Source organism: Artibeus jamaicensis, unplaced genomic scaffold, assembly GCF_021234435.1.
Source record: "Artibeus jamaicensis isolate MK-2021 breed Jamaican fruit bat unplaced genomic scaffold, CSHL_Jam_final scaffold_537, whole genome shotgun sequence".
In the NCBI taxonomy this organism is placed as follows: Eukaryota; Metazoa; Chordata; class Mammalia; order Chiroptera; family Phyllostomidae; genus Artibeus; species Artibeus jamaicensis.
The window spans coordinates 22,988,248-23,132,426 of NW_026522047.1; the positions used below are offsets into that span (position 1 = coordinate 22,988,248).

General features: G+C 40.3%; 3 protein-coding genes, 2 long non-coding RNA genes and 1 pseudogene across 6 annotated transcripts; 4 read left to right on the forward strand and 2 right to left on the reverse strand.

Annotated features, from left to right (window-relative positions):
• Positions 1-424: 424 nt before the first annotated feature.
• On the reverse strand, positions 425-8,874 carry FGA (fibrinogen alpha chain). Its single transcript, XM_037168080.2, has 6 exons — positions 8,760-8,874; positions 6,472-6,597; positions 5,846-6,029; positions 3,669-3,814; positions 2,072-3,086; positions 425-1,330 (listed from the first exon to the last, which is right to left on the reverse strand). Exons 1-6 carry the CDS (start codon positions 8,811-8,813, stop codon positions 621-623), a joined length of 2,235 nt encoding a protein of 744 aa, XP_037023975.2. The 5' UTR covers positions 8,814-8,874; the 3' UTR covers positions 425-620.
• A 9,735-nt stretch (positions 8,875-18,609) lies between these two features.
• Positions 18,610-26,630, reverse strand: FGG (fibrinogen gamma chain). The gene is made up of 10 exons (XM_037168084.2): positions 26,432-26,630; positions 26,287-26,331; positions 25,917-26,100; positions 25,714-25,807; positions 24,133-24,263; positions 23,698-23,831; positions 22,596-22,780; positions 20,901-21,178; positions 19,353-19,522; positions 18,610-18,830 (listed from the first exon to the last, which is right to left on the reverse strand). Exons 1-10 carry the CDS (start codon positions 26,507-26,509, stop codon positions 18,816-18,818), a joined length of 1,314 nt encoding a protein of 437 aa, XP_037023979.2. The 5' UTR covers positions 26,510-26,630; the 3' UTR covers positions 18,610-18,815.
• Positions 26,631-44,376: 17,746 nt separating this feature from the next.
• LOC119065917 (uncharacterized) lies at positions 44,377-49,091 on the forward strand. The gene is made up of 3 exons (XR_005085670.2): positions 44,377-44,436; positions 47,078-47,137; positions 49,011-49,091. It is a non-coding gene; the product is annotated as an uncharacterized LOC119065917 (long non-coding RNA).
• An 18,723-nt stretch (positions 49,092-67,814) lies between these two features.
• LOC119065894 (H/ACA ribonucleoprotein complex subunit 3-like) lies at positions 67,815-68,405 on the forward strand (annotated as a pseudogene).
• A 423-nt stretch (positions 68,406-68,828) lies between these two features.
• Positions 68,829-83,192, forward strand: LOC128626369 (uncharacterized). Its single transcript, XR_008390301.1, has 3 exons — positions 68,829-68,915; positions 78,247-78,286; positions 83,156-83,192. It is a non-coding gene; the product is annotated as an uncharacterized LOC128626369 (long non-coding RNA).
• Positions 83,193-131,442: 48,250 nt separating this feature from the next.
• On the forward strand, positions 131,443-143,707 carry LRAT (lecithin retinol acyltransferase). 2 transcript variants are annotated; one of them, XM_037168117.2, is made up of 3 exons: positions 131,443-131,472; positions 131,748-132,288; positions 143,201-143,707. In XM_037168117.2, the coding sequence occupies exons 2-3, from the start codon at positions 131,749-131,751 to the stop codon at positions 143,414-143,416; spliced, it is 756 nt and encodes a 251-aa protein (XP_037024012.2). In that variant the 5' UTR covers positions 131,443-131,472; position 131,748; the 3' UTR covers positions 143,417-143,707. The 2 variants fall into 2 exon arrangements, with proteins under 2 accessions (XP_037024012.2, XP_037024013.2); XM_037168118.2 differs by lacking the exon at positions 143,201-143,707 and adding an exon at positions 136,233-139,889.
• Positions 143,708-144,179: the final 472 nt, after the last annotated feature.

The following is a 144,179-nucleotide window of genomic DNA, read 5'->3' on the forward strand; positions in this document are numbered from 1 at the left end:
AAACATTGGTTTTTAAGTCATTCCAATGAAATATGAGATAACTTTTCCCTGAATCCTTACTAGACAACATTTTTTCCATTGTTTTAGAGAGAGAGGAGGGGGAGAGAGAGAAACATTGGGGATCACATACATACCCAGTGGGCGGATTGAACCCACAACCTAGGTATGTGCCCTGACCAGGAATTAAGCCCACAACCTTTTGGTTACAGAACAACAATCAAGCCAACCGAGCCACACGGGCCAGGGGGACTTTCATACTTTACAATATCCCTGTGACTTTGAATAGTGTGGGAAGAGAAGTACTGCAAACCACACCCTCAAGGGTGGCAGAGAAGAGCCTTTATCTGAATCCCTCTTTCTGATGTATTGAATGCCCCTTGGTGTATCCTTATAGAAATTTTAAAACTCACAGAGCTACTTTAAAGATTTTTAAAAATCACATAACTTTATTTTTTTTAAGCACTAATATGTCTTGGTTACATTTAGCTACAGTACAAAAAAAATAATAAAATAGCACCTGGGAATTTTTAGGCTGTAGAGAATCTTGACTCCTTTATCTTCCTTAATTTTTCTCCACTCCACTAAACAAAACAGAGCGCTTTCGTTTCCAGTCTGTCAGCTTACTGGGCCGCCAGGGGCCTGATTTTCATGCGGGCAGCCCTGAGGGAATAATCTGCCCCTCTGAAGGGCAGCCAGACCACCCCGTTCTCAATCTCATAAGGACTGTTGTTCCTGGGGTCATAGAATCCCCCAGGGTAATAGATGCCATTGAGATTGGCCGCCTGGCAGTTGTTGTACCACCAGCCTCCTCCGTAGACTTCTGCACAGTTCTCTTCCCACTGGTCTGAGTCCCTGTCAAAGGTGCTGAACTGCATGCCAGCGTGAGAAGTGTACTCTGTGCCTTCCTCCAGAGAACCCTCAATCAGAGCATCGCCCGCTGTGCCCTCATAGGAGGAGACCTGCAGAGCGTAGCCTTCTGCCTCAGAGCCTACCCTCACGTGATACTCTGCATGTACCTCGTGCCCAGACCAGTCCTCTAATTCAACCCGAAGGACGGAGCCTCTCAGGGTTAGCAAGTGGAGGTATTCATTGCCTAGCCAGAATTCTCCTTCTCCCTTGTCATTCAGGCTGCCGAAACCTCTCTTGTAGTCTTGCCACGTCCGGTTAAAATTCACTGATCCATCCATTCTTTGCTGGATCAAAAGCCATCCTCCCAAACCGGTCTCTTGATCGCAATAAACTGAAAAAATCTTACTGGATCCTGGTAGCTTGATATTGAAAAGGCCACTTTGGGCACCTGAAGGATGTGTTTGGAGGACATCATCACAGTCTAAAAAAAAAATTAAGCTGGTTGGAAGAAGTTACTCTCATTTCACTTTACAAAGATAGGAATGGCCCAGACTAAAATGAAGGCAAGATACTGGCTTCCTTTTCCTACCTACCCTTCCCTTCCCTTTTTTCCTTCCCTCTTTTCTTCCTTCCTTTTGTCCTTCCTTGTTTCCTTCCCTCTATGGAGGAAAAGTACACTTACACTGGAATGAATCATAAGCAAATGAGTGGCATTTATGCCTACAAATTGGAAAGGAGATTTCCTCAATGGATTTGGAATTTTACTTGCATGTACTGATTAATAGCAAGTAACCAGAAAATATAACTAAGCATCATTTAGCACTAATATAACTTGTTTTTAACTTGATCTCAATTTCAAGTGAGAGCCACTCTAAATATATGACTCCAACAATGCACATTTTGAATAGTAAAAAAAAAATGGTTAAACAAACTCAAAATCGAGTTTCAGTGGGATTCATTCATTTAACATGTATTTATTGAGTGGTGACCCTCTGCACTATTAGGTATGTGGGAATACAGAGATGAACATGATAGACAAAGTCCCTGCCCCTGTGGAACTTACAGTCCAGCATGAAAAACAAACAGATAGAAGGTGTAATTTTAATAAAGCATGAGAAAAGGCTGTGAAAGAAGTGCAAAGTGCCATGGGAGCACATTGCAAAAATAATTAACTTAGTCTAGAGGGTCAGGGAAGGCTTCCCCAAAGGAGAAGTGCGGATACCTCTGGCTGTGCGAGTTTTACTACGGCCTCTCATGGTGGTACGAGTTCCTCTGACGTCAAAAGAAGTTTCTTTGACGTGGTGAGAACTGGTTTCCCCTAAGTCAGATGTTGAGCCCATTGAGTGGGTCTTTGTCTCCAATTCTTTGAACGCAGGTAACGAGAGCAATTTTCCAGTTGATTCAGTGTCAAAGAAATCAGCATGCTCAGGGAACCTCCTACGGAAGTCATCTAGGCCACCCGTGCCAGAAAGACTATATGAGCTTAAATCCATTCCGTCCCCACAGTCAGAACCATCTTCAGAGTTTACCACTTCTTTGATCACTTCTTTGCGTCCATCAGCACCTGTAACAGTCTTAGTGATGGTTTTAGAGCATGAAAAACGATGCCCGGTGGTCAGGCCACCAGTATTGACCTTGTCATTACTAATCAGAAGCTCTTTTCCTCCTTCAGAAGTGACCAGTTTACCTGTGTGGTAGTGCTCTTTCCTTGACCCTGTACTTATACTTCCCGAATCCTCTTCAAATGTGCCCCAGTCTGCATTTGCAGGCCTGGTGTACCCATGCCCTGAGCTATCTGGCCCAAGACTTTCATGGTCCCAAGTGCCAGTACCACTAGGTACAGAGCTCCCAGGTTTCCTATTTCCTGTACTACCAGATTCAGGATTCCTGGGGCTTTCAGGGGCTAGTCCTGGTCTGTAAGGTGCAGAGTCTCCTCGGAGAGTGCCGTCTGTTCCAGACCTCTGTAACACCATTTTCATCTGCTGCATTTCCGTTAGTGCCCTCCACTCTGGAGGGGCTGTCTGAAGCTGACTCTTGAAATCTCTGGGAAACAATTCTAAAGCTGGGCTCATTTTTAACAGTGGTAAGTTCTGCCTATATTTAGAGGGAAGTAAGTCCTTGGCCATGATCTGTTCAAGTTGTTTCTGCTGCTCTTCGTAGTCCTGTAGATCTATCCCACGTGTTACAGACCTACTGCAAGACCCTTGGCAAGATCGGATCTTAATGTCAATGTCCACCTAAACAGAGGAGGAGAGAGAGGAAGAAAGGTAGATATAAGTAAATATAAGATATCTATTGAGTTTTTAGTACTTAATTTATTTCTTGGAAACTGTTTTCATTTCTTTGACTTGGAGATCTACCAAACCAAAATTTTGTTTTTCATTTATGTAGTATCCTCAGTGGATGAGATGCTGGGTATTGTAAGGCTGGCCAGGAGAAGCAATAGGAACAATTTGGATTCGTCTTAGAACAGATGTGGAGCAAATTGCTATATCTTCTGAAAAACAACACTAATGAATTGATCATCAGTGAGGCTGAGGGCTCAGAGGCTTGGCAGTAGCAGGAGCTTGAATAAGGCAAGCAGGGACTGAATATTTGATTTTGAAATTTAGTCTTTATGTGCCCTGGGAAATTTTATTTAGTATCACTGAGCTTTTTTCTTCATCTGTGTGGTGGGGGAATAATACCTGCTTTGTAGGTAATAAGGGCTATATAACACTTTGCTCTACATGTAGTAGGCACTCCAGTGAATGACTACTGTCTTCCCTTTCCCTGCTATTCAAAAATAAGGAAATGCAGTGATAGAGCCACATCCTCACCTCCAGTCGTTTCATATCTATCAGCTGAGCCTTGACATTTTTCTGCAGAAGTTGGATGTGCTGTACTTGTTCTGTGACTTTGCGCTTCAGAACCTCAAGCCTGCTTCTCAGGTCTTCTGACACTTGGCTGAATGTATTTTCATTGTCTGAAATAGAAAATATGAAAATTGAAGTAGCTGCTGAGTAATCTGCTTGTGACAACCAATGGAGAAAAAGGAAATAAATCTACTTAGAAATATTCCCTGTTTTATTTTCATAATAGTTGGGTCTCTGGATATTTAATTTGTGAGTTGCGAGTCTATTAGGCGTTTGGTTTTTGGACACTGTTAAGCCCTGTTGTCATCATGGATGCCAATTAAGGTGTCCGGCTAGCAATTAGTAATCCAAATAATTGCAGAAGAAAAAAATCTCTTTGAAATTTTAACGGTGTAATCAAGAGATAAAAAATTGGTTTTAGCCCTGGCTGGTGTAGCTCAGTGGATTGAGCGCAGGCTGCAAACCAAAGGGTCACGGTTCAATTCCCAGTCAGGGCATATGCCTGGGTTGCAGGCCCAGTCCCCAGTGGGGGCCAGGTGAGAGGCAACCACATATTGATGTTTCTCTCCCTCTCTTTCTCATTCCCTTCCCCTCTCTCTACAAATTAAAAATAAATAAATAAATAATTTAAAAAATAATTGGCTTTATCACATTCCAATTATTCTATTATATCCTTACTCAGGGGATTTAAACATGGTCCTGGATTTTTTGTTTTCATAATTTCCTGTTTTTCTTTGTGTGTGTGTTTATTGATTTATTTTCAGAGCAGTTTTAAGTTTCCAAGGAAACTGAGAAGGTACAGAGATTTCCTATATACCCACTGCCCCTATACATGCATAGTCTCTCTCGTTATCATTATTCATTAGAATGGTACTCTTTTTACACCAAGGATGAACCTACATTGATACATCATAATCACCCAGAGTTCACAGTTTACCTTACAGTACACTCTTTCTGTTGTACATTCTATGGGTTCGTACTAGTATAAGGATGAATGTGTAAGTTCTTGAAGATTCTATTGATATATCATCTTACCCACAGGTTCCTTCCTCAGCCATGTCCAGTCTACTAATGAGCCTGTCAGAGGCATTCTTCGCTTCTGTTTTATTATTTTTAATCTGTAGCATTTAATTTTAGTTCTTTCTTAGGATTTCCATTTCTCTGCTTACATTGCCCATGTTCTTGCATGGGCGTGTTATCTACTTCATTCATTACAATCCTTAGCATATTAGTCATTGGTTGCTTTAAATTCCCAGTCTGACGATTTCAGCCTCCCTGCTGTGTCTGGCTCTGATGCTCGCTCTGCCTCTTCAGTGCGTGCGCTTTGCCTTTTGGTGTGCCTTGTAATGTGTTTTTCTTGATAACCAGACAGGGTCTAGTGGGAAATGTGTTCCTGGATTTTCTTACCGTGGTTTTCTTCTTACCCATGGATTTGAATTATTCCTAACCTTTTATTTGGGTCAACAGGATCACTCACTTGCCAATTACTGCCGCACCATTGACTTCAAATTACTTAAGTGTCTACTGAAGATGCAAAGAGTCAAGCAAGGCTTCGGGAACTGGGGACTCACTAAACTTGCTGCCCATGCTCAGAACAAACCTGATGTTTCCTGGTCCTAATTAGCCCTGGCCCTCATCCCGTGAGAAAGCCATAACGTGGCTATATATTTAAAAATATTTTTAAAACTGCATAATCAGCTTAGTTGAGTCTCTGGGTTGCACTCAACTCCATGATGTGACTGCTTTGTGTCTTTAGGGAAGTACCTTGACCTCTCAGTTCCCTCCTCTGTAAGAGAGAAACAAATCATATCTACTCAAAAGGGTGGGCCTATCTTATTTTCAGTACATACCCTTGGAAAGAAGACACTGAAATTCTAGTCTTCAATCCAGAATTCTGACTTCCATTGTGATCTTTAACAATTCTAACCTGACCTTTTTTACTTTATACAATAACAAAATTGCAAACCCTTCCTTAAGAATTCACTTCCATTTTAATGTAAGCTTAGAAACACAGTACGTGTTTTTACATAAAGTACTTTGGAATATAGCCTCAGTTGCTATAAAGAGATACCACATTTAGGATTTTTGATGTTGTTTTGTTGTGTGCTATAAAGTCAAAACACTATGTATGTAATACTTACTGTTAGCATTGGCAAAATCCCCTCTCACTAGGTCAATTAGAGTCTTGGTCACTGAGTTAGAGTCCTTGTTGTTCTTCTGATAATCAAATAGTGAGTTTTTGAGCTTATTTATTCTGTTTGTGAAATCTTGATTAACTTCATCAATCAACCCTTTCATTCTGCAGCCAGAAGGGCATTTTTGGTTCTGAAAGTGAAGAGGAAAAGATTACACACATTAAGGATCTGTCTCTTGGGTTCAGTACAGTTTTGAAGGTTTCTATGAAGCCCCTATCACTCCCAATCCCTTTAGATCATCTACTGATTCAAAAGTTGTTTGAGAGATCAGAGAAATTCTGTACTGAGGACCCTCTCAATGCCAAACCAGACCTCATGAAATCTTCGGGTCATCATATTCAGATTCTGAGCATCTATCTGAACATGCAATTACAATCCAATCTCTTAATCCCACGAATGACCAGAGTATGGGAGGTAATTTAAATTATGTTCTCAGGACTAGGTTCCTTTTCATTTAACATGTAAGGAGCCATTAGATTATGTCTTATTGAGCAAGTTTTCTGTAACCTATTGGGGTTGGACATTTCTCACACCACAAGGAAGGGTTCCCCGCCCCCATGCCCATGGCTCACCCAGTCATCGTCGGAGCAGAAGGGCCAGTCTGTCTCTCTGCAGGAAGATTGCTGTCTTTCCGTAAGTCTGGGGCCACGCACACCTCCTCCTTCAGTTAAAAATTCACCTGGACCCGTCTCTGTGGTCTTTAAGTATTCATTCACACATGCGAGAGAAAGGAACAGTGAGCAGAAGAGGCAAAGAAACTGGAATACCTGTCAGACGCGGAGAACGAGGAGGGGTTTCCCCAGAGGTTCAGTGCACCAGCTTTGGGGACTCTACAAGCTTCAGGTTTCTTATTTTTATTTTATTTGACTTTATTTTAGTTTATTATTTTATTATATTTTTCCATTACCATTTTTTTCCTACCTACTCTTCCATTTTCACCTCCACCCTCCCCCCCCACAATCACCACCGCCCTCAACACCCCCCAGCTGTTTTTTATCTTTCAAATGAAAACCCTAAAACCCATTTTTGGAAGCTGTAAGAATTAAAGGAGATAAGGTGTAGGGATTTCTTAACTGTTTGACACTAAATCATATAGTAAAGGGTAGGCCTTTTAAAAGCTCCATTATAGAAGGAAAATTATTTGAATGAACAAAATTAGTTAAATTTTATTTTTTCATTTTCATTAATGTCTGGAAATAGATCACAGACAAATTTTAAAGTTCTTTCTCCTATATTTTTTGTTTTAGTAGAAAAAATGTCTATACCATCTTGGCTTAATGTCTGTCACTTCTTTAAGTTTCTGCTATGACCTTGAGGGTCTATAATTTGAGCAAATATTACCAGGGACACAAATGTGGCCAGTTCAGACTCAGAAATGCTATTTAGGTTGCTCACTCATCTAATACATTCTTCGTGTTTGAAATGAGGAAAAATAGAATGAAAGCATAGATAATGATTCATGACTGACAACTTTTTTTGGACACCTTATAATTAGAAGTTCAGATTTAAAAAACTATTGTGATCTATGAAGTAAAAGAAGACATAAAAAATATTCTAATAAGACTTCATATGCTAACAAATCAATGCAGGGTTTAGGTTTAAGCTATTTGTACTGTGTACCACCAACTTACAAGGATTTTGCTACGACTATTTTACTGTATTGTTTCTGTTGTCATGTATCCCCCAAGCCCTCCTCCACCTCCATCCCTCCACACCCACCACACTGTTCTCCATGACTATCTCAGACAGCTTATCCTTATAATTAGTTAACATTTGTCATCTCATTTAAAAAATACCTAAACAATAATAATATAAATACTAATTGAAGCAATCAAGAACAATTTATTTAAAGTAACAAATGTAATTTTTTTGTCTAAGAAATAAGATGATACAAGACACAAGAATAAATGATGCAAGAATAAAAGCAGACAAAAATTAAATATGCCAATAACAGGGAGAAATAACTGAAAGTTATGCATTATACAAAATATCATCTTAGCAAATTATGCTAGTTTTATTTCCCATAAAAATATTTACTTCTTGTTTTACTTTAAGGGAGGAAATTAAGTTAGAGACCCTCTTTAGTTTTTTTTTTTCTGCTCTGGTATAAAAGCTTATAAGTGGTGAAGAAAAAGAAGCAAATTGGAGTAATTCACAACCTTGATGTAACTGAGTTTGTAAACATATTTATCATGTTTTTTATAAGATCAAAGTGTTTCAAAAGCCATGTTGAATAGTTTCTCTTCTATAGGTTCCTGGAGTCAAACTTTAGAAGTTATTGCAATATTTAGTAATTATCTTAAAAGAATATAGTTGCTTCCAGAAAACATATTGCCTAATTACCTAATCACATCTGACTTTGCTATGTAATGTATTTACAAAGACAACTAATTTGCTTTGCATTTGTCTTAAAAGAAACACATAAACAGTCTTTCAGGAAAACTATATTAAACCACTGTTCTGCTTATTCTGAACAGATAGCAAGAAAATAATAATTAGATTTAAGTAACTATGTGAATGTTTTTTTCTATTAACTTGCAGTAACTATCTCAAGGCTTTAGAGCAACAAAGACATCTTCCCTTAAAAAAAAACAAAACAACCCACCATGTTGTAAGCCCGAGTTGCATATGTTAGAGCTTCCCCTGTGCATTTCTACACTTCGTTCCCCCAAGTCTCCGTCTTAGGGTCATATTACCCAGCACTGCTGAGGTGCTCAGCCCGCCTGGGAACTGGCCTGCATGGCCAGAGCTTGGAGAGCTAACAGGGTGAGGACATAGGGAAAGCCGACTCAGACCTGCAAGCTCTTTGTGAAATAAACACCAGAAAGTGAGCGAGAAGAGAAAACAAAGGAAACCATACCCAAACTGTGCCTGCCAGGCTCAGGACCAGGCAAAAGATCCTCGCAGAAGACATCGTTCCTGAGGGTGGGGTGGCTCCCGAGGAGCAGCGAGAAAGGAGGACTGCCCCCACTCCTAGTGCCCATCTCATTTAAACCTGCCGGAGGTTTGATTAATCATTATCTTTGTCCTGTTTAGACGGTCAACAGGCACTCCACATTCCTTGCTTCTTCTCCAAGGTTGGTGTCCCGGAAGTTCTTGCTCAATTGCTCTACACTTGTTTGCTTCCAATAACCTGTTGCAAAGGTAGCAACAGAGAGGGGCAGATCCCACATTCCAGGAACAAGGTGATTCTCGAATCCAAAGGGGAACCATGGGAGGACATACCCAGACCTGAGTACCTGAGGGGGTATGGAGAGGTGCTGAGGCAAGCCAGCTGCATGTAACCTATTATGAAGCAGAGTTTTGACAAAATGGTGTTTCACTTTATATAGGAATTGTGGCTGGATGATCTGACGTTTAAAGAATGACTGAAGGCCTTCTAAAAGCTTACCTTGAACAGGTAATTTTTTCTCTACCCAAAAGACAGCAGCCCCCGACTCCAGACATCCTGGGTTTAAAATCCTAGCTACAACATTTCCCACTTCCATGGTTCTGGATACATTACTTTGTCTCTTTATGTCTCAGATTCCTCATTTTTAAAATGGGAATAAGGATAATCTGCCACACATGTTTTATGAAGAATAAACAAATTAATCCTTGTAAAGCCCTCAGAGCAGCGATGGCCACACACCAAGTCCAGTGCTCAGTATCGTAAACAATTGTTGGAGAACATCAGGTGCCATGGAACACACCGTTTCTCTCTGTTTCTGCACCTCTGGACATGCTAATTCCCTTTCCCTGCTCTTCACCTCCATCTCAAAGAGTCCTCGGCTGAGAGTTGCCAGATTTATCAAATAAAAATCCAGGATGCCCATTAAATTCGAATTTCAGACAAGAAACAAATAGCCTTTAGTATGAGTAGGTCTCCTGCATCATCCTTGCTGTCCCCTGGCTCTCTCCAGTATCAGCACTCCTGACCCTGACACCTCTTTCAGGGCTCTGCACAGGCGGCCCCTCTTCAGAGAGACCCTCCTTGGCCACACACGCCATCCAAGAGCAGCCACCTTCAGGTGCTGTTCCCTTAGTCTGGTTGTGTGTTCCTTCAAAGCACTTTATCCCTGCTAGACGAGAGGTCTTCGGGACCTTATTTGGTTATTTCATGTCTCTTCCGCATTTGGCTTCATGAAGCCAGAGCATACCATCTAGTCCAAGGCCAGGCAAGCAAGTACTGATAAGTATGACAACACTTATTTTGCAGGGTTGTTGTGAGGGATGACATGTGGGATATACACATTATGAGTTCTGGGAGTGGGATCTCCTATTGTTCCTAAAACGTCCCAATGCCTCCAAATGGAGAGCTCCCATGTTCGCGCTCCAGTGCCAGGATCCCTAACTGGGCACTTTGGTGGGGCGCTGTCTTGGCCTGGCACTGCCCTGAGCCCCCAGACTGGTCTCTCCACTCCCTGAACGAGCCACGTCATCCACTATGGAAAAGTACGTTTTGTTTGGACAGAAAGCCATGCAGATGAATAGGCAACAAATAGTACCCGGAGTATCATTTTTTAAAAGCATGTGCCAATAAGGATATCTTTACAAATGGAAAAACAAAAAAATTATCTGAGCAATTTCCAGTTTCTTAAATCGCAATCTCTACGTTTTTTTCCAAGAGGACTATATTCTATTTTCCTTCGTTCTAATCGTGAAAAGAATGTTTCACTTATTAATCCTTTTGAAATTAATGTCATGTTCCACATATTATGAATATTTACATGCAGAGATTCTCATGTTTGTTATGCCACATCTTCCAGAAGATGGCAAGACTGGAATAGTTTTCATTTGTACGGTGAAAAATGAGTGTAAAAAAGTATAGAAATGCTAGAGCTGTAAATGTTTCAATTTTAAACTGTACCTGCCTATGAAAACTTATACATGAAGACTAGAATACGTAGCCAGTCATATAAGTATTTGCTGTTGTGCAAATGTAACTTAAAAACACAGACAAAACAAAAAATAAACAAAAACCCTTGTCTTTCTTTTGAATGTAGTATTTGTCCTTTCCTAGGAAAGTTGAGAATTGTTCTTTTCTTTACCAATGGATTTTAAATGTATTGAATTCCAGTTTACTTCCTTATCCATTCATTTAAATGTCATGACCATTTACTCTATGTTTACTATTTGTCAGTTTCCAACTCTATGTTCTTGAGTGAGAAAGGGAAATAACGTACAGTCTTGTGCATTTGAGTTGCTTACAGCTGTGAGCAAATCAAGTACATATGAAGGTAAGAAGTTAAACCATAGAAAATTAACATTTTTGTACATCAAAATGATGAATATCTGCAAATTATATGGTTTATCCTAATACAAAGCAATGGGAAAACTTCTGCGTGGCTAATTCAAAATACTGTTAGAACACAGAGCAGGTAGTGATATATCACTTCCACATTCTTGTCTGTTACATTTTGTGTGAAACATTCCTTAAAATATCAGATATAGTTCTGCCCAAAAAATGCAAGATCCTCCTGAAAAACACTCATTATGTCTTCCAGCATAAAAAACTATATGAATATGCACATTTATTATTGTCCTGATAACATGAAGGTAATAGTACTTTGAGGGAAATATGTTGGTAAAATGGTATTAAATGCATGACAGGAAAGTACTAAAATTAATCTCTAAATTTTGAAATGCATGACTTATAAAAATTTAGGAGATTCTGGCACCTAAAATACTCTTTCAGCGCCTTTGCGTTGGGTTTTTACAACAGCCGCCGGCCTCTGAAGGATTAACTGGAGAATGCTGGCAAGGCCATTGAGCTTTGTCTCATTTTCTCTGCCTGTGTCCTGCACTTCAAGGGAGTTGTAAACGTTTGTTATTAACCAAGTCGCTTCCTGTGAATGAGTTTGTGTGGTGATCTGTGCAAGAGCAACTGTGGAATTTTATTTTTAGACTCCATCACTACCCTGATTCTGGATGGTTGTCCTGGAAGTTGTAGCTGTGGAGAGAAGATGACAATTTCCTAAAATACACGGAAATGATTCTGAACTGTACTTATGGAAGTGAGGAGGGAAAAAGTTTTTTTGATTAGGTTTGATTCTGTTACACTGCATTTCTCTGTAAATCTTTATCTGGGAAAGAAATCCACTTTATTTTTTATAACTGAACTGTGCCCAGATTAGTGGTCGTTTAATTAAATCAGTTTTTAGTATTTTTGAGATTAAATTCTGTAATTTTTCTAATAATATAATGATCATTCTTGTTTGCTGTTTTTGTGTGCAATTTTTATGGTCTTTTACTTATGCAAATTAGATCAAGTTTCCACTGAGTAATTGTGAGTTCGTGCATGGGTGTGTACGTGTGAAAGACAGAGAGAGAACTGGGCGAGAGTGAGGTCTTGAGTTTTCCCCACTGCCTTATTTCTTTTTATTTTTGACTGTATTATCAATTAAATAATTCAGTTTTCAAGATAAATCAATTTTACTTATAATGTGCTTTACTAAATTTAATTTGATTTATCAAATATTTTTCATTGAACATTTATTAAAGTATAAATGCTATTTTTGAGAAGTAAAACCATTATATAGATGAATAACCAATTGACATATGAATTTCTACACTATGGAGTCATTCTAACATCATACACCTTAAATTCATTAGATTTGACCACTTCTCTTCTGAGTTCACTGTGGTTCTTCTATTATAGTTTAGCAAAAAAAAATCATCAGGTGGTATTGATTTAACAGTGATGTACTGAGACCTGGAGAAATCACATGTGTAAGGTAGTTAGACTTTCCACAGCAAGGAATTTTATGAAAAGCAGAGGGTAATATAATCACCAAGATCCATTTAATTTTCTGTGGTTCCTATTGGAACCTATTTTTAATGTACTATTCTGTACTAAAACTAAAGTAACTTACAAAAGGCATTTGGGTAAATCTGCTTACATAAAATTCAATAAAAAAAGGCTATGGAGAATAACAGCAGAGAAACCCAAATTCTTAAACTGAGGGACATTTTATGAAATACTTGACCAGTATACCAGAATATACTCTTCTAAACATCAAGATCATGTAAAATGAGAAAGACTAGGCAACTGTTACCAAAGCTATGGAGATGTGACAATTAAATGTAATGTATCCTGGATGGGATCATGGAACAGAGAAAAGACATTAGTGTAAAGACTGCTGAACTGAATGAAGGGTGGAAGTTAGAAAATAGTGACTGTAACAGTCGGTTTCTTAGTTTTGACAAATGAACCATGGCAATGTACGATGCTAATATAAGATGCTAACTTTGAAGGAGACTGGGTAATGGGTATAGGAAACTATGGTATCTTTAAAACTTCTCTGTAAATAAGAAAAATTTTCAAAATGAAAAAGTTATTAAAAATAAACACAAAATATTAAAGTTTTTAAATTATATTTCCACACGTAACCAACATTGATTCAAATCCCACATAGGAATACCAATCTCAACAGCAAAAACAAGTTCAATTTTGTTTTTGGTCTGGAGCAATTTCATGATATGTCATTTGACCCTTGTCATGGCTTTGTGAAGTAAGGACAGAAAATTAGGAAGGAAAACATTTTTAGCCCATGTTCTCTTTCATGTTGTTATATATATATATATATATATATATATATATATATATATATATATTTGAAATTATACTTTGACTATTTGCCCCTGAGGATTTAAAAAAGGCTGTTTTCATCACAGAGTGGACTCTGCCCACTCTGTTTATTTAGGGAGAGTCAATGTTCAAATTTATTTAGAGAGGGCTCCCATCTAATTCAGGTCACTTGTGTTCTTGGGATTACCAGTAGACAAAGACGTGGATGAGGGCCTGGGAAATGGGGGTGGGGGACAAGGATACTGGATTTTCATTTGGAAAACACATGTTGGACCCAGTTGTAGACTTGATTAAATGCCAAGATCCTGAATTTATCTGTAACTTCGAATATTTCCCAGTGAAACTAAAATGAGCAAGAGCTTGAAACTGTGAGAGCCAGCCTTCCCAAAAGGCTTTCAGAACTGATCCAGAGAAGTGTTCTACAGGCCAACGGTCAAACCTATTTTTAATGTTCATGATGGACCATAGCTACAGGACCATTTGGACCAAAGCTCATGTTTACAAAGCCAATAAGTATCTGTCTATCTTTAGTTTGTTCATTTTCCTTCCTAAAGAAAACAGTATTAATAGTCTTTTGTTATACAGACCATTATTAAAGACTGATTATATTACATACAATTTAATGGGATCAATTAATTCTCTGATAATTTCTCTGTCCCAAAATAATTTCTGAAATCTCTCTCTCAAAAATTAATATCATCAAATTTATGTTCTCTGACCACAATGCAATAAATTTAGATATTAATTAAAAATGGAGTTTTAAAAGTTACAGGCTTTGGAACCAAATGGCATTCACTTTTAAACCCTTGGGTTCCAAAGGAAATCAAGAAAAATTAATGTCCAAACTGTGGACATTGCCGAGTACAATGAAAATCTAAACAGTGTTTCTCAAAGTATTCGTAGTAGAGAACTAGTTTTATTACATTTCTAACCTACTACAGACCTATTAGATGATAAAATTTAATTCCTGGGAAAATGAAGTTTACAAAAGTATATACAAAATACAAGCCCAAATTTTTATTATTAGATTCCAAAGTCATAAAATTGTTATGTAATTTAAATGTAATCAGAGCCAACACAATTTAGGAAAATGTTTCTACATGACTATTTTCTATTATTTCACTTATCTTATTTTTAGAGTATAGAAACTAGTTAATGGAATAAAATTAGCGTGCACTTGAGATTACATATTATGTGTTGCTCTTTTACTTATTTTATTTTATTTTTTAAATTTATTTTAATTGTTGTTCAAGTACAGTTTCCTGTCTTTTTCTCCCATCCCAGCCCACTCCACAGTGCTCCCCACTTTTCTCCCATTTCCAACCCCCTTAGTTTTTGACCATGTGTCCTTTATACTTGTTCCCGTAAACCCTTCCCCTTTTCCCCTGGAATTCCCTCCCCTCTGGTCACTGATATCCTGTTGTCTATTTCAGTGTCTTTGGTTATATTTTACTTGTTTGTTTGTTTTGTTGATTAGGCTCCAGTCAAAGGTGAGATCTTATGGTATTTGTCTTTTACCACCTGGCTTATTTCACTCAGCATAATGCTTTCCAGTTCCATCCATGCTGTTGCAAAGGGTAGGAGCTCCTTCTTTCTTTCTGCTGCATAGAATTGTACCATAGTTTTTTGATCTCTTCATTTACTGATGGCACCTAGGTTATTTCACTTATCTTAATGCAGACCGGTAGCAAAGAACTTGAGTTCTTTGTAACCAGCATTCTGAGTAACATTGATTTATTGCATAATGCCATTTGTGTAATTTGAGAATTAGCTTGAAAGAAAAATCTATGATTTATATGAATGCCTAAAAGTAAAGAAACACACAGCTAATCTATTGGAATGATTATTTATTATGGGGACAAAGAGAAGAAGAGAAAGTTTGAATAAAAAGAATCAATCAATCCAGAGAGTAACCGAGCACACAGAATGAGGATGGTGTACTAAGAGTATGGCTAATTCAGTTGCCTCTGAGGGACAGACACAAACATATGTGTGCACACACACAGCAAAAAGTTATATGAATCAGTATTTCCCACACTCTTGGTCTCTTTGCCACTCATTATTTTCCATCTATTTGAACTTGTCCTATTATCATCAACTCTTTTCTCTCCTCTTTTGAGTTACATCAAACTGATAAGAAATCCTCACATAGATATATTTTCCTCTGGATTAAATGTGTACTGCGTTTTTCACTTTTACCATTTACACAAACGCAAGGTACCTACTATAAATACCTTGGCTAGTGTACACTGATCACAGTCGGTCGAAGAATTTTAGGTCTTATAAAGATCTCAGATATGTTGTCCGTACTTATATTTCTTCATTTTCCACCCACCCACATATCTGAAAGGTTGTCTTTAAAGTTAAACCACTAAACAGAAGGAGAATTGTGAGGGGAAAGTTGTAACACTTCAGAAGTTTATTTAGAAATCTTGATGTTTGTCTGATAAGTGATTACTCCTGTCTGGCAATTACAGAATGCCGCTCTGTAGTTGCATGACCTGAAGTCATGGTATCAGCACATCTGTACCGGCGCCCTTTTTTTTGGAAGCTTCCCTCTGCAAGTGTTTCAGAGTGTGTAACTGTGCACACTGTTTTGTACTCAGCCTCCCTATTTTGCAATAACCTAAGTTTTTATGCCCGGGAAAGTGAAGGGAAAGGTTGAGTAATAGTTATCTGTGACTTGAGTTGTGAGGAAAAATAATCTGCCTGGGAAGTCCCAATGTCTTTGTTTCACTTAAAAGTAGATTTCTAAAAGTTAATTGATCAAGATAATCACTTCATTTTCCATTTTATTTGTGGAGACATGATCCATTTGAGTCTGAAAGTATATCTCATACTTTAATTCTTAAAATGTAGCCCTTCAATAATAACTAAACAAGTAGAATTTTGAAGTTCATGTTTTTCTCTACCTCATTGGGTTTTTTAATTAACTACAAAATTGATATGTACTGATTATAACAAGTCAATTAATGCAGGGGTATATAAAGGGCAAGTTAGAAGGTCTGCCTTACCAATTGATGCTGGATTTCCCAACACACAGACCAAATGGACTCAGGATGCCCACAAAACAGAGGTCTCCAAAATGTTTTTGAAAAATGTTTTTATTTGATGTTTTAGAAGGAGCATTGGACAAGTGACCATGGAAAAAAGCAGAAGCATTTGAACTTCTTTATGTTTACTCCATGTTTAGTATTTTTATTAAATTTTATATTATATATTGGTTGGGGAGAACAAATATGGACACATAGTACATATATGTCAAGATTATATTTTGTTCGAACTGTATATGCTTATACACTTTTTATATTATCATTGTAGAATTGTTTTTCATCCTGAGATTTTACTTATTTTGTAAATGTTTCCATGTTCATGCTCAGATATAATGCTTATTATGTAATCATTGCTTTCTATTCCATTGTACTAACAAACTACCTCGATTGTGCATTTTTCCACTGCTAAATAATTTTTAAATTTTCCACTGTCATTAAATATATGGCTATATTTATATTACTGAGATTTTTGTGAAGTTATTTTCTTTTTCAAAAATAATTATCTGGGGCTAAACCACTGATATCATATTATTGCATCAAAACATTAATATTTACATACCTCTTCCTATCTATGACCAAATTGCTCATCTAAAGGACTTTACAGGGTAGACTGTGTGCGTTAAGAGTTTAGAAGTAGGCATTGAAGGACAAATACCATATGATCTCACCTTTGACAGAAAGCTAAAGAATAAAACAAACAAGCAAACAGAATAAAATCAAAGACGCTGAAATAGAGAACAAGAGGGCAGCGACCAGAGGGGAGAGGGAAGGGAACTTAAGGGGAAAAAGGGGGAGGGATCTTGAGGAACAAGTATGAAAGACACAGAGATGAGGACTGGGGTGGGGGGGGGGAATGGGAGAAATAGATTAAAAAAAAATGTACTTGAAAAGTAACTAAATAAAATTTAAAAAAAAAAAGAAGAAAATAGACCTTAAAGGAAATAAAAAGAAGACTAAGGAAAAAAAAAAGAAGTAGTTCAGAGCATGGTGAGGTGGGGGCAGGCAAGGGTGGAGGCATGATGAAGGGCAGGAAGGAGGCGAGGGCCGTTATTCTGGCAGGAGACGTGTGTATCCCACCTAGAATGTGGCAGTGGGTTTATAAAAGGAAACAACCATAAGAAATATTTAGAGATGGGTTTGACAGACTTGGTGACATGGGAGGGAGGAATAAGGAAGACCAGGGGATGATTTTTTGGTTGTTTGGAACTTGAGAACTGGATGGAATAGAGCAGGTTTGGGAGAGAGGAGGACAGTGCTGTGCGGACCCCCGCAACCAGATGTGGCGACACATTCAGCACAGCGTCCAGTACAACAGACACATTCAATACATGTTAGTGGTATAAATCCTTCACAAGTACATGCACGAGTACTCAGTGTGTATTGACTCTAATCTCGGTAGGGTATTTTAAAATCAAGACTCATGAGAACAAGGAAGTGAGATGATTAGGACAGAAATTGTGGAAAAGAAGAGAATCCAAAGCCAAACCTCAGGATTTCAGAACAACCCAATCCCCCTAGTCAATTGCTTTACAAGGTCAATCTTATGGTGGCTCATATAGACTGAGGTGTTCCTTTTCAGAAAGTTGGTGCTCCCTCAACTCCAGCTGCTAAGAACTCAATATCCCTGGATTCAGAGTGAAGCCAGGGCTCCACTCCACTGACCTCACTGTTCACCAGTGAGGGACTGAGCAGATCGTTCCCTAAAGCTCTCCGCTCTGAGTTCCAGTCTTTTCAGAGTGCCCGCATCTGGCCGCGGGGGTCCGGAGGCAAAAGGCTCTGCTGGGAGAATTTTCGAACAGCCCAAAAGTCCCCGCTGTACATCAAGTACTTTGAATCTTATTATGTGATTATGACTTGTGTTTGGTTCTTGTATCACATTTTGTCACTTGGGTTACCATGTTTTTCTGTGTTTCTTTTATGTCCCCTCAAAGGAAAAAGCCATGATTTTTTTCCCCATCTACTCCCCAACAGGCAGGTATAATGTTCAGTGTAAAGCGACAACTCAGCAACTACTGATAATTGCCCAGCTGTAATTACTAAACTGAATAGTGGTGATTTTGAATGGTCAATAAAAGGTACCATGTATCTAATCTTAGGAAACAAAAGTTTATTGAAATGGCATGTAGATAAATTATCACCAGCATAAAACTGTCAGTGGAGTTTTCAACATGGGTTTTCGTTCTCTTAAAACGAGGTGAGGCTTTACAAGTCCATTGTCCCATATGAAAAATGTTACATTTATGTGTTCAAATAAAGTCCTTTTGAAAAAGCAAATCAGTTTTGAAATGGTCTTTTACACGTCTCCAGCCTATGACCAAAACAAAAATATATTAAAAAGATATAATTATCTCCATTTAAAAAAATTAAATAAAAAGTACTTAAGATAATACACATGGAAAAATAGGAAAAATACTTAGGCATTTGAAATGCTAGAATTTATTCCTATTTTGTTAGCATATACTAAAAACACTTAATACATAATTTTTAAAAGTCACCAAAACAAAACAACATGTGATCATTAAAATGTAAAAAAATGGCAATAATTTCATATACACCTAGAAAAGATACAAAAATGTTATTGCATGAAATAAACAAATTTTAAATAACTCTGAGTTTAGTAATTTGGGAATACAATCCAAACTAAGTTATAATTTCCATTTAAGGCTTCACATTCTTAATAAAAGAAAAAATTGATGAATATGGTGAGAGAAAATTAAAAGAAGCTTTCAGAAAAGTTTCTGAAACAGTGTGGATTAGTGGAAATGAGCACTCAATCTCAGGGTGAAATGCTTTCGTCATACTCTATTTCAACATGGTGTTCCGGGCTGACCTGTTTGGCTCCCCCAATCTGGTGCTGTTGCCCTTGTCCAATGGTGAGTCTGTTGAATGGAATTATCTTCATGGTGGTTTTCTTCATGGAATACCAACGAGACTTCCAAGTGGCCCAAATAATGCCATTATCATAACCATTAGGAGTAGATGCTTTTGAGTAAGTGCCACCTAAGACAAATTGTTGATGGACATATCATTGCTCCTGCATTTCCGTACTTCAGGGAATCTGTACAGAACTGTCAGTTATGATGCCCATTGTCACATCAAATTTATAGTGCTAGTGACTAACTGAAAACACCCCAAGGATTCCTGAAATCTCCATTTACAACGAAAATAAATGGATTCTTAAACAACCTCTTACACCTGTGTTATACTTTCTAGTTACATTCATACTTTAAATATATTTCCTACTACAAGGGCTAGAACCCCAGTTTCCCCAGTTTGTCTCTCCCTGAGTGTGACCATCTGGACTCAGCTACTATGGACCATCTTTCTGTAAGCAAGTTGGAATGGCAGGAGTCGCAATTCCTGATCAGGGGTCTCAAGTCATCTGAAAACACAATTGTGCTGGGAAGTACGAGGGACTTTAGCAAACAGTTCCAGAATGTTATTTCACATCTCCACCATAAAGTGGACATCAGGCTGAATTGGCCTTCTCCTTGTCCGTGGGCAGCAGATCTCATGTACTTTTGTAACAGAATATCTGGGTCCAATACTGGCCATCAACATGGCTACTCTGGGTCATATGGATCAAACTCCTTCCCTGAGAATGTCTTCTAATTATGTGGTTTGTAGGTGCAAAGATAAATTAGGTTTTTTTTTAACTTGTGAAAGCCAAAAGGTGAATTTAAATCATTTTTAAAGGATTTTAAGGCATCTATTGGCTAGGGCAATGCCCTGAGGAGCTAACTGCTCATCTTAATGGATCTTTTAGCAACAGTAGGGCTTCCTCACACATAACAATAGTTTGCCAGGAAGTAAAACCAGTGTTCTTAAGTACTCCAGCCTTAGCACCAGCTAAGCTTGCCTTCCCCCACCCTAAAGTAAGGGTCAGACTCTTGGGCCGGACCTTCCTCCTCTCAAGCTCCCATGGACCCCTGTCCTTACCAACACTTTCCACTTCCTGCTCTTTACTCCATTCCTCCAGACACCAGTTTGCTGCTCACTGGTTATATCTGATACACTGCTCGTGCGCAGCCGAGCCAGGCTAACGTGTTAACTAGCACAACTATGGCAATGTTAGTCCACCCAGATCATAGATATGATAAATCTGAAGGAGATACTATAACCCAAAGGGTCAGCTCTGATGGTGGTAATTTCAGGTGCCATGACAAACCACTGGCTAATTTGCAGCAGGTGCTGTTCTTATAGAGGGACTGATTTGAGGTGTAAGCACGGCCATCCAATTCCGATTTAAAATCAAGAACCATATAATAAACCCCCTAATATTTTTACTAATTATTTCTCATTTTCTTTTATTTATGTATACCCTTTATAAACATATAGACTATACATGAACTCATATATCTAAGGAAGGAAGTCATACCTTGGTAATACTTTCCATTGAGGTGACCAGCATGACACTTGTTCATCCACCAACCAGACCCATCCTGTTCAGCACAGTTACCATCAAACTTGTCATTGTCATTGTCCCAGGTACTGAACTGCATGCCATTGTGGGATGTGAAAAACTTGTCACTAGGATCATCACCAAAATCAAAGCCATCAAAGGCATCCCCAGCGTCTCCACTGATGAAGTAGGCATATGTCAGGCGGTATTTGTCACTTTCAGGTCCCACCCTGAACATGGCGTAGTCTGCAGTACTGTAAAGAAATAGACACATCATATCTTGAGCATCTTTGGGGATCTCAGAAGTTTCCTCTCCTATAGGACAATTGTTTGGAATTTTTAACTTTGCTCCTTACGTCTGAAATATCCTCACTAAATGAAGTCTTCTGCAAACTTGTCAAAAGGCAATGGCTGCATGAACCAGTTCAGAGCTCATCAGCACCACCCAGAAAGGTCTAGAAGCCTTCCTGGCATTTCAATGAAAACTAAAAACTTCATTGGTTTTAATGTTGGTTTGGGTTTTTTTTTGCCTATAGGATCCTATTATCAGATGTGTGGATGAATCTGACTGATTTTATATTTTCACTTTCATCTAAGTGGTTAGCATTGTTCACACAGTTATCATAAACCACAGTAATTAGCTGACACTGAGTAACCATTAATTAATGCACCAAACTCAAAGGAGCTGCAGCCCCTTTAGCTACTCGTACAATCAGAAGGGTGAGTCCAAAAGGGACTATTTTTCCCCAGGCAACATGGTAGTGGCAATAAGGGCTTCTTAGAGTGTCGTATAAAAGAAGTGGGCTCTGTATGGCCCGCAAAACATGAACTGGGGGAACAGAAAGAGATTCTCCCTTCGGAAAAAAATATGAACAAAGGCCAGAATTCTATGGAGCTAGGGAAGAATGGGCCTTGGTAACTGAACAGGGATTTCCAGAGAATAGTTAGCTGCTTCTCGGATCTCCAGTACTTGCGAAATAGAAGATGTTTTCGCAGGAACAGATGTACTGACTATGGTAGTTTCCAGGTAAAAATTTCAAAAAAATAAAAATATGTGTTTGGACACAAAACATATTGCATTATTTAATAGAAAGGGAGTTGTGTATTTTTCTGAATTTTCATTGGGCAAGCAGTGCCCGAAGAGATAGCTCTGAGCATAGAGGAGGCTCCACCTCACCGAAGGAGCTGATTTAACTTTAAGGTAATCGGGAAATGGGAAAAGGCTAGATTCACTTTTCAACCAGGAGAGTCTGAAGAAGAAAATCTGAAGAGTCAAAGCACCTATGTTCAAGTCCCACCTTTACATTGTCACAGCAATATGACCTTGGGAAAGTTAATTTGTAAAATGGGAGCAATAATATCACCTGCTTCGTGAAAGTTATTAGGACTAGATTAAACTATAATTTCATGCTTGATTTCTAATCAATGTTAAAGTGCTCAGTAAATGTCAGTGATTGTTCTGTATGGTTCTAGAGTGAGTAGATTGTACCAAAATACTCAGACCCATCCTGCATAGGACCGATCTCTTTGGGCTGCCCAAGAACCAAAAAGACTTCTGGGGAAAATAGTTGGCTGTGCTCTTTGCATGTGTCAGACCGGCTCTGCCATCTGTCTGTTGATGGTTGGAGAGCACACATTGCAGACCAGAAGAAACCCTTTCTCCAACAGTACCTGGTTCTGCCAGTCCAGTCCTCCAGCTGCACTCTTAATGCATAGGGGATGGTAGACTGTGTGCTTATCAAATGAATCTTCTCATTTCCCAGCCAAAATTCTGTGGTGCCATCGGGAGACAGATGTCCAAACCCTTCTTTGTATTGGATCCAGTTTTTCTTGAAATCCACACTGCCATCAAGCCTCTGATCACACAAATACACAGGCAAAAGGAAAGAATGGATGATCCGCACACATAAAGAAAACATTATGAACACTTGTCGAAAACGATCCCATCATTTATTAACTAAGTGACCTGGGTCAAGTTGCCTTGGTTTCCTCATCTGCCAAATAAGAATGATGATGGTTACTTGTTAGGGTTGTTACAGGATCACATGAGACCATGCAAGAGAAATACTTAAAGAATGCCTGGCACATGGTAAATTCTAAATTAGTGGTAGTTTTTAGAAGACACTCAGAGGCCTCAGACCTTCAGCCTGAATTTGCTGATTTTTGTATTGATGGTGGAAAGGTCAACTCATTGCTCCATCTGTCTGCCAACCAGAGGTTCCATCAAACATGCCCTCTGGGCACCCCTGCAGGATTAGTTGTAACCATGGTCAGAAGTAAACAGGAAAGGATTGCAGAAGAGGCCAGGGACTGGCAGAGACAAAACAGGGGGTCCTTTCTTGGAACAGCCCAACTTCATCCTCTGCGGGACATTATCTTTTTTGGAGTTGGCAGCCATAGGTCTTGATCTAAGTGATGAAACAGGTCCTTTCTAGTTTTTTTTTTTTTTGTCACAGTGATTCTGTGACTATGTGGTATCATGTATCTACAACAGCAGTGACAGCAAAGCATGAGTCAAAGCACAGACTCTGAAACCAGACTGCCTGGGTTCAAATCCTGACTCTGTTACTACTAGTTAGTTATATGATCTTAAGTTACTTTACTTCCTGTGCCCAGGTTTCCTCCTCTGTAAATAGAGGTGATCGTTGCGCCTACCTCACAGGGTGATTTCGAGGACTGAGTTAATGTTCACAAGGTAATTAGAAAAGTATCCAGAGCAAGGCAGATGCTTACATAAGCACTTATTAAATGCACATAGTGCGGGAAACAATACCTTCTGAAGCACGGTCCATCCATTTCCAGATTCATCAATTTCACAGTAGACCAAGAACTGCTGCTTAGCTTTCAGAGGCTTGATAAAGTAAAGCCCACTCTGTTTGGCTCCTTTATAGGCAATATCTTGACAATCTGAAGAAGAAAAAGAGTAAGCATTTACTATGGTTTGAAACCCAGGTGAGACTGCTCTAGCCTTGAACGTGAGCTTTTAACAAGTTGCCAGCTATTCATTTCCCATGAAGCTTTCTGTTACTTCTGACAGTATCATTCCTTTCAAACAATTTTTAGCTACTCAAAAAAGTCAAAGCAATTGGACATTTTAGATTTGATGACTAGGCACTTTCAAAGTTATTTCTATACATTCTGAAACATGAGATCTTTTCTTGCTGTATTCGCTCTGATGAAGGCGACCCCATATCAACCTGTCACTTACCTTTCCCTGTTATATCGTGTATTTGCACTGTGTCTCTGCAAGGCTCCTGACACTGAGCTTCGAGCTGGGCTACTTTCTGTTTCAGGGTCGTGATCTTCTGATTATTTGAATTATATATGTCCTGCAAAAATCTACAAGCAAAAGAGTGAGAGAATAGAGCACTCCCTTCAGAGGTGTAACTTAAATTTTCATTGAAAAAAATACTACTTTATCCTTTCGAGGATTACTTTCCAATGCATTACTCCATTTCTTGGGAAAACTCTACAATGGTGTTGCTTCACTGAGGGGAGTTAAAATTCTAAGCTGTCTTGAAAAGAATAAACAAAGTCCTTGTCCATAAACAATGCCATCATCATTAAACAGAGGTCATTCGGACTTTTGCCTGTCTGTATCAGGGCAGCAGATAACGACCTGTTGAGTGAGGACCCTGGTTAAGGGGAAAACTGCCTGGTGATCCTTCTTCAGACTGGATAGTCTCAGGGAAGAAAAGGCTCTGTTCATTAATTCACATGTGCTGAATTATGCTTTTCACTAGTGAATGTACTGAGGACCCAGTTAAGGTCTGTAATCTATAACTTACATGGGGGAGAGGATCTGGGACATTATCTTACATATAAGAAGATAAAGACACTTTCCCGACCTTCTTACTATTTCTGTGTACATGGCTTTGGGAAAAAACCCTGGGGGAAGTAAAAAACCCTGTATTTACAGTTCTCACAGGGTTGCTGTACATACTCAGAAATGAAACAAAACTGTCTACAATGCATAGATTATTGTATCTTTCTGTGAAGCAGGACATAAAAAGTATTTGATCACTCTTTTTCTCTACTACCCCTTAGAAAGCTTCTGCATGCTAGCCTTTTCGACTTCAATGACAGGTGATAATAGTGCAACTTATGTTACCGACCAAGGCCCTCCCATACCACGAAGAGGAGAAATCCCTCTTAGGCCCTTTCTCCCAGGCCACCACTTACTGTTATTTCTTGAGCTGCTTTGAAAACAATGTAGAAATAAAAACTGAGGAAATTAAAACTGTCTCTGAGACTCTATGTTCAGGAAGTTAATGAGTCTCTGGAAGTTGTTACTAAAGACATTTTACTTTTAAGTGAAGGGAGGAGAGGACGTGATTGCAGGTTGATTGTGCTGAGACGACACAGCTTTGTCGTGTTTGTTACACTTCGTCTTTTAACTCCTGTAGCCAAGGTCTTTCCCATGTCTCTACCAGCTTATCCCTCACCAGCACTTTGCTGACAATCTTATTAAGAGAATTTTAGTTTCTTCACCCCAATTCTCATTTGAATTTATTTTGTAAGACAAATGAGGGTAGGGGGAAGAAACATTTTGATAAATAAGGTCATAAGAGCATTTGAGAACATCTAGAACCCCCTTTTCCCATATGATTGTTAAAAAGTGATTATAACCCAATACAATCCACATGACATTAAAATGCTTGCTTGTGTTCCAGATGCTCAGGCATAATGGCATTTTGGTATTAGAAGTGGGAAAAAATTATTCCCCCCAAAGTTTGCAGTATGAAACCTCAATCACTCCTGGAGAGTAAGTTAAAACAGAAATGTGTACCGGATACTTGAAGCATGTGATAGAATCGATTCTTCAAATTGCAAAATATCTTCCATTATTTTCTTGGAATTCTTGGTGGCACTTTGTATACCACCTGTAACGTGAGATAAGAGACAAACATGCTTAGGCAAATGGAGCCACAAAAACAGCAGCGAAAGAACTTTACAAGTTATTTTCTCGGTCAGTATTATTAGGTTCCTCACTCGGTTTCGTTGGCTCATCGGGGTTATAGTTGACTTGGATTGCTTTGATCAGTTCTTTGGCTTCTGAGGTTTTGTTTTCAACTTGATTTAAGATGTCCTCCAAAGACTGGAGGTCCTTTTCTACTTCGGTTTGGTAGTTAGACAGGAAATCTGCAATTCCACACGTAGTTGGGCAGTAACTACCCTGAAAACGCAACAGAGTGGTTTAAAATCTTGATACAAGCTTCACTTAAAATCTATTAATAAAAATAGCAAAAGGTAGACTATGTGAAAAGACTTTAAAATGCCAAATAATACTTGTCAGAGAATTCCTTTTATTCCCCTGCCCCTCTGCAGTCCAAACACAGTAATAAACGTAGAAACTACTTACAAATCTTTCATCTAAGATGCAGCAGTTGTCTCTGGTGGCAACATACTAGAGGAGAAAAATACAGAAATGTCACTAGTTTACATATCTTTCCTTATTTTTCAGCTTTCCATTGAAAACAAATACGCCTTGTGGAGAGCACACTTACAGCTAGGCATGTTGAAGAGAACAACAGAAGAGTGTAGAAGTAGAGGATTAAACTCCGGGGGTGCAAGGACCAACTCATGATGTCAGGGTGCCCTGTGCTCCAACCTTGTAGAATGAGCACTGTGGCCTCTTGGGCTCAGCTTGTCCCTTTATGTAAGCTCTGAGGAGACCCAGGACTGCCACTGGCTGGAGCTGATCACGGGGCCTTCTTACCAGGAGGTGGGGGATGTCTCTTTGCTCTTATCCTGGCCCCCAACCTGTGCTCAGTCAGGCTCCCAGATTTTGCACACCGGTTTAAGCTCCTCCTTTTTTGGCTCAGTTCAACCTTTCCCCTCTGCAGCCAATTCATCTGCGACAGCAAGCAAAGCATGAGCCATGGCTAGGAGGAGGGAGGGAAGCCTGGGAAGTTGCATGATGCAACCTCTTCCAGTATGCGGAGGGGAGAGCAAACACCGGCAGCTGACCTCCACCAGAACAAACCCAGTCCAGCCTTAAGATGGAGGTTGGTGCCATAAGCCAAATTCCTGAAAGCCCTCTCTTAGCCCATGGATTAGGTCACATAATTATTTTTTAACCTGTGGCTGTGGCAAGAGGCGACTTTGCTTTCTACGAGATCCCAATTTATTAGTATTCCCAAAACAAATGGCCCTGGAGATATAACCCTGCCCTTCTGTGTTGTTATTTTTCTTTCTTTTTTTTAAAAATTGAGATGTAACTGGCATATAGCATTATATTTGTTTTAGCTTTACAACATCGTAATTCAGTATTTGTACATACTGTGATGCTGGTGAAATGATCACCATAGTCAACATCCATCACCACACATAAGTTACAGAATCTTTTCTTAGGATGAGAACTTTTAAGAGCTATTCTCTTAGCAATGTTCAAATACACAATACAGTATTATTAAGTGTAGTTACCATGCTGTACATGATATATCCAGCACTTACTCCCTTAGTAACTGAAAGTTTGTACCTTTTAACCCTTTTCGCCCCTACGTTGATCATTTGCATAGGTTCTCAGCCCTCGGTGCACTCTTGAGCTCAACTTTCCCTTGTCTTCAAGCATTGGAGGGCACAGCTGCACAGGGGCGCCACTCAGGAGCCTGCTTTGTTTTTCTGAGGTTCCATCTCCTCACTTCAGGGGGGAGCCTGGGTGCAGGAGGTAGGGGTCAGAAAAATGCACCTCCCATCTTGTGACTAGAAGCCTACCTGGAGGAAAAGGAATGAAAAACCAGCCTGGGGGCTCTGCCCTTACAGCTTCCTGGTATATTGGGAAAACACACTTGTGGCCATCTCTTGTTGATAATCTGTAATTGTGTATCAGTGCTATTATTAATATTCCTAGTTTTGGTTATCCCTCATTTACTCCTCTGAAACCAAGCTTACTGCAGCTTTTGGTCAAATGTAACAGTAAGAGAAATATGTCTAGATTGAAAGAAATGCTAACACTTTAATTCTAAATCTTTACAAAGGAGTACTCAAGTTTTGACTTGAAGCAAAGATAATGTTCCTACTCATTAAATAATTAATAATTATTATAACAAGGTAAACATATCAAAACCAGACTTGTGTCCTTTTCTTTTCTCTTTAATAGTTCCTCTCTCTGACTTACCTGTTATTGTCAATCACGTTTAGTGAAGCTCCAGCCAATTAAAGTCCACGAACTTCCTCATTCTATCTACTTATCTAATGAGTTGTCCAAGCTTGTTGTTAAAACTGTTTTCACGGCACCACTTGTATTTTATTCCTTCTTTCTATTTCCATTGCCACCATGCTGGAGGAGGCTCTCTTATTTCTTGTCCAGACTGCGTGTCTACACTGCCTGCTGACTGATCTCCCTTCCTCCACACCAGTCACTTCTTGCTCCACACTGTCTCCCTGCTGACAGAGTAGTTCTCCTATAATGTAGCTTTGCTTATGACATTCAGGTGATCAACAGCCTTCAGTTACTCCCATCTCCCCCCATAATGAATGTAAACATAGCCGTGGACCCTTTGCTGTGTTTTCCCTATTGATTCTGTTTCCTGCATCCTCTAGTCTAACCCAGTGGAGTCACACAACGTCCCCTTAACGTGAATTGTGTTGTCCTTTTCATACGGGCCGCCCTCTACCTGGGTCGCCTTCCCACGCACTCCTGCATCTCTGCCTGTCAAATTTCTGTACAGCCTACAGGCCCTGTTTCATGATTCCTACTCCCTCCAAAACAAAATCCAGAACTCTGCAGGCCAGCTCTGCCCCTTTCATAGCACTTATAGAAACCTTGTAATATATATATATATATATATATATATATATATATATGTATATGTATATATGTATATATTACACATACACATAAGCAGTATGAACCTCATTAGATGGTAGTTATTTTATGGCTACCACCCCTGGCATATAGCAATATTTAACACTCAATAGTGAGTTGATGCTATTGAATTGAATTGGGCTAGAAATAAGCCTTTAAAGCTTACTCTTCTAATATCTCTCAAAACTCTCAAATGCAAAAGTAAATGACTTTGTCAAGGATAATTATGTAAAAGTAAATAGATAATCAATCAGAAAGTAGCTGTTGATAAGGTGAGTGTGTAAAAGTTACTAATCAGAAATCAATAGCTATCTCCTATTAAAATAAAAACCATTTGGAATATGTAATGGAAGGAAAACATCACATATCATTTCAACCATACAAATATGATTAGATAAAATATCTAAGGAAAAATGTAATAAGTAATAGATTGATTATCATTAAAAATTCCAAATGATGCTTTAGGGTTATAAAATAAAAATTGGAAAAAAAAATCATGTTCTATTTCTAAATAAAAAGAATCAATAAAAATATCAATGATTTTCATAATTTAGGATTGTATTAATATTCCAATTAAACTATAAAAAAGACTTCTTTCTTCTTACTTTTTTCCCTTCTTAAAGAGTCAGACTAGTTGTTTCCAAAACTCAAATAAAAAAAAAGAAAATCATCTTGGAAAATTTTAAACAAGAAGAATGAGGACCAAAATATCTGTCAAATATGAAAACATATTATAATTTTATATATTTTAAACAATATGATACTGGTCCATATTAGGTAGATAAGTATTATCGAGATATTGGCCTAAATATATTTTGATGTTTAGTATGATAAAGTTGGTATTACATATCTAGTGAAGATATTAAAAAATTATTAAATGTATGGTGTTGGTATAGCATTAGAACAACTGGGAAGTTATCTGGGGAAACAATTAGTGGCATGCATACCTAACTTCTGATGCCAAAATAAATTAGAGAATGAATAAACATTGGAATATAATAGACTAATCCACAAACATGCTGGAAGAAAATATGAGGAAATCATTTATGATATTTGAGCATGGAAGGTGTATCTAAATATGAGATGAACTTCCAGCAAAGACTGATGAATTTTGACCACATTAAAAAAAGAAAAGCCTGTCTAGCCAACTCCCTCTCCAAAGAACACTAGACACAACATCAAAGGCCAAAATCCTAACAGACAATGGACTACGCATGCACACATGTCAGCAAGTACATCAAACCCCATTTCGAGATTACATTCTAGAGTCTATTACTGTGTGTCTCTGTGGGGCGGAGAGTGGGACATAAAGTGAGAGAAAGGCTTCCTTTCTCTGTGGGAGCGTATAGGCAAAACACATATCATTAAATATACACTTATTGATTACTCACGATGATTTATTTGTTGTACTAATCATTATTTCTTGATTTTTTGAATATAAACAGTGACTGAGGCATTGCTTTTCAAGGAAAGGATAGTTCAGCGGAAGAGAATGTGCCTCAGCAGCTGTCAGGAGCTCTGGGGCTCAAAGCCCATTTTACAACTTACCAGCTGAGTCATTTAGGACAAGTTACTGAACTTCTCTGAGTTTCAGAATCTGTGATGGTAAGATAGAAAAAAGTGTTTAAAATAATACTTCATAGGACTGTTACCAGGATTCAATGGAATAATGTGTTGAGTACATTGCCTGGTTCACAGAGAGTGTTAGGTACATGTTTATAAGGTTTATGAGTCACCAAATGTTTTAGCTTGACAAATGGAATTTGTAATAAATAGGTATTTTATCACATGGAATTGTAAAGGGGCCACTATTGGTAGATCTGGCTTGTCAGGACCAAGCTTCATTGTTCAGGTACAAAAAGTTTTCTCTGGTGAATGATATGTCATTACTAACTGCAGACTGGCTCTGTAACACTCTCCAGAGAAGAAGCATCTGGTGTCTAATTTAGGTGGAGATCCCACCTCAATTAACTCCACCAGTCAAAGATGAAATGATAATTTCATAATAGAACGAGACTGCACACCTTGTAAAAAGGTGCCATTCCCATCAGAGTTTCAGCAAAGCGTATCAAATAGAGCAAGTTGTTATTGTGGTTCTTCTTGCTGAAGTCTATAAAATATTGATTAGTTGCAGTTAAGATACCAATTCATAACTTTGTTTTACATCTTACATATATATCTATAGCATATATAATCTCATATGCACAGGATTGATAATCACTTTTTAAAAATTGGAAATTCTATCTTATTCGACCCTAGAGAGATAATGCCTGTATTCCTGGCTTTTTGCTGACTTGCATTGGCATCTGAGATGTGTAATTACAACTTTAAAGAAAACACTTAATTTGAAAAGACTTGCTTTGTAGCACAACCTTAACCTTAAGTCGTACATCTAATCCTATTAGATAAAATGTTTTCCGAGAGAAAATGGCCAATAGTGATTTAGCCCTGCTCTCAGTCACTGGGTTTGTTAAGTTTTAACTAGTTGTTCCCTTCCATGTTTGAGCCAGTTTTTTTCTTCTGATAAATTATAAATGATTGATGAATTCCAGGAAAGAAGAATATTTCTTAAGTCAAATTTCCTCTACTTCCAGGTTTGTTTACTGAGAAAAGAGCACAGGTAGTATTTAAGCCAAAATAATCATTTAATTTAATTTAGAGATCAATGGGCTTTCTTAGTGAAACAACAATTTCTCGGATTGCCTATCAACCACTTGTGTTCTGATCTGAGAACATAATGTCTACTGCTGACAGTCTTCATGTGCATGGACAAGTCACTCTACGAGCTCCTTGTCTGTTTTGTTCACTTATGCTCTCAAACTGTTTGCTGAATTCAAATTTGTTTTGGTAGAGTTACTTTAAGACTACTGAACCTGGGGGGAAAATGACATAGGCCTGAAGCAATAATAGAAACAGCTGCCAATTTTGAGCATCTTCTTAAGGATCAATGTCATGCTGTAGTTTAATTGCTGCTATTTTGTGTATTCTCTCATTTAATCCTCACAGCAAGCCCAGATGCGATTATCTGCATCTTATAAATGAACAGAGTCTTTGAGAGGTTATGGTGAAAAATGCAAGGTCACTGTATCCCAACAAGGCTTCGGATCCATGGGCCCAACGCCTGTACTCTTAACCATGCTTCTAAATATGGTCACGAAGCACTTCTTGATCTAAGGTCATATGCAGATACAAGATGTTACTATGAAAGTGATTCATGGAAAGAATCACTAGCAGAGGTTAAGGATTCTAAAACATGGTGTGTGTATGCATATATGTGTGACAGATTACAGGAACACGTGTTGGCATCTATCTGTCTGTCTGTCTATCTAATCTGCCTTTCTAACTCCTCTGGGTTCAAAACAAGGTGGCTGGATGATCTTTTACAGTCTTTCTCAAACCTGCATTTTAATTTTTTTATACTCTTTATATTTTCAGTCCAATCATAGATGGAAAGTTTTCCAATGTTGGTTGCATGATTCAAGTTCAATAGAACTTCAGTTCATCAAGTCACTCAGTACTTTAAAGAAAGATACATCCATTGGGAGGTGCCAGGAAGCTCCAATCAATGCTGACAATGATATGTCCATTTTTCTAATAAGTAAGCCATTTATAGACCTGAGCTAAATTTATAACCTGACCCCTCAGAATCAGATTTCCTCAGAATAGACAGAAAGAAAATGATTTGTTGGCCTGTTGAAAATCCGCCCAACCTAATAGTAAAAATGCCCCACTAAGGGAAACAATCTGTTAGTCTATTTGCTTTGTTTATAAAAATAGCACATGGAAAGTGAAAATAAAATTTTTTGTAAGTCTATGAACAATGTGCTTTTAGTTTCACTATGTAACTCAAAGATAGAAAAGCAACATGGGCCATGTAATATGGGGTTCTCATGGGGGGCAGGGCAGCCAGCCATGGGTTGGGTCTTGAACTTCTTAACTTTATAAAGCTTCATCAGATATATCAATTGGGCCATCGGGCCAAGGGGCAGGGGAGTTCAAAAAGTGCTTTGGTTGGGACTTAGAAAATTAAGCAAGCGAGTGCCCTGAAAAAGGATTGTCCCAATTGGAGTCATATCCAAAGACAAAAATGGCCAAAAGTCAGCCATGTTTAATATAGGCTGGAAATTAAGGAATATTAGGAGGCTGCCATGCATTGAGACAAATTGAAATGGAGAAGTTAGACGGAAGTGTTCGCAGTGCCAAATTAGTTTGTTACTGACTTCCTGGTTTGTATTTGTTTCTAGCTTCACAGAAATTACAATTTGAGACCCCTAACCCTTTGAGAGAATTTTCACCACTAATGTGATCTGCAGAATAATAACAGGAGCAAGTAAGTGTGGGGAAAAGGAAAGCAAAAAGGCATCAAGTTACATTTCTCTGTTTGACAAAAATTCTGGTGATTTTTGTCAAATAAATTACCTTGGGAGAAAAAGAATTATGTAGTATTCCCAAAGAAAGAGGGAGGGCGGAAAGAATAGACAATATTTTGAGACAACAAAATGACATCTCATCTTACTTAATGCCCACATTTGTTTGAACCTTCTGTCTTGAATGAGGCAAATGAAATATTTAAGAGACTTGCCTCTGCGTGTTAAATTCTAACTACTTGGGTTAGTTTACTATCTCACTGGGATTGCACTATAGTCCTTTCCATTCAAAGTTAAATCCACACAGAATAAGTTGTGTGTAAAAGTTAGCTTTACATGGACATTTTGAAGGACCTTTCTTCACCCGTGAAGGTGACATAGGTGAGCCTTCCTGTCCTGAAACAGGGCTGCTGTGTGTGCTTTACCTTGAGTGGCGGAGCAGTGACCTCCGCCTGGTGAGCCATGGGACGATTTGTAAAAAGCCAAATATTTACTGAATGTTTTGCAAGGGAGACCAGAGTGTCAACCACATTCTTGGTTGATAGCTATTGTGCCAGTAGGTTACTAAAAAATGGTCTTCCTGCAGGACTAACCAGGACATACTCATCCATAAAAAAACAAATTAAGTCAAAATTCAGGACACAGTGCTTCATCTTTTACAACCAACACAGAGGAAATACTATTTACCCAAGTCCAGGAAGCCAGTTGCTTAACTCTACACCCCTCTAGGTCAGAAAACTACACTATAGTCTCATATCAATACTTCCTGTGGATCTTACCTACTATAACTTATTAGGTGAATGTGCCCATTAGCACTTCATGGGTATTTAATATGCGTCACCTCATTATGGGATGGAAGGCTCCTTTCTCACATGCTCTCTTCACATCTTCCTAAAATGAACTGTCTGTAGCTCTGATACAGAATCTTTATAGAATTATCCTAGGAAAATTCCGGAAATAATGCTTAATAAAATATGCACACCACCCCCACCAAATTGGTTAAAGGGTGATTGCATACTGTCCCATGATGTTCCCCTGCAGGATATTCAGACAGAATGTTTACTGAGCATGTACTACTTGCTAGGTCCTCCTTATCCCGTACAATGAACAAGTTAGACAAAGTCCCTCCTGTCAAGAGGGTTACACTCTGGTGGAGGGAGAGGGGCAGTAAATAACATATATAATGTCAACTGGTGATAGAGGCCATGCACAAAAATAAAGATTAAGGGAATGAGAGAGACTCTTGCCAGGGGCTGGTTGAGCTACAGTGGTCTGGGAAGCATTCCACTATAAGGTGAAGTAAGATGACAGGTGACATAAGGTGACTTAACCAGTTTAGTGTGGCGGTTTGTTTCAGAGCTCATGGCTGGCTCACTACTGCCACCTGCAGTCCTCCTAGAGAATGGGCAGTTTGAAACCAACTTGTTAACATACTGGTACTTTTTTATTTGGGGCTATCAGAGAATGGACAGCTCGGATAAGAGACAGAGAGGGAAAAAACAGAGGAGTCCCCTGAAAGCTAGCCCCCAAATACCATGAAGTACATCTGTACACTACTTTCTTGTCTGGTGCCCTGAGACGGAGCCCTGATGATGTCATCCTCCTCATCAAAACACCCAAGGACTCCCTATCTGCTATCCAATTAAATACGCACTTCTCAGCCTTGCATTTCAGGTCCTCCTCCTGTCCAAAAAATACATGTGCTATAACTTACTATTCATATATTCTAAATGAGGTACCACAATCCCAGAAGATGTTAAGATATTATTATAATCATGTAAAACGAAATAAAATAAATTTTATGGAAGCCCCTGAAGACAAGGGTTTTTATCTGCTATTATCTACAGCACTTAAAACAGTGCACTCAGTAAACATTTATTGAGGGAATGAAGTATATTTTAGTAAACCATTACTAAATACTTAATATTACTAAAACTAAAATATGAAAATGCAACTTGAGGCCAAGTACATGGCCATCAAGAACCCACAAGATCAGTTGAGAAGAGAAAAGACAACACACACCAAGCTCAAAAGCATCTGTCTCAGAGGAGAAGCTGTCCTCAGGTGTGACACGGTCGCCAGAAGCCTCAGGGCCCCTCAGTTGTGGAACTGGGGCCGAGCAGCGTCCCGTGGACAAACCATGGTGATTCTTCCATGATCCACTTGAGTGGCAGCAGGACTGGAGGGAGACATTCTGTGTGACTTTTTGACTGACGGGGACTTCACATGTATTTAATGTTTGGAAAACAAAAGCAAAAACATGTAATACTTTAAAACAAACCCAAGTTTAAATGTTGTCCATAAAATAGGCTGGACAAGTCCCAGAATGCCACAGCAGCAGAAGGAACTTCCAGAGGCTACTGGGCACGGCTTCTGACCCACTCACTACATGAAGGATGAGGAGGGAAGGCTGTACCCAGGCCCCTGAGCTACTCCCATTGCCCAGAACAAGTGGGCCCTCACCAAACCACATGACCTTAACAATGTTAAATAAAATCCTGGCAGGAAGGAAATGAAGGGATTGATATAATATTGCATTTTGGAGCTGTGTCAGGCATCTGTCCTAACCTAAGGAAAATGTCCAGAGCACACAGGATCACATAAAGAAAGGCAGGCAACCTTCACCTGCCCCTTTCCTTAGCTTTGTCCTGGTCCTATGCCTTAGCCCAGCTCACTTACCTATGTCCCATGCCAGCACCAATGAGAGGGGTCATGGTCTACATTTGGGAAGTTCTTGCAGGGTTTCGTGTTGCAGGATCTTGGGCCCCTCCCTGCACACTCCCGACTGCAGCTTGGAATTGAACTTCAGATGCCAGACTTCTGTCTGCTGTAAGGACACCTGCCACTGACTCCCAGCTCGGCCCCGGCATCCTGCCCTAACCGGGCTGTGCAGTGGTACCTTCTTCCTCTTTCCGGCTCCCTCAAGAACAGGACCCGAGAAACTCACACTAGTCAGGGATGGAGGACTGATCCGCCTAAGGTGGTACTTCTACCAAGATTGAAATTTAAACTTGATATAAAACTAGAAACCAAGGAGATGCACTTCTACAGATAAAATTGAAGGAAACAGCTACTGGGAGAGAATTACAGGACCAAATAACACAAATTAGGTGACTAAGAGTATTTGTATGAAGCAATTTCATGATGTAAGGACAATATTCTAAGTACTTAGACTTTCCTTCTGCAGGACTGTTTCTTAAGAAGATCCCTTAGATTTTCATTTTGTTTAAAATGCAGATTCCTTGGCCCCTTTCCAGGCTTACCGAATCAGAGATATCTGATATCAGAGATATCAGAGATATCCACCTGGGGTGTGGACCCCAGGAGCCTGCATTTTATTAACAAGCTTCCCTAGGGGATGACTTCACCATGTGAGGGAAGAGACCCACCACCCTACGCTGCACTGCAAAGGAGTCACACCTGCTTTTTACATGAGGAATCTGATTTCTAGTCAGCAAGTTCAAAGCTCACCTAATTCCTCTGCTATATTTTATACTGAAGGCATACTGAAATTATTTATTGTTACAGACAAAATTTCTAAAAGACCAAACTATATCCATTTCTCCTATTTAAGCTAAAATTAAATTTTAGGTAATCATTTTACTGGCACGTGTTGCTTTAAGAGGATTTCTTCAATGCTGCCACAAGAATGGCATGCAGACTGTCACTAAACCCAACACCAAACACACTGCAGAAGTCCTTGCACACAGGGGGTGCACAGGAAACTGTTTGGAAACATTCCAGCATTTTATGGAAACAGACTAGAAAGGGCTAGTCTATTTAGGAAAGGGTCGAATTATGAGGAAGACACAGGGAGGAAAGGGTCAAAGATAATAACTTTTGAGGAATAGGAGAGTTGGCTAGTAACATGTGTAGGAACATAAGAAGGAGGAACTGGTTTAGTGGAGAGAGAAAATGAGTCCAGTGTCCAATATTTGGCACGTGGAGAACCCTCTAAAGTGGTGGCATTGGAATGCTGAAGACAGGGATTTGGGAATGAGATACAATCCTGAGTCAGTGGGGGACCATGAGAGTTTCCAAGAAGAAAATAGGACGTGAAAATAAAAGGGCCTGAGGACAGAACTTGGACCTGAATTTAAAGCTAACAGAACAGGCAGAGGCTGAAGGAATGGCTCTGCCCCTGCCTCATGCCCCAGTCCTACAGACGTGCCAATGCCTGGCAGGTCTCCTCCATGAAACCCTGTGGGCTTGAGTCCATCAGCGTATCTATCTGGGCCTTGGAGTGCTTTCAAATGGAAGAATGATAACAATATTCAGTGGAGAGTACCTCTGGGTTGGGTCATGTGTCTCATGATACAGAATGAGCAGTGGAAGAGTCATTTTACTTATTTCATGTCCCGTGGACCCAGAAGCAGGGGAGCTGTCTGGTAAATACGTTTTGTCCATTAGTGTATTCTGTGAAGTTAATCTAGTTGTGCTGAATTTCCCGAGGAGCTTGGAGGAACCTGTTGGATGGCACAGTAAATGGGGTTAATATAGCGTACATCATTATCGAGAGCTATAATCACATAGCACTTACTAGAGCTAGTGACCAGAATATAAACTATTTAGAAATATGTTTTAGTTTGGGCCCTAATTTGGGAGCCAGGCCCTCTCTAATACGCAATGTAACAGAGACACCTGCTGGTGAAGTTATTTCACTGTTAGGTAACAGGAACATGAACATGGATACGTACATACCTATCCACCCAAACTGCCTCGTAGATTCATGTTGGTAGTGTATCCTCCAGACCATTCCTTTTGTATGTGTATAATTGATTGTCTGAACATTAGATTCCTCTGCTTTTGTGCTGATGGGACAGCAACGTCGGAATGAATCATCTGCCAGCGTCAAACACCAGCATTCAAAGTGCGTTGGGCCAGTATCCTGAACTCAGACTTTGGATGTGTGGCATGCCTGGGAGAGACTTGAGCCTGGTGGAGCTGAGGATTCTGGGTGCCTTTGGGTGTACTTCCTACTGAGCCTTCGGATGTTACATTAACAAGCCAAAGATGATCCCGTGTATTGGTTCCAGGGCTGTTGATTTCTTCACAACAGGGTGGGACCCATAAACTCAAAAGCCTGTGGGCAAAGCCAAATGTTTATCTTTAAAATGTACTCAACTGTTTTAAACACAGCCCAACTAAGCGGACTTTTACTATTGAGAACTGGCCTGCTTTGTATACCCTGAGAAACTGCATCCAACACCTGCTGGCCATAGGTGAGATAAACATGGTAGCTCTTAAAGATCCCAGTGTGCTGCTGGCCTTGTGAGCTCCCTGATGCAGAGTCCCCAGGGGTAGCTGAGCTGTCTCACCTAGACGTGTAAGTCCCCTCTCTGGTCCTCATCCCTCAGGGTGTTCCCTTGCCCTCCGATTCTTCTGGGTGGTGGCCCCTGTCCTGCTGTAGCCCATGCTGCCTGGGACTCCCCTCTCCTGCTCCTGCATGCAAACTGGTCAAAATGTTGCCCAGATAAAGTGTGCTGTGTGCTCCCCACGGTTGTAACTTTTCCCTTGATCATCTTCAGAATCCCTCGAACCCATTCACTGAGCAAAACAGGCCTGGCCTCAGCAAGGAGAAAGAAATGAACTTCATGAACTGAGGTAAAGCAAGTTGCTAATGTGGTCAGGGCCTCACACATCCTCTGTGTCCCCCCTTTCATGGCTCTTGTCTCCCTCCAGAGAGCTGCGTTGTTTCCCAGCTAGTAGTAGCAAAGAGAGTTCGGTGGTACTGGTACCCCTGGTTATTCCTCCCCAAAGCATCCTGGAGGCCTGGCCACAAAAAGGATGGCGCGCACATGTGTAGGCACTTTAAATATGGCATGCCCAACTCAGGGAGCAGTCGTCCAGCTGTTGGCAAAATGACCGGACCTTGGTGTGGCTCTGCGTTGGGTCCAGGGCCCCTTACATTCTTGGCAAGGCCCGTGGAGTGCAGGGCTGGTGGGGCAACTTGGAGAGGGGGTTGGCCCTGTGTTAGGCCACAGGAAAGACACCCACGGAAGGAGCCTAACACCCAGGGACTCTGTATTTGAAGGTTATGAAAGATTCATACACTTTCTAAGTGATTCCTTCTTCCTCTGTATGAATGAATTTAAAAAGATAGCACCTCCCCTCCCACGGTAGTAGTTAAGGATCAGACAGGCTACTGGTGGCTCCCCTGCCCCACTTTCTAGCTTCAGTATTTGCCTCTCTGTCTCCTTGTGCCTTGGTCTCCTTGTCTGTAAGATGGAAACAATACCAGTCCCCACCCAGTAGGTTTGTAGGTTTGTTGCGGAGATTAAATGAGATCGTAGTGAATTTGTTTCTGCCGCGGCAGCATAACTTGAGAACCGAGAGTGTGGACATTGGCAGGGACCGCCTGGGTTTCAAGTCCCACTTTGAACTTCTAGCTGAGAGACCCTGGGAAAGGGCCCGACTTCTCCGTGTGTTTCCTCAACTGTATGATCTCGCTGGGTTGTTTTTGCTTAATGTAAAAAATCTACGTAAATGTACATTTAATCTATAATGTAATGTAGATTACATTTAATCTACATAAATGTAAAAAATCTAAAGTATAAGAGCTTATTTTCATTTTAAAATAAAGTTCTTAAAATAGTTTCTCATAAATGAAGTTTCCTCACGGATCTGGCTGAAGAAAGAATGCTGGCCTTGATACAGTTCTCTAGCTCCTCGGAAGAGAAGTCGGTGGAGAAGGAGGGGGTGCTCCCATATCTCTTTTGTGTTGGTATTTTCCTTTTCAAACTCAGAATTTGCAAGGGAATGGGGATTACAGGAGGATCTTTAAATCTTCGGCGCAAACTCCCAGAACAAAGAAACGAGCTGAGCCAGTAACCCTCCGCGCCTGTTTTGCGGAGATGGCTGTCGCAATCACAAGAGCGCAGGCGGCAGGCTTTGGGGCCTGGAGACCCAGGCCTGGGGCGCGGGTGGGGCCTGGCCAGTCGATGAAGCGCAGGGCGCAGTCAATCGCAGAGCCTCCGAGCGAGCGCACCGCCAGTCCGGCTCTCCGGTGTCCTCCTGCAGCCGAGAACTGGGTCTGGCCGCTGCGCCTGCTGCGGGCGACTGTCCGCGCGGCCGCCTGGAGCGCAGGGCCGCGGACCTTGGGCACGTGGGCGGAGGCCGGCGCGCGGCAGAGCAGCCGGGGTTGGGGAGCTGCGCCGTTTGCATCGCCAGCGCCTCCGCCTTCTGGGGAGACACGGCGGCCGCAGGTAACCCGGCTACAATCTGCGCCCCCACTCACCTCTACTAAGCTCCCCTCGGCCCTGCATTTTCGGAAGGAAAGCTTGGAACGGAGGCGCAAGGAGTTAGCTGCAGCCCCGGAGGGAGGAGACACCTCGTGTGGCGCTGGAGTCTGAGCCCTGGCACTTGAAACTCTATTTAGAGCCCCGCTGCTGGGCTTTTCTTTGCCAGGAGTTCCAGCCTTGCAGCGCCCTTTTTCCTCTCCCATCACAGTCACAGCCGGGTGCCAGCCCCCTGCCCAACCTGTCCCTGGAAAAGTGCCTGCCTTCCTCTTTCCCCACCATCTCTCCTCCCCTTGGAAATCTTCCTGGTCTGCAAAACCCTTCCACAGACGTTGGCGGCGCAGCGGACTTCTTACGGCCCAGCCTCCTCGTTTGGTGGCAGCTGTGGGTTCGAGGGGAGCAGCCGGGACTGTTAAAACTGACCTTCACACCTTAAAAGGTTCAGGGCTCTCTTGTGCCTTTGGACCCCTAAAATTTGTTAATTTTTTATCTTAAAATTGAATTTAAAATTAAAATCCGAAGTGAAACTTTATCCTCCCTCCCCCCACCCCCCGTTTTTGTCATCTTGATAAGAAATCAAGTGAAGGAAAGAGGATGGGGAATGAGAACCTCATTATTCGAACCCTGGCTATAGTTGTGCTAGTAACCTATGGGGGTGGGGGGGGTACTGCTCTATTTGTTTACAGGGAAGTCATCTGGTGAAGTGCCATGCACAGAGAGCTCCTTGGAAGGGATGGAAACATTTCTTTGGATTGAAGTGTGTTTTGACACCTGGGCATGCAGTATCTTCCGTTTCACTTGATTTAAAGAATATCGTCTCTGTCATGAAACACTAAACCATTGTCTCACTGTCATTATGCCCCAAAGTTCTAATATTTATGTCTATTCCTTTTTGTTTACGGGCTGCATGTTCTTTTAGAGTCTCTCTCCTGCATGACAGTCACCAGGGGCGATGACATTATAAACAGGCCATTGAAGAAGAGCCTGCTCTGGGATTCAAGAAACACGGCTAACCTCTGAAGGCCTGTGTTCTGTGTTGGGTTCTGGGCCTAGCTCTGCTGCTAATTGGCTATGTGACCTTGGTGTTCAGTTTTCTGCATCTTTTGGAACCTTGTTCTCATTTCAGGGAAGCTGGGGCAAATAACCTTTACCCATCTGGCCAATGACTACTAAATTCAAGGGTTAGTACTGGCCCTCCTCTTCCTTGACCTATCAGTGGTATTGACCAAATTGATGACTGCCTCCTTAAAATGCTTTTCTCTTGAAGTCTTGGGAGTTTTACTTCTCTCGAATGTGTGAAATCCACGTTGGGGTACCGGCTGCCTTCCTGGTATCTTCTTAGAAGAAGCATGTTTAAAGCTGAACGCCCTAATCTGCTCTGCCCATCTTATCTACCTCAATAAATGACAACCCTGTCTTTCCCTGCTCTGGCTAAAACCCCTGCTGGCAAATTTGTCTTTCATCATCACTCTAGTCTAAATCACCACCTCCCTAATTGGACGATAACCATAGCCTCCTACCTAGTTTCTCTGGTTTTTCCCTTGCCTTTTTGCAGTTTATTCTCCACAAGTAATCGAGCAAGTCAATCATGTCTCTAATTAGGTGATAACTGTCCGATGGTTTATCTCATTCAGAAAGAAATCCAAAGTCTAAAAGTGGCCTCAGTCTCAGCTTCCTTTCTGACCTCATCCCTTCCCCGTTCCCCCCTGGCTCACTAACATTGCTGGGACGTGGACCTCCCAGCTCTGATCCCAGTATGTCAATCATGTTCCTGTCTTGGGTGCTTAATAATCTTTCCATCTAGAACACTCTTCCTGCAGACAGCTCAGGGCTGTCTTCTTCGAGTCCTTCAGTTCTCTGCTCACTCAAATGTTATCTTGTCAAAGACACCTACTCTTGACCACTCCACAACCAATAGCTACAATTCTACCCGACCCTTCTTGGGATTTCCTAACCCCTTAGTTGCTTTATCGTTCTTTACTACACTTGTCAGATAACAGATACTTTGGGGTACTTTTTCCCTCCCCCCACCACCAGAATGTAAACTCCAAAGAGTTTGGAGGGCACAGATTTGGACAGTTTTGGTCACTGCTGTGTCTAGTGCTTGGCATGTGTCTTTGCCCCATTGGGCTGCTGTAATGAAATAAGACTTGATTATGAGACTGGAAGAGCAAAGAAGGTTTTACACCTGATGAATTGGAAATTTATTTCTTTTTACAAAGAGACTCTTGCCATCTGAAGGAAATAATTTCTAGAGAGCACTGGCAGTGGGGAAATATGCTACCATGGCTACAAATAGTTTTCTGTTACCATGTAATAATTTGCTTTTTCTTTAGTCAGCATGAGAAAGTCTGTGGATTATTACCCAATGTGGCAGTGCTTGAATATACAGTACGGTGAGCAAAAACTCACTAAGCTAGAAAGGGTTCCCAGGAACATGCCCCCCAAATGCACCAATATATACACAACTTCCAATTTTAGATAATGTATAGACAATAAGCCCTGGCCAGGTAGGTCAGTTGGTTAGAGCATCGTCACCATACACCAAGGTTGCGGGTTCCATCTCCAATGAAGGCACATACAAAAAGCCACCAATGAATGCAAAATAAGTGCGACAACACATTGATGTCTCTCTCCCCCTTCCTTGCTCTCTGAAGTCGATACATTTTAAATAGAAAAAAAGAAGATTTTACTCAGACTTTTTAAAATTTTGATTATTGTTGATCACGCGTTGTGATATAATTCTAGTTCCTCAGCTAATATATGGAGAGAAGCTGGATTTTTGGTTTTTGATTATCTCTCGAAGGTAACTATGTGCCTGCTAACTGCTGCAAAAGGAAAATCGCCTGTAAGTTAATTATTGTGATCATTTTAATGACTATGTATGTAAGCATACCTTAAGGGAAAATTATATAAGACAATGTTTGCATAATGACATATTGTAAAACTTTAAAATGTTAGGTCTTATTATTAGAGAAAATATGTTTTATTTACCATCATTTAAGTTAGGTAAAATTAGAACTACAGCTAACTGTGGCAGAGCTTTGCTCACAAAGATGAATAATGTAGCCTTATTTATAACATTCACAAAAAAACTAAAGGCTTAAATGGCCAACCATACAGAAATGGTTAAATAAATGACGAGTGGTCCAGGCAATGAAATCTTACATAGCCACTGAAATTATAGTTATGAAAGGCTTTATTAACATGAAAAATTGCTTATGCTGTCATCTCTAATACATGATAAATGTCTTAGTCCTAACTTTGACATATTTCTGTTAGTCCTACTGAATTAAACTTTTTTTTTGTTTTAATATGTAAGGCTAAGAAATTGGCTTGGAGCATGGAGTAGCTCAGCAAAAATTCCATTTAGACAATAGAACCATTCAAATTCTTTAGCTCGTTAGACAATACACACAGGTCTTGGTGAAGCTAATGTCACCAACTTTGTGACATTAAGTACATGTCAGCAGCTGCTTTCACTTGGTAGAATTAGTTTGAAAGTGAACCCCTAGTAACATAACTAATTATCTAGTTTTTGCTTTAAACTACAGTTTGGCCAAAAAGGAGACACTTATAGTAACACCCATGGTCCCTCTTACTCCACTCTCCCCCTTTGGTTACCTGCCCCTGTGTCTATAATCAACCAAATGTGAAATCATTAGCTTCACTTGAGAACTAGTGGAAGATGTTCTCAGGACATGTATAATGTTGGGAAGATTTGTTTTTAATAAAACTTTTGAAAAAAAACAAAAAAAACCTTTTGAGTTAAAACCACTATGGATCACAAAGGAGAAGTGACTAATTTGTTTAGCTGTCATCCTTACATCATCTCTTTGGTAATAATGGAAGTTAAGTTTATTTTGAACGTAACATTAGATTTTTCCATTGACTGGTTATATTCTCAAATTCCTTAGGGATTAGTTCTTTTTTAGACAACATAACTATTACAGTTACTTAAAATTTAATGCAGCCTTGCAAGTAATTAAATACTCACTAGTGGATAACGCGTATTCTTATAATTTAGGACTTAGGCTATGTTCCTGATTTTATACAGACTGCCATGACTCCCTACGTAAAGAACATTCACAAATAAGGTAATTTGAAAAATGTTTGCCACTAAATCATCTTCATTTCCTATATCTAACGGCACGTCAAATTGTAAGAGAGAATATGTGTTTACCTATATTATTATATAATATAGGTAAATATATATAGGTTACTAAAAGTAAATAATTAACTCACTGAACATTCAAAAGCCTTTATTAGCCACCTTGATGTGGTCCTCAGGAAAGAAGGTAGTTGCTATTGGGTGAAAGAATATTTAGAAATATAGCCAGCATTGATCCACTGGCATATTTGGGTTGATTTCCAGTCAGAGAGTTATAATTATACTGGGCCACTCCTCTCCCCTGGGGCTCTCCTGGGGTCAGATTGCAACTGGTGGCTAGGGGACCCCTGCAAGCTGCTTGCCGAACTTGAACCACATCCGAGTTTCCGGCCTCATTATCTGGTGCTGTGGTTTGTGGGACGAACACAGGAAGTCTTTTGCAGCTGGGTCCTGAGGTAACCTCAAGTGGCATTCCTGGAGATCTCTTAAGCACTGAAACTGCATTTCTGCTTAAGAAGGATAAATCCCTTACAGTATGCTGTTGTTTAAGATCTTGAAGACGAAAAGCTTTAGGAGGAAGAGCTTTGGGTAATTACTAGTCTGATGTACCCATGGTTTTATTGTTAATGCATCTCGGAATACACATTAGGAAGGTCTGTTTTGTAAGATATCATTATTTTCCACTAGAGGAAGCTATATCTCCTTTTAAAAAAGTCAGTAATCTTGAAAAAGAGGAAAGCAAGATGTCAGACTTGCCAAAACTTCTTATGAACCTTAAGTATTGGTAATAAATCTGTTATTTGTATATTACATTTTATTTTGAAATCAGAAGATGTCAACACCCTTCTTCCTGGGTGAGAGGGTGGAAATAGAAACAAGTTTGAGGGTGGGAGTTTCTCTCAGTAGAAGGATTGGTGATGCCATCATCTGGAAGGACTTCTGAAGGTGAGGGGTGGGCATGGATGTAAAGGACAGTAGGGCTGAGCTTTAGGGAAAGGGGAGGGCTGGTGGAGGCAAAGAAGGAGGTGTAACATGTGAGGGGAAGGAAGGGGTGGACTGTGGAAGGGGGGCGTTCTTTAAGAAAGTGTTGGTGGGGTGGATAGAGGTGGGAAAGAGGAGAATAGTTTGAAGGAAATGAAAACGGAGAAAAAATGTTGCCTTTAGTTAGAAAGAGGATTCGTGGGTATAAATTTCTGGCCATTTATAATTAATAATCATTCTTTGGCCAGTTAGTAGGAGTGGTTTGGCAGAGCACTCAGGGCCTTTTTCAGATTTTGTCTGATGGCCATTAACCACCCACACGAGTCCATACAGGGACATAGAGTCGAACAGGTCAAATACAGCAGACTGGAAGTGGGACGAGCAGGATTTTCACCCTGCCTGTGCCCCCAACAAACTGCATAACCCTGGACAAGTCACGTAGCTTCTCTGCATCTAAGTTTCTTTGTCTGTAAATGAGATGGTTGGATTTGGTCAAAGTTAATTAATGTGGTGTTCAACAGTGGGCTTCAGGGAATCTGACATGCCCCTGAAATTATAAGAAAAAAAATGTTTTCACTTAAGGAGGAAATCCATAGCTTTTATTGGATTTCATAAAGGATAATGAATCTTGAAAAAATAAGAACTCCTGGATTAGGTGATCACTAAAGGCCTAGAGATTTTAAATCTCTAGTTTAAATCAATCTGTCCCAGTCTCCTGGCCTGTCTCGGCAAATCACTTTCAGAGATCAAATTACAGGTTAGACTTTTTAAAGTGTAATTGCTTGGATCAGTCCTCTCTAGAGGATCATTTAGAAAAATCAGGAGAATTTTTAAAATTAGAAATAGTCTTTTTTAACAATAGATCACAGATATTTTTATTAGGACCCAGTGGCGACATCTTGTTTCACATCAGTTACCAGCTCTGCATCTGATGAGCCAGTGAAAACACCGGAAGTGGCTTCGTCCAGTTAAATATTCTGCAGGGTGCCATCACCTTTGGGGCTTTGCCTCTAAAAGGAAAACAAAACAAAACAAAACAAAAAAACAAAGGGTAGAGGAGCCAGTTCAGTGAATGAAAGCCCATGATGGAGCATCAGAGTGATCGCCACGGTGTCTCTCTCCTGGCTGGCATGCATGTGATCAGCAGTGCTGGGGGCTCCAACCCTGTCATGTGTGCTGCCGCCCTTGACAAGATGACCAGGAAGGCCGGCATCGATTTGAACATAGCAGTGGTCACTGGAGATGACATCATGGGAGAGGTTGTTGGCTTTGAGTGATATGCTCCTAAGCAAAAAGCTATTGTATCTTGTGATGAACAAGTAGGATCGTTTAATTTGATCTAATTATTGGATTTTGGTATAACTCTTTGGGCTAAGCTCTAGAAATCTCTTTCTAATCTGTGTTATTTTAATCTAGAAAATATGATATGTCATTTGCTTAGATTGGTTATCCATTTATGTTTATAAACCACTTATGTGTGTGGTATGAAGGTTTTATTGATTCACCGAAGACAGTGTTTAAAATAACTTTAGACCCTTCTCTGGACATGGAAGTCTGAATTGAAATTGTGCTTCTTACAAAAACATTAATTTAATTAGTACAAGTCATTACTTACCTTTCTAATCTTAACATCATTTGGGTTCCAGCTGATGGATCTTGCTGTAGGTGATACCATCTGTGTCACAACAGGAAGGGGAATGGAATGAGTAAGTTTTTTTATTAACGCTTCAACTTGACAAGCTAGATGTTTCAGGCGAGCACCAGGTGTTTCAGTGGCACTGATTCCTTCCTACCAACTGAGCTCGGCTCCCTGTGAGATGCAAAGGGTGTCACATCGCTCTTGTGAAAGGCAGACTGTGTTTGCAGGTCCCTAGATACTTGTGTTAGCTGTCAGGAGCACACAAAATATCAGTTGACTTAATTGTTTGCGTGTGAACAGAACATGTCTGCTAATTAGCTTTATTTTACGAGGGCTGTGGACTCGCTCATTCAGGCTGTGGAAGGTCCTTCTGTCCGTGCAGGTTGGGTTTGTGACACGTGAGAACTGCTGTGGAGGTAACCGGGCAGAGCTGCCCCATTTCTGTGTCCACAGTACCTTTTAATTCATCTGTATCCTTCTAACTGCGCTGCCTGAATTTGCTGCCATAACCGCCCACTGATTTATTTTCATTGTGACCTTATCTCAGCGTGCGGCAGACTTCTGCTTTACGCATCCCAGCGTGATGACAGATACACAGAGTCTCATCCAAGAGAATGAGACTGGAGACTTGTTTGTCCCTTATAGAAAGGGAAACCGCTCTGGAGACATTTTAATTTGTTTGTAGAAAACGAATCATGGAAACAGTGATACCGTGAAACAGGTCCCTGCCTTAGGAATATCGGAGTTTGGCTTTTAATAGCCAAAATCTTGCCTACTCCAATTGTAATAGTAACTGAACACAACGTTAAATATATATTTGTCATAGCATCACATGTTTTCATGTGTATACATATATCATATAGTATAGGTATGGCTTTTAATACATATAAAACACCAAATCCCTTTTGGCAGAGTGGTCCTGGCTTTACCCTTTGGTGGTGAAGCTGCTTCTGGTTTTGGTGCCAGTTTGTGCTGTGGACAGACTTCGGGGAACGAAAAGTGTCCTCAGCAGCTTTGGGGCCTCTGTAAGGTGATCACATGTTCCTTTCATGAATGACCACGTCTCAACGGCTTCAGCTGGTGCCATGGTGATTTACACAGCTTTCAACTCTAGCCTGAGCCCCTTTTTCGAGGGGAGGGGCTTGTAGAGACCACCCCATACCCATGCTGCCTCTAGTGCATTGGTGTTTAACCTGGGAAAAAGTGCCTGCATCGGGAGTCCCCGAACACGTAGATTCATGATCATGGACAGAAAAACAGAACAAAACTCATGTCTTTTGGGGAAATGTACTGGTAACTTTTATTCTTAACTTTGACTGGATAGGAAGCGTGATTCTTTCCCAGAGACAAACTGCTATAGGACCTTTCAAATTCCTCATACCACTCTGTAAGCACAAGAGCAGATTATGATGTATTTACAGCTGTCCTGTGGGATCCATACCACCAGTGTCCTACTTTAAAGATGGAGCATCTCAGAGCAGCACGGAGGAGCCAGGGGCTTCGCCAGGCTCCAGAGCCAACGCGCTTCTCCACGAGGCTCCACTCAGCCTTTCTCACTTCGTTAGGTTCCTTGTCTACAGCCTGGAGGTTGTATGTAATACCTGCCATACGTGGCTGCGTGGAAAACTAAACGAAACACTGCATGAAAAGTGCTGGAAACAGAATATCATTTTCAGTACATGTTAATTCCTTTATGCCAGTAATGAAGTATATGGGATTCTACTGATCTACTAGATGTTTTTTATTGTTTTAGCATATAAAACAGGGTGGGGCAAAAGTAGGCTTACTGTTGTGAGCATGCAAAATGCAGTTTATTCTTATATTATTATTATTATTAACTATTTTTCCATATGAACAACTGTAAATCTAGTTTTGTATAAGGATAAAAAGTAAGCTGTCTATGAATAAAGGTTTAAAATATTTTTGTGAAATATTTGTAGAAGGAGGCTCTGCAGAGATCAGCTATCACAGACCTAGAGAGTGGGAAGAAGTTTCCAGACACCATGAGAGGCATGAACGTGTACCTTGGGTAAGGTCTTTTCTCTTACGTTTTCTTTTAATTGACTCTTACGTTCTTTATCCCTCCCAGTCTCCCTCCCTTCCATCCTTCTCAGTGCAGATGGACACAGGTGGCTTCAAAGTGTTGATCATTTAAAAAGCCTTTCTCCCAGGGTGCCAGGTAGCAGCAGAAACTCTTAGGACCATCAACAGGACTTTCTCAAGGACCACCAGAGTCTGTAGCTCTGAGACCACAGAAGAGGCCTGGGGTGAAGGAGGCAGACATTCTCTGACAGCTGAGGCTGCCCCAGTGGTGTCCCATCTAAACCAACAGCAGGATGGAAAGAGGAATTTAACTGTAAACCTTGGGAGTTAAAAGCTTTGGTTGTAAGAGGTCGGAAGGATGGGGCTTTGTGTACTTGGTGCTTCTGTTGCTTTTAAGTCATTTACTTAAAGAAGTTCATGGCTGCTCATATCCCCAGCCCATTTGGTAGAAGCAAATGCAAACCCAGGTGTTCCCCTAAAAGAGGCTGCTGCACAAATAAAGCCTCACCAAACTTAATAGGAGTTCACAACCTGAAATTTCAAAGCATATGTAAATGTCCACAGAATTCATACCCGGAGTGATTCGATGCAGAATGGAGTAAGGGTGTTAAAGGTGTCTAAAGAAAGGAAGATGGAACAAAAACCTGAGCAGGGAACGAGCTTTCACAGAAGGCCTACGTGGATTTGAATAGAAACCACATGAACTTTATTCATCCAACATACAATCTTTGAAATAAAAATTCAATGTGTAGATTAAACAGCTGATGTGATACCATTAATGGAAGATTAATGAATTGGAAAATGGATCTGAGAAAATTACTGAGAATGCAGCCCAGGCTAAAGAGATGGAAAATGAAAGAGAAGTTAGAGATGTGGGGATAGAGTTGTAAGGTCTAATGTTCTATCCAGTGAAGAGTGCTAGAAGAGAATAGGGAGAAGGGGGTGGGGGGTCATGTCCAGAGACAATGGCTGAGCCTCACGGTTCAGGGCTGGAGAAACATATTTATCCATAGGGTCAAGAAGCAGAGTCGATCCCAGCAGGTCAGACAAAAAGATACAGCATAGCGCAGTTGTCTAAGACCAAAAACTAAGATTGTAAGAGCACCCCAAAAGACAACACACAAACATCAATAATTAGACTGATAACACACTTCTCAACAGTAAAGCTGGACCCCAGGAGACTGTGAAATAGTTAGTATCCATGAAGGAAAATGACTGATGTTCCAGAATCATGCACCCAGATAAACTGGCATGTAGAATGGGCATGATACTGACAGAATACTTTACAAACAGTCCCACAGGAAATGCTGATTTTTAAATATCAATAAATATTGATAATAATTGATATCGATAAAATATTGATAATAATAATGGAAGTATCCAGGAGTTTTTGTCCACATCATTTTATGTCTGGAACTACTTGAAGCATATTTGAGTCATTGGACAAAAGGATAAGCAGTTGTGTTTGTTTGAATGGAAAGCTTTAGTCTGACCTGGGTTAAAACCAGTAACAGGGATGTTCTGTTTCCCACAGAGCAAGACTGACCAGCAGGGCCCTGGACCTCGGAGCTGATGTCATTCTGACAGGGTGCTGCGGGGACAGTGCTGTTGTGCTGGGGCCCCTCATTTACGCCGTGAGTTTATGAGGAGAACACACTTGTCACCTTGAGCTTATTGTCTTTGTTTGACTTACTAACACACAAGTAACCTTCTTCAGCCATTACAAAGTGTGTTTTCAGGTGCCAGTTTGTAAACTTTAAAAATAGTAAGAACAAGTCAAAAATAAGTGCATTGCCTCTCTATGAGATATTTAATATGTCTAGTGTACCAAAAGGCACAAAATGAATTTCAAATTTGATTTTATATAATGGTGATATCCCATTAAAATATGGTAGAATAATTTGTGGTTGTTGTTAACCAAATTATTCAGAGATGACCATGTGAAACTAGTTTACAGACTGGTGTGTGTGGTTGGTGTGTAACTTCTGCACCTTTTTATTCAACCCCTGGGAACCCTTTTGGATCTTAAAGTTATTAGAAAAGTCTTTAGAGTTTGAGAAGCCATCTATATGTTTGGGGACTATTTTGCTTATGTTAATTTTTTTAGTAGTAATTTTCCTGAAATTAGGTGTATTAACTCTTTCCTGGTCAAATTCCTAGCTCTTGGTGTGCCCCTATTTAATCCCTTAGGGGCTCTGTTGGAACATATTCTCAGGGCAAATAAAGCTTCTCAAGGGCACGGCCGGCTCTTTTTCTACATACAGAGAGAGAATGATGATTGTGTTTTATGGATAGAATGGTCCATACTTTAGGCTCCATGGGTCTCCCCATTCACCCATTCATACCCCACCCAGCATGTAACTTCAGTCTTTCGAAGTTGTGTTCTCTCAGTTTAAGTCTGCACTCTCCCATGGGAGGCTACTTTAAAGCCTTCATATTGGTCCTTTGATCCATGTCCCTTTGTGCCCAGCGATTCCTCCAGTCAACTCTTCCTTCCCTCCCTTTACCAACGAGTTCATCTCTTTAGGGCCCTGCTCTTACTGATGTTGACCTATCTTCTCTTTTCTAACTTCTGTTCATTCCACACTGAGTCGCTCTGGTCCTTCTGAGCCAGAAGCCACGGAAACACCGAGACTGGGTGGGGTTGGTCACTGCTGCATCCTCAGGTAATGCTACTTCCTTTTTTAAAATATGGTTAATCAAAAAGAAGGAAATGAAGTGAATCATAACCCCACTACGCACCACTACAATCAACAGTTATGTGTTCTTCCAGCCATTAAATTTAGGTCACTTACTGGCTTATTGGCTGTAACTTTTTGTTTTGTTACTTTGCTGATGGCTCCAGTGTTTGTGGTATAATTCTTTAATGTTGTGGTCTACTCTCAAGTGATGCTCTAATATTTTACATAGAGTAGAAGAGCTTTAGGACTAATACTTCTATTTCACCCCTCCTATCTTTTGTGCATTTTTCAAACCCTTTACGTCTTCATATGTTATAAACCCAACAACACATCTTTATTATTTAGTATTATGTTTTAATTTATTGTTACTTATATTTTATTGGTATCATAATAATCATCATCCTGTAAAGTGCTTTGGAGGCTAAGCAGAAAATCTCGTGCATTTACCCATGTACCGCACTTCACATTTCTGGCGCTTTCAGTCTCTCACGTGGACCAATATTTTTCTCTAGAATCCTTTCCCTTCCACTTTAGGGGCTTCACTTAACATTTATTGTTATGATAAAAGTCTGCTGGTGATGATTTTTCAGCTTTTGTATGTCTGGAGAAATCTTTATTTCACCATTACTTTTGAAAGAGATGTGCTGTGAGTAAAGAATTCAAGGTTGACAGTTTTTCTTTCCATATTTTAAAGTTCTTGTTGCACTGCCTTCTCCATGTTGCTTCTGAGGCAAAATTGCTGCCATATTTATCTTTGTAGCTTTAGCTATATACCATGTGTTTCTTTTGTTGTCAGCTTTTAAGATGTTCTCTCTCACTCTTTGGGGGCAATTTTATTATGACATGCCTTTTTTCTATGTTTCTTGGGCTTGGTAGTTGTGATCTTCATGCACCTGTGAATTTATAACTTCATCCAATTTAAAAATATTTTAACCTTCATTTCTTCAAATGTTTATGTCCTTCTCCCTCCCCTGGGACTCCAATTACACATATATTATGTCATTTAAAGTTTTCCAAGAGCTCACGATGCTCTCTTTATTTCTGATATTCCTTTTTCTCTCCATGAAATGTTTGAATAGTTTCTATTGTTATCTCTTCTTGTTGAATAATTTTTTCTGCAATGTCTAGTTTTTTGTTATCACCATCAGTGTTTTTTGTTGTTGCTGTTGTTTTTACCTCAGACTTATAGTTTTTATCTTCAGAAGTTCAAATTTAGGTCTTTTCTGTGCTTTGGTTTTGAACCTGTTTTATTTTTTTCAACACATGAAATACAGTTCCAATAATGTCTAACTACATTTTAGTCATCTGCAAATTTTACTATCTTTGTAGGATATGGGTCTGTTTCAATTAATAGATTTTTTCTCTCAATGTGGGTCAGGTTTTCCTGCTTTTTTGCGTGCCTGGTAATTATGGGTTGGATGTCATTGCATTGTGAATTTTTTCCTTGTTGGTTGCTAAATATTTTCATGTTCCTGTAAACATTTTTGAGCTTTACCTTGGAATGTGATTATTTATTTTATAATTGTTTGGTCCTTTTTGATCTTGCTTTTAAGATGCGTTCCACAGGACCAGAGCGGCGTGTATGCTAGGACTAATTGTTTCCCACTATTGTGGCAAGGCTTTCCTGAGCACTTTACTCATTTTTCTATGACGTATGAGAATTTCCTGTCCAGCTTTTGTCCGTGGGCACTATTCCCAGTCTAGGGTAGCTTCTTCATACCCATGTGCTGGCTAGTTTTTAGCTGAAGGCTTGCAAGGGGACCTGTTAAGGTCTCTGGAGTTCTCTGTCTGTGCAGCTCTCTGCGTGTGGTAATCTGCCCTGCAAACTCTTGTCATGCCGGCCTTCCTACACTCTCAGCTCCCTCGCTCAGGGAATCTGTCAGGCTCCATTCGGATGCCCCCACTCGAGCACTTGGCCTAGAAACTCAATCATAGGCTTGTCCCCCTGGTTTTACATTGCTTCGGGTTTTCTGGTTTCTGTTGCCTGGTGTCCATTGTCTTAAACACTGTTGTTGCACGTATTGTACCTGGCTTTTTGTTGTTTTGGGCAGTAGTTAAATTTGGTTCAGGTTATTTTATCTTGTCCAGAGCAAAATTCTACTCCATATTCTTTTTATGAGTTGCTTTTGTTGGTTTCTTCATATAATTTTGTATTTGAATCTATGCAATGATTTTAAATTGTATTTAGATCAAGTAGAAAATTAATTACTTTATTTTGAACATATACTATGTAAAGATTCTACATCTAAATGGATGAACTGTAAATAAAATAATCACTTTTTTTCTTATAGTTTGATTGGAAAAGCAATGACTTTGATTTACTAGCAGCTGGTTAGGTAAGTTTAATAATAATATTAGTAATAATTTTACTCATTTAACTACATTACAGTAAAATTTACTTAGGCTTTTCAAAAATTAAAATATATGTGTCTGGTAGGTCATCTTAAATACATTTTAAACTCAATATAATTTTATTTCTTTAATACTGAAGAGTTTTAAAGCTAAAGAAAGATGTCTTCTACAAAGATTGAAGAAATTTTGTGAAATTCAGTAATTTTTGTTTATTGAATGCCTACTGTGTGATAGGCATTTCACAACACAATTTTTTCCTCATATTTACATATTAGGCAGATGTTGTTATCTCCTTTTAAAACCTGAGGCAATCAATAGGGTTATGTAACTTGCCCAAAGTCCCATAGCTAGTTAAGCGGTAGAGCCTGGATTCACCCAGGCCAAGTAACCCAAACCCAAAGTGTTTTATTATCCCACCGTATTAATACTGGTTTTTCTCTTTGTTTGTTTGCTTTGTAGCCTTGCAGGCCACCTCGTTGACTGTGGCGCTCAGAGCACTGGTGGGATATTCACAGACTGGCATTTGCCCCAGACTGGTAGGAAGCTCTATCATGTGTGTGTGTGTCTGTGTGTGTATGTGTTAACATGGCGTATAACATCTACATTTAGAAATTTTACTTTCTGTTTATTAAACAATAATTACTGCTAATTTAAAATTCATGTTGGGTTTTATACATATCGTACAGTGCCTTTTATCTGTATTGTGAAACACAGACAGACTTGATATCTTAGCTGTCATCATCTTGTTAGGGTCCAGAGCTAAGTTTCAGGAGAATCCTTTTTCATGTGTTAAAAATCACACTTCCCTAAAATAATATATGACATATTTATATGCCTATTATTATGCTCTTTAGTTCATTATCAGGCTGAGCTTTTTTCTTGTTTTGGGTTGAAATGTGTCCCCCCACAAAGATATGTGGTGGTTCTAACCCCCAGTATCTCAGAATGTGACTTTATTTGGAAACGGGGTCTTTTACAACAGTAATTAAGTCAACATGACATCATTAGGGTGGGCCCTGATCCAATAGGACTTTTGTTCTTGTACAAAGTAGAGATTCGGACCTAGCGAAAGACACATGCAGAGGGAGGACAAGGTGAAGACAGACCTGGTGGAGACAGAATTGGAGCGATGCATCTACAGACCGAGCATAGGACAGGACAAGGCAGGATCCCCCCCTAGAGCCATCAGGAGAGCATCGCCCAGTTTGGTGGCACCTTGACTTCAAACTTCCAGTCTCCAGAGCTGAGGTAATCAATTTCTGCCACTTTAGGCCATCTCATTTTTGGCACTTTATATGGAGCCCTATGAAACCAATACAGTACTGTACCTAGAGTAGAAATAGGGTCTTTCTCTTTTAGGACTACATATGCTGAATATACAAGAACCTTGAAATTTCAGGACATGTGGGTAAATTACTTTTTCTACCACCCTGGATGGCCAGGCCTTTGTTGTTAGAAATCTCTTGATTTCCACTCCAAGAAGCTGCTACATGTGCCCGCTTACTAATAAGAAGCTTACAGCACAGAGGCCTTCGCCTCTAGTGTGAATTAGGAACCTATGGAAGACATTGCAGACCCCAGCCAATCTAGACAGTGGCAACCTCCTTCCAGTCTTGCTGCCCACACTTTCTCTCAACCTTGTCTAGAGCCAGGCAGCTGCTGCTCACTCTTCTAACTCTTCCTTCTCTTCCTAGGCTGTCATACAGCACCAGACCGCTGGGAAGCGATAAAAACATGAGGCTCATAGCGCTGATGGGAAATACATCCTCAGCCCTTTGCTCTTTTTTAAAAAATTTACTGTGTTGTATTTTTTTCCATTACTGTGTATCCCCCATACCCACTCCCGCCTCCATCCTCCCCTCCCCCTCTCGAGATCACTGCAGGGAGAGGGAAGCCATCTGGCTGATCATCAACAGAGTAAGCCATGCTAACTCTGAGGCTCACTGGGGACCAGAGGAATCTGACCGGGCAGGTATCTGATGATGCATAGCCCTCTTTAGACATCGCAGTTTCTGTAGTCCCCGTACCCACTGCCTTCGTATTCTTGGATATCATGCTCCATCCTGCTGGGGTTCTCATCACTTCCACATCAGGAGAAGCTAGAGACCATTTCCAAACCTTCTGGGAATCAGTATCTGAATTTCTATACTAAATATTCATTCATTCCTCTCACTATGATTTCTTTCTCTTTGGCTCCCAGATACCACCCATATTCAGTACTCACCACACATTAAGATCACCATATGATTTTAAAAGGTAATATCATATGTAAAACCCACAGCTTTGGATTATTGTTATTCATCAAAGTATTGTTTGGTGTAATGTAATGTCTTTTCCAGAGGTGTTCTTCCTGGCTGTTCTGAGCCCTGGCATTCCCTGTTTTTTACCCAGGCACAATAGGGTTGCCCATCCTGGAGTGCTTCCCTGATGGGCAGTTTGGCCTCTCCAAACCCCCTGGCACGGGAGGCTTGGTCTCCTTTGGTACAGTGGCTTAGCAGCTGCTCTACGAAATTGGCGATCCGCAGCGGTTCCTCTTACCTGATGTGATTTGTGACTTTTCTCAAGTCTCTATTACTGAAATTCCAGGTCAGTGACTAACTAATGTGGTCTCACTCTTAAATGTTGCACTCTCTCCCTCTCTCTTGAGAAGTTTTAAACATAAAATTGTATTTGTTTTCATATCCAATACTGTCTTTTCTAAGCCAAATGTGGAGATAGCTTGACAATTCTGTGATGTGATCAATGGCATATATTAGAAGATGGTTGCAATGAAGTGGGAAAGAGATTTTTTTTAAGTTTCCTTTTAACACTGTTTAACCATTTGGCAAAAAAGAAAAAAAGATAAATAGCATCTAAATTAGGTATTTAGCTAATAATTACTTTCAAGATTAGCTTTCTATGAACTTCAAATCATGTTACCTGTATCTTTCACATAGCACTGAATGACTTCAACCTTCTTGTATTTACTTACTTATATATTTTTTTTATTTCATATGTCTTCTACTACATTTAGATTTCCTGAAAGCAGAACTTTTTTCTGGTTAATTTCTGTCCCTAATAATCTGTAGTATAGCACCCTATAAATAATAAATGCAAGATAAACATTTACTGAGTGAATGGACAAGTAAATGTTATGTTCAGTTAAAACCAATGGGCAATACAACATAAAGGGAATATAGATATGCTGGAGAGAAGCGAATGTGTTTTTCAACTTAAGAAGCAAATTACACACTTACAGCTATGTTGTGAAGCTGAGGTCAGGAGGAGGTGAGAAACACCGTCGTGTATCTTTACTCAACCCATTTAGAATCCTTTACTGAACTCGGAATACATACGGGTATTTTATAGAAAGAAAATGTTTTAATCTGTGAACCCAAGAAATTGTGTGCTAAATTTTTTGTGTATGTTCATTGTTATTCTCATGAATTTTTCAAAAAATCAGGTTTTACCCAAAAGAAAAATCTTAATGTTTTGCTTCAGCAATTCAAATAATATTGACTAATGATTGTTTGATTTAGGTTTTTTCCTCAGTGATATAGTAATCTTGTTCCAAATGAAACATATTTGTCTTGGCTTCCTACATTTGCCATAAGTAGCCTACAAATGGTATACCTTAAATAGCATTCTTAGCAATTGTAAACTAGAAATCATCTTTATTTATCTAAGTAGTAAGATAATTCAGGCATACTTCAGAGATATTGGGGATTTGGTTCCAGACCACCAGAGTAAAGCAAATATAACAATAAAGCAGGTTACACTTTTTTTTTGGTTTCCCAGTGCATATAAAAGTTTTGTGTACATAACTTCTTGATCAAGGGGTACAGCATGGATATTATATTAGCAAGCATAAATACAACGTTAATCTGATTGTACACCTCCCTCAGAGTTCTTGGGTGACCAGGTGCATTGTCGATGAGTGGCCAATATTTTGAAAAGAACCTTTTTTTCTGAGTAGTAGGTTTCAACAGTGGGCTCGAAATATTCAGTAAATCATGTTGTAAACAGACATGTTGTCATCCCGGCTTTGTTCTTTCACTTATAAAGCACAGGCAGAAATTTAGCCTGACTCCTAGGGGCCCAGGATTTTCAAAACGGTGAATGAGCATTGGCTGCAACTTAAAGTCACCAGCTGCATTAGCCTCTCACAAGAGAGTCAGCCCGTCCTTTGAAACTTGGAAGCCAGGCATTGACTTCTCCTCTCTATCTATGAACGACCTAGGTGGCATCTTCTTCCAGTAGAAGACTATTTCTCTACATGGAAAATCTGTTGTTTAGTGTAGCCACTTTCATTATCTTAACTTAGATGCTCTGGATAACTTGCTGCAGCTTTACCTCAGCACTCGCTGCTTCACTTTGCTTCTTTATTTTATGGAGATGGCTTCTTTCTGTAAACCTCATGAACCCACCTCTGCTTGCTTCAAACTTGTCTTCTGCAGCTGTCTCACCTCTCTCAGCTTTTGTAGAATTGAAGAGAGTCAAAGCTTTGCTCTAGGTTAGGCTTTGGTTTCAGGGAATTGCTATGGCTGGTTTGATCTTCTATCCAAACCACTAAAACTTTCTCCATATTAGCACACACACACACACACACACACACACACACACACACATACACAAGGTAGTTTCACTTTCTTATCAGCCAGGTGTTCACAGGAGAAACACATTTAATTTACTTCAAGAACTTTCCATCTGTACTAACAATTTGGCTGTTTGGCACCAGAGGCTTAGTTTTCAGTCTATGTCAGCTTTTGACCTGTCTTCCTCACTAAGCTTGATTTAAAAGGAGGGACTTGCAACTTTCTTGTCACTTGAATGCTTAGGGGACACTGTAGGGCTATCCAACTGGCCTAATGTCAATGTTGTTGTGTCTCAGGGAATAAGAGGCCCGAGAAGAAGGAGAAAGATGGGAAGTGGCCTGTCAGTGGGCCAGTGAGAACAGACACATGGGCACGGTTCGTGACTCCAACAATCACAATAGGAACTCAAAGATCACTTATACCAGATCATCATCGCAAATATAACAATAAAGAAAGACTTGGAAATATCACAAGAATTACCAAAATATGACAGAGATAAAGGAAGTGAGCAAATGCTGTTGGAAAAATGGCACCGATAGACTTGCTGGATTTAGGGCTGCCACAAGCCTTCAATCTGAAAAAAAAACCCCACCATATTTCTGAAGTGCAATCAAGGAACACATAACAAAATGAGGTATGCCCGTATTCATTTATTATTTCTGATGTTCCTTTCTTTTTTATCTATGCCTTTATATTACTGATTCTGAATATGTAGTTTAAACAAAGTATTCAATGCCATGTAGAATGTAACAACTTGTTCTTTAAATAATATCAAGAATAATCAAAATTGATCTACTGCTTCTTCTCTAAGAGCAGTTGCAAGGGTTCTGTCTTAGGCATTGTCCTTATAATCATCATGATTGCCATTATGTGTTGCACATGGCCTTTTAAAATTCATAATTTGTATTTATGATGCTTAAAAACGCACTGGTTATAATGCAATTTAAAATAACTTCAATTAGTACATTTATTCTTTTTCCACTTCAGTCTTTAAAAAATAATCATAAACTCTGAGTGAACTTTTACTCTGTAAATGCCCTGATATGACATATTTGAACTTACCATGAACTTTCTCATGAACTTTTAGTTATCCTCTGAGAAATATAACAGATGGAAATTAGGCAGATTGTTCAAATATTTTTAGATTTCGTACTTTGACATGTTTAATAGAAACAACAAGGCCAGCTATCTCTTCCCAGTGTTTACTTTTCTGACTTTACGGTACTAGGGGCTGTTTAGTTAGCGTATATGCCTGAATTAAGAGGTACAGTTATATTTTTGTTTGACTGGTTTCTTGATTTTAAATCAATACTTGTAAATGTATTTAAAGACAAAGCTAGCTGGATTGTAAAATGTACAAAATTCTAAGAGCTTTATTGAACCTATTGAAATAATATTGGTTCAAATGATTTAGATACCAAGGTCTTTTAAAGATTCATTTCAGGTTGTAGAATATCAATCAGCTATAATGTTTCTCACTTTGAATAGTTTGCAGCTAGCAATTCAGTTCAAGATGCACATGGTTTCTGAACAGTCACTTGAGAAAGGAAAAGGAAAATTAACTGAGCACCAACTATTACATTAGTACTGCCATGGTGTGAGATAGGCTCCTTATAGGTATTTATGGGACCTTTACAGCTCTCTTCCAATGTAGTTTTTATGCTCATTTTGCAGAAGAGGAAAGGAAGACAAACAGATTGAGTAACTTGTCTGAGAACACACAGGCAAATTGGGAATTAAATCCAGCCCTTCCAGATTTTCAAGTCCTTGCTCCTTCAACAACTTTGCACACTAAGAAATAAAGTGTTTGTTTGATCAGATAGATACCAAAGATAGAAGTGTGATAAAACTATAATACCTTTGTAATCTTTGTTTGGAAAACTTAAAGTTTCTTTATATTTATTATACAATATTGTTAAATAAGTTAGATTTAAAACTCTCAGAATGATTTCAGTGATATGAAGATAGTGACTAAGATTTTTGCTTCTTTTGAAAATTGCCTATTGTCTGCAAAAAAAGATACATCTATCACATTTACCAAATAATGCAGGCATGCATATTATTTACCTACTGATACACATCTTCTTGCTTAGAACCAATGTTTATTAATACACACTTTATTCTCATGCCATACTTTATTCATCCTGAGTAGTGTTTTAGATGTTATTTAGTTCAGAGGGAGAGATTACATTTCGTTGAGAGAGATGTGTAAAATGGCACACAGCTGCACTCATAAGATGAGGGTGTGAGCTGTATTAGGCTGCCATTAGCCCAGCTTCTCTGACACTTCACTAAGTAGTGACAGTTTCATCAGTGAGGATGATGAAGATTCTGAATTTCACAAAGGTGTGTTCGGAAGCTTAGAAGGCCTGTTGTGATCTTGTCAGTGACATCATTTAAATAGATAGCAAGTTAAAATAAGTTGCATTTCTTGTTTTAGGGGAATTTCTAATATTTTTCACCCTTTAATGTTTGAGTTCATTTTAGGAAAAAAAAAACAGCTGTGTATTTAAAGTAATGAACAGCCATGGCTGGTGTGATTCAGTTGGTTTGAGTGTCAGCCCATAGGCTGAAGGGTCACTAGTTTGAATCCCAATCAGGGCACATGCTATGTTGCAGGCTCTGCCCCCAGGTTGGGGCATGTGTAGGAAGCAATCGATCCATGTTCCTCTCTCACACTGATGTTTCTCTCCCTCCTTTCCTCTCTCTCTAAAATCAATGACCATGTCTCAGGTGAAGATTAAAACAAATTTTTTAATAAAAATGAAAGTAATAAGCAGATTTTATATTAAAATAAGTCATCCTGTTTTTCTCTTTAATGTTTAGGTATTGAAGGTGGAGCAGTGTGTGTTCAAGGAGCAAAGGGGTTGCTTCCTTCTTCCTTTTATAAGGTCTTTTCTCTTGCGTGACTTTGTTACCTGTTTAGGACTCAGGGAGGAAACAGTAATTTCCCTCTGCACAATAGATAGGGTATTTAGTTAGGCATAAAGTGTTAATTTCCTGTAGAAAGCAGGCAGAAAATATGAGGGAGGATAAACCCACAGACCATCTTTGGTTTCTTGATGTTGGTAAGATTAATTGGTGCATGTAAATTCCAGAACTTATAATTGTACCTATGCTATGGCAATTCCTTAAATTTAGGGTGATCATTATTTATATGAAACTATAGGCATGTATGTGTGGTAATACCACAATTACAAAACATCATAGAAAAGGACCATAGAGTAGGTTTTCAAGTAGTAATACAGAGAACATATATCTGTATGACATTAAAAATAATGTCACTATTTTAGATGTGATATGTTCATGGTAGAAAATAAAATTTAAATGTCCTTTTTTTATCTTGTTGCTTTAACAAGGGTTATGAAGGCAACAAAGTGATGCTGTTTCTGAAAGCAAAACATCAGTTTAAAAAACGAGGAGGACTCAAGTTTTTTAAATGGATTTTTGTTAATAATCTACAAATATTCTAGCAAGTAACAAACAATTTAAACTTGCATAAACATAAAAGGATGGCAGACATGTGTAAGTATAAACACATATTTAGATATTTTGACTATATTAATTTAACATCAGGGGCATTTCCTCATGATTAAATACTCTTAACATTATTTCAAATGTGCTCCATAGCATTACTTTATTAGCATATATCATATTTTAATCATTCCACCCTTGTTGGACATTTAGATTGTTTTCAATAGCGTATCTGCAAATTCTCATCCCAAGTAAAAGAAAAAGCTTTATTGGCAGCTTAAATAGCAGTACAATTTAAAGCCAAAAAATACTTCGCTAAATTCAGAAACAATGATTTGATATGGTTATAATTAATTAGTTAGTTATTTAGCTAGTGAAATTTAAAAATAACTTACTGAATTCAGTGTTAATTCAAATGTAGTTTTGAAAGAATGTATTTCTTATGATGACCTTTAAATCTCAGTTTACTCTTGAGTTATCGGTGTTTGGTTTGTGTCACTTGGTAATTGGCACATCCCTTCACAGGTGGTTCAGTTTCCTCCATAAGTTTAAGCAGTTTACCATAAGATCTACACCAATGTTTGCAGTTAGAACTCTAAGTTTCTTAAAATTCTGTGTGGTAGACCTATTCTCTGCCATATAGCTCCATTAAAAGTAAAGCCACAACTCAGTTTAAAACAGTTTTTACGTATTTTTCTAACTTTCTACAATGAAATTACATTTCTATTATAACCTTAACCCCCATTTATTTTTAAAGCTTCCACTTTACCTCTATAAAAGTCATTATTTCATTTAAGAAAAGACAACTTTACTTATTACTTGGAATAGGTGATAGTTTCTGATCAGTAGTTAAGGCATGTTATTGCTGGCATAGATACACATCGATTATATTTGTAACCTAGTGTCATCAGGTAAGTGGGTGTTAACCATGACGGCTTCAAAGCAACTGCTCTCTGCCCAATGGGAGGACCAAAGGCAACTGAAAAGGGAAGGAGAACAGCGGAAAGTATTTTGAAAAGGTTTGTACAGGAAACAAAAGTCTAATTAAATTGAGAGCACGTTAGTGACCAAGTTACTTAATAAGAATCATTATGATGATCACTTAATATTTCCCCTGAATGTACGTATGAGTGTGCATTCACTCGGCACATTATGTGTGACAGGTACTGATACAAATTAGCCCTGCACCAACAATTTCATGGTTTAGTATGCACACATATGTAGAAGCAGATATTAGAAGAGCGATATGGATGCCAATTTCACTAGAAAGCCTGTGCTTTTTTTCCCTTCACCTAGAGATTATGTTTAGGAAGCTAACACGATGTGTGCAGGTGATGGAATGAGAAGTGACCGCCCTGCTCACAGGTCTTGTACTGCCTACCAGTGTTTGGTGTCTGGAGGTCAGTTAGTTTGTCCCAGAAAGTCGTCTTTTCTTTAAAAACATCTAAATAAAGAAATTTCATAATATTTCTGTAACCCAATTTAGCAACAATGATAAAGTTTCCAACTTTGAATAACAAAATTGATAGCCTAACCCCAGGAGTGATGGTCCCTACTGTGCCATGTATTGACAGCACGCTACTGTGTTGATCTCGAGAGCCTGCGTTAAAGATTGAAACCTCTACTAATAAAAATAAGGAGGTATTGGTGAAAGATATAAAAAGAAAAATTCAGGCTAATTTCTTTTTTAACAGAAAGAAGCTCATATCACATTATTTCATTCTTTATCAGCAATAGTGATCGTAAAACATTTTAAAGTATAAAAATATATATAAACAAGAAAGTGAATGAAAATAGCCAGTGATTTCATTCCTTGATATAGAATCCATGTGTTTTTAAATTAAAGAAAACTATAATTTGAAGTTTTAATTCTGTGTTATCAATTAATTAATTATCTCTTTCCACTAACACTTGAATCACTTACTATGTGCCAATCACTTCGGGCCCTGGATAAACAGTTGTGAGCAGACTGGTGCCTCTCCCAGTGGAGTTCAGTATGTGGATGGACATTAGACTATTAACCCACAAATAGAGAATCAAAAAGTACTTTGAATAAATATTAAAGGGTGTTATAAAAATAATAGGGGAACATCATTTAAATTTAGCAGTTAAGTGATGCTTAAACAGAAAAATTTTTAAGTACCTTCTCAGACACCTAGTAAAATACAATAAAATAAAAAGCAACAGAAACAGTTGCATGACACAATCTCTGATACACCTTATTCAACAAATATTGTTGAATGAATGAGGGACTATTCTAAAAGTCAGAAAACAAAATGAACATTAAAACAGCATAAAACAAGATCTCAAGTCAAAATCATAGTTGTGTAGGTAAACATAAATGTTATAAACTGCTCAACTGTAGTCCCCTACAATAGATTCAAATCAAAGAACAACTATGTGTTATAATACACATGGAAATAAAACAATTGAAAAAAGTAAAGAATGTCATAATAGGCAAGGAATAAGAAAAGGAAGAGGAGGAAAATGAGAAGGAAAAAGATAGAGGATGATGGTGTTGATAGTAAAGTATGATTTAAGTGTCCTAAAATGTATCGGACACAATACAGACCCAGCAGTCGTGCACTTCGCTGGGCTAACAAACAGCACTGGGTCATTTCGGTCAGAACTACTGGATACCTAGTGAGAAATGGAGAGATATGCAGTTGCTGTAAAAAGTTTTAACTGATACAAATATTTATCAAATTGACCAAAAGAGAACATAGAGTATTAGAATAATATAATAATGTTGGATTAACAGCTATAGATAGGACATTTTCCCCCAAAAGACAAGTATGTACCTCGTGTCCCAGCATCCTCAAGGCCACCGTTTCAGAGAGTAGAAATTTTACAGACAACATCCTTTGACCACATGCAATATAATAGATTAATAACAACACTTCAAGCAACAACAAAAAACTAACTTCTGATCTCTTAGAAACATAGAAAGTGCTTCCCCATGTAATTATTGGGTCAAAGAGAAAACTCGTCAATTTCAGGCTGTTTAGAAAATAAGGACATTGAGGCTATAACATACCAACTGTTGTGGTTTGAAACTAAAACTGATATTCAGAGTGACCTGATACCCTTAAGTGCCCTCAATTTCCCCAGTCCTTCAACTGTGCCTGATTTTGACATCTCAATATCCCAGTTGGGTGATAGTTATCAGGAACCAAAATTAAGGGAATGCTGGAATTGACCAACCATAAATTCCTGATTATTTTTTTTCACATATACTTCACTACAGAACTCATCTTATGTTTGAAAAAGCTGGTTTAGAAGATTATAGTGAAGTTCATGTTCAAATTTTAGGATCTGAAGAAACGTATGGAGCACAAGCTAAAGCAAATTTAAACAAAGTAGAAGAGCACATTTCTTATTCCAATGTAAATGAATGGTTTGGACTATTCTTAATCACTTACGGATGAAGGCATTCATTGTGAAGACCAACCTGAGTGAGATTTAACGGGTTGTGAATTTTGGGTCACTTCTATCTCACAGCGTGTGTTTTTAAAATCTGTGTTCCATAACAAGCTTGTTATTTGGTTTGAATTTTCTATTTGCCTAAGGCAAAACTTAGCCCAGTTCTGTTCCCTTTCTTTCTAATCCACCTTTAATATCTGAGTTATGATGAGACTCTTGGATAGCAAATGTTTGGTTTTCTTCGAAAGTGTTTAGAGAGCTCTGAATATTTAATTTTTTTATTTCTTATGACTTCTCAATGTATGTTATTCTTTAGCAACAAAAACAGAAATAATATTTCTTCCATTCTCGTGGGAAATTTTCTAGCTATTTACTAGAAAAGGCATAAGAGATTCAGAATCGTTTTCGCTTAAATTAAAAAATTCCAATATAGAAATTATGTCAAATCTATTGTGACCACCCATTAAAAATCAATTTCACTAATCTAATTTAATCCAAGGCATTTTGAGATTATTTTAACAACATGAATGGTCAAATTAAACAAAATGAGGTCTTACCAATGAATGTCTCGGTAAATTATGGATAATTAATTTGACCTTTTCTAGATAGTTTTTTCCTCTATCGTCTACTTATTTCTAACAACATCATTATAGGTGTGTCTCACATAACTTTCTATTCACATCTTTAAGCCTTTTGAATAACTTTTAGGACTTTAGGACTTCTTACCTCTATAGTCATATTCGCAAAGCTTTGGTCATGTTATTTATTGTGGGTTATTTGAAGATATTTTGGCCCATCGTTAATCAGAAATGGAAAGATGTGCGGGAAATGACAGTAACAGCGGTAACAATCACAGCACTACCTGAGAGGTTAATGAGTCCAGCACAGTCCTAAATGCTTTATCCGTGGTCATTTCACTCTCACAACAACCCTTTTAGGTGTAGTGTTGGTATTTCCACTTCATAAATGAGGAAATTTAGGCACAGAGAGGTTGAGTAATTGCCGATGGTCACACAGCTAATGAGGGCCAGGGCCGCATCTTGAACTCCCTACAGTCTTCTATCATTTGTTCTTTAAACCACTAGGAGCAAGAGTTTCAGGTCAGTGTAGAGTCAATTAAAAAGATCTGCATCTTTTGTAACTGGATTATTAAGGCTTGAGTAAACACATGAAAAAGATGATTCATTAAATTTTAGAAGAGATAAATAATAGTTATAGACTTTATACATTAAATAACATGTATTCTGTGTGAAAATCTTTATTGAGACTCTTCTGTTTAGGAATTTTCTCTTCTATGTAAAACCATAAGATCAACAAACTCTTGGCTAAATATTTTATTTTGGAGAAAGTATTCTTGGTTTCATAATTTTTGGAGCCTGTTATTCATTTCATTTTATAAAGCCCCCAAATGCCAAGAACTCCTGTGTTTTATTTTGTAGACTAGTGTGTGGTAAGGTCAGGATACAAACCTAGAGGCTATTTAGAGTTATATGAGAACTTTTAGATGCTTGATAAAACCCAGAAACAGGGACCAGGTGTCAAAGTGTAGATATTTCACTGCACATGAAAAAATATGTTCTCTATTAGTTGCTAGGTGGTTTAGTTGCCATATTTAATTGAATTGGAATTAGCGAATATAGAACTTAAAACTGAAAGGTTATTGCAAAACCCGACTATTAATCTGTTGTTTAGAAGGGGCTGTTTGTTAAAGCTTGCTTAGAAACAATGTACATGTCTGTCTTTCATGTTGTGCCCACGAACCTGTATTGAGTCACATAATTAAATTGTCAAGTAGATAGATTCATTAAGCTGGTTTTAGAGAGATCGACAGCACACTTAATGGGAAAAGTAGTTTAATTTATTGGTCTTATTAAAATAATTATATCTCATATTTGTACTTAAAGAAGTGTTTCACATCTGATGCCACATTATTTTATCTTAATAGTAACTCCATATGAAGTAGTTAGAAAGCTGATATGATCTGTATTTTCCTAGAAAGGAAGATAAAGTTATGGAGACATGAACTGGTAATGAAGGATGAGCAGGGTAAGAGGCAGAGCTAAACCTTGGAATTTTACTCTTTCTGGGGCCCTTGCAAATGAGCACACATTTCAAAAAAAGTGATTGCTCGATTCTTAAAATTTTTAAATGACATTTTTATGTACTACTTTTATAGTTCATTCTGTTTCAAACTAGGAACATCGATTCATTCTGTAATAAACTACCCGAGGATTATAGGTCATCTACGTTACAAATACTTACTCTTCAGGAGAAATTGAGCCGTAGAAGTTTTACACATACTATTCAAAATCAACTGTCCTGTGAAGAAAGTAATAGGCATCAATTAAATAAAAGAGAAGATACCAGGAGGTAGACTGACCTGCAGGCGGAATCGGAACCTCCAGCTTCTGCATGATCGTGTTTCTCCTGTGTTACCTCAGTGAACAGGGAGACGAGATCTAAACCCTGCAGGAGTTTGACCCTTCGGGACCACAGACCTGCTCGGCCCGTCCTGCTCGGTTCTCCCCAACGACTGACTCTCAACACGGAATCACCATCAAGAAATGTTTCAAGGTGCTGATGACCCAGCAACCGTGCCTTGTACTCTGAGGGTCCCTTAAATTTCATGTCTTTCCTGCCGCCTGCAACCCCCTCGGAGACTTTCTGAAGCCAAGCTCTTCAATGTGTGAGCCTTGAAGCCTTCTGGCCACCCTTGCTTTTTGGAATTTGGTATCAGCATCACCTTTGATCACGCGTGTGCCAGGCAGTCATGACAGCATCACCTTAAAGGGAGTGAGTGTGAATCTGCTTTTCATATTTGACTCACTGTCAGGTTATTAACATGATTTGAAAGAGAAAAAAAGAGAGGATACATGGAAAACACAACAAAGGAATTTTATAAATACAATTTTAGCCATTTTCCAACCTGCTTTTAGTGTGTGTCAAGTTATATTCCTAAGGTAAAAGTAATTATGATTAATTTACAGGGAACTAGGAGTGTTATCACCGTTTCTAATAAGATGTTTTGTGGACACGTGTGACGTGATCAGGAAAACTTTTAATAATAAATTGCTTATAGTAAACATTCAAACAGAAATATTTATATGGACCAGAAAACATCTTCTCCTGTGGTATGCAAATACAGATTTGTGCCTTATTTTGATCTCTGCATTTATGGATTTCCACTCTGTATTAATAGGGTCCTCGGGAAGTAGCCTCTAGCTTTCAGTACATCATGAAGAGAAGAAAGCAGTGGAAATTTCTTCAAGAGAAGTTGCCCCAGCAGTGACTGGAATGGGTAAGTATTCATATTTTTACAGTTATAAACCTGAGAATCCCTTACTTTCTTATCACCGTCATCAAGTACACTATTCATTAATTAGCCCCCTGAGTATTGGAAATAGTGGGTTTCAAATACTAGGTGATAATCCCAGACAAAACAACCTGCTAGAGTTCATCACGGTTTCCTGTGCTCACGCCACCGCCCCATCCTGGGTTCCAGTTTCCCCGCATTAGGGTCTCTTTTTGCCATAGTGCCTTCCTCCGGGGCCCTGTGAACAGGTCTCATGCTGTCCTGTGTCCCACAGCCCCAACCTGGCACGCAGGGCCCTTCCCTAAGCGCCCTCGCTTTCCCCTTGAAGCTAAGTTGCACCTGCCAGGTTCACAGGGCCAGGCTTCTCAAGGTTTCAGTTTTGCTAATCCAACGAACTCATTCATTCATCAGGACATAACATTTGAAGGGCCTTGAATTCCCACATTGCACATATGGAGACATCGAGGCTTAGAGAGGTGAAGTAGATAGAATGAGAGAAGGCAGACACCCTCCTCTGGCTCCTAAGAGAAGTAAAATTTTCTACTGATTATTAGTGTTACAGAGAAAGGTTCTGTTCCATTTCCACTTCTTTCCCTTTCCTTTACCAATGATGAAAAGTGGAGGGAGAAATTGAATTTTGGCAATGCAGGACTTACATCTTTTCTTTCTTTTAAGCCGCAAAGCAATACACATGAGCAAAATACAAAGTGATCTCAATGAAATATTTGTACAGTATATGATCCACTCCTATTTCTTCTCAGACAGAATACTGCTCATCATTTTACTTTTTTATCAATGATTCGAGATTGCCATTTTGAACATATGAACTGCATAGACTGATACTCCTGTATGGTACCCATTAATCTTCAGGTTTGAGAGAAATAAAATTTGTAATGTGTTTCACTGTTTTTTTTTTAAGTTTGTGATGCAGCTAAAAAAATAATTTCCAAAGGATGTTGAATTTGGGATGGGGTTTAGGAATTCTTAAGTTCTATTAAATATCTTCATTCTAGCACAAATTTTTTGTTATGGTTTCTTCTAATGGAGCATTCATAGCACACGGTCTACTTTGTGAGGCACAGCATGGGACAATTTGACACAATTTTATATCACTACATCGTGAGAGTTGCCAGCTTTCTGCTTTCAGTCAGTATCTGTGCCTTCGCTGCCCCAAGCCCCACTTCCCCCAGTAATCCAATCCCATGTCCAGACACCAACTTCTACATAGGTCAGGGTTCTCGGTCTCAAACAGAACTCTAGCTGGTTATAAGCAGAAAGAGATTTATTGAAAGTTATTAGGTGGCCCCCAGTATTTTGGGAAAACCCTCGCACCAGTTTGGATACTACTCAGTCAACTCACACACACACGCACACACAGATTCTGCTGCACCAGACAGGTAGGGTACTGTGTGCCCAAGTCCACCTGCGTTGTATAGGAAGAACGCATGGCTCCACCACCCTGCTCCCCAGCAGACACACACTCCCTGCATGCAGTGCCCACCTCTCACTGCTCATTTCTCATCCAAGTCCCGGTTAGATGCCTGTGCTTCCTGGGAACTTAAGCCGTATGCCAGTGCCCCAGTGGCAAGAAGACTAGGAAATGTTGGAGTTAGAATGAATGGAGAAGAACCAACCGGCAGAATCTGCCACAGTTTCCTGCTTCCTTACAATTCCATTGTGAGACTTTAGGCAAAGTGCTTAACCTTTCTAACTAATCCATTTTCCTAATACCTAACATGAGGATTTTGGACCTCATGGATTCCAAGAGTCCTTACAATAACACAGATTTCATCTGTGCTAGTTAGAATTCTGGCTTCCAGTGATGGAATCCTGACATGACTTAGTGAAAGTAAGTCGATGGGATTTACTGGCTCTTATAAATCCCACTGACTTACTCTGTGGGAAGAGCAGGGGTAGAGCCAGCATTGGCTGATCTGGCCTCTCACTGTTTCCCCTTTCTGCTCTCTGTGAAGACCAGCTTCGCCAAGAGGCTGGAGCAGCAACCCCTGACAGCTCCAAGACTCCTTATCTGAGAGCGCAGGGGAAAGCACTCCTCTTTCCCAAAATCAGTTTGGAAAGGCTGGAGGAAGGCGCATGAGCTTGGTTCGCGTGCCTACTCTTGTGGCTGGAGGAGTGGAGTCTTTAACCGGAGAAGGGGTCCCACAGGCATGGCCATGCGAGAATTGGTTTGAGGCGGTCAGCCACCCCTACTCTGTGTCCAGTGCAGCTCTTGAGATCCAGTGTGACCCAGTATGGGATGCGGGGTTTGTGCATTTGTTTTCAGGCTTTCATTTTGTGAATCTCAGTGTTGTGAGGGGGTTTGTAGGGGACACAAATGCCATATAGACTGAACACCTGCATTCAGGGAGCTCAAACTTTTATTGCAGGGATAAACCAAATAAAAACATATGAAGACCTAATAGCAAACAAACAATAGTTTCAGGGGAAGATGTGAAATCTTAAAGCAGATGAATTGGAACTGGAAGGATGTATTGGTTTAACAATTTTGCCAGGCATTTTGCCCCAAATTACATTCCCAACCAAATCATATTGGCTTGAAAGATCATCGGTAAAATACAACATTGATATTTTTTCTTGAATTTTTGGCCTTGCCCTTTTTTTCTTGGCTGTTGACTGTGTTGGTATATAGACAATGCTTTCTTTTGGAAAGTACATTAACATATTGAAATATATTTTGTTTTTAGCAATAAATACGACAATATGGTCCTTTGATTTTCTACTTCATGAACATAGCTTGTATAACAGGGGGGAAATCTACCATTTTCTCCTTGAGGCAAAGAACTGGTGGCTTACCCTAAAATTTGTGTGGAATGCAGATAGCATTTTGAATATTAGGTTATATTGTGTTGACGTTAGATTGTGGGAAGTGTGTGAAAAGTTTCAGCCGATCAATGTGACGGCCTTCGGTTCATCATACAAATGAACTTACTGGTTTTATAATCTGAAGCACAAGCGTATTAAGTGCACAAAACTAATGGCAGTAAATCCTGTCAATAATCCAGATATTTCAACAATGTCGCATTGTTATTTCTGAATTTACTTGTAACACTGTTACATAAGCATCTTATTTTTAAATTGTTTTAATCTTGCTGGCCTCTCCTCTGATGATTAAATCAGAGTGATTGAATTAGATTTTATACTTATATGTCATGTCAAAGCTCTTGAATGTATTTTGTACCCTTCTCCTCATGCACAATCCATTTAGATGTAGTTAGTGGTTTATATATATTCTGTTTAATTGTTTTTTCTTGGCATTCCTATTGCAGTAGACAGTAACCACTTTTTAAACTTCCTGCTTCCTTGGCTGTAAAGATCAGTGTTACAAGGCTGGAGCAGCAGCCCCTGTGAGCTCCAAGGCTCCTGCTCAAACAACTCTGATCTGAGATCGGAGGAAAGGGGCTCCTCTTCCCCAGCCTCAGTTTTGACGGTCCAGAAGAGCAATCTGACCGCCCTTTTTAATGTTGCCTAAGATCTTCTAACACATCATGTTTTTCTCGAGGGCACTTACCACTATCTGAACTACTTAAAAATTTTAGCTTTTCTCAATTGCAGTTGACATACAATATTATATTAGTTTCAAGTTCGCAACACAGTCATTAGACACTTACACAACTCACAGATCATTTCTTTGCTTTCAAAAGTAGGATATATTCATTTCGATAAGTGGGATATAATGGCTTTAATGACTGTCCAAGTTATTTTTATGACTGTTTATCCGGGCACCTATGCCCCTTTTTTAATTGTAGGGCAGATTACAGACCTAGAGGAAGCTGAATTTATAGGGCTGAACCAAGTTTGAGAGATAGGGGAGAGAGGGGCATCGAGGATCCTCTGGGACCTGCCAGGACCCCTGGGTGGTTGGTGCCACTCACAGAGAAAGAGAACATGGGGGAGAAGCAGTTTGGGGGAGTCTGTGGGACACTTCAAGATGTCCAGTAGGGGGCCCTGAGGAGACATCAATACTAATTTGTACTAATTTCATATCCAATGCAAAGGATTTGCAAAAGGGGATCCTTCAAAATAGGATTATTTAGAAGGATCTGTCAGAGGAGAGAAGAACCAGGACAGAAGGTGTTTAAAAACTCAAGGAAAGAAAGGATGTCAAGAGGATGCCATGGTCATAGTGTCAAATGCTACAAAGAGGTCAAGTAAGATAAAAACCAAAAAAATTCCCATTTGGTTTCTCAGTAAGGATGTTGCTGGTGACCTTGGCAAAAACACTTTCAATCAAGTGACTGGGGCTGAATCCAGATGCAGCAAGTTGAGGAATATCATTGCTTTAATCCTTACAAAAAGAGTTGGTGTGAATAAATTAATCTACATGTGGAAATGCTGTGCCTGAATATGGAGTTGAATAAAGATAAAGAGAGGCCTGTCTTTATCACCACCGCAGAGGTAGCACCTCCACCAGTTACCCCACTGCTTTTGATCAGAACTCAGCAGTGATATGTCTGCAGTGATATAATTTATTTGTCATATCTTTACTGTTTGTCCCTTCCAAAATGTCAGCTCTCCAAGGAGGACAAGTGATAGGTACCATTCACTACCAACTCTCCAGCACCAGGAGTCATGCCTGGCTCATAGTGGGTGCTCAGTACGTTTATGTTCAATGAATGAATGAAGTAGGTGCAAATGACAGCAAAATACGAATTGGATGAATGTGTCACTCGGAAGGGCTAACCCTCACTTCAAGGGAACCAGATGGGCACCTTGAAATACTTTTCCTCATTTGTCATGATTTGAATGCGTAATTCTAAGCCCTTACTCTTCAATGGGATGGCTAATTGTCATAATAAAATAACCCTGTACAGTTCATTATCCTGATGCTGATTGGCAGAATTCTTTAAGGTGAGAGTCAAAATTTTGAAAAAAAGACAAAGGTGGATGTTGGCCAAAAGTAAATGTATTTTATATATATATTCAAAGGCCAACAATTTAGCAAAAATTGGTATGATCTTGCAGTGTCATTCCTAGAATAAGCAATGAAAAAAATGAGTATGCCATCTCATTTTACATACAAAGAAAGAACTGAATTGGCATTAGGTGTGTGCTGGTCATCAGGCTTAGCTGTAAATGTTTCCTAATAATCATATTTGCAGAGGCCACACTGGGTTGAGTATATTTTTGGTTGATAGTATTTAAATATTAATTTTATGTTTTACTTTGCCTTAATTCTATATATTTTATTTGGGAACAATTATGAAATCCCATGTGAGCTAGATAGCAGGGGTATGCAATAGGGACTTTCTGTTGGGAGTTTAAGCAGAGTTCAATAACTGTAAAGTATTTCTGTAATAGGAAAAGAATAAGACAAACCCTCTGTTGACCTTTGTTTCACATTAAAATGACCAGAATTTGGCATCAAAATGACAGCTGGTTAACACAGCTTGAGATTTCAAAGTGCTTCAGTATATATAAATATTATGACTGATCTCATAAGCGTGTTGGAAAACACTTTAAGAAAGGTCCTTGGTTTAACAGTTTGCTACACTCTCCCTCTTTGGTTTTATCTTGTGAATTCAGAGGAAATAGAAGAATTAGAAACACGTAGTTGAACTTAACAGACGAGGGCCTGAGGTTCGCACTGTGAATGCATGTTACTGCTTTGTGCACAGACCTAGGTTCAAATCCCTGTAGTTTGATGATACGGCAGGTACTGCTCCAAATCAACTTTATGTAATGAGATGTCGATAGTAATAGTATGTAGACACTTCGTCACTAAAACTTAGTTTTGCCACTTTCTTTTCTATAACAGAACACGTTAGGCAGGGAAAACCCTCAGGGGTCAAGGTAGGTCACGAACAGATCATTTCTACAGTCTGATCTGATAGTAGTGTCGAAAGGGCGTATCTGCTTATTGAGCCTCTTCTCCTTAAATTCCCTTGACTTTATTTTTTTTAATCTCATTTAAGCTACTGCATATCCTAAACATTATATAGAAGCTCCTTGGAGACTTCCGTTTAGTTCTCTGTGGGCAAGAAAAACTTGGGATGAATAGGAAGCAAGAGTGATAAACAAAAAGTCACAATGATGTAGTTTATTAGGCAGAACAGATTAAGATTATCAGCCAAACAGAGTTCAAACAGCTTTCCCATGAGGCTTGCAATGTTTCTAAAAGGCACTGACATCAATTAGTGAAGAATTAATTCAGAGAGGTGGAGGTGGACGAGGGCTGTGTCTCAGTGTGGGAACGCAGGTCTGCACAGCAGAGGGGAGGCAGCACCAGCGTCCTGCAGTCGACGTGATCACCATAGGTTAAGATGCATGATTTTATTTCTGTTTACTTTTTACTTTTTACAAAGATAGCACATGCACACAGTACGGATTTCCAACATTACAACAGAATCCAGTGAAAATCAAGTCAGCTTCTCACCCCAACTCCTAGTTCCCAATTTCCTACAGAAGGTCAGCACTTTATTGGAGTCCTCGTATTGCTCTGTGCATGCGCAAGTACTTACACACAACTCCCCGGGGCCCCCGATGGCCCCCTGAACACAAACAGTACTATTATAAACAATGTCTCCATTTTTTTGCACATAGCATGCAAGTCATATTATTCTAAACCTTGTTTTCCTAACCTAGTAGATTATAGTTTCATTTCTCTTAATTTCCTCAATTCGTCTTAACAGCCAGGTCATATTCTGTCCTATGGCTGTGACAGTCCCCTGGGGTGGACATTTAAGTTGTTTCAAGTCCTTTGCTCTTATAACCACAATTCAAAAACCCAAGAGTCACCCTTGACACATCCTGCCCTCTCCTTCCCCACACCCAGTGACTGGCCAGATTCTGCCGGTTCTACCCTCACGACATAGGGTGTGCATCTGTCCCCTCTCATCACCCCCACTGCCATACCCTGGCCACTTCTGACGTGGCTCACTGCCATAGCTTCTGACCGGTCTCCCCGACTGCACTCTGGCCCTCTTCAAGTCATCCCACATGCAGCGGATATGAGCTGTTATCATGAGAGAAAGGCAAACTACAACGAAATGCCATTTTCCATCCATCTGACTGTCAAATTTCAAAAATTCTGATAATGTGTTGTGAAGGCTAAAGGATAATAGACACTCATACATTGCTGGTGGGAGTTTAAGTTAATTCACTCACTGTGGGCAGCAATTTGGCAATATCTATCACACTTAAAATTATGTAGAGCCTTTATGACTTACCCGTTTATTTCTGGGAATATATCCTTCAGGTGTACCTGGGCAATTAATTGAATGCTCTGTGGCTTTTGTGAGCTGACATGAACAGTGCTCCAAGATAGTTAACAGAGTAAAGCAAAATGCAGAACAATATGTATTCTACAATTTTTGTAAAGAAGAAAAAAAACGATGAGGTCTGGGACAAAAAGCTGGGTGGTTGTAGGACAGGGGTGACAGAAAGATGATTCCTAATGTCCATACCCTTTCATTGGACTTAGTACCATTCACACACACGCACACAAAACACATTGTTTTAAAGGGTGATCTTTAGAGAGTCAAAGTTTGGGCCCCAGGCTTCTCTGCTTAGCATCCTTCTGTGACCCCTCGGCATTGGGGAGAAAGCCCAGCCCAGGGCTACATATGCTCTTGGGCCAGCTTTTGTCTGGCTCCCCAGACAGCCTGCCAGGGTCTTCTTTCTTGTTCCCCACACTCCGGCCCTGGTTTTAGTCCCTTCTAACAAGCCATCTCCTCTTCACCTCCACCATGAGAAAGTATATGTGCCTTTGTATGTCTTTTCCTGCTGCCTAAAATGATTATTTCCTTTACTGAGTCTGTCCTTTTAGCAGCGACTTCCACTGAGAAAGCTTCTGCAGTCTTAATTAGGTGCCCTCATTAGTCTGTCTCATAAAAGGATGCAATTACATATTTATTTGTATGGATGATACTTAGTGTCTGCTCTGAGTACCACTTTTTCCTTTATCAGGAGGGGTAGTGGGAAAAAAAACATTCTGTTAAGATCCAAGGGATCTGAGTTCTGCTCATACAGCTGACTAGCAGTGGTTTTTGGCAAATAACTTAACTTCTCTGAGCTTCAGTTCTTTCATCTGTCAAGTCGGAAAGCAAGACTAATTGATTTCCAAGGTCCTATAATTTATAGTATTAGAATACTATGAGGACATAGTATAAAGTGAAATACACATAAATATTCAATGCTGGTTGTACTCTAAATATAACGTGAAACACACCTAAATATTGCATGCTTGCATATAAGAATTGTATATTATAAATGAAAGTTTAACTTCTTTCTTCAGAGTAACTTAACTTTATGATTACTTCCCACTGTGTATTTTCTTGATTCCTTCCTTCCTTTTTATGAGATGTGTCAACTACCTAAATAGCCAGATAACATTCAAAGATGTACTTAATGTCCAGACAAGATACTCTTTATGCCAAACCCTTATTGTTTTCTTATAATACTTTCCTCGCCATGTTTTTATATGGCATTATGATTTAGCCAATGTCTGTAATTTGAGTTATTAGATCACAGTAGTCTTTCCCCATTCTTGTTTTTAATTAAACTATGAATCCACTAGGTGGTGTATATGGACAGAGAGAAAGAAAAGTTAGTTCCTTTTTTTTCTCTATTGCTCAAGTTTAAAGGTTCTTTTTTAAAAGGTTAAAAACCTCTCATTGTATTTTGGTTTTTGGAGCAAGGAGATGTCCCCATCAAAAAAACCCAACCAGACCTGATCAGGGTGACTCGGTTGGTTGGGCAACGTCCCTCAAGGCGAAAGGTTGCTGGTTAGATTCCAGGCTGGGACACATGCCTAGGTCATGCAATCTGTCCCCTGGTTCAAGAAACATACAAGAGGCAACTGATCAATGTTTGCTCAATGGATATTTCCCTCTCTTTCTCCCTCCCTTCTCCTCTTGCTAAAAAAAAATAATATTTAAAAAACACAAACAACCAACAAAGATTTTCTGCAATAAAATTTGAGGTTTCTGTGGGCTGTTAAAATAGTTAATTCTACAAACTAAATATTTAAAGTAGAAGAAGGTAGCAAATGAGTACAATGTGGTTCAGTTAACCTGAAGAAAATCATTTGCCTTTTTATCTCTTTCAGCTTTCTCAGTTGTAATAATAACTTGACTCTATTCCACAAGAATTTTTAATTGTCAAATGAGCCCTCCATTTACTGATTTCTAATTATTAATTCTTGACATTGTTTTAACTTGCATTTTCTGAAGAGCTTAATAGCACTTTATGTTAAAAAAATCAATCCTTTGTTATGATAGCCGACACTGAGGTTAAATAATTTAGCAAACCCTTATATCGTAAGAAGGACATTGTTTTAATTTTTTTTTCTCTTTAGCACCTGGCCTGATGGGAGTGGTTGGAGGTTGTCCGAAAGTGTAAGTTTACTGATGATATGCTAGAGTCAGTTTTTCTGTATCGTTCCCCTCACATAGTTTTCTGGACAGGGGAGAGAGGAGGGCGGGTCTAGAGATCCAAGGCCTGTCCTCCAGGCAGGTCTTCCTCCTTAAGTACTGAGACCCACCCGAACCTACCAGGACTCCTGCACAGTAAGCTGGCCTTATCGTCAAATCACCTGTGCTGATCCTAATGACTCAGAAAGCTGAATGGGTCCCTGGGGTTAAAGTTCTCTGGCGGTAAAGGGCTTTTTGCTGGGAACAGAATAATAAGGCTGAGCTAATCTGTTTTTCCAAGCATTGATTTACAGTGGGGGGAATTTGATTTCTTGACAAAGAAAGGGGACTTATTTAGCTTCCCCTAAGAAAATTAGAGCAAGGTGGCCACCTCATTTAGGGTTAGTACTTCTACCCGACTCCGTGGTTGAATTTCTCTTGGTAGTTCTGTTTGCAGAAAATGAAGTGAACACTTGTGCTTGAGAATTTTCTAGCTGCTCTTTGTTCTGTTCTTTGGAGATGAGATTAGATAGGACTGATAAGATTACTGGATTCCAGTTTGTACTGGTGTCAGTTTAATCAAGAATGCATGGATTCTCTTTCTGTCTAAAAGCCTGATGAGGCAGGAAAAAGTGCTTCAAAAGGATTGTCTGTGCCATTTGTTCTTTTCTCTCCATTTTCTCCTGAACCCTCTACAACGGGAAGGGTGTCACCCCCAGCAGTCCTTTAGAATTGCCTAGGTCAAGGCTCCCCATACCTTTATTTTGTTTACTACAAAGGTCTGCTGTTGTCCTCACCTTACAGACACCCCAAGCATAATTTGCTACTATTGGTCATGATTCTCCTCCTTCAAATATTTTCCTAACTTGGCTTCCAAGGCACTAGCTTTTCTGGACATCTCCTACCTCACTGCCTGATACTCCTCCATCTCCTTTGCTGGGTCTTCCTCCTCTCTCTGGCTTCTAAGCATCACGGTGCCTCCAGACAAGGCTCTCACGCTGCTCTTCTTTTCTGGCTATACTCACACCCTTGATGAGCTCATTTCGTCTTTACCTTTAAATACCACCTGTACACCAGTTGCTGTCAAATGTATTCCTCTAGCTCCTCTGTCTTCCTTGGCCCTCCAGCTCATATACTATCCATCCATCTACTTAACGGCTCCCATTTGGGTGCCTAGTAAGCATCTCAAGCTTAACATGTGCCAAACTCAACCTAGTTCCCCTTGTCAGTAAATGCCAACTTGAAGCCAAAAATTTGTATCATCCCTGACTCCTCCCTTTCCTCATATTGTATACACAGTCCATCGGCCAGAGTTCTGTGCCCTTGTCTTCAAAATATGTTACCCTCACTGTTGCCACCCTGGTTCCAGCCACCATCTCCTCTGGCTTGAATTATCACAATGATCTCCTAACTGGTCTTCCTGATTCCCACTGTAATCTGTGCTCAAAATAGAGTGACCTTTCAAACACCTGAGCAGGATGACATCACTCCTTTGTTCCAAATCTGTAATCTGGCCTGGAGTAGATGCCGAAGGGCATCCTGCAGGCTCTGTTCTCCGGCCCTGACCTTCTCCCCACTTTGTCCGGCTCCCATACTGCCCTCCCTTCCAGGCTGCCTCAGGGCCTTTGCATTGTCTCCTCATTCTGACCCAGATGCTCATGGCACCCTCCCTCACCTCAGGTCTCCCGTCCAAGTCCCTTTCTCAAAGGGAGCAACCTCGCCACCCTATTTAATATTGCCCAAGATCCTTAACACTTCTGGACCCCCTACCTGGCTTTATTTTTCTTGAGGGCAGTTATTACCATCTGACCTATTTTACTAATTTATATTCTTCATTATTGATATTTTCCTACCCCTCCCACACACACTCAAATATAAGCCTGTTGAGGGCAGGAAATGTTGTTTGTTTATGCTCATCATTGTACCCTTAATACTGGAATGGTGCCAGCCATACGTATTAGATGTCTAATATGTAATTACATAGATATAGTATGTATGTATTAATACCTATTTATAATATATCTAATTATATAAATATATATCTAATATATCTACTATATCTTTATATAAATATATATTATATTATATAATATATATTTATACAAATATAAATTTATATACATATATATTTATATATTTATGTAATTTTATAGATATATATCTGTAAATTGAACATATGATCAAAAAATTGTTTGTGTGTTACTGGATACCCTGATATGGTAGAGTAGAAGCATCTGTTTCTGTCTAAGAGTCAAAACTATAATATCACCCGAACTTTCATTTAGTATGTTTGGTTGTATTCAACAAACATTAATTGCTTATCTACACTTTGCCTGGCACTTTGCTTGGCACTGAACATAATAAGCAAAACATGGCCCCAAGCTCTTGGAACCTCATAAAACTCCCTCTACTCAAATTTATTTGCAACATTTAATATATATATAAATGAAAATAATGTATATTCCTTATATTCAAACATATAAAGAATAACAAACTCTTGTATGCCCACTTATACCTGAAGAAATAAATAAAACAAACCTTGGCTGGTGTGGCTCAATGGATTGAGCACTGGCCTGTGAACCAAAGGGTCACTGGTTTGATTCTCTTTTGGGGCACATGCCTGGGCTGCAGGGCCGGGTCCCTACTTGGGGCCTGTGGGAGGCAACCAATCTATGTTTCTCTTACATATCAGTGTTTCTCTTCCTCTCTTTCTCCCTTCCTTCCCCTGTCTTTAAAAATAAATAAATAAAATCTTTTAAAAAAAGAAAGAAAAGAAAACAAACCTGTACAGGTGTGCAGGTAGGCCCAATTTCACTCCTCTCTAACTGCATCTCCTTCCTCACCGCCAGAGGTAACTATGGTCCTGAATTTGGTGTGTATCATCCTCGTGCATTTTTAAAACACTTCTGCTACACATGGATCCCCAAATCACACTCAGGATTATTATGTCTAAATGGTGCTGAAATACAGGTCTTTTGCCCCTCCGTGTTATCATCTGTGCGATCCACGTGTTGATGCATGTAACCACTTATTTCCACTATTGTATAGTGTTCCATTTACTTACCCATTTTCCTGTTCACGGACGTATGGTTGTTTCCTGGCTTTTGATAGTAAAAGTATGGTTTGCCTTTACTTCCCGCACCAGTGCTGTCTGGTAGAACTTTCTGTGCTGGTGGAAATGAGGACTGCGTTCTGCGGCACTGTCGCCACTGCCTCGTGGGCTACTAAGCACTTGGAATGTAGCCAGTGTGACTGAGGGACTTACTTTTTAATTTTACTGAATTTCAATCAATGTAGTTAGTGACTCCTCCTTTGGAGAGCACAACTTTACTTTTTTTTTTCTCTTTGCGTGTATAGGAGAACTTATCTAGGGCAAAATTCTTAATACCATCAGACCCAAGCTACCCCTCTGTAAGAAATACAGTGTGTATCACCCCATTTGCTCTCTTGAAATGCAATTCATAAGTAATTTAACTCATCTACACACATTTAAAAAAATCAGTTTTTGCCCCACCTGCCTTCCCTGCCAGCCCAATCAGAATCAAGCCTTTCCAGTTGCTCCTTTTCGGAAACACACTGAATTCAAGATACCGTTTTGTTTCTCTCCCTTAAATGAAACAACTTAACAAAGTCAAATGCTTGTCCATATCTTCACCATGTGAGAGTCTGCCGAGTTAAAAAAAGAGATTAAAACTTCTTTGACTTTTTGAGACATCTAAGAACAGAATGGATAAATAAGTTGTGCTGTATTATTTCAGTGGACTACTGTACAGTCATGAAACTTTACTGTATTCAGCTGAATGATTTACAGCTACATTCAAAAACATACGTGAGTCTCACACTCATAACATCCAGTGAAGCCAGGAACCAAAGAATATGTAGTGTAATTCTGTTTATACAAAATCCAAAAAAAAACAGCCAAAAATAAACTTGTGTTTGGGAATGCATGCGTAGGTGGAAGAACTATAAAGGAAAGCAAGGAAATGCTTTTCATCCAAGTCAGGGTTGTGACGACCTTGGTTGGGGATGGCAGAGACTGGGAGAGGCTGGAGGGGACCTTCCCACCTGCAGACAACTATCTGTTTCTTGATGTTAGTAGTGATTACATGGAAGCTAGTCTAGGCTGTTTTCTCCTTGACCTTTTCTCTATAAGTATTGTATTTCACTATAAAAAGGTTTAAAAATGTTTAGGGATCCCAAGATATTTGGTCCCATAAACTTCATCTTACCATGCAATTTAATAATAACATACTTTGTCTCTAGTTTCAACCCTTGGTCAGTTTGGTCCACAAATATTCGATGCTTTCTCTGTGTCTGTGTTGCTGTTTAAAACTTTTGTGGGATTCTGTTATACTTTGTTGTCTGTCCACATTAGATAAGTGGATTTCCTTCTGACCCTTATATTTGTTGTTAAGGTTAAGCTTAAATATTAGATCCCATGCACGGCCATTTTTCTCTGCCCATGTCTAGAAATTATGCCCTGGCTGTACCCAGACTTCTATGAGATAGTTACCTGGTCTCACAGGAGACTGGAAGAAGGACTGTGTTGGTGAAAATCCAGAAGTTGCACTAGAAAAACAACTTGTTTATTCAACTTTTAAGGACCCACTAATGCATGGTTTTTGCGTCTATAAAGGCACTTTCTGATGAGGAAATCTGAGTGCTTCTTGGTAGGCTCAGAGGGAAATGTACACAATGATAGACTGGTGTAGAGGTCACTAAGAACACCGGGTAGAAGTGGGTTGGACATGACTGGTGAGCCAAGGTCTGGAAACCCCACCTCTTTTTTTCCTGGACCCTCAGTTGTGAACCTAATATTGATTGTCTCTTCTTTTTTTTTAAATCATATTCTAGATCTCCTGTTCTAAAACCATTTTTCTTCCTGTATCCCAAACAAAAGGTTAAGGTAAGAAAGACTCCTTACCCTGCTACAATATTGTCTTAGTTATACTTTCAAGCATATGTAATATTGGTGTTTCTTGGAGAGATTAGTGTTGCTTGTTTAACTGTATTGTCATTTGATTAAGAGAACTGTTAATAGTCATGGTTGGGGAATGAGCCACCCTAATTACCTGATTGCTCCTGTTATGTGAAGATTAATCCCCACTAACTGGATAGGTTTTGACTTTAGACCAAGCATATACCTACTCAGATGGGTGGTCTACACATTATTCATTTGCATTTTTTCTCAGAGTTACAGGATTGCATTGGATAATGTCTCGGTTGTTCACTTTGAAAGATACTGTACTTTGCCAGTTATCTTTGGTCTAGGAATCAGAATAACACTCGCAGTGAAAATATAAAATATAAATATTTCCGACAATTTAAATTAAACAGAAACAAACAAAAGGAAAAAGAGAAATGTTTCTACACCTTCATACATTAAACGTGAAACTTCAGGAACCATAAGCCCTCCTGAAAACCCTGAATTTCTTTAAAATGTGATTGTCAAAGTAATCGAAGTGCTTCTGAATTTGTTAATCAGCAAAAAAAAAAAAAGAAAACTTCTAAAAACCTGACATGTAATGCTAATAAATTATATGCAGAGAGTGATCATGTCTATCTTATTTACAGCTGTATCCCCAGCACAATACCTGGCACATCATAGATGTCAAAAAATAGCTTTCAATGAATGAGTGAAGCTCACTGCAATAGGCAGCATTGTGTGTGTTACTTCATTCAGTCTTCACAGTAATGCTAAGAGCTGGGTTGTGGTATCTCCACTTCACAGAGGAGGAAACTGATCCTCAAGGAGGAGAAGGGAACTTCCCCAGGTCACACATGCACCCACTAGGAAATGGAGGCCATGGGAACCAAACTAGGATGTGTCTGAGTCCAAATCCGACATGTATTTGACAATGACTCTCGTTTTGGCAAAGACAGCTAGTTGCCTTCCAACAGCCATTTCCCTCCTCACCCTCAGTCAGAGTGCAATTTCATTTTAGTGCCCTGTTCCCTTAGCTGACTCGGGTAAATCCTGTGCCGAAATAATGCCCATTTCCCATGCCTGCTTGTGACCAGTTTAGGGGATTGGAATATAACTTGGCTTGGTCATTGAGATTGGAAGGAAATATTGTTAAGGTGGAGGTAAGGGGAGGCTCTGGGAAAGGATTTTTTTTTTTTTTTTTTGCCTATTCATCAAAGAAACACAAGGGTGAAGCAGACCTTTCTGTGACGTCTAAGTGTTGATATGTGGGGATGTGACCCTTGGAAATGTTAAATGTTCCTGCTGCCAGGAGGGGAGCCAGAAGACAGCCCAGGGTGCCCGATGTACTGCTGGGCTCCTAGCGTTGCTCGGTAAGTAATAACTGTCCATCACGTCCTTGCTCATTGCTCAGCCAGTTACTTGAGAGCTTGAGCCACCAGCCAGCTAACTGGAGTGTCCAGTTACTCTGTCATATTCACCATGTCAAAACTAATTGTGCCTCAGTTTTAAACTTCTCTACTCTAAATGGACATATAAAATGAAATGTCATTATAATTTTAGCATTATTTTATGGATATGGGATGCCTTCATTTACTCACTAATTCACTAAGCATTTACTGGTGCCAGTTCCTGGGGAGCCAATGGCAAATACTTGAATATGCACAAAGAAGGACAAAGAGAAACACTCCACCAGCCTGGTCAGGAAGGGAAAAGGTGGGGGGAGGGTCAGGGAAGTCTCTATACTGGAGCTGACAAGAAGTGACATTCGAACTGGACCCTAAAAGACCAGGAAGAAGAATTGTAGAGGTAGAAAAAAGGAGGGGGAAAGGGCATTCCTTGAAAAGGAGGTAGCAGGGAGATGCATGGGTTCTGGGAAAGCATGGCACAGTCAAGGAAGTACAGGTACTTGAGTGTGTAGAGTACAGGCTGGGCAAGTCAAGAAAGAAACATAGAGAGGTGACAGGGGCCTGGTCGCAGAGGGCTTGGGGCCAAGCTTTGGTATGCGGTGTAAGGTACAAGAGCAGAGCAGTGGGGAGAAACTGATGCATGTTACGGATGTCTGGAACACAATGGTACTTAACTTCTGGTAGATCACTTTGGCAACAGAGAGGAGGAGAGAAAATTTTGGAGGAGAGAAAAGAGATGATTAGAGATGAAGAGAAGCAGAGAAAAATAAAGAGGGTCTTTCAGATTCGAGACATATTTAGGAAGTGGTTTTGGTAGATCTTGGTGGCTGTATGTGGGAGATGAGAGAGCAGTAGGTGGGAAGTTTGCAAAGAAGTGTGGAACTGGTGAGGGGCTTTCAGATTGTGCTGAGGCTCAGCTGAGGGCAGAGACCATGAGTTCATGGCTCCAGTGCATGTAGTTGAGTGGTTTACTTAGTGCGATTTTAGGGCAATCCACACTGGGGTAAATACTTCAGAAGGAAAATGGAGCGAGAGGAATGAGAAGTTGGAGGTGTTGTTTAAAGAGACAGGTCAAAGGACTAAAGAGACAGGTTGAAAGACAGGTAGCCTAATGGAGAAGGAAGCCAAATCAGAAGGAAGTCTAATACATAGAGTGAAAGGATAGGACTTCAGTCCAGTTCTGGTGAATTGGCAGGTGTAATCGGAAATAGACTAATGGGAGCTTGTGGCAGAAGAGTTAAGCAGTGTGGTTGAAGATGTTACAGGTGGAGGAGCTCCAGGTAATTAATATCACAAAGGAAAAAGGCTGAGTTGTTGCTATCTGTGTGGGGTTAAAGGTCATTGCAGTTGAAGAAGCCAAAGCATTGAATATTGGAAGGGTCACCCCTGTGAACATTGAAGAAAGCAGGACTATGGGACATTTAGGATGGAGGAAACAAAATCAGAAGCCATGTTTCAAAGTCTCCGGTATATGTCAAGGAGTGATGAGAACAACAACGAAGAAGGGATGGAGGATAGAATTTTGAGAGGCATGAATTTCAAAGGGAGAAGGCTTTTGATAGGAATTGGGGGAATGTTGAATGGGCAGATGCTAATAATTATTTTGCACCTAACTGTGTACCAAATTCTGTTCTAAATGATTTATATTTACTAAACTCATTTCATTCTCACCTCTGAGGTAAGTACTATCATTTATCCCCATTTTCCAGTGTGGAAACTGAGGCTCTGAAATGTTTCATAATTTCCTCAAGGTACACAGCCATGATTCCAAGTCTAGGCAGTTAGGAAGCAAAGTTCACATTCTTTCTTCCTCAACTCACTGACCTGCTGATTCCACTGGACTAGCCGAGCTGTGGGTGCAGTGGTGTGTTCAAGAACAGCCTCCACTGAAGACTGTAGGGAGTGGGCAGTGTCTGTGGCGGGGAGCCATTCAAAAAAGGCAGAACATGACTGGTCCTTGACGGCATCAACGTCTTTATATTTTCTAGTCTATTTTATTTAGTACTTAAACATGCAGTGTGCCTTTGAACTATGTAAACTGCCTCATACCTTTTCAGAAGTGGGTGTGGTATACTTTTAAAATAGATGGTTACATTAATAATTAACTGTAAGTACTCAATTACATGAAAGAATTAACTTGAATCTCTGAGAACTTATCACACACATTCCGACTAAGAATGACCAAAAAGAAACTAAAATAGGGAATCTTGAATTACGTGGCTTTGTGGTAAACCAGTTTATTTTGGGTTCATGACTAGCTATTGGGAAAAAATTCACCTTATTTCTTAAAAATTTTTGTTACCTGTCAGACACTATCCTAAAAACCAGGACCCCAAGAGTGTTAAGAGGCAGTATGAGCTAAAGAAGTCTGTATTTCTTGACTCATATTAAGTTCTTTTTTCAAAATTGATTTTAGAGAGTAAAAGGAAGACATAAAAACACTGATTTGTTGTTCTACTTAACGCATTCATTGGTTGCTTCTTATATGTGCCCTGACAGGCATCGAACCCTCAACCTTGGCCTGTCAGGACGGCGCTCTAACCAATGGAGCTCTCTAGTCAGGGCTTAATTCCTTTTATTTCCTTAGAATTATGGCCCAAAGGGTCTTTGAATAAAGTGCTAATCAAGTGAAGCACTGAGTAATGAGCTTCTTTGTGTTACAGAGTTATACTACTCTTCCTGAAAAGTGTAGCTCTAAGAAGTATAAGCATAAGGAAAATATGGATTTATACCAAAGGAAATTTATGGTGTAATTATAAATTAACTAAACCATAGACTCATAATGGGAACCTGAATCTCACAATTACATTTAAGAACTCCGGTACATACTCAGTAAGTTCTTTCAAACTGTGATTCAGCTTTTATTTGGAAGTGCGTCTACTGAAATGAAGCATAGTGCTGAAAGGTTATGCAAATCATGAATGTGATCATGAGTAGTTTCATCCAAACTAAGAGTGAATTTGTCAGATATAGAGTTTCAATCAGGTAATTTGTGAAACAAAATGATTTATTTTGCCATCTGAAAGTTTCAGAGAGGCAGCTTTTGAAAATTGCTGTCGACTCTTCAAGGTAGCTATTCTTATGAAGCTTTGGTTTCTAGAAAAACAGAAAGGTTTATAGACCAAATAGTTCTACACATGAGGAGAGAAGAGAAATTGGAGAATTATTGGCAAAAAGGATTATCCTTCATTGCTACTACCACTCCACACTTTGGGGAAAAAAGTGTTCTGTGAAGTCAGGAAATAAACGCAGTGAAATCCAACACAAGCCAGTTTATCTGATGCTCTTTCAGTGTTCAATTCGCAAGGCTCCAAGTTCCCAGCTAAACTGTATGTGTAATAGGGTGCAGAGAGTATCCCTCACAATATTTGATTGGAGGAAGAGAGGAGTGGATGGTATGGCATTTAAGATACATTGCATAACAGTGGCAAGTTAATAGCCTTGCCTTCCACCGTGCTCATGACTCAGATAACATTCAGGGACTCAGGACACGGAGGGTGGGATGCTTATACAGCACCTGACCAAGAGGCAAGGGGCAGATCCTCACCCCAGAAGGGAACTTTTGCCCTGACAGTATAAAAGAAAGTCAAAGATATGGGAAAAATGGCAGACAGTAACACACCACAGGAGGGGTGGGATATGAAATCACACAGGAAGTTCTGGGCAGAGCATTTAAATGAGGGTGGGCTACAGACCAGGTCCACCACGAGGTCTGTAGTGTAAGAGAGGAGCTTTACAGAGAGAGAAGCCATGGGGTCTGAAGTAAAAAATGGGAAGAAGCCACAAGGTCTGGTGTGTAAGGGAAGAGGGAAAAGCCACACGGTATGGAGTAAGAGAAACAAGAACCATGTGGTTTGGAGTAAGAGAGAGGATGTCTAAAAGCCAGAAGTTCAGAGTCTCCAGAGCTGGCAGTGCTTCAGGGGCCTGCCCAGACACCCAGATTTGAGTAAGCTTGGAGAAGACCCAGCAGAAGTGACGTAGCTGGGTAGGAGCTGCCTAGCCACCCAGATTTGTGAGAGATGCTTGAAGCTAAACTTTGACTGGGAATGCTGATTTGCAGATTTCTGCTTTTCTGCAAGGCAGTACCTCTGACTGGCATGTTCTGAAACTGGCCTGCTTTGGCATAGGAAAGCAGGACTATGTGTTTTGGGGTGGTTTTTGAAGGGAGTGGGACTTAATAGCAGAAATCTGCCATTATTCTAAATCTGTATAGCCTTTAAATAAATAGCCTCTTTTTTCACAAAACTCTTGCTTGGGAGTCACACTTCTTGGCGGCAGGAGATCAAACCCCACAGCTATTTCGAAACAACATTGGTGGGGTTCTGTAACATATCCATGGTGGGGGTGGTGGGAGGGGTATTAATATATTTGCATTTTATGTATATTCTTCTCTGCTTGTTTTTGTATGGTTCATTTATATATTCCTAAACAATCTATTGCTTAGTTTACATAATTTTTAATTTTATGTTGGTGGATTGGAGCTGTCTTCTCTAACTTGGTTTTTTTTCCCCACTCAAAATTATATTCTGAGGCTTACCAGTGTTTAGGTATGGAGCAATCATAATTTTATTCATTTTCCATCACTATAGAGTCTTCCATTTCATGAACATGCTATAATTTGTTATTTATTTATAAGAACACTGAAATTTTCATTTTACTCTTACACACATGGCAGCTTTGAACACCCTTGTCCATCTCCTGGTACCCAGTGCAAAGGTTTCCCTAGGTATTTATCCAAAGTTAGAACTGCTGAGTCACTGGGTATGTGCCTCTTTAACTTTGTTTACTGGCTAGCGATGCCAGCTCGTTTTCCCAAGTGTTAATTTACCTTCATCCCTTCAGGATATGAGTGCTTCTGAGTCTCCCCAGCACTTGGGATTGGCCAACTTCTGATTGCTGCCAGTGCGATTGGTACAAAGCAATATTTTGTGAAGTTTGAATTTGTATTTTTCATGTGTTTATTATCCATCCTGTTGCCTTTCTAAAAATGCCCATTTTTGTACTTTGCTCTTTTTATTTTTCTATTGGGTTGTCTGTCTTTTTCTTCACGATTTTGAGTTACATTCTTTCTTGAGGTTCCATATATTCTGGAAACTAATCCTTTGTTGCTTATATGCAGCACAAGTTATTTCCTCCCAGTTTATGGCTTTATGGGATTTATCAATGAATAGAATTATTTATTTAAATATAATTCATTTCATCAAATATTTTTCCTTATGATTTGTGCTGTAGACCTTTTTAAAGAAATTCTTACCTATTCTGAGGTCAATTATTCTTCTGTATTTCTAAAAGTTTTAAAGTTTTGCCTTTCACATTTAAGTGCTTATTAGTTCAACTTGAATTTCTTTAATGTGTTTCCAATAAAGTTTTACAATTGTCTTCCATATTGAGATAATTGTATGTTTACTCTCTTCATAGTCTGTTAAGGTAGCCTTAGAGTAATAGATTCAATGTTATTAAACCAGCCTATGTTCCTGGAATAAACCTAACTTGATCATGATATACATTGCTTAATTTAGTTTGTGAATATTTTCTTTCTGATTTCTGTATCTATTCATAGGGAAGATTGATCTAAAATTTTCCTTGATTTCTGTATCAACTTATTTTAGCCCATAAACATAAATTGCAGTGTTTTTCTTTTTTTTCTGTATTCTGGAAGAAGATTGAAATTCCCTTTTTTTCTTATGGAACTTATCTATAAAACTGTTTTTACCCAGTGCTTTATAATTTGGGAAACCACTGATTCGGTTTCTTTGATGGTTATAAAACTACATAGTTTTACAGATTTTTCTTAAATTCAGTTTTAAGGCCTTTTTTTCTAAGAGTTTTATTTTATTTTTTTCAAGTTTACTACCATAAGTGAATGATAACACAATGATACTGTATTGTCATTTCTTTTCATTTTCATTATGATATTGCTTATTTTTCCTTTTTGTTGTCATCAAAACTTGAAAGAGATTTCTCATTTTTATTATTCACTCAAAGACAAATACTTGGCATTTTTATTTTCTTTGTTGTACATTTATTTCTTACTTTATTAATTTTTCCCTTGCTTTTATTATTTCTAGTTTCTTTATATCTATTTGGCTGATCTTTTTCTGATGGTGAGTGCTTAGCTCATTAATTTTCAATTTTTCTTCTTTTTTCATGTAGTATATTAAAGCTATAAATAACTAAGAACTATAATACATAAGTTCTACATATTTTGAAATTTTATGTTTTCACTGTTTCTTTTTCATTTTCTAACTCTTATTATGTTCCCTTTTAATTCATGAATTATTTAGATGCATAAGCAATTACAGCAAGGTTGAAAGATACAAGGTTAATAATACAAAAGCCAATCATTGTCTTGTATACCAACAATGAACAAGTGGAATCTGAAAAAAATGCTAATTCCATGAGCATGCAAAAAAAAAATAAATAAAACACTTCTAGGTAAAAAGCTAACAAAACCTATACCAGATATATATGAGGGAAACTCCAAAATTCTGGTGAAAGAAATCAAAGAAATAAATAAATGGCGAGATAGTCCCTGTTTACAGATAGGAAAACTCCATATGCTCAAGAGAGAGTTTTCCCCAACTTGATCTATAGACTCAATACAATTGCAATCAAAATCCCAGCAAGTTATTTTGTGGATGTCAATAAACCAGTTTTAAAGTTTATATGGAGAGGCACAGGACCCAGAATAGTGAACATGATATTGAAAGAGAACAGGATTGGAGGGCTAACACTCTCCAACTTCAAGATCTACTGTAGAGCTACAGTAATCAGAACAGTGTGGCATTGGTGAAAGAAGAGACAGACAGATCAATGGAACAGAGCAGATAGCCCAGAGGTATTCCCATACAAATATAGTTATCTGATCTTTGACAAAGAAGCAAAGGTAATTCAGTGGAAAATGATCAGTCTTTTTCCAATAATGCTGGAGCAACTGGACATCCACATGCAAACACACACACACACATTCTGGATCTCACACCTTTCATAAAAATTCATTCAAACTGCATCATGGATCTACATGTATAATGCAAAACTATGAAACTTGGAGATAACATAAGAGAAAACCTGGATGACCCTGGGTATTATGATGACTTTTTAGATACATCATCAGAGAATGAAAGGAATAATCAATAAATTATATTTCATTAAAATTAAAAGTTCTTGCTCTGTGAAAAATACTGTCAGGAGAATGAGAAGATAAGCCACTATTTGCAAAAAGACATATCCGATAAAGGACTATTATTTAAAACATACAAAGAACTATGAAAACTCAACAATAGGATAACAGTCTGATTAAAACATGAGCAAATAACCTTAACAGACACCTCACCAAAGAAGATATGCAGGTGGCCAATAAAGCCTATGAAAAGATGCTCAACACCAAATGCTGACCACAGCAGTGGTGAAAATGCAAGCTGACTCAGCTTCTTTGGAAGAAAGGATGGCAGTTTCTCAGAAAACGAAATATATTTTTACCACGTGACCCAACAACCATGTTCCCTGATTTTCACCCAAATGAACTGAAAACATGGCTGCACAAAATCTAGCACAGAGATTTTTCTGCATCCCCGTTCATATTTGCCAAAGCTGGGAAGCACCCCAGGTGTCCTTTAGTAAGTGAATGGATAAACTGTGGTACATCTAGACAATGGAAAATTATTCACTGCTAAAAATAAATGAGCTACCAAGGCATGAAAAGACATGGAGGAGATTTATTTAAATGCATATCACTAGATGAAAAGAGACGATCTGAAAAGGTTGCATGCTGTGTGATTCCAATGACATAATGTTCTAGAAAAGGCAAAACTATGGAAACAGTAAAAAAAAAAAAGAAGAAGAACAATAGTTGCCAGGAGTTAAGGAGAGGAAGGGATGGTTAGGAGCACAGAGGTTTTCTAGGGCAGTGAAACTGCTCTGTATGATAGTATAATGGTTGGTTCATATCATTATACACTGGTCCAAACCCATAGAACTCACAAGAGTGAGCCCTGATTTACTCAATGGACTTTGGTGATAACGATGTGTCACTGTAGGTTCATAGATTGTAACAAAGGTACTTTTTTGGTGCGGGGTGTTGATAGTGGGGAAGGTGTGAAGCTGTGAAGATAAAGGGTATGTGGAAACTCTCTACATTTTGCTCAATTTTACTTTGGAAATCAAGTTTCTCCTCAAAAATAAAGTCTTAAAAATGAGTTTATTTCTCCCCAAGTTTGAAAGAAAAGTTTACTTGGAATAGCTGTAGGCTGAAAGTTATAACACTTTGATTATTCCCACTCCTGCTGCCAAAAAATCAGCTACCAGTTTGGCAGCCCTTCGGTGGTAATGTCTCTTTTCTTTTCCAGCTTCTTTTTTCTTTGGCATTTTACACTTTAACATACTGTGTCTAAGTATCAATTTCTTCTTACCTGGTTTGGAATTCATTGGGTTTAACGTATCAAAGAATGCGTTCCTTCATTCATTTTGGAAATTGCAAGACACTATCTCTCTGAATAATCCCTTTTCCCTTCCTATTTTTTCCTCTAACTTCAGATGAAACTATGGGAGATTCTTACTCTCCCCCAAAATAGAGTGACTTCATCTTTGTCAAAAAACATAGAAAATATGTCCTATGTAGAAGTTTCTGGACTTGCCCTTGTAATCCGTCGGAACCATGACCTTCCTGAATTATCCTCTGTTGTAAAAAGCTGTTTGCTTAGAGTTGCAGAAAATACAGTAACACAAATTGTTTTCCATTGGCTGGATTCATGGTGACCAGTATGGCTGCCAAGAGTTTGATTTTCTATAATGTTATTGAAATCTCAGGTTGTCCCATCTTGTTGGTTATGAAAAATGATAAAAATATTCCATGATGGAAAAGAAGTGGGTAGTGCCACCAATCAATGCTGTCTGCAGATTTTAATGTCACTACTGGAAACTTGGGCCAGAACAAATTGATAAGGAGCTTCCAGGGCTGTCAACGCGTAGCCTAAGTTTAAAGCTCATTTTTAAAAGGGACTTAAAACTCACTTTTATAAATTTGTTTCAAAAGCTTTTTCTTAACCCATGAATAAAGAGACAAGACCCCTAATCAGCTCCTCATAGAATGCTATGAAGTCATCAGCAACAGGGAAATGGTTGATAAGCTAATTAACGACTAAAGAAAGTCTCCATTCAGAAGTATTTGAAAGATAGCTTCCCAGACAGATATTCAAATGCCTCAGCTTCAGTATGTTTCCCAACGTCTGGAAGGAGCGTATCCTGAATAAGAATCTGTAGCTAAGTGCATGGTAACAGCATTCAGTATGGCCACATACGTTTTTGCCAGAGCACCATCTGAAATTATTGAAACCTGTTACTTCCAGGCATCTCAGTTTTGCCCGGAACTTGCAATGGCAAGGAACATGAGCAAACGATGAACGCTCTACATATTCAAACAACAGTGGCACACAGTCAGTGGCCTTTGCTTTAGAAAACTTAAGCCAGAAAAACTAAGTAGCACTTTTAAGCAGACTGAAGAGAATGGGGTGGAGGAGGGAGAATGAGGTTCCCCTTTGTTTAGATCGAATAGCTTAGAGATAAAAAATAATAATAATCCAGGAATAAAAACAACAGGATTTCAAGTGATACTCCCTGCCTACTCTTTACAGAGTGGTTCCAGTTCTCTCAGCACCTGCATTGGTCATGAAAAAGACCAGAAATAATGGCAAAGGCTGCCTTGGAAAACAACACATAACTAATACTCATACAGTTTGGTAGAAATTTATTGAGAGAGTGTATGGTGCAGGCTCTGACTGTGCTAGGCATTAGGACACCAAGAAGAAAAAGACAGGGCTCTACCCTTATATAAATGAACGCACTCATACACGTAAATGTAATAAGACATGCTATTCTAGATTCCCTGCCCCTGTGTGACTTGACTGTACATTGGTGTGTAAGCCAGGGTCACCACGCTCAGAGGAAAACAAGGCTGACACACTTTATGGCACAGAAAGCTCCATTGTGAGGCTCTGGCACTTGAGAGGTGCGTGCCTCAGAGCTGATTAAATTCTCCGAGGACTGGGTGAGGAAGCTGGAAATGCCTTTTCAGGGAAATTGTACTGATGAGGCAGCCATCAGTCATTAATCCGCAAGAAACAAAGAGTCTTTGATTCCAGTGTCAAGGCCCTCCCTACTGGTTAGTGCTTCTTCTACAGAGTTTGCCCCAGGCTATCAGGTGAAGTTCAATGTCTCCCTCTCCTCATCCCCAACCAGAGCCAGAAATTCGGAAGGAAGAGTACTTGCCCAGAAGAAGAAGAAAGTTTGTAGTTTTGTTTTTTTTTCCTCTGAGAGGAATAACAAGGCAGCATGCTTCACGTAGTTCCCTAAAAGCATCATGTTTTCAAAAATTAGCATCAGTTTAAAAAATGGGATATCTTAAAGTGCAAGTAAAGAACTGACTAATTATATTCCAATTAAACTAAGTTGTATGTACTTTCTTCATTCAATCTTTCTTTTTCATTTCCTCTTGATTTTTTTTCAGGTTGATATCCACCTGATTAATGGAGAAATGAAACCATCCCGCATAATGAAACCTTCCCTGAAGATCTCACCTTTACACTGGACACACCAGCTTCACCAAATTTGCCCAAGATAGATGATGACCTAAAAGGTATGTTCATATGCTCTACTGGTATGTTCTGCCATAGCAGTTATTCTTTCCATTTTTCATTACATTTTCTTCCAGTATATTTTTAGTATCTGTAAAGAGGATATGGCAAGCATGTAGGACACTTTGGCAGGGAGTACTAGTGTCATTTGTCTGAGGCCAGGGCATGGCCGTACTTGGACATGACATACAGGATAGCAGGGAGTGTGGTTCAGGAAAGACACTGAATAGACTGGAGCCTTGTGCAGAAAAAAGATGACCCTACAATTCAGTTGGTTTCTTTGCTGATGAAGGGACCCGGGCACACATAATGGTTTTTGTTGCATAAATCAAGGGTAGCCCTGCACAAGTGGAAATCTAGATTTTAGGAGGGATTCAGAGAGACATGCAATCAGAACAGGGATTTATCCTGACACTCTTCATCAAGGGAACATTTGAATCAGAAAAAAAAAAAAGAGCTTTGAAAGCTCTCAGCCTTTTGGAGATTCAGCTTTAGGAGACTAAAATACATCCACAGGTCAACTCTGACTCGTCATATTCCTTTCCAAGCTTGGACCGGCTTCCAACATTTTACTCTTTGCACTTTCCATTGGGATATACCTTCAAGAATTCCTTGTGTGAAGGTTTTCTTTTAGGCATCACTTTTTCATGGACATCTTCATCCTTTTAGTCACAATCTCTTTCCTCATTTATGCTGATAAATCTACCTTCACTCATATGTGGAATCTTATGAACAAAATAAACTAACCCTCAAAAATAGAAACAGACTCACAGATAGAGAACAGACTACTCACATGTAAAGAACTACATGAAGCATACTGCTTTGTCATCCTCTCAAAGCAAAAAAAAAAAAGTACACACTTTCTTCTGCTTCTGGCAAGTCCTCTTCCTTCTGTCAAGCTTTCAGAGGGTAGGGTGCTGGGACTGGGTGAAAAGGTGAAGGGATTAAGCAAAAAAACAACCCACAAAAAACTCATAGTTGCAAACATTGGTATGTTGATTATCAGAGAAAAAGGGGGAGGGAGGAGGTGGAAGAGGGTAAAGGGGGAAATAAAGAGTAATCGAAGGAGACTTGGAGTAGTGAACACACAATACAAGATACAGTTGATGTATTCTAGAATTGTACACTTGAAACCAATATAAGTTTATTAACTAATGTCACCCCAATAAGTTCAATGAAAAATTTTGCCTTCACCAATTTCCTCTCGGGTCTGCATATGTAGAGTCTTTCAACAATGTCAAGATCTCTACCTTGGGTCCTTCTGTAGTTCCAGTTATAATTTTACTTCCCCTGTTAACCACTTATTGTTTCTTTGCTACACTTGCCTCTTTCTTGGCCAGTTCTGTCTTTCAACAATCCATTTTTGTAAAATCTCATGCAGGTTAATCCCTGGGAGACCAAGGGGGCAACACGACTGCACACTTTGCCATGTGTGTGTGGACTGAATAATAATTAGACAATTACATGCAGTCCATATATGGTGGTAACAAACTGGAACCCAGCTGTGAGGGGATTGGTGTTAATCAGCTTAATCTTAGTGACAGAAATTCATGCATATTGGAACTGTGCAAAGTGGGGACTGCCTATACAGTCAGAGGGTTGACACTATAATTGTCCGTGTGCTTCTTGACCTAATTTTGATTAGCATATGCTTATGAAACTTGCTCTGAAGATATTCTACAATTGAGGATTTTTTCCCACTTGTTTGAAATGGTGTTCTTGCTAATTCATTTTAGGGAGGTCTTACTGGTTTTGCATATTCTTTACCTTGATCTTAGGGAACCGGTAATTATTGCATGGTCCACTGCATTAAATCAAATGCCGTTCAGTCTTTGTGAGTATCTATAAAGTTTTTGTCTCCCATAAAGATGAGATACGGATTCACAGTCTAAAAAAAAGTTATTATTCCCACAAAATTATTATTAAGAGAAAAAAATCTGAAATGTTCTGCTTCTCATTTGTTAATAACATCATAGATGTTTAACTTTCTAGCAATTATGCAGTTATACCATTTAGAGTGGTACGAATATCTCAACAGTGTCGCTTACTCTCATTTTATTGTTGGTTTTACATAAAAGTTGTAATTTTTAAGCAGAACATATATTTATGTGTCAAAAATGTTGAATGTTCTTAGAAATCGAAAGGAACACATATCCGACCTAGAGTGCTAAGCCTTCCCAAAGCTTGTGGTCCCGTAGTGACCAACCGGGTTGCCCATTGTAGCTTCCTTCTTGGAACCACCACGCCCATATCTTTTAAGTTTTTTATATACCTCTTCAATTTTCTTCCACTGACCTACCAGGTGGCTCACTGACTTACCACTTAGAAGATCTGGCTTATACAAGAAGTGGGGACAAAGGCAACTCGGCAAATATAGGTATGTTTTTGCTTATCAGAACCATTTTTTACATCTCTAGAACTGATTTCAGTCATTTAATAAGTTTTCGCTTGGCTTCGATGAAAGTCTTTGTTTACTGTGTTGGTTAAGGTATATTAAATTGTCCAATGCTATCTAGCTACTTTCTTACTGATATAACAAACAAAAATGTGTGCTTCAAATGAAGTGTGCCTTTCAATAACACATTTTAGCAAAAATAAATAAATAATTTAAACATACTTGGGGCTAGCATATCCACTTTTTAAAAAAAATAATTTATTTATGTATTTTTAGAGGCGGGGGGGAGGGAAACAAACGTCAACATGTGGCTGTCTCTCATGTGCCCCCCACTGGGCACTTGGCCTGCAACCCAGGCATGTGCCCTGCCTGGGAATGGAATTGGCGACCCTCTGGTTCACAGGCTGGCACTCAGTCCACTGAGCCACACCAGCCAGGGCCACAATATCCATTCTTATCTCATAGTATTATAATGCACTTGTTTTATGAATTGGCCTTTGGCCAAGAGCTCCCTTTTAATCTTTTTTTTTCTTAATGTTCCCTAAATAATACAATATTATGATCATCTTTCTGGTTTTTGTTATTCATGTGTATTTTCTTTATTGGAATATTTTTAAAGAGTATCTTCTCACCTCTTAAGAGTCCATTCTCCATTTTGTTTTTGGAAATTGCCAGATCCTTCCTTTTCTCCTTGGAATAACTTCTCTGGTTCTTTGTTCTTTTTAACCTCACAGAATATCATTTACCCATCTCTTTATTGAAATGCCAAGAATAGCCAGGCTATTGTTTAATAAATGCCTTTAGTTGGACTGTATATGCCCTTGTCCTTTAGTAAAAGTAATATATAGAAACTAGAGTGGACCCAAATTTCCACTGCCTAGTGAGCTTGTAAACTGAAAAGAACACAGACATGCAAACACCCGTTACAGGTGCGGGCCTCTGAAATCTGGTAAGTAATGACTCCATTCACACCTTGTCTATTCCTAGAAAGATACCTAGGTGATGGCCACAGACAGTTTGTGTACTGCTTCACCATTACCTGCTCTACTTATTTGAGCTGTTTGAGCTGAGATGACTAAAAGAAATGGATTAGCCAAGCTTTCATTTTGGAACATTCCCTGAAAGAGTGATTTTCAATCTTTTTCATCTCATGGCACACATAAACTGATTAGTAAATTTTTTTGGCACACTAGAAAATATATATTTTTGCTGATCTCACAAAATATAGTTATAATCTTGATTGATTTATAAATAGTAATAATAATAATAATAATAGTAATTGTATACACTTTTTGCTCCAAACTAGTTAATAAGAATTTCTGGTACTAAGAATTAACCAATCAGATGCATCCTTATTAGCAACCTGACCAATAAGGTACAAGTCTATTAGATGACCTATGTATTTATGGTTTAAGACAGGGCCTTCACACTGGAGGGCTACTGTTAGGTTGGCTTTTTTTATATTTGACAATCTAAGAGAAGAGAGGCCAGTACTGCTGACTAAATAGCCAGGTAATGCATGTTTTAAAAATTCTTGTGGCACACCAGTTGAAAATTGCTGCCCTAGAACGTGAGGCATAGGCAGAATAGATTAGCAAGCATGATTGCCAAGTTCCTTGACCTCTGAAACTTAGTCTTCTGATGTTAATATTCTCACATTTTTCATTTGATTTTGCATCAATTGTCCATCCTCTCTTCTTAAGTTGCAGCTATGTGGCATTTGCTTAGTAATAAAAATAAATTTTCTTAAAATTTCATAATACCATTTGAAATAATTAGAGTTGTCAGACAAAATAAAGAATGCTTTGCTAATTTTAATTTTATATAAATAATGAGTAACTATCAGTGTGAGTATGCCCCATGCAATGTTTAGTTATGTCCTAAATTCCACATATCTAAATCTGGCAACCCGAAATCAGAGGAACTCTGTACATGGCTGAAGCAGGGAGAATGGCATTCACAGCTGAATGATTCACTTTGATGGCTACAGTTCGCCTACTATAGCCCTTCAAATCCCCTCTTCCCCACCCGTTACCCAATACACAATGCCCTCACACAATCAGATTAAGATACTTTAAACTAGTGAGTCATACTGATCAGCCTTTGAAATCTGTGCTTAGTAATGTGGTGTTTTGCATACAATAGGCATCATAGCACAGCCCCCCCTCTACTACCCATACTTAAAAAAATTTCTAGTTGCTCAAGCCATAGAAGATTTCTTCCAACATATTCTGCATAAAGAACAACCTGAGGGAAATTCTGTGATAAGGTATGGTTCACTGTAAGTGACTGAATTGCCACCTTTATATTTGGGGCTTATAATAATTGAGCATGTTGATTTTGAATTAAGAGATCAATAGCTTTCACTGTGATTTTTACTGTGATTATAGAACTTTTACGTGTAACTTGTGCCCACATTATGGGAGATACAAAATAGTACAAGACGTGATTGCTATCCTTCAAAATGAACTGTGGTCTTGCTAAATCGACACTCTTTGAACACTTAAGTGACAAGATTTGGAGCATCTAGAAGTTAGTATGAGAGCCTTTACTATATGCTAAATTGGATGCTGCAAGCACCAGACCTAGGAGATGGGAGAGAACTGTGATATGTAGTGGGTAGAAACTTGAAAGAAATAGCACATCAGCCTTTTAGGTGTTGCCTCAGTATCAGAATCCTAATGTGGTTGAATCATACGCCAGGGAAAATGTATTAGTAAAATGTAAGTCTCTTTTGTTTGTTTTCTCTAAATAAAATGTAAATAATCTAATTTTCTGAAAAAACAAAGCAGTTTTAAGAATGTATAAAATATATTTAAAATATGGAATAATATGCACATTTCTAAACTAAATTATATATATTGCTTATGGTATTTATAATTGTTATATATCTTTAAAGATGATTATTTTGAATGAAAAATAAATTATATGATTTTTCTGTTAATCAGATTACTATTTCATTATTTTTAATTTCTATTTATTTTCTGATAGCTCCCTTTTAGAAATTCATATATCATAACAATTTAATACCAGAGGACTAAAATAATTAGATGAATTTATTTACCACCCAAAATGAACAATTAGAACATTTAAAGCTCAAGGTGGTATAATAGATGCTAGTACTTCTCTATAAATAATCTTTTCTGTAGTTTCTGATTTTGGAATATGGTCTTAAGAACCTGCTTTAATAAAAAATAAAAAGTTTGCCTTTGGAATATGGTATATTATGAATGTGGCACAGTAAATAGAAAGTTTGTGTACAAAATATTTTTTTAAAAGAACCTGCTTAAAACGCATTGCCCATTTCCTCTGTTTCAGTTCGTTGGTATATTATGGGTGACTGAAAGCAACGCTGAGATTCTACATTATGTCTGGTCCTCCTTCACCCCAAAGGAAAGCTCTTTGGCCCTTTTCACACCATAGGTGCACCTTTTGCACCTTGACCTATCGCCTATTTTAGATGTTTGGGAACGTCAGGTCCGTTGCTATTGGAGTGGAAAATGCCACTCCAATAACGCAGACTGGAAAACAGAGCACTGCAGTTAGAGGGTTTATGCAAGAGTGTATGAAGACAGGCAGGAACCATTATGAAACAGATCACTATCAGTGTTTCTAGTGGGAGAGATGTTTGAGATACCGTGGGGTTGCAGCTGAAGAATCACTGGGGAGAAGCTTAACTGAGGGCTATGACCCAGGAGATTTGGGTCAAAATAGGGTGATGCTATCGGCAGGTGGTAGCCTGTTGGCTTACCTCTACAGGACAGGCTTCAGGAAGGCTGAGGTCATGAGCAGATGGCTTAGCAAAACATACTGAGAATTTCTTTTTTTCTTAAAATTTTTTTTATTTAATTATTTTTCAAGTACAGTTTTCTGTCTATTTCTCCCATCCCAGCCTCCCTCTCATTTCCACCCCCCTTAGTTATTGTCCCTGTCTCCTTTATACTTGTTCCTCTAAATCCCTCCCCTTTTCCCCCTTAAATTCCCTCCCCTCTCCCCTCTGGTCACTGTCCACCTGTTCTCTATTTCAGTGTCTTGTTTTTATTCTGCTTGCTTGCCTGTTTTGTTGTTTAGCTTCCTGTTAAAGGTGAGATCATATGGTATTTGTCTTTCAACACCTGGCCTATTTCACTCAGCATAATGATTTCCAGTTCCATCCATGTTGTTGCAAAGGGTAGTAGCTCCTTCTTTCTCTCTGCTGCATAGAATTCCATTGTGTATATGTACCACAATTTTTTGATCCATTCATTTACTGATGGGCACCTAGCTTGCTTCCAACTCTTGGCTATTGTAAATTGTGCTGCTATGAACATTGTGGTGCATAGGTTCTTTGAGATTGGTGTTTGAGGGTTCTTAGGATATAATCCTAGCAGTGGAATTGCTGGGTCAAAAGGCAGGTCAATTTTTATTTTTCTGAGAAAATTCCATACTGTTTTCCATAATGGTTGTACCAGTCTGCAATCGCACCAACAGTGAACTAAGGACCCCTTTTCCCCACAACCTCTCCAACATTTGTTGTTTGTTGCTTTGTTTGTGATAGCCATCCTGACCAGTGTAAAGTGGTATCTCATTGTGGTTTTAATTTGCATCTCTCTGAGGGCTAGCGATATTGAGCATCTTTTCATGTGTCTCTGGATCTTCTGTATGTCCTCCTTGAAGAAGTGTCTGTTCAAGTCCTTTTCCCATTTTTTAATTGGGTTAGTTGTCTTCTAAGAGTTGAGTTGTGTAAGTTCTTTGTATATTTTGGAGATTAAACCTTTGTCTGAGGTATCATTGGCAAATATGTTTTCCCATACAGTTGGTTGTCTTTTTAGTTTAATACTGTTTTCTTTAGCTGTGCATTTTTGTATACCAACAATGAATCAGCAGAAGCAGAAATCAAGGAAAAAATACCATTCAATATAGCAGAAACAAAAATAAAATATCTGGGAATAAACCTAACCAAGGAGGTAAAAGGCCTGTATGCAGAAAACTACACAACACTGAAGAAAGAAATCAAGAAAGACACAAACAAATGGAAACATATACCATGTTCATGGATTGGAAGAATTAACATCATCAAAATGTCCATACTACCCAAAGCAATTTACAGATTCAATGCAATACCTATTAAAGTACCAATGGCATATTTCACAGACATAGAACAAACACTTCAAAAATTTATATGGAACCATAAATGACCCTGAATAGCAGCTGCAATTTTGAGAAAGAAGAACAAAGTAGGAGGGATCACAATACCTGATATCAAACTGAATTACAAGTCCACTGTAATCAAAACAGCCTGGTACTGGCATAAAAACAGGCACATAGACCAATGGAACAGAACACAGAGCCCAGAAATAAACCCAACCCTCTACAGTCAATTATTATTCGACGAAGGGGGCAGTAACATAAAATGGAGTAAAGATAGCCTCTTCAACAAAAGGTGTTGGGAGAACTGGACAGCTAAGTGCAAAAAAGTGAAACTTGAACACCAACTTACACCATACACCAAAATAAATTCAAGGTGGATAAAAGACTTAAATATAAGCCATGAAACGATTAAAGTCCTAGAGGAGAACATTGGCAGGAAAATCTCAGATATTTCACGCAGCAACATTTTTACTGATATGTCCCCTAGAGCAAGGAATATAAAGGAAAGAATAAACAAATGGGATCTCATCAAAATAAAAAGCTTCTGAGAATTTCTTAAGGATCATAAGATAGCCAGGTAAGGAGAAGCTGAGTTCTGGCTCTGAGGCAGTACTAAATACTAGTTCTTCTAAGTTTATTTCAGTTAGAGCCTACATTTTAACTTAGACCCTTTCTCTGTCCAGGCAGACACACAGATCTTCTCCAGACATCTCTGCTACTGTGTCAGCACTTCTAAGACTGTGTCTGTTGGGGCAAGTCATTAGCTGTATTTTTCAACTACCAAAACCACATTCCTGTGTGAGAGCAGTGCACTGCCTGGAGCAGCTCTCTTTGAGACTAAGTCCTCTGATTTACTTTAGCCTCCTTCTAAAACTTTCACTCTGGGTCCTCCCCACACCCACATCCTGGGCAAAGGGCTAGGCTTATAAAACCATGCCATGGGTCAGGGTTTATACATGCATAGCCTATTACAAATGTCTGATTTGGCAATAATTAATCACCTGGACAACTGTATTTGTGTTTAGCAATTGTTCTTACTGGAAACATCTATTGAAGCAAGTTGGGGATGATATGAATTTTCTCAATCGATGTGGGGGCGGATCTAGGAATATTTCTTTTACTGTCTCCTTATTAAACCTCTTAAAACTACTAAATTCTGATCTTAGGTTCCTAAGTGTTACTGGAGAAGGCCATATATTATTAGTGTGATTTGATTCTATTGTAATGTTAACCCATCTCAACCCTGGGCATTTGTAAATTAGGGAGGGTCTCCTAGAGGTTCATAGAAGGTATGCTAAACAAACAAGCAGACAAACAAACAAATAAGTAACTGATCAGGATCAAATGAGTTTTGGTGATAGATACTAGATCAGATGAAGTTAAGAATCTACTTTTACTTAGTACCCTCTTCGAACCTTTTATTGGCTAACCTATATTGCAAATATCTTTTTATAAAGCAATATACGTGATATGGAGTTTTCCAGACTTATTTTACTATGGAAGCATTTTTCTGGTGCTATATCAACTTCACATTTCCTTGATGAGAAGTTTATAGAGCATAAATTTGGGAAATACAGAGCCAGACTACTATAATAGCATCCTTAGCATCCCAGGCAGACACAATCTCTACTTTTTACTCTCTAATCACAGCCTTTGCTTTGCCAAGCATTTGGCTCTATCTTGTATTGCAGTTGTTGTACTGACTTTGTGGCACTATTGGCCTCTTGAAAGATGGGGAGTACATTCTGTTCTCTCTCAGTCCCATCCTTACATTCTTTCCTTCTGGGCACTGAGCACCAAAGGGAAGCCAGAGTAGATGCTCAATAAATATTGTCACCCTTAGATCACCTTTTTATAGCTTTTTTTGTACCAATTTATAAACCACTGTTTAGTAGTGAAAATGTCTTTTTCAATAGAATATCTTTAGTGAGGGAAATCATTAAATGTAGTTAAATTTTTGGAGAGATTTTTTTGGGAAGAAGCATTTAAAAATACTTTGAATTATTAAATTAAATTATTTGGGGTCCATTTTCTTTGATTGGTATTAGAATGAAATTTTTAAGAAATGCTGCATTCTCTTCTTTTTTTTTAAAGATTTTTATTCTTTTTTTAATTTTTTAAATTTATTTATCTTTAGAAGGGAAGGAAAGGAGAGAAATATCAATGTATGGTTGCTTCTGGTACATCCCCTACTGGGAACTGGCCTGCAACCCAGGCATGTGCCCTGACTGGGAATCAAACCTCGATCTTTTTGTTTGCGGGCCCGTGCTCAGTCCACTGAGCTACACCAGCCAGGGCTTAGAATGAATTTTTGAAAATAGAAGGTAAAGCTTTTGGAGGAGAGATTAGGAAGTTCTATTTAAGTGTGAGAAATATAAGGATTATGTTAAGATAAGATGTCTTAGTTCCTAAAGGTTTACTTTTCCAGTTTTATTTTTGGGTGGGTGGAAAGATTCATCTGACTATTTTTTCACAGATGTTGTAAAAGCCATTTGTGAACAGCTGTGTAGTTAAATAAAAGTACTCTAGGAAAGGATGACTTCGGATATCTGCTCACCCTCGGTTCCCCAGGTACCTGACCCAGGCTCTGCAGTTTTGTCTCTGAACTGTGTCCCAGTGACCAGGGCAAGTTCTCCTCCGTGAATGCAGGTTGCAGCAAACTGCAGAAAGCAGGTCCAGGCTTCTAAAGGAAATGTTTCCCTGCAAAGCTGCTCAGAACGAAGGTCTTCCTGAAGCCATCCGCACAATTTCCCACTTAACCAGGCAGTATTTTCCCTCCCAATGCATGAAATTATGATGGGATATTTGTGTTGAGGTTTACACTGATTAATAAAAGATCTGCAACTTCAAAAATATATTTTAGCCAGATAGAGACACAACAAAGAAAGAAAACTTCAGGCCAATATTGCTGATGAACATAGATGCTAAAATCCTCAACAAAATATTGGCAAATCGCATCCAACAATATATCAATAAGATCATACACCATGACCAAGTGGGATTCATCCCAGGGATGCAAGGATGGTTCAATATTCGCAAATCAGTAAATGTAATACATCACATAAACAAAAGCAAAGACAAAAACCACATGATCATATCAATACACGCGGAAAAAGCTTTTGATAAGATACAACACCCATTTATGATAAAAACACTCAGCAAAGTGGGAATAGAGGGAGCATTCCTCAATATAATAAAGGCCATGTATGAGAGACCTACAGCCAACATCATACTCAATGAGCAAAAACTAAAATCTTTTCCACTAAGATCAGGAACAAGACAAGGATGTCTACTCTCACCACTTGTATTCAATATAGTATTGGAAATTTTAGCCACAGCAATCAGGCAAGAAAAAGAAATAAAAAGCATCCAAATTGGAAAGGAGGAAACAAAATTGTCACTGTTTGCAGATGACATGATAGTGTACATGGAAAACCCTATAGGGTCTATAGACTCTACCAAAAAACTGCTTGAACTAATTAATGAATTTGGCAAAACAGTGGGTTACAAAGTCAATATCCAGAAATCAAAGGCATTTTTGTATACCAACAATGAATCAGCAGAAGCAGAAATCAAGGAAAAAATCCCATTCGATATAGCAAAAACAAAAATAAAATATCTGGGAATAAACCTAACCAAGGAGGTAAAAGACCTGTATGCAGAAAACTACACAACACTGAAGAAAGAAATCAAGAAAGACACAAACAAATGGAAACATATACCGTGTTCATGGATTGGAAGAATTAACATCATCAAAATGTCCATACTACCCAAAGCAATTTACAGATTCAATGCAATACCCATTAAAGTACCAATGGCGTATTTCACAGACATAGAACAAACACTTCAAAAATTTATATGGAACCATAAATAACCCCGAATAGCAGCTGCAATTTTGAGAAAGAAGAACAAAGAAAAGAAGACAAGAGGGGGGGGAGGGAAAAAATTACTTGAAAAGTAACTAAATAAAATTAAAAAAAAAAAAGAAGAAGAACAAAGTAGGAGGGATCACAATACCTGATATCAAACTGTATTACAAAGCCACTGTAATCAAAACAGCCCGGTACTGGCATAAAAACAGGCACATAGACCAATGGAACAGAACATAGAGCCCAGAAATAAACCCAACCCTCTACAGTCAATTAATATTTGACAAAGGGGGCAGTAACATAAAATGGAGTAAAGATAGCCTCTTCAACAAATGGTGTTGGGAGAACTGGACAGCTATGTACAAAAAAATGAAACTTGAGCACCAACTTACACTATACACCAAAATAAATTCAAGGTGGATAAAAGACTTAAATATAAGCTGTGAAACTATTAAAGTCCTAGAGGAGAACATTGGCAGGAAAATCTCAGATATTTCACGCAGCAACATTTTTACTGATATGTCCCCTAGAGCAAGGAATATAAAGGAAAGAATAAACAAATGGGATCTCATCAAAATAAAAAGCTTCTGCGTGGCTAAAGAAAACAGTATTAAATTAGCAAGACAACCAGCTGTATGGGAAAATATATTTGCCAACGATACCACAGACAAAGGTTTAATCTCCAAAATATACAAAGAACTTACACAACTCAACTCTTAGAAGACAACTAACCCAATTAAAAAATGGGAAAAGGACTTGAACAGACACTTCTTCAAGGAGGACATACAGAGGATCCAGAGACACATGAAGAGATGCTCAATGTCAGAGAGATGCAAATTAAAACCACAATGAGATACCACTTTACACTGGTCAGGATGGCTATCACAAACAAAGCAACAAACAACAAATGTTGGAGAGGTTGTGGGGAAAAGGGGACCCTAGTTCACTGTTGATGGGATTGCAGGCTGGTGCAACCATTATGGAAAACAGTATGGAATTTTCTCAGAAAAATAAAAATTGACCTGCTTTTTGACCCAGCAATTCCACTGCTAGGATTATATCCTAAGAACCCTCAAACACCAATCTCAAAGAACCTATGCACCACAATGTTCATAGCAGCACAATTTACAATAGCCAAGAGTTGGAAGCAACCTAGGTGCCCATCAGTAAATGAATGGATCAAAAAATTGTGTACATATACACAATGGAATTCTATGCAGCAGAGAGAAAGAAGGAGCTACTACCCTTTGCAACAACATGGATGGAACTGGAAAGCATTATGCTGAGTGAAATAGGCCAGGTGTTGAAAGACAAATACCATATGACCTCACCTTTAACAGGAAGCTAAACAACAAAACAGGCAAGCAAGCAAAATAAAAACAAAGACACTGAAATAGAGAACAGGTGGACAGTGACCAGAGGGGAGAGGGGAGGGAATTTAAGGGGGAAAAGGGGAGGGATTTAGAGGAACAAGTATAAAGGAGACAGGGACAATAACTAAGGGGGGTGGAAATGGGAGGGAGGTGGGGAGCACTGGGTGGGTTGGGCTGGGATGGGAGAAATAGAGAGAAAACTGTACTTGAAAAATAAGTAAATAAAATTAAAAAATATATATATATATATATTTTAGGAGAATTTGTATATATTTTTTGCAGTCTGAGTAAGAAATACTTTTGTCCCCAAGGAGTTAATTTGCATCATAATTGAGGTATTTTTTCAGAAAAACAAGCCTTATATACAGGGTGGGGTGAAAGCAGGTTCACATTTGTGAGTATGAGAGACAGGTTATTCCTGCATAATTACTTATTAATTATTGTGTCATTTTCCATACAAACCACTGTATACCTACTTTCCTCTACCCTGTATATGCATTTAATATCAAAGAAGAAGTACATTATGAAAATGACCTCTAAGAATATTATATAAAATAATTATAAAATTATAATGCATATCTTTAGGTTTCCTTACAAAAAAAACATTTAAAAGCATCAGTAGGTAAAATCATCTCATTGTTATGGTGATCAGATTTAGCAGGAAGAACATGACTTTTAGGTCGAATGAACCCAAGTTTGAGTAGAAGTATCCCAATTACGGTCCAGTTTCTTCTGTAGCCATTTGGACAGGAGCGTGCCCCATGGCATGCAAGTTAGGAAGCTTTGCTTTATGTACAATTTCTGCAGCCTTGTTACTGTGCCCTGTGGAATTCTATTTCTGTGATAAACAAACTTTTCTTCATATTTAACCTCTCCAATATAATAAAAACTCTGAAGATATCAACTCATTTGTACTCTCTCCATTGAGAGACATTCTTTCTTCTTTTCTCCCTTTTGAGATTGAACAAATGATTAGGTGTTACTATGTCACAAATTCTGGGGATATAACAAAAGGGGAACTCTAGTGCAGAGATAGAAAATTAAATGGCTATGTTTCATGTGGCTACAATAAAATGTTTAGGGAAGGGATGGGGTCAGGCTGTTAAAATAATCTAGGTCACCAATTACAGTGGCCTAGGCTGAGATAGTAGCAGTAAAAATGAAAAGAAGTAAGTAGGTACAATGAATTTATAGGAGAGTGGATAAAGAGGACTTAGATGTGAGGAATGAGGAAGAGGGAGAAGTCCGAATTACTCTTGCACTTGCAGCTATTCACATAGTGTTGTCATTCAATGAAATAGGCAAGGTAGAAGGAAGGCAGTTTTGAGGCAAAGATGAGTTTAGTTCTGAACATGTCAAGCCTGAAACGTATCTGTGTTATGATTCAAAAGAAGACACTGAGGCATTTGGATGCGTAGGGAGCTCTGGAAAGAGATATCTACCAGAAAGATAAATTTGGGAGTTATCAGTACATACACAGTAAACAAAGTCATTGGATAAGATCACTCCGTTGCCAGGATAGAACCTCAGAAACATTAATATTTAAGAAAAGACAGAGGAAGAGAAGATAACGAGGAAACAGAAGGTGCAGTCTGAGATGTTACATGTGCAGTTACATGAAGGTCAAGGTAAGGAGGGTCAAGAAAGAAAGGTAAACTTTGTTAAAATAATGTAATTAAATGAAGTAATATAAAGACAGCTTTATTCTTTACATTTAGCCACAAGGAGTCTATTTGTAATCTTGTATGGAAATTTCAATGGAATGGTGGGGAGGAAGGACAGATGTCAGCAGATTTTAAAATGAGTAATTCAAGTCCACCCAGGCACCCATTGTTGGCCCCGGCCACACAGCTCAGTTGGTTAGAGCACTATCCTGACATGTCAAGGTTGCAAGTTTGATCCCCGGTGAGGGCACATGCAAGAATCAACCAATGAATGCATGAATAAGTGGAACAAATCAGTGTTTCTCTCTCTCTCTTTCTCCTTTCCCTTCTTTCTGTCTAAAAATTGGGGGAAAATGAGTAGGAGATGGGGGAAGATTGTCAGTGGAGGCAACAGTCACTGTGGAGAACGAGAGAAAGCTGACTGGGGCCTGGGGCGCTTGGAGCACTGGATGCCGGCACGGCACTTAGTAAATGCTCGTGGGGGTGACGGTGAATCGGCACCCAGCACCTGTCCCAATCCTAGACAGGTTGGAAGGCTAAAAAAATACATACTCAGCCTTTCCTGCTGCTAGGTTTCTGGCTGTGAATTAGATTTTATCACTCAGATGCCTCCAAAAAGGTTTGGAAGGTGGTACGTGGTCAAGTCTGCATGACAGTTTGGGCGCTGGCATTGGGCGGTGGGGAGGGTGTGTTTCATCAGCAGCAGAAGAGACCTCAACATTCAGCAGCTTTATAGGTGCTGAGAAGCAAGACACAGGGCATCTGTTTGCCATTACTAATGGAGCGGGCGCGCTGGGGCTCTAGAGCTAACTGGTACAGTGTTCGCTTCTTGATTGCTGAATTTTCACTGAAGTGATGTGTTTTTGGAGCCAACAGTTCAGGGGATAGTCTTTAAATCTCTGAATCACGGCTAAAGGAGGAAGTTCCTTCAACCACCTGTTCTGGCGGGAGCTTCTGAAAGCTTCACCTTCTTGACTGTTTTAATAGCAGTGCCACTGACTTGGGGTCAATTGTATGGTGTAGCAATTTTCAACCTTTTTCATCTCATAGGACACGTAAAAGTTGTTGATCCAACAAAAAATAGGTATAATTTTGATTCATTCACACTGGATTGCTATTGTGTTGGCTATTGTCATTTTTTTATTTGACAATTTAAGGGCAGAGAGGTGAGTGCTCTTGACTAAACAGGCATTGCATATTTTAGAAGTTCTTGCGGCACACAGGTTGAAAATCGCTGAAACTCACTCTTGAATGCTCATGTAGAACCCCACCCTGTAGGCCCTCACAACAATTTTTACATGCACCTGAGTCTCTCAGTTATAGACCTTTCTGCCTAAAATAGCTAAGTTTCTATAACCTGCAACTGGATATGGTTGATACACTGGTGTATATAATTCTTTCTCAACACTAGATTTTCTAGCCCAGTCGTTCCCCCAAACTAGTTTAACAAATATCAGGGGAGTCTGGTAAGAAGAAAAAACAGTCTCCAGGGCCCAATTTTTAGAAATTCAAGTTAAATAGTTTTGGGTGGTACTTGAGAATCTAAATTTTTAGTAAGAGGTGGTCCTTGCCTTCAAAGATATCTTCAGGATCCTTTCTCTCTGGATGTTGAGACCAGCACCTTTGACCGTCCTCCCGCCGCTCTCCCTGCCGGCCTCCAGGGCACACTCCCATTCCCTGACCCTGACCCTGACCGTCTCCAGTTTGAACCCTAGGTGCCCTTTGCACCCTTCACCTGCCGCTGGTGAAAGGATTCATTATGCTAATTAACTACCTCTCAAATGTGCTGAGCTCCGGGTTTCTTTCCTTCAATTCTAACAATGCTTTTAACTTCTTTGACTGATAAACCAGGACACAGCATTCGGTCATTGCTGTTCAGAAACATTTCACATGTCCGGATTTTTCCTTTAAAACCCTCCCTCTGGGTATAACCTCTTATCCTTTTACTTTCTACCCAACTCATAGGGCTGGTAATACCGGGTGGGGGAAAAGTAGGTTTACAGTTGTTTGTATTTAAAATAATATAGTAATAAATAAAAAACAATTCAAGGAACATAAATAGAGGTCCCATGGACATGGACCATGGGGTGGGGATTGACTGTGGGAATGGGTGGGAGAGGGGACAGGACAAGGGAGAGCAACGGGAAAAGGGGGACAACTGTAACTGAAAATATAAATAAATAAACCGTGTCTCACAACTGTAAACCTACTTTTGCCCCACCTAGTAGGCTACTACTCTTCAGTTTGTTTCAGTGAAAATTCAGCATTTGACTAAAAGTAATAAAGTACATTCTCTAAGAGTGTGATAGTTCCCTAAATATTCAGCATTAAATGAAGTTTAATCTTGTGTACGTGAGACCCAGTGACAGATTTCCGCCCACCCCCACCCATCCACTCTTTACAGATTTACGCAGATGTGCGCACGTATTGGGCTCCAAGGCCTGATAGAATCCTACCAGTTCATCCCACCCTTTCACCCAGTCCCTCCCCCTTCTGTTATTTGTAGGATGTGCTGGGATTAGAGTCATCTGCACTAGGGACTGAAAAACGAATTAATGAGTGCATTTCAACTTTGCACTCATTAACAACTTGCCCTCATCATTTGAACTAACCAGCCTCAGCAGCATGGGGTAATGAATTTAAACATTACTTGAGAATAATTTGAAAATATTAGGGCCATTGTCAATATTTGGATAATCTTGGAGTCCATACTTGAGAACCAAACCCTGGGGAACATGTAGACCTAGACATTCAATTCTTTAATTTTGTTAATCGGAGAAGCATGTAGATGCCTTATGACTTACTTTCTGATCAGCAGTACCACCGCCCATCCATCTCGCTCACCACACACACACACACACACACACACACACACACACACACACACACTGCTGAAATTTTCTTGAAAACAAAGAGCGTGGTTTGGCATTCTTCCTGATAAACTCACCAGAGTAGAGTAACTGGATCTTAATCCAACCCTAGTACTGGTAGCAGTACTGGGGAACACCCCCAAAGTATCCTTTTTAATCATCTTTTTGAATGACTTAATGCCTAGATCAGTTCCTAAAGGACTGGGATTTCCTTTGTGTAGTATCATTTTCTAGGCGTGCTCAAACAAGATGAAACCATAAATGCTATAATACATTTACATTTAAGATTTTTATTTTATGGGTAAGTGAAATTGGAGGAGAATCACATTCTGTACTTGGGGCCATCTGGTAACTTCGCTAAGGAAGAGGGCATCCATGTGTTTCCAGTTGCTCTGAGAGCACCCATATGGTGCCAGGCATTGCCAGCCTGGCCAGCGAGACAGCGGAACCTCACCCATGTGTTCTGAGGTTCAGTCTGGTCATGGGTCGTTTCCGTTGGTGGACTCCATGTAGATGCTTTCCATTCTTGTGTTTTCCTTTAATACTTCCCAGCTATAATCAGTTGATTTGTTCTTTTTTATATATATATATAATGCACGGATAATAACTTAGCCAAAACCAACAGGAAATTCTGCTGGAAGTCTGATCTCTAATGAATACTGAAACCAAGCTCAGGCATTAAAAGGAGTAATTAAGGAGGCGCCTCATTGGTGTAGGCGTGCTAAGTCAGTCAAAACAGAGGGGTTTTCTACTTTTACGAGCTTTTGTCAAATTTAAAGTATGTTACATTTTAACACAAGAGTCTGTTAGTAGCAATGCTACTCTATAAATATTTATTTAAAAAGTTATTCTTAATGTAACCTAAAGATGACTTTCTGAAATGGCCTAGATATGCCACTGAAAGTACCTGTACAATTTGAACAATAAAAAGGGAATAAATAGCACAGATACTTCCTAGTTAGTTTATATACACACCACACTGTGTGTGTGTGCACAGGCTACATTACACAGAGCCGTGTTATAACCACCAACCATGAAACACTGTAGAAGCCACCCGGATGCTGCCTTTCTTCAGAAAGGGCCGCCGCCGTGTTGCCCCTGGGACGTGGTTAGCTAAGGTGGTTTCGCACCTCTTATTCTCTCACTTCGCTCTTCTTGGCAGTCATGACCATACTAGCATAGCCCTTGAGTGGTGTTCGCCGTTTGCCAAACACTGTCGCACTTTTCAGGGGCTGCCTCGTGTCTATCACCTCCAAACTCCTTTTCCTTCCCTTCTCTTTGAACTCAATCCTGACTTTGGATATGATCTCCTTTCTTCTTATATTATCGTTGTCATGCTTCTTTTTTTCTCATCTATTTCCCTACTTCTGCCAGGATTTTTACCTTCCTGTCACTTTTTCCTCCTCTCTATGACATTTTTCAGTACTTTCACCATTCTTTTATTTATTTATTCATTTATTTTTAAATATATTTTATTGATTATGCTATTACGGTTGTTCCATTTCCCCTCCTTCATTCCCCTTCACCCTGCATCCCCCTCCCACCCACATTCCCCCACTTTAGTTCATGTCCATGTGTCACAAGTTCTTTAGCTTCTACATTTCCTATACTACTCTCGCCTTCCCCTATTTTCTACCTACCATCTATGCTTCTTATTCCCTGTATCTTTCCCCCCTTCTCCTCCTCCCACTCCCCTGTTGATAACCCTCCATGTGATCTCCATTTTTGTGGTTCTGTTTCTGTTCTATTGTTTACTTAGTTTGCTTTTGTTTTAGGTGTGGTTGTTAATAACTGAGTTTGCTATCTTTTTACTGTTCATATTTGTTATCTTCTTTTTCTTAGATTAAGTCCCTTTTAACATTTCATATAATAAGGGCTTGGTGATGATGAACTCCTTGAACTTGCTTTTATCTGAGAAGCGCTTTATCTGCCCTTCCATTCTAAATGAGAGCTTTGCTGGATAGAGCAATCTTGGTACTTTCACCATTCTTAAAATCAGCTGGCAGCCTTTGCTGGGCAATAAGCACTCCGGGTCAGGACTAGGCACTCCCAAGGTTGAGCGGCTCACTTTCGGTGGGGGCAGGTGAGGCAGGCAGGAAAGCTTAATGGACACTTGCAGCTAATGCTGTACATACCAGTTTGCATCCAGATGTAGCCAGTCAGTCAGATGGCCGTTCCAATTAGCAATCCAGAGAAAGATAAAGGCCCACCTTTTCCGATGTGTATTTGGAGCACACCCTTCCCAGCAGAAACCTTTTAGAGCTGCAACGAAGAAACCAGAGCTCCCTGCAGTCGCTCAGAGGGCTTGTTTAAGACTGGTTGCTGTTGATCCAGGTAAGGATCACACCTTTGTAATTCAGACTAGCTCTTAGGCTCCGTAGAAGCTGCCAGCCCATGGACCATTGTTTAGGTAACACTACTTTGCAGTTCTATACATTTATCTAATCTTTAACTTGAATAATTCTGGATGTGATGCCCAAGGGGCAAGTCCCGGACTCTCATGCCCCTTAGCCAAGAGGGCTCTTGGCTTCGACCAAGGAAAGAGTTTAAGGTAGAAAAGGAGGTTGTATTTAGCAGAGGGGACAGCAGGAAAAGCGGCTGCGTACAGAGTGGTGGACTCTCCTCAGGAGAGAAGCAAGAGAGATCCCAACCATCTCTGGAGGAGGTTGAGCTGGTTGTATCTGTTGGTAGTTTCCATTGAAAATTGCTGGGACAAGCTGATGTTCTCATTCTCGGATCTCAGATGTCAGACACTGTCTGTTTTTCTCTTTCTCGCTGGTAATGGGACAGATCATGTGCCTAGTGATAGGCAAGGAAAACCTCATCACTCCGTGGCAGCCCTGCCACTAATGCAAAGCTTGTATCTAATCATGAGGAAAGAGCAGGCGTACATCAATGGAGATGCTGTAGAACAGCAGGACTGCATCCCTCAAAAATGTCAGTGCCATGCAAGAAAGTGACTGAGGAATTGTTCTAGAGGGGACAAGCCACACAGATCAGCTGGCTGCGATGCATGATTTAGACTTTTCTTTTGCTATAACAAACATTCCTGGGACAATCGGTAAAATCTAAGTAAATCTGTGGATTAGAGAGTGGTAGCAACGCCAATTTTGTGCCTTTGATAATTGTGCTGTGATATGTTGAAGAATGTCATAACTTTTTGGAAACAGTTTGAAGAACTTAGAGGTTACAGGTCATCATACCTGCAACTTACTGCAACATATCTCAACATTTCTCAGACAGTTTGGAAAAAAGTGTGTGTGTGTACGCACAGAGAGGAAGAGGGAGGAGTATAGATGAAAAGGATAAAGCAAGATTTGGGAAAAGCTGAGTAAAGAATATATGGGAATTCTTTCTACAATTTTTGCAACTGTTCTGGAAATTTGTAATTATGTCAAAATTAAATTACAACAAAAAAATTGCCTTCCTTCCCATTTACTAAGTGCTTTTTCTTTTTTGAGTAAAGATATTTTGGGTGAATGCAGCCTTGGTGTTCACTCACTACGGTTTTTAGTAAAATATCTACTTATATTTAGAGTTAAATTTGAATTATCTACCTTAAATTTTTTATGGCTGTCATAAGACTGATTTCTGGGTTTCTTTGGGAGGTAGAGACTGTCTTTAGCAGTTCTGACTTTTGGTAAAATTTGGTATAATTCATCTTTCTTTTCTTAACTCTGTAGATGTGAATTGCCAGGACTATGTGCATTAACCTTCGTTTTGAAAAGTTCCCTGGGTGGTGGCGGCACGGCCTCCCTGAGGAGTGACCCGCAGGCGAGCACCCAAACCTCGGGCCGTTTCTCTTCTGTGTCTGTTTCCCGAGTTTTGTGGACATCGGCCTGTATCAACAATATTCTGTGAAATAACACATATGCTAATACTTCAGAGCTCTCAGTTCAGAATGGGAGAAAATTAAAGTCTTTTTGGATAACTTCTTAGTAACACATCATTATCTTCATTTTAATAAGTGTGACTTCAGAGGATTTGAAGATCATATAGCAATTCAGAATGGGAGAAAATTAAAGTCTTTTTGGATAACTTCTTAGTAAAACATCATTATCTTCATTTTAATGAGTGTGACTTCAGAGGATTTGAAGATCATATAGCAAGAGAGAAAACCTGGTATCTCTACATTCAAGAGAATAGTTCAAATATGACCTAATCTTGAAACTGAAGAGTATTTGGCATTCTATAAATTAAGGAGAGCCATTATTTGAAGTAAAGAAAAGTTTTACCTTACTGCCATGGTCCAGAACCAGCTGAGGCCAGATACTATAGAGTGGGATTGAAATATATCTGGGTCATCCTAGGAAGGAACTAAAATCAGTAACTTAACTCAGTTCACTGTGTCCCTTAACCTTAAATATTGCCTGTTATTTAATCTGACCTTTGGCCCTGGCTGGCGTGGCTCAGTGGATTGAGTGCCCTGAGTGCCAGCCTGTGAACCAAATGGTTGCTAGCTTCAACTTACCTCAGGGCACATGCAGGCTAGGGTTGCAGGCCAGGTCCCCAGCTGGGGGCAGGTGAGAGGCAGCCTATCAGTGTGTCTCTGGCACATCAGTGTTTTTCTCCCTCTCTTTCTCCCTCCCTTCCCCTTTATCTAAAATAAACAAATAAAATCTTTAAAAAAAATCTGACCTTTGAATCATCTGAAACTCATGAAGTCTTCCTGAGCTATACAGTAGCCATTGGACAAAGAATTATAAAGTTGATAAAACAATTCACATCTTCAGCTGTGCATCTTGTCTAAGCCAGTAGCCTATAGGCATCATTGATGAAATTAAAATACTTGTAGTTTTATGGTGAATCACTAGCAGAAAAGAGATTCTTCAGTTTCTTTATATATTCAGTTTACTTTGATATTTGTTCATTTTGGTCTGCATGTGATTCTTATTATCCTTTAAATTTTTTTTTCTGTTTTCTTGCAACTAGTATATTCCCATACAAACATTGAGGATTTCTGATTTGGCAATGTAGGTCCTTTGTACACTTAAAGCTTTTTAAACTTTGTTCTTCACATAGAATTCATTTACTAGTAATATATTTTACTTACAAGTGTATTCCCTTAGTATGCTTTTGAAATTTATTGCCATTTTATCGAATAAAATCTTCTTTATCCAATTTATATAGAAAGCACTTTTAAAAAAATGTGTGACATGAACATTAATAGCCATAATAGAATTCTTTTCATACTCAGTACTTCCCTGTTTGCTTCGTTCACCGGGGCAAAGTACTTGGAGAAATGGTGCCAGACTTCCAGATAAAAGATGTTCCTGACTTTAAGTCATTAGTAGGTGGCTAAAAGAACTTTGGCTTTGGGAAACTTATTCTTAGTAAAAATGCAAAGTTGAATAGGAGATAAAAGAATATGGAAAACATGCATTAAAATAAGCACCCGCTTGGTGGACTGAATACCAGCATTGAAAATGTGGTCACTCCAAGGCAGAAGACAGTGCAAGGGTACATGTGGCACAGACAACAGAAGTGGCCCTTAGATCCTACGGCCGTGTGCTCATGTTCTTTTTTTCTGTCCGGCACACACTTTAAAAATGTGATAAACTGTGATGTGTTTAATAATATATTGACTTTCAGAGTTATCTCTCTCTGATCCCCAAATCCAAGATGGCATAACTTTGTTTTTTGTTTGAAGGGTATCTTACTCTTCTTTTTAAATGTTTTTAAACATCATACTACTTATTCTAAACAATCTCTATGTATAAGCATTCAGATTAAATTCAGGTTCAAAGAAACAATCTATCAGTTAGAAAATTTTAACACAAAATTTTCTAATTTTGGTAGTATTTCTAATACTACAAAATTTTGTAGTATTCTCACACTGAATTTGGAAAAATGGAAAACATTTTACCCTCGATAGGAGAAAGTTTGAAAAGTTAATGATTCCGTGTCCTAATACTTTGAATTCAGATTATATTCAAGGTTTGCTATACAATTATTTTCCCATTTTAGTTGAGGGGGCAACATTGAACCACTTTTAATTAACTATCAATATTTTCTGTTCCGTGGTAAATAATATGGTAACTTTACAGTGATTTGATATGATAAAAATGGGATTAAGCATCGTAATGGATTACTCTGGTGACCCTGACTTTTCTTAGTGCCTCTCATTAATGTTCCCTTATCAGCACCCCACCACACCCCTAATTTAATAGTAGACATTGACATCACTGAGAGCCTGTTGTTACTTAACAAATGAGGAAAAAGATCAAGTTTCTAGAAATGTGCATGTAAAACTTAATGTAAATAAATGCTCTGAATGAGAATGGAATTAAAAACTCTCACTTTTTATCTAGATTTTTATGTAAGCAAATGACCAGTAAACATGCATGAATTTCTTAAGGCATAATATGAACTCTGCCAACTGGCTGGGTTTGGAAGTTTTCTTCTTCAGAGTCTACAGCACAAACTAAAGGCAGGACAGTGTTTTTGACTCCAGCTTCCAAATGTTTTTAGAGCAACAATTTGTATCTGCTTTCTCCTCTCCTGTCTCAGAGGAACAAAGGTCCTTAGTCCTCCCCAGTTCCAACTCCCCACCTGCAGTTTCAATAGCATCACTTCTCATCTCCTCTGGGACTGACGTCCATCAGCTATCCTATTTTTCTTTGCTGTGTATTTTTCCTCTTTCCTGATTTCTTTCCCTTTATGTGCATATATTCTCATGTGCTCTCCACTTAAAACAAACAGATTGCAAATAAACAGCAAGATGCCTTTCATATGATCCTCTCCTTTCCTTTACTGCAGAACTTTTTGAAAGACTCCTCCACTTTGCCAAGCCCTTCCCTGTGCCTGGCTCATACTCTCCCAACTTCAGCAACCCGGTTCTGTGAAACTACTCCAGCACCTTCCTTACTGCCTAACCCAATGGTCCCTGGACCCTCTTGCTAGCTCATCTGCATTTGACACAACTGAGCATGCCCTCCTACTGAGACTTTCTTCAGCCTCTCATTCCTTCTCTAGCACCTTGGCGATAGCTTCTTGTGGCCTTGCTTCTAGGTGCCTTCTATCCTCCTCCAGGGAGTCAGGGCAGCAGCCCGGAGGCCGACTATAACATGGCCAAGGTAGCCACAGTGCTCCAGAGGACAGATGAGTGCCCCGGGGACTTCCTTGAAAGGCTGATGGAGGCCTATCGAGTATATACCCCCTCTGACCCCGAGGCTGCAGAAAATCAGTGTATGGTAGCCATGGCGTTTGTCTCACAGTCTGCTCCAGACATCAGGAGAAAATTACAAAAGTTAGAAGGATTTGCTGGCATGAACCTGAACCAGTTCATGGCAGTGGCCAATAAGGTCTATGAAAACCGGGATGAGGCAGCAGCCATGGCTCAGTTAGAGAACCAAAAGATGCAGGCTGCCCTACTAGCTGTGGCCTTAAGTGGGCCACCTGAAACCCAAAAGGGCCCCACTAGGAAAAAAGGCCATTCCAAGGCAGAGAAAGATCAGTGCGCCTACTGCAAAGAGAAGGGACATTGGAAGCGCGACTGCCCAGCCCTAAAGAGGCAGGAGGGACAAACTTCCTATTCGGCAGGGACCAGGGTCCCAGCAGTACCTGCTCCCAATGTCTTAGCCTTGGCAGGATTCGGTCAAGACTAGGACCGACCGGGCTCCATCATTCTCGGCCCCCAAGAGCCCATGGTCAGAATGTGAGTAGGGGGCCAGGACATTGACTTTATGGTAGATACCGGAGCAGAACACTCAGTCGTCACCCAACCGGTAAGCCCACCCACTGGAAGAGAGGTACTAGTGCAGGGAGCAACGGGGCTCTCAGCTAGCCCTCAGAGGTTCTGCCAGGCCCAGAAGGTGGAACTAGGGGGCCACCAGATCACCCACGAGTTCTTATACCTACCAGACTGCCCACTCCCACTGCTAGGCCGGGACATCTTGACCAAACTAGCAGCGCGCATGACTTTCCGTCCAGAGGGGGCCACGTTGGACCTCCCATTTCCACGGACAATTGCACTAGTACTGCCAAGGGAGGAGGAATATAGACTCCACCAGCAGCAAGGGGCGGCACCTCGGGATGCCCTATGGGAAGCCTATCCCCGTGTATGGGCAGAGGATAATCCACCAGGACTAGCTCGAGGCAGAGAGCCGGTGCTAGTAGAGCTGGTGCCTGGAGCCACCCCACGGAGATTAAAGCAGTACCCCATTCCCTGAGACGTGCGGCTAGGGATCGCGCCTATAATCAATAAACATCTACAGGCAGGGATTTTAATCCCTTGCCAATCCCCATGGAATACCCCTCTGCTCCCGGTGAAGAAACCGGATGGAACTGGGTACCAGCGGGTCCAGGACTTAAGGGCAGTCAATCAGGCCACGGTGACCTTGCACCCAGTTGTTCCGAACCTGTACACCTTGCTCGGTCAGATACCGAACGCCGCTACTCATTTCACCTGCCTGGATTTAAAGGATGCATTTTTCTGCATCCTGCTAGCTCCACAGTCGCAGGCCATCTTCGCCTTTGAGTGGGAAGACCCGGTATCGGGTGAAAAGACACAATTAACGTGGACGCGACTACCGCAAGGGTTTAAGAACTCACCCACCATTTTCAGTGAGGCCCTGGCATGCGACTTGCGGCTGTTCAGAGACGAGTACCCAGAGGTCACCCTCCTCCAGTATGTAGATGACCTCCTACTGTCAGAGCAAGGAGAAGATAATTGTCGAGCCCATACAGGGGCTCTTTTACAACTGTTGCAAGAGCAAGGATACCGGGTGTCTAAGAAAAAGGCACAGCTCTGTCAGGAGACGGTAAAATGCCTAGGGTTCCAGATAAGTCAGGGGCAGCGGAAGCTAGGCACAGAGAGGAAAGCAGTCATAAAGCAAATGGAGGCCCCGTCAAATCGCCGACAACTCAGAGAGTTCCTAGGGGCCGCCGGGTTCTGCCGCCTGTGGATTCCAGGGTATGCCCAGTTGGCTAGGCCCCTCTATCAGGCAGGCAGGGGCCCAGACACAGAGCCCTTTCAGTGGACTGGGGACCAGGCGGAGGCCTTCCAACAGATCAAAGACTGCTTGACCCGTGCGCCTGCCTTGGGGCTCCCTGACCCAGAGAGGCCTTTCTGGCTCTACGTCCACGGGAAGGACAAAATTGCTTTAGGGGTACCGACCCAGGAAACCACCAGTAGCCTACCTTTCCAGGCAGCTAGATAATGTAGTAGCTGGGTGGCCACCGCCGTCCTGCTGAAAGAGGCCAACAAACTGACTTTTGGGCAAGAGACTTTCCTCTGTCTGCCCCACGCCGTGCATAGCCTCCTAGAGGGGGCTGGGCATAAGTACCTCTCCAACCCTCGGCTGGCCCAATACCAGGGGCTACTTCAGGGCAACCCCCGCGTGCACCTAAAGACAGTACGATCAGTCAACCCAGCCACGTACTTGCCTGCTGAGGAGGGAGTCCCAGATCATGACTGCATAGATGTCACAGATCAGGTATATGCCAGTCGACCAGCCACTCCCTTTGAGAGACTGGACATTATATACTGACGGGAGCAGTTGCCTAACAGAAACTGGGGAGCATCGCGCTGGATATGCTGTGACCACCCAAGACACGGTAGTCGAGGCAAGAGCTCTGCCAGCAGGGTGGTCAGCGCAGCAGAGAGCAGAACTGTGTGCCCTCATTAGAGCCCTAGAGCTGAGCAAAGGGAAAAGGGTCAACGTCTACACCAATTCAAAATACACCTATGCCACTCTACAGTTCCATAGAGCCATTTATAAAGAAAGGGGACTACTAACCTCAGCAGGAAAGGGGATAAAGAACAAACAGGAAATATTAAGGCTGCTAGAAGCTGTCAACGCACCACTCCAGGTAGCAGTCGTACACTGCAGGGGACATCAAAGGGGAAACAGTAACGAAATTAGAGGAAACTACCTGGCGGACCAAGCTGCTAAAGAAGCAGCGTGTCTGCCCCCAGAGGCCCCGGCTACCATAGGGCCGCTGCTAGGGACCATTCCAGCCAAGGAAGATTACAGTCCAGAAGAACACAAATGGGCCATGCGAGTACGGGCCCGGGAAACCCCTGAAGGGCTTTGGAAACTCCAAGACGGGCGCATCTACATACCGCAAAGCCAAGGGAGGAACCTAGTCCAAAACTGCCACCAGCTAACCCACCTCGGGAGGACAAAGCTGAGCCAACTATTAGGAAAGTACCTGTACATTACAGCTCTTGATGCCCTTTGCTCCTCAGTCACCTCATGGTGCCAGACATGTGCCCATCACAATGCTAAGGTAGCAAAGGCAATCCTACCCAGGATCCGGTACACGGGAAGTCAGCCCCTAGAGGACCTTCAGGTGGATTTCACCGAACTCAAGCCCAGCCGTGGTTACAAGTACCTCCCAGTCCTCGTCTGCACATTTTCAGGGTGGGTAGAGGCCTTTCCCACTCGGACAGAGAAGGCACACGAAGTAGCCTGGGTGCTACTGTGGGAGATCATACCCCGCCACGGACTACCCTACAGTCTCCAGAGCGACAATGGGCCAGCTTTCACTGCAAAAATAGTCCAGCTGTTAACTAAGAATCTAAACCTCAAATGGAACCTCCACGTCGCCTATCGACCTCAAAGTTCAGGAAAAGTTGAGAGAATGAACAGGACCCTGAAAGAGACTCTAGGGAAGCTCTGTCAAGAAACCCAGCTGCCATGGCCAGACCTGCTACCCCTTGCCCTCTTTAGAGTTAGATGCACACCTAACCTGGCAGGGTGCACACCTTTCGAGATCCTTTACAGAAGAGCCACTCCTCTAACATGACTGCCCCGCACAACGGATTTAGTTACCCTAGGAGAAACCAGACAGACTGTTTACTTAACAGCGTTAGGCCAAGAGCTCGATAGAATTAGGCAAGCTCACCTAGGGTTAGAAATAGTCCAGACAGGGCGGCCAGCCCACTCTTTCCGGCCGGGACAACACGTATGGGTAAAAGACTGGAAAAGAGAATCCCTCCAACCCAAGTGGGTTGGGCCCTACCTAATTCTGTTAACTACCCCCACTGCTTTAAAAGTTGCAGGTATAACTCCTTGGATCCACCACACACGAACCAAGGCTGCAGCACCCCCCCCCCCCCCAGGAAGCCGCTGAGAGGAGACCATCAGAGCCAGACTGAGTGCCTGCCGTGAGGCTCCAGAAAACCCCCCAGGAGGAGAGAACAGAATGGACCATTGTTCCTGGGAACATCACGCCATCACTGGGACCTTCACTGTCTTCGGGGGACTTGGACTCTGGTACACCGCTCCAGAAGACTGGTCATCAGGCGAGCAAATCATCCTGGAACTTCTTTACCTTGGACTAGTGTGTACTTTTCAAGCCCTTGGTTGTTTCATATAGAATTATGACCTCCATAGTTCTTGCTCTAACTGTCCTAACTTTCCCCTTTGTCCTTACCACAGGGCAATATAAGGAGACAATAGTAGTACAAGAATGTAGAAAACAAGGGACTCAGACTAAAGTAACCACTCTGGCTACCTTAGACTGTAAGGGATTGTGTAAGGGAAAAGCAAAAATAGCCTTTAAAGTGGGAGCCCTCGAATGTCTAAATGACTGGTTTTGGGGCAAAGACCCATTCGTTTGCTTCAAGGAAGATCAGGTAGAAGATAGCTGCAATTGGTGGCCAGAGACGTATGGGGGTTGGGCCTACTGAGACTGCAGAGTCCACGCGAATGATGGGAGATATATCTGGATCACCCTAGACAGAGCAGAAGACCCAAAATGGGAAAAGGGAGTTAAAGGGAAAGTTTATGTAAATATGCTCCATTCTGGACCAGTAGGAGATGTTATAGTCTTCAAAAGAAGGGAATTATATATAGGACTACATCATCTAAAAACTGTTCAGGAAACAATAGAGAATACTGAACCAGCAGTCAACAACCCAGGGACCCCCTTCTCCTGGATCACTCTAATCCAGGAGGGAGCAGCTCTCCTCAATTTGAGTAGCCCTGAGAACTTCTCAGACTGCTTCCTCTGTGCTTCCCTCAGCAAACCCCCTCTGATAGCAGTCCGAGTAAATGCAACCCCCTCTGAGACAGCAAGATCCAGCCCAGACTGGTACACCGGACCAGTCAAGGCTCCCCTATATAAGAACCAAGGAGAAGAGTCCTACCTCAACAGCTCGGACTGGTGCAAGGGAAAGAGAACCACTACCCTCTGCCCACCCGATGGACTATTTTTCTGGGCCAACCAGACCTTACTTCCAAAGATTAATTGCTGAGATACTCAGGTATACATCCTAGTAGCCCTAGCCCCTCAGCTCTTTGCTTATCCCCCAGGTGAATTAGAAGCTAAGTACGTCGGTTCCACCTTGCGTAAACAAGCTGTATTCCTCCCAGTTTTAGTAGGCTTGAGCTTTGCAGCTTCCGTTGCTGGCATCGGTGTAGGGGGAGCCGGCCTGGCCACTAGTCTGCAATCTCAAGAAACCATACGTCAAGAACTCCACGAGGCTTTATCCTCAGTAGCCACCTCCATGGCCTCACTCCAAGGCCAGATCCTCTCCCTAGCTAGAGTAGCACAGCAGAACCGCCGAGCTCTGGACCTCCTCACTGCAGACAAAGGAGGCACCTGCATATTCCTGGGGGAGGAATGCTGTTATTTTGTTAATGAAAGTGGCCTAGTCGAAGAAAACATCCAGCGCATAAATGAACTAAAAATTAGACTCAGGCCAGGCTCAGGGAATAGGCCCACATCTTGGTGGCAAGATACTTTACTCTCCATTCTTGCCCCCATCCTAGGCCCAGTAATAATACTCATACTTATTATTACTATAGGGCCCTGGGCCATCAGGACGGTAGTCAGCCAGCTGGAAAGTACATTAGTGAGGAAAACCACTAGCCGCATACTAATGCTTCAACAGCAATACCAGCAGAGGAATCCTCTCCTGGGTGCAGAGACAAACAGAAGCGCTGTCTAAGCACCCGCAGGAGGGAATGAAGGCAGAAGCCCTAGGAGACTTTGGCTCGCCTAGGACCCCGGGCGCCATGGGAGAACGATGGGGCCGTCTGGGAGGGCGGGTGGCCAGATAGTCAGTGGGACTGGAACTAGCACCCCCACTGATAGAACAATTATCACATTCTGCTTCCGTATCCCATGTTTGTCACGTAGACAGGAAGACCCCTAAGCTATATAACCCCCCAAGAATCCTTTGTTCGGGGCTCAGAATTTGGATACTGACTCCTCTGGGCCCGTGCACATTAAGAAATAAACCTCGTACTCCAGAATCCCTCGGTGTCTGGTCGCTTCATTTTCCTGCAACAGTTTCATCTACTCCCAAGGTCTGAACCACCACCCAGATATTTCGGATTCCCAAGTTTCTATCTCTTGGCCAGACTCCGCTCCAGAGGTCTGTTTCATCTATGAATCTACCTACTTTACAACCCCACTTTGAAAAGCCATAGACACTCCATACTCTGCATATCCAAAAAATGAGTTCATTTTCTTCCTTCCATAAACTTACTCCTACCCTTACCGTCCTCCTCTTAGTGAAGGGTTCCACCAGTTGTCCAGTTGCTCCAGCAGGGAACTGCAGAGTCATCTCTCGTCCTACCTTATTCCTCCCACCTCTCCTACCACCACCATAACATCAAGGTCACTACCTCTTGTGAATTTGTCTCCAGAAATACTTTCCTGCTTGTTTCCATGCGCCTATACCTCATTTTCCACTGCCTTGTCTAGCTACTTTTCTTATCTGTTCCCTGGATTGTTAGTGGCCTTCTGATTGGTCTCTACTTCCAGTTGCTCTCCCTTCTCCCTCTAATCCAGTCTCCACCTGCCTCCAGAGCTGCCTGGGAGGGATGCTCATTCCTCTTCTAGAAAGCCTCACCTGACTATCTACTGCCTGCAGGCTTTCTGCCTTCTTTACATGACTGCTGCTTAATCGATAAATTAATAACATATAGTAAGCTATATTCATTTAGGTCATGATTTTTCATAGTATTAAATCTTGCCCAGTGTTTTTACTTTACTGGGAGGGGAAAAAAATCCCCCAGCTACTGTAGCTCCTGCCTGGCTGTAGCTGCAGCCTTCAGTCTTTCTAAAGACAATAGGCAGGATTGAGGCCCTTGAAATAAGGTGCTAGCCAACCAGGAAGTGGGGGAAATCTTCCTTCCAGGAGGTAATTGATTCCTGTTAGCCTAACACTCCAGGCAGCTCTGAGTTAGGCGGCTCCATGAAAAGGAGTCTCTCCTTTTTCCTCTTCAGGCAGCCGGAACTTCACAAAAGTCTTTATCCCCCCTACCTCCTTAGAGTTACATAGTTTTGGCTTCTGCTTGTGCCCCTGGGGCAGGACTTGAATGTATGTAAACGAACTGAAGAAAAAAATGAATTAAAGGAAAACACTAAAAATTATTGTTATATGCTCACTGATTTAATAATCAAAAAAATCTAAGAACAACAACAAAATCATCTTAAAGGAGGGCAATAATGTAAAAACATAACTTTAGAACAGCAAATCGATCAGCATTAGGACCCAGGGGAAAAAGGTCTTAACAGGTAAGACTTCTGGGACACAGCCTGGGTTCCGCTTCTGACTCTTTGCCCTTGGGCAGTACATGGAGGTGCCCCAGATTCCTGTGTCTAACTGAGGACAGTGTAGAACTATTGGTGACTCAAGTGCTGGGGATTTCCTGGTGAGGGTATTCTGTTAACTAAACCAGACCTTTCTATTGCAGTAAAATAACTGATGTTAAAAATCAGACCCATTGGCATTTGAGAAGCAGCGAAATGAAGTCTGAAAAGGTGTGGGATCCATGTTTAGGGTTTGGGATCTCACTGAACTTTCAGGATTGGGCTCCTGCTGTACAGCAGGTACTCAGTCAGTGAACAGATGATGTATCTGAATTGATGGCAGGTCAGGGGACAGGAAAGCTGGGCTTGAGTGGTGATCTGCACTGACACGGTGCAGAAACAAAGTTATAAGCCTCAGTTCCCTTCTGTGTAGAATGGAGATGATGCTTCATGGGTTATGAGGATTGAGTGAGAAACTACCCTGTTGAGTGATTAGCACGCAGGAGGCTCACAATATTACGGTCATACCCTCTACTTCAAAGCCTCTTCCCAGGAACAGGGAGACTACAGAGGTAAAAAGTCTCTTGCTAGGGCCCTACCTGATGTGGCTCAGTGGACTGAGTGCCTGGGAACCAAAAGGTCGCCTGTTCAGTTCCCAGTCAAGGCACATGCCTGGGTTGCAGGCCAGGTCCCCAGTGGAAGGCGAGAGGCAACCAATCAATGTCTCTCTCATAAGTCAGTGTTTCTCTCCCTTTCTCCCTCCCTTCCCCTGTCTCTAAAGTAAATGAATTTTTAAAAATCTTTAAAAAGAAGTCTGGATTGGACTCTGCATCTTGTCCTTGAGACCCTGGGACCGATGCCCTGGGGTGGGGAAGCCCAGAAGTTAAGTGGGCTCTGAGTGCCCCAGTTTCAATCTCCTTTGGGCAGAGACCACCTGACCAGGGAGCAATGCCCCCAGGCTGAGTTTCTGCAGCTGGGAGGGCCAGAGCCAGCGCCCGAAGCATGATCAGGATACTGTTGAGATGCCAGGGAAGCGGTGGCCTAAGTGAGAGTCGACTTTTCAGGGCCCAGCATGTGTGGACTAGGACAGCCCCAGCTCTTTTCAGAATCAGCAGACCTGGAGACCTGGAGACCTGGAAAGCCGTGTGTGTGCATTTAAAGCTCCGCACATCAAAACTTGTTGAACTGAACAAATAGCCTTTCACACAGTTTTGGAAATGAGAGGTCTTTTTAGCAACCAGGGGGAGTCTCCTCTTTCCAAATGAAAAGTTCTGGTTTAGGAAGAACTTTCTAATGTTAGATTTCTCTTGGGCATTTCCTTCTAACAGCAATTGTCTTCCCATGGTTTTAGCTAAAGTTGGTGCCCACGGGAAATTATTAGTGGGGGTGTGAGCCTCTTTGTGTATAAACATTTTAATGAAGTGTTCTCTTAGAGACCCATCGAAAAGTACCTTCAGCTACAGAAATATATACAACTCAAAGAACGTTGAGAATTTGCCTTTTGCAAGGTCACAATGTTTGTCGAAGAACAGGGGAAGGGACACAATCAGCAGAGGCAACACTCGCTCCTCTGACGCGGTATTTTCGATTAAAAAGTAGCATAATCTTCACAAATCCTCCCCACTTAAGAGGTTCCAAAGAAGACAAATGATGTTGGGCTGCCTCCTTTGGGTTACCCTAAGCCTCATTTCCTGCAGGGGAGAGCAGCCTCATTGAAAAAAAAAAAAAAGATTTTTTAATGGCATAACATTTTGGCTTAAAAATCAGGAGTTATGAGAGACAAAAATAACTTTCAAGAACCTGTGGACACCCCTGCTTCCTGACTCATCTCCAAAGACAGCAGAATGTCTGTATCTTGTGTAACCTATAAGGGTTCGTGCCCCATACTGATTTCACCTGCTTTTTTTCCTTATATTTTTAAAGATTTTATTTGTTTCCATTGGGCAGGGGGCAGGGGGAGAGAGACATCAGATATCGGTGTGCTAGAGAGACATTGATGGGGAGAGGGGACCTGGTCTGCACCCCAGGCCCGTGCCCTGACCGGGAGTCTGACACCGGACCCTTTGGTTGGCCGGCTGGTGCTCAGTCCACTGAGCCATACCAGCCAGGACTCTTTTCTTCTTTAAGTGCCTCTTTTTCCAAAGTCGGTGGCAACAACATTAAACCCCACGGCGAAAGAAAGGAAAATCAAAGGCAAATCACCTTGGCACTGCCCTCCTCCCACAAATCGCCCTTTAGATGCGGCTGCTAAGGGCCTTTAGGTGATCTCTCAATGTTTTTTTTTTTTTGCCCTAAAAGAGCCTTCTGTTGATTCTTTGAGGCAGTCAGTTCTCCATGCGTTAGCCTCCTACAGAGTCCCAGGGTGGTAACAGTTGCTGGCATTATAAACCCGTTAGTAGTGACTACCAAAGACGAAAATTGCTAGTTACCAAGTCTCCTTTGGTCTGTCAGGGCCTTTTGGCTCTTGACACTGGAGGCTCCGGTCTGGGCGCTTTCTCTAAGCTGGAGCCCACAGTCGAGTCCAGGGCCCAAGAGTGCGACGTGGGGCCCTCAGTGCCGCTTCCGCCTAGGTCTTGATCAGACTTAACATCCCCCCCCCCCCCCCCCCCCCCCGATTTAAAACCCTGCAGCTAAGCCCGTGTGCTCCTGGAGGTTAACGAGCACTCACGTGCAGAGGGGTTTGATTAGTTTCAGGACTTGATAGCTCCGCGCTTTACTTTAAAATATTTAGGTAGGTGGGGAGGAGGCTGGGGAAATAGATGGTTTTAAATGTCCACGTTCACTGGCTCTCTCCTCTTCTCCGCCTTTTTCTGTTGATTCATTAGCGGGAAATGGAATCTTTTTATCTTTGCTGGGACTATAATGTGATTGGGGGTCGTATGAGAAATGAACATCGGCCGACGGGACGGCTGGGACAGAGGGCTGACGGCAGACCGGGTGTGGGGAAAAGGCCGGGCCTCCTCCCCGCAGGGTCGCCAGGGTCCCCTCCATCTTCCAGGTGAGACGAGCGCGCCTGCGCCCATCACTGGCAGCAAGCCCCCTTCCCGGGCGGGCGGAGGACCTGCCCGCCGGTGAAACCTACCGGCCTCGAACTGCCCAGCTTTATGGACCCGGAGGAGGTTTTCTACTGTGGTCTTTTTCGGAGAGAACTACGTATCCATGTGCATAAGGCAGCGATTTCCAACCGGTGTGCTCCAGGAATTTTTTAAACATACAATTCCTAATTGTTTATTCAAGGTCACTCCCCTCTTTTCGACTGTCAAATTGTAAAAAAACGGCAACGGCCGACACAAGAAAAACCATTCTCTGAAAATAAATCAAAATTATACCTATTATGGGGGGAGTTTCACATCCGCAAAAAAAAAAAAACCCATTTCTTGAAATTTTGTAATTATGTGCGCCACGAGATTAAAGAAAAGGTTGCAAGTCGCTGGCACAATGCATTAATTATCACGGAACTCGGCGCAGGACGGGGACACCGCGGGCCGGCTGCTCTTTGACCTCAGCCTCTCGATGCTCCTGGGTCCTGGTGCAGGCGCTCCGCAAGGGACTTAACGCTTTTTCCTTCCTTGGCCACCTCTGGACCCTGGTACTTTAAAAGAAAGCAGCAAAGTTTGGGAGGATGAAACGAAGCGAGGTCCACTTGTAACCCTGCAGCTGGAGAAATGAATTTGACATAAATCTGGCTTTCCAGGAAACCGTTAGGGACTTCGCCGTTTTTTCACGCCAACCGTTGGGAGCCGCACGCCCAACGGTCATTGGAGTCTCGGAGCGTGGACGCGCCCAGGGTTCTGATCACGCGCGCGCGGAACTTGTCTCTGGACTTGCCGGTTGCTACCCAACCCACGCGCCTCCAAGGGCATTCGTGTCATTCAAAGCGGAGAACCAAGGCGTGTGGGCTGTGGCCCTCCGGAGTTTAGGAAGGAATCCGCAGGCTTTCAAGGGACGCACACTTCGCAGAATAAATGAAAATGGCTCACTGAGGTCTCCGGCTCTCCAACCCTTCACAGGGACCTAAATCTCGCCCGAACGGGCTTTCCACAGACACCTTTTCCGAAGTACAGGGAACCCGCCCTGGTCCGGGCAGGTGCAGAACCTCTGGCGCGGCCACGCCTCGCCTCTACGGTTCAAAAAATGGTCGCTTAAAAGCTGAATTGCTTACCTCGTGAGTGCAAGAAGGGAGCCCGTGTGGAAGGAGTCCCGAGAACCCGGGGGCTACCTAGCCCCTTCTCCCCAAGTTTCGGTTCCGCGCGCCCCTCACCCGGAGCGGTGGAGGCGCCGGAGCCCAATCAGCGGTGTGGCCGGGTCTGTGACGGCAGTCGGCCCCGCCCTCTGGCCGGTGATAAAAGGTCTCGGAGACGCCCTCGCCCTGGAGCTTCGCGCGCTGCCCTGCGCCCAGGCACACGAGGAGTCCAGGTGCGCTTCTTCTGCTGCTCGCAGCGCTGGTCTCGTCCCCAGGGCCAGCCGTCGCCAGTGCCCCCCCCCGTCCCCAGTGAGGTGCGACCACGCCAGGCTCTAGGCTTCTCCCTCTCCCCTTTCCTCTCCCTCTCTCCCAGGCAGCCCCTGTGCCCCGCGGAGTTGGGCCTGCGGGTGAGCTGCAGCGCAGCGCCCCTGTCTGGCGGGCTCACCTGGCCTGGCACGGCCAGAGCGGCAGCGGAGCCAGTCCCCCCAAGACTCTCGTTTCCCAGCAGGATGAAGAACCCGATGCTGGAGGCGGTGTCCCTACTGCTGGAGAAGTTGCTCCTCATCTACAACTGCAAACTCTTCAGTTCGGGCGCCCCGGATGAAGACAAGGCAGGGAGCAGTTTGCATGACATCAACTCCTTCCACCGCGGTGACATCCTGGAGGTTCCCCGGACCCACCTGACCCACTATGGCATCTATCTGGGCAACAACCGGGTCGCCCACCTGATGCCCGACGTCCTGTTGGCCCTGACGGACGATAAGGAGCTCACGAAAAACGTGGTGTCCAACAAGCGTCTCATCCTGGGCGTTCTTGGCAAGGTGGCCAGCATCCGCGTGGACACAGTGGATGACTTTGCCTACGGAGCCAAAATCTTGGTCAATCACCTGGACAAGTACCTCAAGAAGAAGCCGCTGCTCAACGAGGAGGTGGCACAAAGGGCGGAGAAGATGCTGGGCAACACTACCTACAGCCTGCTGTGGAACAACTGCGAGCACTTCGTGACTTACTGCAGGTTCGACACCGCGGTCAGCCCCCAGGTAGACAAGGTACGGAGTGTGACTCGCCCGTGTGTCTGCGGGGCCGGCCCTCCCATCCCTAACCGTTTGTCTCCTCCGGGATCAGGCACTGAATTATAGATTGCGTAAAGAAAGCTCGGGTGTTCCTAAGGCGGACGAAATCAGTGGCGATGTGCCTGCTTTGCAGGTCACCTCCGAAGGCACGCGGTTAGGGGGGTGGGGGCGGTGCAGTAACGCTACCCGCTGTTTGGAGAGAGCTGCCCCGTTATTGCTGCCCAAGCAGTCAGGGTGTCCACCCATAGGAGTTGAAGTGACCGCATCTGCCGTGTGATTGCAACTTTCCCCAAGAATTGCAATTGGAAGGAAGGTGTCCAGTTTATATTTAATCCATAACACCGCGTACAAAATGTTTTGCTGGGTCTTCCTCTGTAAGCTGCAGAGAGTGAGTTAATTCCCTTTGCTTCATATGAAGCATCAAAATTCCCAGTAAGAAGACCTCCTTGGTAGATCTCTTACTTCCAGACACATCTGGGCTTCAGACATGTCTTTTACTGGGTATTTTGAATTTTTCTGTGTTTTCTGTGTCTTTAATCTGCACCTACAGATTCCCTCATTGTTAGCATCCTTTACCATTAGCCACAAAGGCGGATTAGGTTGGTTATGGATTCCGCAGAGATCAAAAACAGTTGATTTGCAAGAAGAGCCATTAGCTGTCAGAAGGTAATTTTAATGTGTGCTGTTAAAAAAAAAAAAAGAAGAAAGAGAGAGAGAGAGAGGAAAGAAAGAAAGAAAGAAAGAAAGAAAGAAAAGAAAGAAAGAAAGAAAGAAAGAAAGAAAGAAAGAAAGAAAGAAAGAAAAGAATTTAAGATAGACACAAGTCCAAAGGGGGAGAAATGGATTTTTAGTTCAAAACCTCTTAACTGTCAAGTTCATTTGCAGTTAGTAGCTTTCTCAACCTGCCCTGCAGTTGTTAAAGAGCTATTGTTAATATTCACTCTTAACATTGGAAGCCTAGGTAATCACAGAATGAACTTCATGTTTGACTCTTCATGTTTAGGGTTGTTGTTTTTTTTTGGGGGGGGGACCAAGTGTATGATTCCATGTAACTGATTTTTTAATTGCTTCATATTTTAATCTATTGGGGAAATCATTCCTCTGTGGCACAGCATCAAAGTATAATGCTTTTATATATTGATATATGAAACTCCTTGTGATTATTTATAGAGCCACAACAAATTCAATCTAGGAATGCTTTTGTAAGTAACAAAATACAGTTAGAGCACTGTACTGTGAGTCAAGAATCACAGCTCCAGTCCAGACCTGTTTAGAAAAGAGCTTTACCACATTTACAAACACGAGTTCCAAAAATGTTCAAAAGGAAACATATCAGATTTACTTAGAAACCAAGCAAATCATTTCTCTAAGGAAAACAGTATTTCTATCTGTTAATTAGGAGTGGAACATGTATAGCTCTGTTATATATATCTACAGAAAAACAATATAAACAGAGTGCTCTTTTAAGGGAGTAAAATATTTATTCTGCATAAGTAACTAGTTGGAGTAGCTTTTTATCTTTGGAAGCTTTGTAGGGTTTTAAAGAAGTAGACAAGGATTTTAACTGCTGTTGCTGCATAGCACCTCTTGTGAAACTTGAGTTTTTGTCTTCATGTTCAATGGCCTAACAAACAGTTTGGCCACAGAGTAGATTTCCCCGGGGAAAATGAAACCCCATCCCAATTTTTCCATTTCCCGGGACTGTTTTTGAGCGTGTTCTGTGAGAAGCAGGGCTTCAGTGCTGAAGGAGGACTGGCTTCTGCTTTTCAGAAACGGGGAGGAATTACCTGGTTCTGGGTCTGATGTTTGAACTCTTCATATGTATAACCCTAGCCAGCTCAGCACTAGAGTTGCAAAGTTGTCTCTTAAATTTGAGTTTATAAAAACTTTCAAGAGCACTTTTCCTCATGAAAACACTGCAACTACTTTGAAAATGAACTGGAAGAGAGTCTTCTTTGTAGCAATGATCTCTTTCTTTCTTTCTTTTTCTTTTACAAGCTTAGAAATAAAAAAAATTAAGGTTTTTTTTTTACAAGGTGGGCAAAACTGGGCTTACAGTTGTTGTATGGAAAATAATACAATAACTGATAAATAATAATACGAGAATAAACTCTTTCATGCACTCACAACTGTAAACCTATTTTTGCCCCACCCTAACCCTATTTCAGTGTTTCATAAAATGTATAAAACTCTTTCCTTAGTAACTGATTCCTTATGCTTTTTCCACTATGTTTTTGGCTTTGTTTTACTTTGATGAAATTGCTTTTCATTGCCAAAAATGAATGCAAATACCCGTTTTAATATCTGGGGTTTGATACTCGAAGAGTGTCCCTATAGCCTTCTGAACACCTAGCCATGGGAGACAATGCCAGACATTTAGTAGGGGCTGAGCACCACCACTAAAAGATGCCTCCTGGGCTGACGGCCAAGGGAACAAGAGTAGGACATTAACAGTGAGGTGCTGTTTGGCAAAATACCCTTTGGGGGAAAAGAGTCTACAGCAATTTTATCTGCCTTAATTAAGAATTATTGGGAAAAGGAAAGACAAGTATAACTATATCAAGACAACATCCTCATTGACCTGAATGTATATTTTTCCATTATTTGCTGAGCAACTTTTCTCACAGTTCTAAAACTTTATTCAATTTCATCATTACCAATTAAAGATTGTGTATTTGTTACTCAATGTCTTGTTAGTTTAGTAAGAGGATACAAAATACGATGTATGTTTGACCTTAAAAAAGAGACCAACCTGCTATTTGTTTAGCTATTGTGTAAAAGTATAGATGGAGATGATCTTAGAATCAAGACAGAGTGCAAAATTCCAATTTGTTGCAACATGGTATCTGTTAAGAATTTGAAAACCTAGTCTAGTACTATGTAGGCCACTGTAAGAGAACCTAAAAATCATATACAATGTCATGTCTAGAAAAGAAGCTTAAAATTAGTGAGCAGCAATCCTTACATGAAAATATCAGCTAATTGCTAAATTCTGTTTTGACAGTGATAAGGTGGCCATGACTTTTGGCAGGTGCAGCATGAATGATAATCCCCCTAACACCTCCCATTTATACAGCACGAAGAAAACTGCAGAGTACGTTAGCATAAAAGGCTCTATCGAGTCTCACAGCAGCCTTAGTGCCCACGGAGGAAGAGCATAGCCTGGACAGATTAAGTGATTGACTTGAGGTCACACAACTAACTGATAAGAGGTAGATCTTGGGCTGACACGTAGGCCATCAGTTCTGAGTAAAATGAGTTTCCTAAGGAAAAAAATTGCACATACTAGAAAAATGCACATTTTAGGATGAAAGACCATATTTATCTTTTCAGCAGCCAATTATATATCTCATAATTGATTTGTAAACTTGTTTAATTTATTTAGGCAGGGAATGGGATATGGCAATAAATTATATTTTCTACGCCTTTAAATATGGAGATTTATATGAAAAATATTTTTAAAGAGGAAATTAAAAAGTTATCATTATATCACCAAATTTTAGAATGGTTCATTGGAGGAGTTGCATTCACCAATAGTAATGGACAATTTATTTGCTTGACATTAGAGATCTCTTTGCTCATCTAATTTTAGAATATATTGTTATCGATTGGCAGTTTAATGCTTTTAACATTTAACCCTGAACTTTTATGTGGTTATAGTCTCTGCAGTTTTCTATAAAAGGTATGCATTCACAAAGGCAACCACCATTATTAACTCAGTTACCGAAGGTGTCATTTCAGCTATAGCTGTTATGGGATGTGGAATCAAGAAACTAAACTATTGACATCTAAATTCTTTCATAAATCATAAGAGAAATCCCAGTTCTTCTGGTAGCTGGGAAAAGTGTGCTTTATTATTTGGTATGTGTGATTCTTAGGCTTAGCCACCTTTTCTGACATTCTTAAATTTTATTTTCCAGTTCTGTGAGATTTTGAAGATAATTATTCGTGATGAGAGAAGTGTTCTTGCTTCGGCACTCTTGGGACTGGCATCTATAATCTGTCTGGGCTTGGCATCGTACACCACTCTTCCTGCAATTTTTATTCCATTCTGCTTATGGCTGCTTGGCTAACTGCACATCCCCATGTCAGTGTGTATATTCTGTGCGTAAACATGTTTATATTTATAGAGCACAAGTCAGTACAAGCATCGTCGAGAAACATGTGAACTGAAGCACTGTGTTCTGGATAAAAATGTGATTAAGAATCACACAAAGTGCTTACTGTGTAAGCCCAAGAACAAAGGCTTCCCCCATCTTCCTCCAGCAGTTCCATTTTGAAACACTGTGTAGATCTCGGAAATCAGAAAACCTGTGATAGAATGCATCATTACAAGAAAACCAGCCTCTAAGACGATGGCCACAGGAGATTATTTGAGTTACTTTTTTTCTCCTGTAATCGTTGCTCTTCTCTGTTAGGCCTGAATCTGAAGATCAGAAGACTTACTGAATGAGATCACCAACTTTATTGTAAATTTACCCTGTTTCATTGAAAAACTTATATTAAACTGAGAGAATTTCCCTTGTTCAGATGAAAACATGTTTGATGATTGGTCAAGAAAAAATTCTCAATCTTTTTTTCATGTATTTTAATTCCCAAAGAGTCAAGAATATTTTGTTACACGAAGTTAAGGTTTACTGATAAAGTAACTGACCAGAACTACAAAAACATGTATTTTCCCACAGAAATATCTACTGTAACATCAGTGAAACAATTTAATATAACTTCCCCTAATAGGAAGCCTGGCATCCTTTTTTTTTCCATTATGTGTCTCTGTGGATACTTTAAAAACTTTTGAGAGGTAAATGGATATAAGATTGAAACAATGTGGATACTTGGAATTTATATGTACCAATTATATATACAGATATCTACATACTGATTAGAGACAAATGAAGTATGTTCTTGACTGTTTTCTTATCATACCAATGTGGTTACTACAGAGCATTTGTAGAGGTCAATGTTACAGCAAGTTTAGCTTGTTTTCTTATGCTTTTGCCTGTGATGTAACTTGTATATATGACATTGGATGGTTTATCTTTTAAAGCACTTACTGTACTTAATGTACTGCATAATTTAAAAAGTCCTCAGATTTGCTTTTTAATCAGTTTTCTCCAGTTTAATTGCCAAGTAAGAACCAAAGGAAATAACTCTTAGAAATAATTTTTAAAGCATCTCTGTACCTCTAGATGTGTAAGTTGATCATCCCGAGGTTGTTTGGATATTAGAGGTGAGAGGAAGTGGTATGAAAGCAAGCACTCGAGTTCTTTTCCAAAATTACCAAGTTCTAAGATGAAGCCACAAGCAAGACTTGCCTTTCGAGTATTAGAACTACTTTATAAACTACCAAGGTCACAAAATAAGAAGTCACATGATGAGTGGTACAAGGGGGACTGATCCCTCAGGGGTCTGACCAGAACAAGTTTAAGAGCAGATTTTAGTAACTGATATTTTATCTCTACTCATTTACCCACGACAAATTCAGCTGTTTAATTTTGTGTTTAATCATTTCAGTATTTTAAATAATTAAAACATGAAGTGGCAACACCACACAATGAAGTTGTTCTATGGGCCTATTCCAACCACTTACAATTATTTTAATTATGTATGTATAAAAGCAACCACAACGAGAAATCCATTGTATTCGTGTTTTTTTCACTTATGTATATTACCCTTGTAGCAATTATTTAAATTTATTTTTAAAAAATATGGTATCCTCATAAAGAATTAACACCTTTTTGCAGACTGTAGTATTGCAGGTAGCAAAAACCACTGTCTGATATTAAATCTGTGTTCAAAGATAATTCCTCATTAAATGCCAAGGGAATTGGCATTTAATTCCCTTACTTAAGGGAATTAAAGACTTAAGATTGGAATGGACATAATTAGTCCTCACTCACTTCATATCCTTAAAACAAGATTCAACTCATCATTCATTTGAGTGCTTACTATATGCCAGGTTCATATACTGCTTTCAAGTGCATGCTCTAGAATTAATCATTTTTAACTACCCATATTAAAGTGTGTGCAGTGTTATGGGAAGAAGACATTAAATTGTCAGCGAAGTCCCTGTGAAGGAGGCAATGCCAGCATTAAGCTGAGAAACAGAGGTAGTCTCATCATACTGATGTGTTGTTTCACTACTTAGGGTTAGAGAACTGGAGGAAGGTTTTATTTACTAAGCATTCCACAACACTAGAATTTGTCGAACTTAAGGGAAAAGGAAGTTTGTAGGGAAAAAAATGCAAATGCTCCTGGATGTGGTTGAGGGAGATACTCTGAACCCTGAATGTGCCTTGTAATGAATTGCAAGACCGCACCGTCAGTTAAGGTTCATACTTATGATCCTGCAAGTCTTTTGTAAGCTTCAAAACTTATCTCCTCTAAACTTGTAACCTGTGAAACAGTAATCAAGTAGTTCTTGAGGCAGCTCTTTGTTGCTTATTTTGCTCATTGCCACACCCAGGTGTGGCGAAATAGGACTCCTGGGGCTAAGATGAAATACGGCAAGAGTCAGGTTTAGCGACCTTTTCATCAAAGTTTATGGCTGCACGGACATAGGAGTATTAAGACTTTACACAATAGTCTTTGCCTGTAATTGAAAGCATAGACAAAGTGATTAGTTTTAACTGGTTAGGCCAAAATTATAGGGACTGGGTACTGAGACTCAGAAAAATGAGAGGTTTTTCAAGGGGTTTTCATTGGGCAGAGCATTCTACACAATGGGAACAGCACGAACAAACGCATGAAAACTCCACCCAATGTGTCTCTACTATTGGTTGACCGAAAGCATGAAGCTGGCATGGGGCATTTGGGCAAGTGGACGTGGTTCAGAGGGAAGAGCAGGGCAAGGTTGATGGGAGACATCGGGAAGGAAAGCCACGGTCAGGTGGTGCAAGTCTTGTGTATAACAAGAAGTATGGGCCTTCTGAGCAGGCAGTGGAGGTTTGGAGTTCAGAAAGGGATCGAAGTACCTTTTTGGAGTTCAAAGTATTTGCACTTCGTCCAAAAGTACGAAGGATGGGGGTGTGAGGCAAGACAGGAGAAGGGGATTTATTAGGAAAGTAGCTATGGTCCTAAATCTCTCAAAGGCCTGTCATTGCAAGGGTGGAGAGCAGACTTTAGCCAAACCCTTGTGTGAGTAACTCTTGTTGGGGTGCCAGGGAGGAGTCATGTGTCATTTCCTGCCAGAAGGTTGGTTCCTGAAAAATAAAATAACATGGTGATTGTGTGTATATTGCATATTCCAGACCTTTGTTCTGCTAGATATATTTCTAGGGACAAGCAAATATGTAAGCCTTTTTTGTTTAAAATATTAGTTTTTCACAATAAGGATAGATTTTTTAAATTTTTCCATTTTATATTTCATACTACTACCATCAGATAGAAAAAAATGTTTTGCCACAATATCAGATTTATGCCAATGGCAAAACTCTTGCTATAGACAAGAAGCATATAAGAAATGATAGTCACCAAGTTTCTGTTTTATATTATATATTTAGAAAGTTTTACCCAACCGAGATCTGTCAGTTCAACTAATTTTATACATGTATGTTAAATAAAATCCATTTTACATACTGTCTTCTCTTGTCTTGAAATTTGAAATAATTAAAAAGAAGCTCACATTCTTTGGAGCATTGTTGCCTGGAGAATTATGCCTCTCAAAGCTTCCTGTACATATATTTGAAATGAACCACTCTGGAACCAAGTGGAGATCTTTATGCAAGAGAGATTTTGAGACAAGGCACGTATTTCATGTATTCTTTACATGCCTCAGTGACAGGTAGAAAAACAAAGACTTCCTTTTAGGATCGTGATTCTCCCAGTATGGCCCTCCACATGGTTCCTGCCAACCCTCAAACTGACCCCCCCCGAAAGTGGATCCATTCTTTGGTTTGTACTAGAGGGTGGGAATGGATGTGTAGATGAGTTGCAGTCTTTGTCTTTTTTCATAGTCCTATAAAACCATGTTTAAGTCATGGTTTTATAGGACTATGTGGTTTGAACGAAAAGAGTTGCATAAGAGTTTGCAACTTCAGCTCCTTACAGAGTACTTAAGTGCAATTAAACGTATTTTGTAAACTTGCTGGTTACCCTTTAATCTTTTTATTTTATTTTTACTTTTTCACCTTGAGAAAGATGAGTCAATTTTCATTCTCCAAATGTCACCCGTATTTTTTCTCATTTAAAACAAAACTTAGTGTGTTCATCTTGCAGTCATGTCAGGTAAGACCTGTTTCAGCTCTCATGGGCTTCCCTGCTCATCTGGACTGTTCTGTGTAAGGCGAATAGGTGCAACATGAAAGTTTTAAGATTTATTTAATTAGCATCCTGAAATTATAGGATGTTACCACACCTGTATCAAGCTGATTTATAGCCAAACTGTTAGTGGCAGAAAAAGAGCACCAGGTGTTAATCTCAGTTCAAAAACCTCTGTTCCTGAGTTCTGGCTAAGAGAAAAATTCAGAGCCAAGAGTCAAATTATGGGAAAGTTTATTTAGAAAGTCACAGAGGGAGAAATGAGCCATAGAAGAAATGGGTTCAGGAAACAAGTTATAGGAAAAGAAGGGCCCTTGGAGCTTAGGAGAGAGAGAGAAAGGAGAGGAGAGGAGAGAGAGAGAGAGGCAGCACCCTGAGAGAAAGAAGTGGGTAGGGAAAGGCACAGGTTTGCTATATAGAGAGAGCCTTACTGGGCCCTCCATCCTGACAGTCTTGGTCCCTACTGATTGGTTGGAGCCACAACAGGGGGTCTTTGGTCAATATAGCTGGTCCTGATGTCAGCCATGGCATCACACTGCCTGGTTTGCTGCTTTTCTGGGCCTGGAGCTGAAACACAACTGAGGCCTAGATGTCATCTTCCAGGGATTAATAAGTGGTCCTGCATGGACCTGTGGCTCTGCCCATTGCTAGGTACCTGGGGATCTCCTCCCCAGTGACTCTGCACCTGGCCTATTGTTCCTACTCTGCTCTTGCCTAACTGCCTGTTACAACACTGGACACTGCAGTGAAGTAACCATGCTGACTGGTAGCTGAGGTGACTAATAGTCAATGTCATTTACAGCAGTGAGGTGGGAGCACAACCTTCTTGGAAAACCATAGATGCCCAAGCACAGGGGAGAATTTTCAGGTCCTGAGCACTTCTGAACTCGGGATAAAGCAACATCAATCAGAAGTGCTGGCCACAGCAACTTTCGGTGGATGGTCTATTGAATCAGAGATGGCAGCATGTTCAGAGCTCCCAGAGGCTAATCTACAAGAGGCTTTGATGAGAGCCATTCTGATCTCCTCATTTTATATGTGGCTTAGAGTTTGAGAATAGATCCCCAGGAGACCTTGTGAAAGAACCAAAATGAAAACTGGATTCTTCTGACACCTATCCCCCACTCTTCTCTGGGTATTCCATGTGGATAAGTTGTTTTCAAGCTTGCCAGGTAGTCACTGTAGTCTTTTACAGCTGCTATCATTGGTTGATTATTTGAAAGTAAACAATATTTCAAAATGGTGTGGTTGATGTTATCTTCCCACCTACATAGCACGGCAGAGTCTTAGAAAAATAGAAAAGATCAACTTTTATCTGCCCCACCTGCCACCCCATCCTTGCCTGCATCTTTCCCTCAGATGCCCCTGGAATCTGGAAGTTTAGCTGACACAGCTGAGGTCTGGTATCCATGCCAACAGAACCCAATTATACCAGACACTGTGCATGCCCATTAGGCCTCTGATGAGGGCTACAAAGGTGAGCACTCTTTATTCTGTAATAAACTGTTCACAAAGCAGCTTCCTTCCTGGATGCAATGCCAAGACAGATAACACAAAAAGCATGAAATGGTAACAGTCTGTGTGTCAGTGTGCCAGCCGTTTGTTGGTGTGCACACAGAGACACACACAGCTGAGAGAATATGGAAGAGCTGAGATGAAGAGGTGTCAGGTGGACCGTCCTGGCTCTCTACCAGTGGGAAATGGTGCAAATCCTCAAACACAACTTCCAGGACTATTGTGAGTGGTAGAATCACAAGCCATGATCTGCCTGGGTTACAGACTGAGGGAGATTATTTACATGTGTGACATACATAATAGTGTTGACTCAGCAGAACTCTGTTTGGGTCAATTTCTGAGACTGGACAGGATCACATATCCTCTTGCAGTTTTCCCCTCCAGCCTCTACCACTTGTGAGCCATGCCCTTGAACCCTTGCAGACAGGGCCTCTGAAAAGCCAAGATGGAAGTGTCAGTAAGGTTTGATGGGTGAAGGCCTGAGGAGGCAATGAGACCGGAAATGGGGCATGTGTCACAAGGCAGAGTGGGAGACAGGCTGGGCAGATGTTCTGGGTGGCATCTCTGGAGAGAGACCGTGGGGTTTGCTTACTCTCATAAAGACAGGACTCCAACTTCATATGACTCTCCTGGGCACCTGCTAGGTGTCAGATGGAATGTTTGCAGAAAGGTGAGGAAGCACACACAAAGACCCCACCTGGAACACCCTCCCCGACCGGGAGTGAACTGGTGGATGCAGGCCCAGCAGCTTCCATTATCTGTGGCTCTAAAATGGGGCCAGGGGTTGAGCTCAAAGGCTAAGCTGACCGGAAGCACTTCCTGCGGAAGCACTTCCTGCGGCAGGGTTAGAATCCAAGTGTTGGCCTCATCGACAGCTGGCTGCTGTGAACCAATTAAATTAAAAGCTCTTTTATATTGTTTCTAAGTGTCTACTATGGTGCTCGAATTCTAAAGGATGAGTACAACTACAGTCTCATAGGATTTCTTGTTTTTGCTTTTGTTTTCCCCCTATAGACAGGCAGCCAAAGTGAAAAGATCTCTTCTTTTTGGTTCCACAGCAGATTTGCTCAAACATCAAACTAGCCATACTTTATTTCTTTTTACCCTTCAACAGGCATGCACTGAACACATGAACACAAGGAAGGTGCCGTGTCTTTATCTGCAATCGATGTGGAAACTGAGGCACCAGATATTTCTTTCTACCAGGTGGCTGGAGGTGGCTCTGCTCCCTTTCACAATCTGCCGGACAGTGTTAATGGTGACATTCATCTGGCCACTGTACGTGTGCATAAACACGGCACTTACCCTGTGCACTGTGAATTTCCTGTGAAATCCTCTGTTTATCTCTACGCACCATCTCATCCGACAGTTTAAATCCTCATTCCTAGGTCTTGGCTCTGGGTTTGGGGTGCAAACGTTCCTTTTTTCCTCTGTATTTCTATGTTTCTCTTGTTGCCTGGATAATTAACATACAAAAGAGGTTTTGGGCTCTGGCTGGGTGACTCGGTTGGTTACAGCATCATCCCCATATGCCAAGGTTTTGGGTTAGACCCCCGGGAGAACATGGGCAAGAATCAGCCAATGAATGCATAACTAAGTGGAATAACAAATTGATGTTCTCACTCTCTCTCTCCCTTCCTCTCTCTCTCTAGAGTCAATAAACAATTTTTAAAAAATGATTTTGGTGTGCACCAATTGGAAGTGTTTTTAACTGACTCTGAGAGTACAGCCTCTTTCCAGGGTGTGGGCCTGATGCCCCCCTGGCTGCCATGGTTATGTGACTCCTTTCCCTAACTACTTTCATTGTTGGTGACACATCTGTTCTCCCGAGTTTTTGTGAGTCCACCATCTAATTAAATGGGAGATTATCAAAACAATCTTATTTCTAGATTCAATAGGAATAAACTATTTATGTTGGAAATGTTGGTTCTGTTTCATCCTCCATTTTTTCCGTTACTTCACAAACATCACCACATTTATTTGCAGTTCCCCATCATGACTTTACTCCCCCCCAATTCTATTCAGTCTTCATCAGGGAGCCTCTGGGACACAGTGGAAAAGTCTAGCTTTGACTCTTGCTCCTGACCGGCTGG

Bases quoted from the DNA above. Each gene is read 5' to 3' on its own strand.
- FGA (XM_037168080.2), bottom strand. From the start codon at position 8,813: ATGTCTTCTGCGAGGATCTTTTGCCTGGTCCTGAGCCTGGCAGGCACA. The intron at 6,598-8,759 runs GTATGGTTTCCT...GAATACTTAAAG, and splicing joins GCCTGGCAGGCACAGTTTGG to ACCACAGAGACGGGTCCAGG. The intron at 1,331-2,071 runs GTATCCGCACTT...TTTTTTTTTTAG, and splicing joins TAAAACTCGCACAGCCAGAG to ACTGTGATGATGTCCTCCAA.
- FGG (XM_037168084.2), bottom strand. From the start codon at position 26,509: ATGAGTTGGTCCTTGCACCCCCGGAGTTTAATCCTCTACTTCTACACT. The intron at 22,781-23,697 runs GTATTGTTTCCC...TTGTGTGATCAG, and splicing joins GATGGACCGTGCTTCAGAAG to AGGCTTGATGGCAGTGTGGA. The intron at 21,179-22,595 runs GTACTGTTGGAG...ATTTCTTTACAG, and splicing joins GACTGGACTGGCAGAACCAG to TACTGCAGACTACGCCATGT.
- LRAT (XM_037168117.2), top strand. From the start codon at position 131,749: ATGAAGAACCCGATGCTGGAGGCGGTGTCCCTACTGCTGGAGAAGTTG. The intron at 132,289-143,200 runs GTACGGAGTGTG...ACCCTTCAACAG, and splicing joins TCAGCCCCCAGGTAGACAAG to GCATGCACTGAACACATGAA.